Source organism: Chiloscyllium punctatum, chromosome 39, assembly GCF_047496795.1.
Source record: "Chiloscyllium punctatum isolate Juve2018m chromosome 39, sChiPun1.3, whole genome shotgun sequence".
NCBI lineage: Eukaryota > Metazoa > Chordata > Chondrichthyes > Orectolobiformes > Hemiscylliidae > Chiloscyllium > Chiloscyllium punctatum.
In genome coordinates, this window is record NC_092777.1 from 46,319,867 (window position 1) to 46,464,045 (window position 144,179).

The following is a 144,179-nucleotide window of genomic DNA, read 5'->3' on the forward strand; positions in this document are numbered from 1 at the left end:
TGAATGTTAAATAGAAAAAAGGATGAACTGATTTGGTTGCTGCAAAAAAAAAGCTTTGCAGTACCAAATAAGAAATTGGGAGATATGGTGCCCAGTATTGGTGAAAGAATTGGTTTAAATTATAGTGCAAGTACTTTGTAAATTTTCATTATAGATATGCACAAGGGAAAATTTAAATGGAAATAAATGTAGATAAAATAGGAACAATTAAAAAAAAATTGTGGATCTTTTGAAATACATTGAAGAAAACTGACAAGTTAGAATGCATACAATCTAGCTAACCTGGAAGAAAAATAAGATATCACAAATTTGGAAGTGTGGGTGACCACTGAATCACCACCTACCCAAAAAAATTCAATTAACTCCTTCCATTAATTTCAACCCTCATCACATCCAAAGAAATCCTGATGTGCGCTGAAGTAGAACCAAGCATCACTTTAGGTTTCCTAACTTTTCTGGCATTAACTGATCTATATTGTGGCCATGAAGGATCAACTCTGCATATGCAGCAGCCAGGAGGAAAAGATCACAATGGGGCATGGTTTCATATCAGACTGAGAAAACACATGAGATACTAACAATGTTTTAGCCTGGCTGTTAATGCACACTCTTGAAATTAAGTGTAATTACAGACAATTAAAAAAGCTCAAGCTCGAAGCTGAATTGGTCAACAGGAAGCAGCAAGCTTGTCGAGGAGAGGAACATTATATCTGGCAAAGTTTAATCGGTAGAATGTCTCCCTGCCCCACCACCTCCTGATCCAATATATCAAGTTCATGCAAAGTTCAAAGTCGAGTCCTTAGGAATGACATGCTATTATGAAAGACAACCATTTACATTTTACTTGAATCAGCTAATGGTAAAATAAATCTTAACATTCATGTTACAGGGTCAATGATTGGTGTATCTGCTTCGGTTCAAAAATCAATAAATAAGAGAACAGTTTTCTTTTTAATAATTAACTTTTATTGCTTGACCTGTCGTCATTAGGACACTCTATAACAAAAGGATTATTTTAGCACATACATCTGATCTTATACAGTCATTGGGAACAATACAAAAAATGGTCCTTGGATAATCTACATATTATCACGCTGTATTCTCACTTTGCAACTTTTGTAGGTAAGCTAGTGAGGATCACTCTGATCCCCACATAAGATAGCTAAGGCAAACTACATCAAACCGTGGTCGTTTGTACATACAGTTCTGATTGCACACAATAGTTAAAGCTTCAACTGCATCAGATTATTCATAAACTCATCAGCTGCTTTATAATAAAAGTTAGGTAAATAAAAACCTTAAGAATGTGCAGCAAGCCAAAGACAATCTGCTAGATGCTAGGGTTGTTGCAGTTGGACTCTGCTCAGAGTTTCAAAATTACTGGAATATGGTGTCAATGTCACTCATACTGGTAATCAACAGTATTGGTAAGCTCAATCCTGGAATGACATTCATCTGCTTTGTTAAATTTTCCCAATTAATCAAGATTAAAAAAATTAAATATAAAGCAACAGGTTTCAACTACGCAACATACCAATATATTTGGAAGGATACCTCCCATAAGCAGCTGATTTAAATTTTGCCTATGCTAGGAATATCAAACCAAATTAGGCTAATAAATTTCAGCCTTACTCTCAACTTAACTTCTAAGCAAGTTGAAATTGATGAAACAGGAATTAACTCATTAGAAAAGGAATTCCAATCAATAATCAGACATTAAAGGTTACTCATACAAGTTCAATTTATAGTTTTCTATTAAACAAAAAGGTCAATAGATGTAACTCACTGTTCACAAGAAGAATTGGGCATGACATTCATGACTGCCATACTATGATTACTCAAGAGACATTACTTAGATCCCAAAAGTAAAATCCTACCCCCCCCCCCCCAACAGAATGGAACTGGCCCATGCAAACTTCTACTCAAGTGAAAGTTATCATGCCCTCAACACACTAGTCTTTCTTTATTCATAGATTTTTATGCTACATCTTCACACTACACAGCGTCGTAAAGGTAACTGCATGGATAAACTGAAAAACACGCAAGTTACATCTAATCATTTCTACTGTGCACACTGCACAGATAGCTAAAATGACTTTGCAATTTTGCATCAGGTTATCTCATTTATAGCAATATTTGTGCCTAATAAAAACTTGGTTTAATAAGAAAACGCAATAACAAAGGAAAACCTACAAATAGCCTATGCCCAACCCAACTCTCCAAGCAATTTAGTTTTAGCTTGCTGTACAATTCAAACACTTATTCTAATCTAAATCATTGTATATAGAATAATGGATATAATTTCATCTAATTACAGCTGTGTGGAATTTGTAAAATGTGCGAAATGAGCACACGTAATACAAAGCTGTGAAATACTGAAATGTCATTAAGACTCAGCAATGTTCAAAGTCTCAAAATAAAATTGCATGTCATGCCATACTGAAAAGCTGTTGGAGTACATTTCAGAATGCCAGTGTCAGCTAGTTAGGGATAACACATCCAGTTTTTGGTTTCTGCATTTTACTAGTGTGTCTGGGTGTACACTTGTATAATTTCAGCTGAGCTCTGGTGTATGCCAATAATGGAACAACAGTGCCAGCTACTGTGAATAGCAAAGAAGTGCAACTATAATTAACACAAAATAACATGGGTACTAAAGCACTGCACCAACTTAAATGTCAGCCATTAATCTTCATTTAAATAGAAACCACATTGCACCATCCCAGTCGAGCACAAGACAGCTACTTAATACCCAAACATGTCCAGAGCTATTAAGAAGCTCCAAATAGCAGTGGATAGTTTATAGACTGGGTCAGGACTGCAGAGGAGTTAGGGATGCCATCGCCCAACATTGCGCTGCCAGTGCTGGTCAAGTACAAATGCACACAGTACCTGCACTAGTACCTGTGAAGACAGTACTGGTTTGTTACTAAAAAGGAATGTTTACTTTTGTTCTTGGAATGAAATTACATTTGCTTAATACATAAAAGTTTAATTTTGTAACCCTTTCACTAGCTCTGTCTCAACAAGAAATTGAAAGCCAATTGTATATAAAATTAAAGTGTAAATCAATCTGCAAATTATGTAGTCCAAACTAACTAGCTATCATGGTCACTAGCAGGATCACTAACAATTATAGATTAAAAAGTTACTTATTAAAATCAGATGGGGTATCAATATATTACATACATTTTCAAAAACAAGATTTCTAACTTTATCATTGTATGATTGAGATTGCTTGCAGTTGATGTTTTGAATTATTGCTCTGGCAATAGCAACAATTGAGTGCTTGCTGCCCTACTTAAGGAAAAGCAATACAATTAGTAATTTCAAAAACAGCAGATCAGTAAAATCTGTTGCCACTTAGTTGCCAGTATGTGTAAAATCACCAGAAGCAAACAAAGCCTTTCAAGTGAATCAGTTACATTTTTTACCTGATACAGAGCAGACCAATACATCTAGCTTTGTTAATCCATCCCTACAGAATTCAATGCTGTATCAATCTCAATTTAGGCTGCAGACGTTTCTACAGTTTATGCCAATAAAACTCCATCACTGTCCAGCAAGAAGCAGGTTTCAAGTGTAGCACAACTAGTTTAATTTCCCTATTGGAGATGGAATGGCACAGTATGCTTCTGTGCAGTGTTCCATCACTACTGGCAAAGCTCATACACTAGAAAAGAAAACAAGTCAGACAGAATTGGTGACTTTCTGGCTGCATATCAAATACACCCAAGACTAATAGAATTTAGCTTCTGTTGTCAGGAAGGGAGGCTAAAAAGAAAAGACTGCGGTCGTTCTTAGCTGTTGAAAGTGCACAATGATATGGGCTGAGAACCTGATATGCCTATTATTGAAAGATTTCTGCAATATGTAGAAATCTCGACCATTACCACAGCCTGCATCCATAAGAATAAGATGTCAAAAGCATTTGATCGCCAAAACAAAAAGGTGATCCTATTAACCAACAGCGACTGAGTTATAATGATGTTGCGTTTTTAAAGAAAAATTGTATTGTATATAAAATGAATATAAATGTACGTTTTTTTTGCAAGCAAGGGTTTTGCTATAAATGCTGCACCATAGGCAGGCACCATTAAATATTTGGGAGATTATTGAAAAAAAAATCAATCTTTTTTTGTAAAAACATCTGAATGAAACTTAATGCGCAAATAGACTTGGCAAAAATCACACAGGCCTATAAGATCCTCATAATGCAAGACCTAAAGCTACACAAAAGAAAACAATGTTTTTTAATTTGCTTCATAGCAAAAAAGTTAAAATGTATTTGTTTTTAAAAAGATGAAGAAAAAAAAATCTAATCTCAATTTAGATGCTTTTCCTCACGCATTGTTTTGCCAAGTGCAAATGCTACATAAAAACATGCTCGAAATATATTTCTATTTAAGCGTTTTCTGCCTTGACCACACTAAAAAACAAACATCTTGGCTCAAGAAGTTCCAAAAATTATTGAAACTCTCCCGCCTAAAACCCAAGATTTTCCAGGAGTACAATTTTGAGATTCAAGGGTCATGAACACACTATAACGTACCTTGAAACAGAGCAAGTTAAAGGGTTCAAAATCCTCTGCTCATACTACCAAACAGAAGCTTAATTATCTGGGTATTAATCACACTGTTCAGTTAAAACAGCAACGCTTTAATCTTCATAAATAAAAATCAATGGGAAGAGTTCCACACAAGCATCAAACAAAAAAAATCTTAAATGAAGCTATATTGACTGAAGAAAGCTGATGCAGTGTGAGAAAGACGCAAAGCAAATGTGACATTGAATGCTACAAAGGGAATGCCTTCTCTGACAATTAGGAAGCTGTGGGACTGGTGGTGGTCTTGCCACAGGAAGCGGCATTTTAGACAAATGAGGCAGTTCGCTCTGGCAGATGCTGCAGCAGCAGAGAAGATTTCAGACAGACAGCGATACAAAGCTGTTGTACTGCTGGATGTTTCGTTTGAGTATGTCAGAGCAGGGACCCAGGACACGTTCAAATCGAGGTCTGTCCAGTTTCACGCACTTCAACGGACCACGCGCTACCACAGTGGCAGCACGGGGACGATTCATCAGAAGAGCAATCTCACCTGAGAGATAAAGAAAAAGATTTCAAATCCATCTGTAGTCTTGAGAAACTGATACCATGAAACAAAATGAAGCCCGTGCTCTTGTTGACCTAGGTGAATTTACCATGTTTTATGATATCTGAGCTTTTTAGGCCAAATTTGATTTGAATTGTTAGTCATTAGATAATCTAAGCTGATGTCTAACTACAATTACTCAGTATCCTATTATTCAATCGTATCTAATAGCAATACTCTCATGTTCTATATAGCTCAGCAGCTCTATGGTAGACAAAAATCCATCTAAAACTTGCATTTCTTTAAACTTCAAATATTAGAAACGCTTACAGTATTAAACTTTAACATTTAAGCTTTGACAAACTCACCAAAATAGTCTGATGGCCCCAATCTTCCAACTTCAACAAACTCTTCATTTTCTGACCTGCGCTGTAAAACAGCTGCAGTACCCTAAAACACAAATTACAAAGTAAAGTATATTTGAAGCATTAATATTGGAGGACAGGAAAAAAAAATCTGTGGCTGTAGGAGCTGCTTTTATTTTTGCATTTTTTTTAGGTATCTTCAATGTTGGAGCTAATTTCCTCAAATTCTAGAAACAGTAATTATTGTTTTATAAGCTGTTGCAAAACTTTGGGTAAAAAGAATCAAAACCATCAGCACTTTAAAGAGAGGAAAAGAGACAAAGACAGTAACCACGTGGGAAGTGAATCAAATGGAGAAATAAACTTGTAGAGCAGTCTGACCCAGCAGTGAACCTATACAGCTGACTGCCTCTGCTGTTTGGTTTCTGAACATGACAGTTGGTCTAAGAAAACAAACAAGCAACAAAATTCACAGTTGACCTTGGAGAAACTTGTGTGGGGAAGCTCACAGAAGGGGAGCAGCTACCTGCCCAGCTTTTAAAAATGTAACGTTCAAAGTTTGTGAAAAGGTTTGTAGCTCGGGTGCTTGTTGTTGTGGTTCTGTTTGCCAAGCTGGGAATTTGTGATACAGACGTTTCGTCCCCTGTCTAGGTGATATCCTCAGTGCTTGGGAGCCTCCCTTGAAGCACTTCTGTGATCTTTCCTCCGGCGTTTGTAGTGGTTTGAATCTGCCGCTTCTGGTTGTCAGTTCCAGCTGTCCATTGCAGTGGCCAGTATATTGGGTCCAGGTTGATGTGCTTATTGATTGAATCTGTGGATGAGTGCCATGCCTCTAGGAATTCCCTGGCTGTTCTGTTTGGCTTGTCCTATATTAGTAGTGTTGTCCCAGTCGAATTCATGTTGCTCGTCATCTGCGTGTGGCTACTAAGGTTAGCTGGTCATGTCATTTCATGGCTAGTTGGTATTCATGGATGCGGATCGTTAGCTGTCTTCCTGTTTGTCCTATGTATTGTTTAGTGCAGTCCTTGCATGGGATTTTGTACACTACATTGGTAGTGTACATTCATAACAGCACACAAACCAACAGCCACTCTCAGACAACAACTCACCAGAACGAAGGACCCAATACCCAGCATGAGCAAAACCAATGTAGTGTACAAAATGCCATGCAAGAACTGCACAAAACACTACATAGGACAAACAGGAAGACAGCTAACGATCCACATCCATGAACAGCAACTAGCCATGAAACGACACGACCAGCTATCCTTAGTAGCCACACACGCAGATGACAAGCAACATGAATTCCACTGGGACAACACTACTATTATTGGACAAGCCAGAGAACAGCCAGGGAATTCCTAGAGGCATGGCATTCATCCACAGATTCAAGCACATCGACCTGAACCCAATATACCGACCACTGCAACGGACCGCTGGAACTGACAACCGGAAGCGGCAGATTCAAACCACTACAAATGCCGGAGGAAAGATCACAGAAGCGCACCACAGGAGGCTCCCAAGCACTGGGGATGTCACCTAGACAGGGGACGAAACGTGTGCAACACAAATTCCCAGCTCAGCAAACAGAACCACAACAAAAATGTAACCTTGCTGGGTTTTTTTTGTAAAGCTCCAAGTGAGTAGAGTGGGTTCTTGTTTGATTAAATGTTTTTACTGAGATCTCTCCCTTGATTGAACTTTAAAATATAAACATAGGCACTAAGTTATCTTGGAGCAGTGTTTTGACAGCAATAAGATGCCACAATTTTCTGGGTCTGTGACTTGTTAAGACGCAAAGATGGCCTGTAACAGAGTGATGTGCTCTTCCTGTCAGATGCGGGAGTTTAAAGATAATTTCAAAGTTGCTGATTATGCTTGCAGAAAGTGTTTGGTTGAGAATCCTATTGGATCACATGGATGATCAGGAGGCAATTTACAAGAGCTGGGGCGTGATGGATGGCAGTTGCAGGAAGGGAGAAAAAGCACAGATAGGTAAATAGGTTACCTCCAGTAAAGGCAGAAGAGAAAGGCAGGTAGTGCAGGAGTTTCCTGTGGCCATCCCCACCTCAAATAAGTATGCTGCTTGGGAAAACAGAGGTGATGGATTCTCAGGGGAATGTAGCACTGGCAGCCAGGTTTCTGGTACTGAGACTGCTTCCAATGTAAAAAGGGGCATGTCGGGTTCCAAGTGATCAATTGTGACACAGAACAATCTAGTCAGAGGCACAAACAAGCATTCCTGCTGTCAAAAGTGAGACATCAGAATAGTGTGTTGCCAGAATCAAAGGATATCTCAGAGTGCAGAATATTCTCCAAGGGGAGAGGGACTAGGAGGTCATTGCATACATTGGAACTCACAACATAGGAAGAGAAAAGGTAAAAATTCTGCCGAGATGATACAGAAAGTTAGGCAGGAATTTAAAAAGGAGGTCCGCAAGGGTAGTAATATTTGGATTACTCCCAGTGCCACAAGCTAGTGACGGTAGGAATAGAGGATAGAGCACATGAATGCTTGGCTGACAAGCTCACGAAGGGGAGAAGGAATCACATTTTTGGTTCACTGGAATCTCTTCTGGGGTATAAGTGACCTGCATTAAGAGGGCAGATTGCTCCAGATTTGGAAGGGACTAATATACTGGTGGGGAGATTTACTAGAGCTGCTCAGATGGATTTAAGATGGAGGAAGAATCCAGGGAGATGGTGAGACTGGTGCAGTTGGAAAAGTGAACAAGTCAAACAGTCAGCACAGTCAGGATCAAAGCAGAGAATGGGGTAGAACTAATAAATTAAATTGCATTTATTTCAATGCAAGAGGCCGAACATAAAAAGCAAATCAACTCACAGAATGGCTGGGAACGTGGGACTGGGATATCAGTGATTAGAGAGACATGGTTCAGGGATGACCAGAACTGGTAGCTTAATATTCCAGGATACAGATGCTGTACAAAAGAGGAGGAGGGTGCAGAACAGGAAGGAGAGCAGCGTTTTTGATGAGGTATAACATTTCAGCTGTACTTAGGAAGGATATTCCTGGGAATATGTCCAGGCATGTTATTTGAGTGGAACTGAGAAACAAGAAAAAGAAGCAGTCAGAAGGCAGAGCAGAAGTGAGCACAAGAGTACCATAGCTTGGGGATCGCAGCCTAGTCAGCGGGAAGCTGTCGGAAGGCAGAGCAGAAGTATAAGAGTACCACAGTTCGAGTGTACTCTAGCTGTGAAAAAAACTGGAGTGACATCACAGGGAGGCTGTGACCTGACTGGCTGGTGGGAAATCTGTACTAAATTCAAAAAAAGAACCAATAAATTGAATTAACTCAAAAATTCTGAATTAATAAAGTTATTAAGCATAAATGGCAGGACAGGTAATATGCTGCAGCTGTATGTGGGAGCAGGCTGATCCCATTGCAAACTGCAGTGACCACATCTGCAAGAAGTGTCGATTTGCTGGAAGAACTCCGGCTCACAACTGATGAGCTTCAAATACTGCAACACATCCCGGAGGGGCACAGTTGCCTGGACACTTTGTTTCAGAAGGCAGTCACACCATGTAGATTAAGTACTTGAAATTTGGTTAGTGGCCAGGGACAACAGGGTGCGACTGCAAACAAGGCAGGTAGAGGGATCCTGCAGTCAGGATAAGGGAAAGGGCTGCAGAGAGGATGAGCCAACTAAACACTACACCATGGTACAGGAGGCCATTCAAGAGGGGGTAGCAAAAAGACAAATGGTTGTTGCAAAGGATTCTATATTTGGGGAATAGACAGTATCCTTTGTAAACAGGATTAAGAGTCTCTCGTGGTGCATTGCTTGCCTGGTGCCAGGGTAAGAGTTATCCCTGGCTTCAAAGGATATTGAAGAGGGAGGGGGAGGATCCAGTTTTTATTGTGGTCCACGCCAGAACAAACAACATAGGCAAGACTAAGAAAAAGGACCTGTTCAGGGATTATCAGGCGCTCGGAATAAGATTAAAGGAAAGGTTTTCAAGAGTTACAATCTCCAGATTACTGCCCGAGCCACATGCAAATGGGCATAGGGATAAGAAAATAAGGGAAGTAAACACATGGCTAATAGTGCTGTGGGAAAGAAGGGTTCCTTTTCATGGGGCACTGGCATCAGTATTGGAAGAGAAGGGATTTGTACTGCTGGGACACAGTCTCCATCTGAACCAAGCTGGGACCAACGTTCCAGTGAAAAAAGGGTAAACAGGCTGGTCAACAGGACTTTTAACTAGAAAGCGGGGAAGGAGGGAAGGGTAAAACATCCCCCCAATGTGAAACAAAGCAGCAGATTTACATCTGTAGGGGTGGATTTAACTGCATGGAAAAATAAGAAAGAAACGACAGGGAAGAGAACGCAAAAGATTATTAAAACCTCCAGCACAGACACAAACAGGAGTGTATGAAAAGTGTCAGCAATCAACTTCAAGCACACTGGACAAATGAAGGACAATGAGAAGAGGGACACTTAATACAGAAGCTGTTATGTCTGAATACATGCAGTAGAAGGTAAATGAGCTTGTGGTGCAGATCGAAATTGGCAGATATGACATGGTGGGCATCAGAGACATGGCTGCAAGGGCTTGGAAGCTGAATACCCAACTATATACATCCTATCGAAAAGATAAGCAGGTGGGCAGAGGGGGTGGGGTTGCCTTACCAGTACAAAATTAAATCAGTAGTAAGAAAGGAAGTAGGATCAGATGGGTGTAGAATGTGTTGACAGATTTAAGGAACCACGAAGGTTTTAAAAAAACCATAGCTAGTTATGTACAGGCCTCCAAACAGTAGCCAGGGGTTGGGGTACAAGATACACCAGGAGATAGAAAGAGTGTGTAAGACAGGCAAAGCTATAGTGATCATGGGAGATTTCAATATGCAGGTGGACTGGTTAGTTGCGTATTGTAAGAAAAGGAATTTGTGGAATGTCAACGAGATGGCTTTTTGCAACAGCTTGTGGTGGAGCCCACTAGGGAACTGGCAATACTGGATTTAGTGTCGTGCAATAAGGCAGACTTGATAAGGGAGCTTAAGGTGAAGGAATCCTTAGGAGACAGTGATCAACATGATTGAATTTACTCTGCAACTGGAGAGGGAGAAGATAGAATCAGAGGTAGTGGCATTACTGCTGAATAAAGGCAACTACAGGGTCATGAGGGAGGAGCCAGGCAGAATTGACTGGGAGAGGAGCCTCGCAGAAAAGACTGTGGAACAGCAATGGCAGGTGTTTCTGGGAGTAATTCAGGAGACACAGCAAAAATTCATCCCCAGGAAAAAGCAGCACGATACAGGGAGGACGAGGCAACCATGGCTGACTCGGGAAGTCAGGGATAGCATAAAAACAAAAAAGAAAGCATATAATGTGATGAAGGGCAGTGAGAAACCAGAGGATTCGGAAGCTTACAAAGACCAGTGGGCAAGAGAAAGAGAAAGAAGGAGGGAGAAGACTAAATGAGGGTAAGCTAGTCAGTTTCGTTCAATATATAAAAGACAAGAGAGCCAAAAGTGGACATTGGGCCACTGGAAAGTGACAAAGGAGAGATAGTAACGGAAGAAGAAGAAAATGGCTTAGGAACTGAATAATTACTGTGCATCAGGAAGACGGTAATATCCCAACATTCAAGACAGTAGGGGGAAGAACGGAGTATGGTGGCCATCACCAACGAGAAGGTGCTAGAAAAACCAAAAGGTCTGAAAGTAGATAAATCACCTGGACCAGATGGACTACACCTCAGAGTCCTAAAGGAGATAGCTAAAGAGACTGGGGAAGCATTAGAAGTGATCTTTCAAGAATCACTGGAGTCAGAGAGGGTCCCAGAGGACTGGAAAATTGCTAACGTGGCATCCCTGTTTAAAAAGGGAGTAAGACAAAAGATGGAAAATTACAGGCCAATTAGCCTAACCTCATTCATGGGTTAGATTTGAGTCCATTGTGAAAGATGAGATTTTTATATACTTGGAAGTGTCGAGTAAAATAGGGTAAAGTCTGCATGGTTTCATCAAGGAGACCATGCCTGGAATCTGCTAGAATTCGTTGAGGTAATGAGCAGGTTTGACCAAGAGCCAATGGATGCTGTCTACACTGACTTCAAGAAGGCCTTTGACAAGATGCTGCATAGGAGACTGCTTACTAAGATAAGGGCCCACAGTGTTAGAGACAAGGTGTTAGCATGGATAAAAAGCTTGGCTGTCTGGCAGAAAGTAGTTAGGAAGGCAAATGCAAAGTGGGCATTTATTTTGAGAGGACTTGAATATAAAAGCAGGGATGTATTTCTGAGACTCCATAAGGCTCTGATCGGACCACATCTGATCAGTTTTGGGCCACATGTCACAGGAAGGGTGTACTGGCCCTGGAGCAGGTACAAAGGAGGTTCACTAGAATGGTCCCAGAAATGAAAAGATTAACATATGAGGAATGTTTGAGGACTCTGGGTCTATACTATATAGAGGTTAGAAGGATGAGGGGTGATCTAACAAGCATACAGAATACTGAATAGGCTGGACGGAGTACATGTTGAGAAGATGTTTCTATTGGTAGGACAGACTAAGGTCCAAAGGCACAGCTTCAGAGTAATGGGAAGACCTTTTAGAACGGAGATAAGGAGAAACTTCATCCAGAGGGTGGCTAATCTATGGAATTCACTGCCACAGAAGGCTGTGAAGGCCAAGTCATTGAGTATATTTAAGACAGAGATACACAGGTTCTTGATTGTAAAGAAAATCAAAGGTTACAGGGAGAAAATGGGAGAATGGGGTTGAGAAACTTATCAGCCATAACTGAATAGCGGAGCAGACTCTGGGCTGAATGGCATAATTTCTGCTCTTATGTCTTATGACATCTGGTTGGTATGGACAAGTTGGACCGAAGGGTCTGTTGCCATGCAGTAGAGCTCTATGTCTCTATCACTCAAGGTTCTGAATATTCCAAATCTCTACCACTCAGCTTTGACTTTGGGAATTAGAACAACTCCTAAAATTATTGCTCAAAAAAGTCTAACAATAGTGCACTGTATTCTCATTGTATTGTGTGTTACTAACAAGTGACAATAATCATACTCAGTGGCTCAGTTGGTCACACTTACCTTTTATCCACAAGATCCTGGGTTCAAGTCCCATTCCAATTAATCTATTGAATTCTTTACAGCAAAGGGCCATTGAGGCTGGGTCATTAAGTATATTCAAGGTTGAGACAAACAGATTTTTCATCAAGGGAATCAAGTGTTTTGAGTAAAGGACAGAAAAAGGAGTTGAGAATTATCAGAACAGCCGTGATCTCAATGAATGCTGAACAAACTACTTTCCTTATGGTAATATTACCTAAAACCATCTTGCAGAACTTGCAATTCCGGTCAACATACTATAGGAAGGAAGGAAGTAAATGCATTGGAAGGGGTAGAAAGGAAATTCAACAGGATTCAATGAAGACAGGCGGGATAAACTTGGGTTCTTTCTTTTGGAGCACAGAAGGTTGAGGGGAACCTGACAGAGGTGCACAAAATTATGAGGGGCATGGACAGAAATCAGCTGTTCACCTTAGTTGAAGGGTTAAATACAAGAAGCACATTAAACAACCAGTCACTCAATAGTTCATGCTCAAATTGGTTATTTTCTAAAATTATAATTATCCCTACCTCCAAAATAATGAAAAATTCATCGCCTGGTTCTCCTTGCACAACAATCTTCTGTCCATCTTCAAACTGTACTGGTTCCAATGCATCAGCCACAGTCAAACGCTCCCATTTATCCAGAGATTCTAAAAGGGAAAATTTCCCTTTATATTCTGAACAGCATTAATTTAATAACCTTTTTTCCCCTCATCAAGCACACAATGTTTCACCAAAATGATCTGTATGGACTTCAGTAAGGCGTTCAACAAGGTTCCCCATGGGAGACTGATTAGCAAGGTTAGATCTCATGGAATACAGGGAGAACTAGCCATTTGGATGCAGAACTGGCTCAAAGGTAGAAGACAGAGGGTGGTGGTGGAGGCTTGTTTTTCAGACAGGAGGCCTGTGACCAGTGGAGTGCCACAAGGATCGGTGCTGGGCCCTCTACTTTTTGTCATTTACATAAATGATTTGGATGCGAGCAGAAGAGGTACAGTTAGTAACTTTTCAGATGATACCAAAATTGGAGGTGTAGTGGACAACGAAGGGGGTTACCTCAGATTACAACAGGATCTGGACCAGATGGGCCAACGGGCTGAGAAGTGGCAGATGGAGTTTAATTCCGATAAATGCGAGGTGCTGCATTTTGGGAAAGCAAATCTTATGCATTAACTTATACACTTAATGGTAAGGTCCTAGGGAGTGTTGCTGAACAAAGAGACCTTGGAGCGCAGGTTCATAGCTCCTTGAAAGTAGAGCCACAGGTAGATAGGGTAGTGAAGGCAGCGTTTGGTATGCTTTCCTTTATTGGTCAGAGCATTGAGTACAGGGGTTGGGAGGTCATGTTGCGGCTATACAGAACATTGGTTAGACCACTGTTGGAATACTGCATGCAGTTCTGGTCTCCTTCCTATCGGAAAGATGTTGTGAAACTTGAAAGGGTTCAGAAAAGATTTACAAGGATGTTGCCAGGGTTGGAGGATCTGAGCTACAGGGAGAGGCTGAACAGGCTGAGGCTGTTTTCCCTGGAGTGTCGGAGGCTGAGGGGTGGCCTTATAGATGTTTACAAAACTATGAAGGGCATGGATAGGATAAATAGACAAAGTCTTTTCCCTGGGGTCAGGGAGTCCAGAACTAGAGGGCATAGGTTTAGGTTGAGAGAGGGGAAAGATATAAAATAGACCTAAGGGGCAACTTTTTCACAGAAAGGGTGGTACGTATATGGAATGAGCTGCCAGAAGATGTGGTGGAGGCTGGTACAATTGCAACATTTAAGAGGCATTTGGATGGGTATATGAATAGGACGGAAGGGTTTGGAGGGATATGGGGTGGGTGCTGGCAGGTGGGACTAGATTGGGTTGGGATATCTGGTCGGCATGGACGGGTTGGACCGAAGGGTCTGTTTCCATGCTGTACATCTCTATGATGATGAATAAATTTTACATTCAAAACTGACAAATTTGTGATATTATAATGTCCTCAACAGAATATTTAAAAGTATTTATGGAATTATTGCCTTGCCTAATATTAGAATATAGTTATATGCCCTGGCAGATTTTGCTAATTTTCTGTCAAACACAGTTACTAATGCAGTATGCTTCATTTTAGAGTCTGAATTGACCAAAGTGGGCATAAAACAGAAGTCTTAAATTGCACAATATAAGTAGCAGGATAAGTAATCCAGTTAGAAGAGAGTTTGTCTTAAAAGTGGTTGAAAAAGAGTTTATGGCACCTTTTTGAACAGAAATATTTTCGGCGTGGAAGCGAAGAATTAAATCAAGTCTATAAATCGTATGTCTGTCCTAACTATGCGTTGTGTAAGCATACAACATATATACACATTGTTCTGGATAAATGTGGCAAATATACATGGTTACGCTAAAATGTTATTTATTGGCTGTGAAGTACTTTGGGACTTGAATATTACAAAGGGATTGTGTAAACAATTTATTTCTTCAAACTGCTTTAAAATTAAGTGTTGATCAAGATTTTTGCAGAGGGAAAAAGAACATACATACCTAAAATGGAGACCTTACTAAGGAACTCCTCATACATCTTTCTCTTTCTCAATGTACTTCCCTATAAAAGGAAACATTTCAGTAATCTGGCATGTTAACAAAGCTCAACTTTCCAGCAATTTTACTCAGTTAAATATTTTAAATTAAATTTTTTTCAAAAAGTTGATATACGAAAAATATTCTTAAAGAATATTTTCATTTTAAGAGGTAAACATGAACACTATATATTGCATTTCACCTCTGACACATGCATAAATAATGCTGTTATCAAATAATACTATAAAAGCTTAGTGCTGAATATTCTTAATTTGTACATATTGTTGGGATAATTTTGTGACATGTTGCTAAAGACTCTTAACACTGGTATTTCAGTGCCAAATATTGTCACGTAGCTTGAAGAAACAGCAAGTGGAGTTATAGCAAGGGCACACATGGCCTTGACTCTAATGTTAAGGGTAAGCAAAAGTTGAGGCTTCAATGCTGGTTGGCTAGCAAAATGATCTCAGCACAGGATTTATGATTAAACATGCAAATTAAAGGTTAGACTGTGGGAAAAACTATTAACACTTTTCCCACTGATCGAAAGTTGCAAATATTTGGCTACAAGTTTTAGTTGTGGTAACACAGGTGCACACATTGGTTAGGTGTTGCAGAGATTACCTGCAAAGGAGATATAAAAATAGTGGTTCATCACGGAGGACTATGCACAAGCAGAGGAATAGCGTCTGTCACAGAACACTAGCTATCAGTAAGTGTGCCTCAGCAAATGTTTATGAGCAAGTTGAAGAATACTTGCCAGGAGATTAGCATTTGTGGACATCACCTATTGATGGGGATTTTTCCCTGCCCGAGGGGTTGCCATAAAAATTCAAGTGACTAAATTAAATGTCACAGATTGACAATTAAGATAAAGTTCAAAAATAGAGATGAGTATTAGAATCCAATATTAGGACTAAAAAAGTAATAAGAGTAAACAATCTTTGCTTGACACTCAGTAGCAAGCTGTTGCAAAGTGTGCAGCTACTGTAGTCTAGCCAGTCTAGAAGTTGAGGGTTGGAAAGAAGTTTAAGATTCAGTACAGCTTAAGCTGCAAAAAAGGTTTGTATGGATGTTACAATTATGTTGACTTGACTAAAATCTCCAAAGCATCATGAGTCAAGGACTATATTCTGAATTAAGAAAAAAGCCCCAGAAGTTCCAGCATCCACTAGAAGAACAGACCAGCAAGGTGCTACAACATGACTAGTGAAATGCTAAGTATCAATTTTTAATGTTCATACATCTTATTAGTTTGCATTCTAAATTAATAACTATCCTTTCTGTAAATAAGGTTACAGTGCTACACGATTTTGTATACTTTAGGGTTTAGTATAGAACTCAAAATTCCATCACAGGTAATCTCATGTGGTGTTGTGCACATGGAGTCAAGCCAGTTACAAAGAAGAGTGGTCAGTTGCTGTAGTGAGGGAATAGTTTAATTACAAAAAACTTAGACTGCAGTAGCAAAACTTGCGGTAATATAAAACCGACAAAGGAGTTGTTTGCAATAACAAGCTTGCCTTTATCCACACTAAGCAGTTGAGATGGTCCGAAACAGAAGCTGTCAAATACTATCAATGATAGAAGAGTACAATTCTATGCTTACATTGCTAAGTATTATAATAAACAAGGTCACAGGGATTGAATAGTAAGTTTGTGAAGGTGACAGTAATTGGAATCTCAGCAATAAAAGAGAGAGAAGTAGGAAACAGATTAAAAAGTAGCATTCCCTGAATAGCTTCCACTTTTTGCATCCTGCTATCAGTTGTGAACAAAGAGTTTGAATCTTTCACTATTGCTAAAGTCACTAAAAAAGGTCAGCAAAAAGGAACACACCATTCAACTCAATTGGTTTATGTCGGCTTGCTCCACAAGCCTGTTCTCAGCCCATTTCTATTCCTTCACCACTCCACATTTTTTCCCTGGAAATGTATCTGTGCTATTTGGCAGTTCATTCCACAATTTTATCATTCTAGGTAAAGAGATTTATCCTGAACGTATTGTTGTATTTTAACGTGACATCTTAAAATTATGGTTTCGAATTTTGGACTGCCTTCAAGTGAAAACATTTCCTCTATATCTAACCAATCAATACCTTTCATTATTTTTAATACTTTTGTCAGGTCAGCCTAAAGCCTTCTCCTTTCCAGAAAAAAAAAGACAACCTGCTTAGTCTATCTAGTAAGAATATCCTTTATCATTCTTGTGAATTTTCTTTGCACCTACTGCACTAAAGAGACCAGAATTGGGTACATTTTTTTTCAAAATGTGGCCTGAGATGAAAACAAGTTTATAAGTAACTTTTCTGCTCTTCAATTCCATTTCCCTAAAACTAAAACTTTGCAAATATCCCCTCCTCAATAATAGGAACTCAGCACAAGTGTGGAAGATAAAGCTTAAGCATTTGCAAAATTCAGCCAGACGCCCTAAGTGAATGATCAACCTCCACTCCCTCCAGACATCACCAGCATTACGGACAACAGTCTGCCACCAATCAATTCACTCCAAGTGATATCAAGAAATGAATAAATGGATACTGGATACCTCAAAGGCTATGGGTCCAGACATGGTACTGAAGACCCTGCTAGCCATATTTGTTTTAGGACAGCTACAACACTGGCAATATCTGACAATGTGGAAAACTGCTCAGGTATGTCCAGCACACACAAAAAAAAGGACAAATCCAATTCAGTCTATTACCACATATCTCAAAACATCAGTAAAGAAATGAAAGCCGTATTAACAGTGCTATCAAATAGCATAGCAACAATTCTCTCTTTGTCAACCATTTTGGGTTCTGTCAAGGCCAATCAACTCCAAGCCTAATGACAGCCTTGGTTCAAACATGCACAAAAGAGCTGAATTTCACAAGTGAGGCGAGTTGACTGTCCTTGACATCAAGGTTGCATTTACAGTGCGATCTCAAAATGCCCTAGCAAAATTAAAGTGATATTCTCCACTGGTTGGAGACACATCTAACCCAAAAAATTACAATTATGATTGTTGGAGGGGAGTCATCTCAGTTTCAGGACATCTGAAGTTCATCATGGTACAGTCCTAGGATCAACAATCTGCTATTAGCATGGGAGTTCCAGGATTCTGACCTAGTGACAGTAAATGAATGGCAATGAAGTTTAATAAGTCAGAATGGTGTCTAGCTTAGAAAGGAACTTGCAGTTAGTGATTTTTCTACATATCTGCTACCCTGGTTCTCCTGGATGGTACAGGTCACAGATTTGGAAACTGCTGTCGAAGGAGCCTGGCCAAGTTACCACAGTGTTTTGGCAGCTACACATTGTATGGCTGGTCAGAGTTCAGTTTCTGGTCAATAGTAACACCATAAGATTTTGAAGGGGGAGTAATTAATCGCAATGCTGTTCTATGTCAAGGGGAGATGGCTACATTCTCTCACATGAGATGGTCATTGCCTGGGACTTGCAGCAAATGTTACTTTCCACTTACAAGCTCAAGTCTGGATGTTGTCATGATGCCATGCTTGCAATAAAGAGCAGCTTGATGGCAAACATCGAATAAGAAAGAGGTGGTAAACATTTGAAGTAGAAAAAGTCAAGAGCATGGAAAGACAGCATCATTATATAATTAATTTTGGATTGCTCCAGATTTGTGGGATGATGGTATAGTGGCACTATTGCTGGACTTGTAATGTTTTGGGGACCGAGGTTTGAACCATACCACAGCAAACAGTGGAATCTGAATTTAATAAAATCAATCTGGAAATAACAATTTTCATGACAATCATGAAGCCATGACTGACTGTTTTAAAAACCCACCTGGTTCATTAACATTCTGTAAGAAAGGATAACTGCAGGCCTTACCTCATTTGGTTTACAATAGACTTTAGAACTATAACCAATGTAATGGGCTCTCAACTGCCCTGTGAACAGGAAGTAAACCATCCAGACATAAACTAGACTAGAAATGACATCAAAAAACTCAGCCATACTGACTTTCAAAATCCTCCTGACTAACATCTGGGAACTAGTACCAGAATTAGGAGAGCTACCTCATTGAATAGTCTAGCAACAGTCTAGCAGAGTCATACTATGGAATCATATCATGCACACAATGTCTCACCAGCAGGACAGGCCAAGAAGGGGTAATACAATAGTGGTACACAGTCAGGAAGGAGTTGCCCGGGGAATCCTCAACATTGACTTAACATTTCATGAAGTCTCACAGCATCTTCTGCAGATTAGCAGCTATCATGGGTATATGCTACATGGGGTAGATTTTGAACAAATCTAGCAATTCAAACACAAAAGGCTTTGGGCCACCAGTAGCAGAACTCTACTCCAAAACAATCTGGCTTATATGCCAGGAGGCTGTACTATACCACCCTGGTTCTAAGAGGAACAGAAGAGGGCAAGCCAGAAGCAGCTCAAGTATATCTAAACATGTGACACCAATCCTGGCAAAGCAACAAATTAGCACCACTTGCATGGTAAATAGCATAAGCAACAAGCGATAAAACAGGGCTAGGTGGTTTGACAACCTACAGCTCAGATCAAAACCCTGGAAATCACATCCAGTCATAAACAGTAGTGCACAATTAAACAACTTACTGGACGTGGCAACTTTACAAGTAACCAACCCTCAACGATGGGTGAGGCCATTCTATTAATGTAAAAGATAAGGCTAAGCATTTGCAATAATCAGCCAGAGCTGTCCAGTGGATTATCAATCTTGGCTTCCCCCGGAGCTTCCCAGCATAACAGATTCTAGTCTTCAACTAAACATTCACTACATGAAATATCAAGGCAGCATTGAATTCTGCAAAGGTATAGGACCCTGACAACATTCTAGCAGCAGTACTGAAAAATTGTACTCCAGAACTGTTACACTTCTAGCCAAGCTGTTCCAGTACAGCAACAATATTGGCATCTACCCAATACTATGGAACACTGCCCAGATATAGAGTCATACAGCATAGAAAGAGACCCTTCGGTCCAACTTGTCCATGCTGACTAGATATCCTAAACTAATCTAGTCCTGATTTAGAAATGCCGGTGTTGGACTGGAGTGTACAAAGTTAAAAATCACAATACCAGGCCACAGTCCAACAAGCCCAACTGGAAGCACCAGCCCTTGGAGCATCACTCCCCCTCCACAACCACCTGATGAAGGAACAGTGCTTTGAAAGCCAGCGTCTCCAACCAAATCTGCCAGACTACAATCTGGCGTTGTGAGACCTTTAATCTAGTCCCATTTGCCAGCACTTGGCCCATAACCCCTTCAACCCTTCCTACTCATATACTCATCCAGATGCCTTTTTAAAAATGTTGTAATTGTACCAGCCTCCTCCACTTCCTCTGGCAGCACCATACACTAACCACCCTCTGCATGAAAACATTGCTCCTTAGATCCCTTTCATATCTTTCCCCTCTCACCTCAAGGAAAAGACCTTGTCTATTTATCCTATCCACGTCCCTCATGATTTTATAAATCTGTCCTATCCAGAGGAAGCATGACAAATCAAATCTTGCTAGTTACCACACCAGCTTTCTCACAACAGTATTATGACGGATGGGGTGTACAAAGTTAAAAATCACAACACCAGGTTATAGTCCAACAGGTTTAATTGGAAGCACTAGTTTTCGAAACGCCGCTCCTTCATCAGGTGGTTGTGGAGCACACAATTGCCAGACAGAATTTATAGCAAAAGTTTACAGTGTTGAAAAATAGCTTGATTGTTTGTTGAGTCTTTCATCTGTTGGAATACCATGATAGTTTCATTTCTTGCATGTGTAAATCACAAATTATTTTTTAAATTACATTTTCAGATTAATTGTAACAATTGGTGTTAGCCAGACAATGTTGAAGGTGTTAGTCCCTGGTGTTCCCTGTCTATGCCATAATGTTTAGACTGATTCTAATCTAAAAAGTGAGTTAACAGAGTCTTAGATAGATTCATGCAGTTTTAGAGCAAAGTACAATATAACTCTGCAAGTACAAATTCACCCCACAAACATATGTGTGCATGTGGGTCTGTGTGTGCGCATCTGTCTGTCTATGGTGGATGAATGGGCACCGCACAACAATCAACAGACAGGAGTGTTCCCTTCCAGTTGGGGAACACTTCAGCAGACCAGGACATTCAACCTCAGACCTTCGGGTGACCATCCTCCAAGGCAGACTTCAGGACAGGCAGCAGCAAAAGGTGACCGAACAGAGGCTGATAGCTAAGTTCTGTACCCATAGGGAGGGCCTCAATGGGGACCTTGGGTTCGTGTCACACTATAGGTGACCACCATTGCACTATATATATACACAACCCCGACCCCAGACAGAGACAGACAGACAGACAGACAGACACACACACACACACACACACAAAAAGACCCACATGCACACATATATATATACACGTTTGTGGAGTGAATTTGTACTTGCAGAGTTACATTGTACTTTGCTCAAAAACTGCATGAATTCATGCAAGACTGTTCTCTCACTTTTTAGATTAGAATCAGTCTAAACATTATGGCACAGAGAATACAGGAGGCGAACACCTTCAACATATTGTCTGGCTAACACCAATTGTTACAGTTAGCCTGAGAATGTAACTTTAAAAAAAAAAACTTTGTGATTTACTCATGAAAGAAGTGAAATTATCAGTATTCCAACAGATGAAAGACTCAACAAACAAACAAGGTATTTTTCAATGTATAATTTCAGTTACATCACACTGTAAACTTTTGCTATAAATTCTGTGTCTGACAATTGCGTCCTCTACGACCACCTGAAGGAGGAGCGGTGCTCCAAAAGCTAGTGCTTCCAATTAAACCTGTTGGACTATAACCTGGCGTTGTGATTTTTAAACTTTGAACACCCCAGTCTAACACCGGCATCTCCAAAGCATGATGGATGGGGGTCAGCAGTGCTATCAAACAGCATTTGCTTAGCAATAACTGGCTGGCTGACCCTCAATTTGTTACACCAGGGTTACTGAGTTCCTGAACTCATTACAACCTTAGTTCAAGCATTGACAACAAAAAAAAAGGTGAACTCCAGGAAAGTGGGGTGGGGGGGGGGGGGGGGGGGGGGGGGGGGGGGGGGGGGGAAGAGAAGAGAGGAGAGAAGGGGGGAAACGGCACATGACATCAAGGCCACATTTAACATCAAGTTGGTCTTACAAAACTAGAGTCAAGGGCATCAGAAGGAAGGCTCTTTGCAGGTTAAATGCATAATTAACACAAAGAAATATGGTTTTGGCTGTTAGATGTTAGTCATCTATGCATTACTTCCCCAGAGCAGTGTCCTAGGCCCAATTGCTTTTAGCTGCTTTAATGGCCTTCCCTCCAACGCAAGGTCAAAAGTGGGAAAGTTTGCTGATGATTGCAGAATGTTCAGCACAATTCAGGAGACTGCTTTAGTACCTGCAGACTACGTCCAAATGCAGCAAGACCAGAATAATATCTAGATTTGGACTGAAAGTGACCGGTAACATTCATACCACACAAGTGTCGGGCAAAGAATATCTCCAAAGACAGCCAACCTAAACATCACTATTTGATATTCAATGACAATAACATTATTGAATCACTAACATCATCCTGGACATTACCGCAAGTCCAGTACAGTTCCTGGTCTGTCATATACTTTGGCTACAAGAGCAGGTCAGAAGTTAGGAATCCAGGTGAATCACCTTCTGATCCCTCAGACTGATGTACAAGGCCCAGATCAGGTGTGTGATGGAATATACCAGACTTGTATCATACCCATGACTTGTCTAGATGAGTGAACGTCCAATCAGCTGGACACCATCCAGGACTAAACAGTCTGCTTGACTGGCATTAGTCACCTTCCATCACCAACAGTTGGAGAAATAAGTACCATCTACAAGATGCACTGCAGAAATTCACTAAAGTTCCCTCGACTGCAACTTACAAATCCACAACTAATTTCATCTCCAGAGGTAATAGCTACATGGAAACACCAGCATCTTCCAGGCCCTCTTCAGGCAATTCACCATCCAGACTTGGAAATAGATTGATGTTATTTCAAGGTCACTGGGCCAAACTCCTGAAATGCGTTCCCAACATCAAATGCACGGCAGCCTCAAGAACATCTAGAGATTGTCAACTGGTGCTGGCCCAACAAGTGAAACCCACACTAAATAAAATAAAGCCTTTCTTCCAATTTGAGATAGATCCGTACAAATAAAAAAAGCAGCTTCTAAAATATCTACAAATGCAACTAGTTGTCACCAATTTTGTTGCAATTATCAAACCCCAATGATAAGCATATGTTGACTAGAAAATATTTTGGAAAATAATAATTAAATTCAAAAATGTTGATTTGCAGTAAGCAAAGCAATATTGTGTGTGCTGATCACTGTCTTACCATTAAGATTCTCCTATAACTATCCCGGTCAATACCCCACAATTTCACATTGGTCTTTGCTCTGACAGTTGCTGCTCTTGGGGTTCCATAAATCAGTGCAAGTTCTCCAAAACTGCCACCTTCCCCAATGCTGGTCACCCATTCATTGTTAACGTAAACCTAAAGCAAAAGGATTCAACAAAAATTCAAAATTAGAATCAAACCAGTTTGAACTGTCACTCAACATTTGAAATTTATTTAATTATGAGGTATTGTGAACACAGCAAATGATAGGTGAAAATTAAGTTGTTTAGATCTATTCGGCATATAGAAATATTTTGAAGCATTATAATGGAAATAGCATTCAGATGTTCAACTCACTTTTCTCTCAACTTATTAAAATGACAAATTTTATTAAAATCTGAGCATAGAAATTAGTTCATTGAAAAATTTACACTGGGTTTGCATTCCTATAAAATTGGAGGGGCAGTAAATATTTCCTTTACAGCTCGAACCGATTTTCTTTGATATTAGCATGGTAACAAATTTGTGACTACTACTGACATCCCAGAAGCAATAAGTAACTAAAGAAATAGAAACACTATCTTTAGTAAAAAGAAAATTCTCATTTGCAACATACACAGCCTTCCTACTAGTACCACACTTAGGATCAACTGACAGAAGTGATTCAGCAATTATGGCAATTCCCCCAAGAATTAAGTACCAAATTTTCTAACTTTGGCAGGGTGCCACTGTGTCCATCAGTTCCTAATCTCTTAGATCTTACTCAGCCAGAAAAGTCTACTTACTAAACTATAGGAGAAAATTGCAAACTTTAATGTTAACCTGTCTGACAAACAGTGGATACTTCTTGAGCACTGTGTTGCTATAAGCATTGTAATGAAGTTGTACATGATTAAACGTCTCAAATCCTGTGGTATTGATAGTACGAGAAAACTTCCAGATTTCTGCATTTATATACCACAGCTTGATATAGATGTGCAGCCTGATGTTAGGCTTACCACACAAGGACACTTATTACATGAGGGAATGTATACTACATTGTCATAAAACCTGTATCCAAAATTAAGAATTCCAGCTTGTACCAAGTTCCAAAAATTAACAGAAAGCAAGATGTGCCAGTCAAACAATGCAATGGATGAACCTTTGCACACCTAGTTTGAAATAGTAGGGCCAAACTAAAAGATTCCACTGTTTTATATTGATTCATTCAAAACTTACATCCATCTCTCCTTGATCAATGACATAGAAGTTGTCCCCTTCATCACCTAAGGGAACAAAAATATATAATCAAAATTTCTGCATAGTATAACAGTTCAAAGAAAATGCAACGCTACACAAGTATTTTTAAAAGCACTTCTTCCCCACCCCAAAGAACATTACTCACCCTCAACACTGCTCCCATCTCACCACCCCCTCCCAAAGAACTGATCTAGTTTAAAGTCTCTCAATTTCCTTCATTAAATAGAAGTTTGATTGCAAACTCCAAAAGCTATCAATATACCAGCAGATTCCTGGCTCTGAACTCATTTCATTCACTAAGAATTTAAATCTCTAATATGCATCTAGTCTCTCAAGTAACTGTGGTTTCTACATGAATTAGTGAGAAACACTGGAGGCCATACAATCCATGCTTTTGTCAGCTCTTTGAAAGAACAGTCCTATATATGTGCTTTTTTTCCAAGACCTGAAAAATTTTCCCTCAGCTAATACTTATACAATTTAAGCATGAAAGGTGTTATGGCATTTGCTGCTTCCAGCATTTGAGGCAGTGTATCCCAGAGCTTAACAATTCATTCTGTATTTTATTTTTGTCAAGGGTGTGGTGCTGGAAAAGCTCAGGTCAAGCAGCATCCAAGAAGCAGGAGAATCAATGTTTCGGGCATAAGCCCTTCATCAGGAATGAGGCTTGTGAGCCCGGGGGCTGAGAGATAAGTGGGAGGGGTGTATGGTTGGTGGGGACGTAGCTGCGAGTGCTATAGGTAGATGAAGGTGGGGGGAGAGGTTGATAGGTTGGAGAGGAGGGTGGAGCGGATAGACGGGAAAGGTGATGGACAGGTCAAGAGAGCAGTACTCAGTTGGAGACTTGAAACTGGGATAATGACAGGGGGAGGCGGGGGGGAAAAAAAAAAGAAAGAGAGAAAGAGGAAAAAGGTGAAATCCACTGATCCCGCTTGGTTACGGATCCCAAGGCAGAATATGAGGCATTCTTCCTCCAGGTGTCAAGTAGTAAGGGTTTGACAATGACGGCAGCCCAGGAAGTGCACGCCTTTGGTTGAGTGGAAGGGGGAAGTTTAAGTTTTCAGCTACGGGCAGTGGGATTGGTTGGTACAGGTATCGCCGATGCTCTCAAACCATCCACAAGTTGGCATCCTGTCTCCCTGAGATAGAGGAGACCATATCAGGTGCAAAAAAGATAAAGATGACATTGGTGGAGATACAGGTAAATTCCTGTCAGATGTGGAAGGATCCTTTGGGACCTTGGACGAAGGTGTGGGCGCAGGTTTTGTGCTACCTGTGGTGGCAGGGGTAGGTGCGGCGTGGATCTGATGAGGGAATCGCGGAGGGAATGGTCTCTCTGAAACGATGACAGGGCGGGGAAGGAAATCTCTCTGGTGGTGCCTGTTTCAGACCAAAATAACCTTTCGCACATTAATCCAAATGCAGTTCCAATGTAGTCCTGCATAGTGCATTACTAGACCCCTTGGTGTTCATAGTACGTCAATAATTTGGATTTAAATGGGAGGTAGAACTGCATGTTAGACACCTATAAAAAGGGGAGAATTTTCAATGGTAAGTGACATACTTGAAGGGCATTAGGTTGCTAAGGTACATGCAGAGGACACAAAAATTGGCTGATAATGAGGAAGAAAGCTGTAACCTACAGGAAGATATCAATGGACTAGTCAGATGGGGAGAACACTGGTAAAAGTAGTTTAACAAAGAAAATTGAGAGATAGTGCATTTGAAAAAAGACTGAAAACGTAAGTGAAAACACAGTAACCAGTGGATATCGAGACAGGTAGAGGAACAATGGGACCTTGTTCTGCATGCACACTGATGGTGAATGGACAGGTAGATAAGGCTGTCAAAAAAGGCATTTGAAATACTCATTTTTTTTGGTTGAGTTACACAATTTAACAATGGAAACATTATGCTGGAACTGTATAAAATTATACAGTTAGAGTACTGCATGCAATTCTGATCACAACAACAAGAAAAATGTGACTGCATTAGAGAGGGTACAGCTGCTAAGACTGGAGAATTTTAGTTAGGAGAACAGGTAGGGGTTGTTTTCTTTGAAGCAGAAGACAAAGAGGTATCGAACTGAAGTGCATTAAATGAGAAAGGGCTGAGATAGAGTAGACAGAATGATGTTATTTTCTTTAGTTGAGGGGTCGTTAAAGCAATATCACCTGATTAATAGACAGGAGATTTAGACAAAATGTGGTGAAGTTCTTTCACCAATGTAGCAGTCAGGATGTCAGAAATTTTCCTGAAAAAGATGATAGGACAAACCCCCCAAAAAATCAAGTTGTTAGATATATACTTGAAAGTGCCATAATTCACAAGTGGAGTGACTATGAAGGCTATTTCACGGAGAGTCAAATGCCCTCCCTGTAAATCCCATGATTCAATCCGGTTCACTCTTGCTGGCTATGGTTACCAAGTAGAATAATGTTAATTTTCCAAGAAATGCATTTTTCCTACTTCCCAATATTATACAATTGCTACATTGCTCTTCATATCAAAAATAATTTTCCAAGAAATGCACTTTTCCTACTTCCCAATATTATACAATTGCTACATTGCTCTTCATATCAAAAATGTTATTTTGAGCAAACATATACAAGATAATCAGTGTTACAGATAATCATGATGGCACCCAGTCAGGGAGACATGGAAGCAAAACTGAGCTGTTGTATCAATCTACAGAACTTGGGAAGGAGAAAATTTGGAAACAAATGAGAAAAATCACCTTTAACATAATAGGTATCCTTGGAGATAAATCTAAAAATCATAATATGTATTCTGATTCTCTGCATTCATGCTACTTGAAATAAAAGCACAAGCAAAGGATGTAGTTCATTCTGTTAAAAAACAATCTTAAATGCAGACACAATAACTGTAAATGGTAAAGGAGGTAGATTTTTACCTTGTTGAATGACTGTTTCACCAGCAATGTAAGTGACTGGAAACATTGCATCAAAAATATCACTGTAAGAAATAAAAATTCCAAGTGAAGAGTTGCTTAACTGAATTATTTTAACAAACATAGCACAGGCAGAGGTAGCTGGCAGGCTAAGATCCTTGTACGAATTGATAGATTAAGCTCTGTCAAAATAAAACTCACCATGTTTTCATTCCGTTGACATTAACTCCTACCAGAACAATATAGCATATTAAGCTTTGAAGCATTGTTTCTTCTAAGCTGTGTAGTCACACAACTGGCAGCTGCCCATAAGTTCTCTCAGACCATTCAAAAGCCACCCTCTTAAGGTGCTGTGCTCCCACAGCTATGACAAAATATTAAAGGCTAGTATGTATTTCAAGAATACACTGAAACAAAACAGATATTGCTTAGGAAGATCCACATAAACCATATATCAGTACTTGCTCATGATTCTGAAGCAGTTCTTCTGTCCTAAGTACGAATACTAGGACAAATAGGAGAGAATTCTGTGAAGACTGAATATGCAATTTAAGTACTTAGATATCAACAAAATTATGTAGAAAGTGAGAAACCTCAGCCAACGAAACTGACCCATTGGAAAAGTAGGATTCAAAATCATGGGTCTTCAAAGATGAGGTGAAACAAATTAAAGTTGTGCTTGTCCAGCTATGTTTGATGCAGACTTGGGCAGGAAATGGCTGAATGCATTCCTCACCGCAAATCGTTTCCCCCACTGTTAAATTCAATAACTCCCAACCCCTAAATACAAGGTTGCATTATAGAGAACTTTACTTTTTCTCCCCAAACACCAAAACATTTTATAAATAATTACTTGTAAAGCATTGTGGGTGGTTGCAGACATCAACTCATATGCAGATTGTCTCAGCTGAGTTTTTATACAACCTATGTTCAATTGATCAATGGTTGAGGGACTTAGTGGAAAAAAGAAACTTGACAAGACCACCTACCCTACTTCAAACAAGGATTTTGAATCTTGTACATCCACCTGATCCGACAGAAGGAAGCTCGGTTTAACACATATTACTCAATTTTGTACTGCAATGAAGGACTAATATGAGCTGAAAAATGCGTCGCTGGAAAAGCACAGCAGGTCAGGCAGCAAAGGAGCAGGAGAATTGACGTTTCGGGCATAAACCCTTCTGAAGAAACGTCGATTCTCCTGCTCCTTTGATGCTGCCTGACTTGCCGCGCTTTTCCAGCGACACATTTTTCAGCTCTGATCTCCAGCATCTGCAGTCCTCACTTTCTGCTGAAGGACTAATATGCCTACAATTCCTTAGTGAGTTTAACCAATCAACTGAAAGTCATAGAGATGTACAGCACGGAAACAGACCTTTCAGTCCAACCCGACCAGCTGTCCCACCTGCCAGCACCCACCCCATATCCCTCCAAACCCTTCCTATTCATATACCCATCCAAATGCCTCTTAAATGTTGCAAATGTACCAGCCTCCACCACATCCTCTGGCAGCTCATTCCATACACGTACCACCCTCTGCATGAAAAGGTTACCCCATAGGTCTCTTTTATATCTTTTCCCCTCTCACCCTAAACCTATGCCCTCTAGTTCTGGACTCCCCAAACCAGGGAAAAGACTTCGTCCATTTATCCTATCCATGCCCCTCATAATTTTGTAAATCTCTATAAAGGTCAACCCTCAGCCTCCGACACTCCAAGGAAATCAGCCCCAGCCTGTTCAGCCTCTTCCTGTAGCTCAGATCCTCCAACTCTGGCAACATCCTTGTAAATCTTTTCTAAACCCTTCCAAGTTTCACAACATATTTTCAATAGAAAGGAGACCAGAACTGCACACAATATTCCAACAGTGGCCTAACCAATGTCCTGTATAGCCGCAACATGACATCCCAACTCCTATACTCAATACTATTCCTTCGCTACCCTATCTACCTGCAACTCCACTTTCAAGGAACTTTGAACCTACACTCCAAGGTCTCTTTGTTCAGGAACACTCCCTAGGACCTTACCATTAAGTGTATAAGTCCTGCTAAGATTTGCTTTCCCAAAATGCAGCACCTCGCATTTATCTGAATTAAACTCCATCTGCCACTTCTCAGCCCATTGGCCCATCTGGTCCAGATCCTGTTGTAATCTGAGGTAACCCTCTTCACTGTCCACTACACCTCAAATTTTGGTGTCATCTGCAAACTTACTAACTGTACCTCTTCTGCTCGCATCCAAATCATTTATGTAAATGACAAAACGTAGAGGGCCCAGCACCGATCCTTATGGCACTCCACTGGACACAGGCCTCCGGTCTGAAAGACAACCCTCTGTCTTCTACCTTTGAGCCAGTTCTGCATCCAAATGGCTAGTTCTCCCTGTATTCCATGAGATCTAACCTTGCTAATCAGTCTCCCATGGGGAACCTTGTCAAACACCTTACTGAAGTCCATATAGATCACATCTACTGCTCTGCCCTCATCAATTTTCTTTGTTACTTCTTCAAAAAACTCAATCAAGTTTGTGAGACATGATTTCCCATGCACAAAGCCATGTTGACTATCCCAAATCAGTCCTTGCCTTTCCAAATACATGCACATCCCGTCCCTCAGGATTCCCTCCAACAACTTGCCCACCACTGAGGTCAGGCTCACTGGTCCAGAGTTCCCTGGCTTGCCCTTACCGCCTTTCTTAAACAGTGACACCACGTTTGCCAACCTCCAGTCTTCCAGGACCTCACCTGCGGCTATCGACGATACAAATACCTCAACAACAGGCCCAGCAATCACTTCTCTAGCTTCCCACAGAGTTCTCGGGTACATCTGATCAGGTCCTGGGGATTTATCCACCTTTAACCGTTTCAAGACATGCAGCACTTCCTCCTCTAATCTGGACATTTTGCAAGATGTCACCATCTTTCCCTATAGTCTATATCTTCCATATCATTTTCCACAATAAATTACTGATGCAAAATATTCATTTAGTATTTCCCCCATTTTCTGTGGCTCCACACATAGGCCGCTTTGCTGATCTTTGAGGGGCCCTATTCTCTCCCTAGTTACCCTTTTTGTCCTTAATATATTTGTAAAAACCCTTTGGATTCTCCTTAGTTCTATTTGCCAAAGCTATCTCATGTCCCCGTTTGGCCCTCCTGATTTCGCTCTTAAGAATACTCCTACTTTCTTTATACTAAGGATTCACTCCATCTATCCTATCTATACCTGACATATGCTTCCTTCTTTTTCTTAACCAAACCCTCAATTTCTTTAGTCATCCAGCATTCCCTATACCTACCAGCCTTCCCTTTCACCCTGACAGGAATATACTTTCTCTGGATTCTTGTTAACTCGTTTCTGAAGGCTTCCCATTTTCCAGCCATCCTTTTACCTGCAAACATCTGCCTCCAATCAGCTTTCAAAAGTTCTTGCCTAATACCGTCAAAATTGGCCTTTCTCCAATATTGAACTTCAACTTTTAGATCTGGTCTATCCTTTTCCATCAGTATTTTAAAACGAATAGAATTATGGTTGCTGGCCCCAAAGTGCTCCCCCACTGACACCTCAGTCACCTGCCCTGCCTTATTTCCCAAGACTAGGTCAAGTTTTGCACCTTCTCTAGTAGGTACATCCACATACTGAATCAGAAAATGGTCTTGCACATACTTAATAAATTCCTCTCCATCTAAACCTTTAACACTATGGCAGTCCCAGTCGATGTTTGGAAAGTTAAAATGCCCTACCATATTATTCTTACAGATAGCTGAGATCTCCTTACAAGTTTGTTTCTCAATTTCGCTCTGACTATTGGGGGGTCTATAATACAATCCCATTAAGGTGATCATCCCTTTCTTATTTCTCAGTTCAACCCAAATAACTTCCCTGGATGTATTTCTGGGAATATCCTCCCTCAGCACAGCTGTAATGCTATCCCTTATCAAAAATGCCACTCCCCTCCTCTCTTGCCTCCCTTTCTATCCTTCCTGTAGCATTAGTATCCTGTAACATTAAGCTGCTAGTCCTGCCCATCCCTGAGCCATGCTTCCATAATTGCTATGTTATCCAAGTCCCATGTTCCTAACCATGCCTTCCCTGTTAGGCCCCTTGCATTGAAATAAATGCAGTTTAATTTATTAGTCCTACCTTGTCCCTGCCTGCCCTGACTGTTTGACTCACTTCTGTTCTCAGCTGTACCCGTCACAGATTGATCTCTTTCCTCACTATCTCCCTGGGTCCCACCCCTCCACCTTACCAGTTTAAATCCTCCCGAGCAGTTCTAGCAAATTTCCCTGCCAGTATATTAGTCTCCTTCCAATTTAGGTGCAATCCGTCCTTCTTGTACAGGTCACTTCTACCCCAAAAGAGATTCCAATCATCCAAAAATGTGAATCCTTCTCCCATACACCAGCTCCTCAGCCATGTGTTCATCTGCTCTATCCACCTATTCCTGCCCTCACTAGCTCGTAGCACTGGGAGTAATCCAGATACTTCTATTCTTGAGGACTTCCTTTTTAAATTTTTGCCTAACTCTCTGTAATCTCCCTTCAGAATCTCAACCTTTTCCCTTGCAATGTCATTGTTCCACATCGGAACCAATGACCTCCTGCTGGCTCCTCTCCCCCGTGAGAACATTCTGCACCCTCTCAGACATCCTTGATCCTGGCACCTGGGAAACACTACACTATTCTGCTTTTTCTCTGCTGGCCACAGAAACGTCTGTCTGTACCTCTGACTACAGAATCCCCTAACACAATTGATCTCCTGGAAGCCGACGTACCCCTCGTTGCATTAGAACCAGCCTCGATACCAGAAACTTGGCTGTTCATGCTACGTTCCTCTGAGAATCCATCACCCCCTACATTTTCCAAAACAACATACTTGTTTGAAATGGGTATATCCACAAAAGACCCCTGCCCTAGGTGCCGACCTCTCTCACCCTTCCTGGAGTTAACCCATCTGTGACTGTATCTGAGACATTCCCCCTTCCTATAACAGCCATCCATCACATACTGTTGCAAATTCCTCATCACTTCTGTCTGTCTCTCCAACCGATCCACTCGCATCCAACAGCATTTATGGCAGATATTATCCGCAGTGACCCTTAAAACTCTTTAAACTCCCACATCTGACAAGTAGTGCATATCACTGCCAAGGCCATTTTTGCTCCTTCACAATCTACAGCCCCAGAAAATAACACTGTCTTATTCCTCTACAAACACTGCCACAGGTTAAATTAGAAGTGATCAAACAAAAATCAGATGCACTGTTAAAAACATTATTTTTTCTTCTGCAATTAGTTAGATCAAATCAGAACCACCTCACCTCCTTTCATTGTCATCCAAATGTGAGAACAGCACATTCTTTTCAATAGCCTTAGCTAGAGCAGCCATAGTCTTGTAATCCTTAGGAATTACCTATACAGTGATTCAAAAAAATGCTTTTAATAGATAATTGGTAGAGTTTCCATTCTGGAAAATTACACTTAGTCATATGATAGTTCTAGCTTTCAGTAAAATGCAGTGCCATAATAACAGAAGTAAAATCTTCAATTAATCCATGCAATCAAACACTTGTCCATTTGAAAAATGCTTTATGTATTTAAGAGTGCTAAACATTATAAATAAGCGTCCATTTTTCTTATCTGAGTAAATAATTTTAAAACTACAGAATGATATTGAAAAACTACACAGAACCATTTAATTACAAGACGAGTAAACACTAGTTTATTTCTTAGCAAACTGACGTTTCGATACAATTTTTTAAAATGTGTATTCTAATGCAAAGAAAATGATCACAATAATTCGAAGTTTTCTTGAATGAGTGAAATCTGGCAATTTCAAAAGTGTGCATGATCAACAAAAATAAAGAGACGCAGATAAGTTTTGTTGCAAATCACTTATATTACCTTTCTTTGATCTTTCATACCAGACGGGCAGTCTGTCCAGATTACATTAACATTAGTAATGGAAACTTGACCTTTGTCTTGCAACTAAATGTCACAGTTGAGAATAAGCTTCACTATGTGGCCTATGAAACTTATGTATAACTATTAATTAGCTAGTATATGACCTGAAGTAACTTTGCATTGAAGGAGTGACTACATAATCTGTCCAAAAAAAACCGAACATTCTTTTGCTGAAAAGTATGTTTCTACCTTTCTCACATATGACGCAGCATCTTCTTCAGTGTAAACCTCAGCACTAATTGCCCCACGCCGCCGTCGTCCCTTCACCACTGGGTTCATGGGTGGAGGTGGAGAAATTTCATCCTCACGTGAGTCAGATCGTGAACCTGATTTCTGTTGATTGTGCATCTGTCTTGCCTCCTCCTATTTTTGCCAAAAATACAAGAAATGTTACCTTCACTTTCATCAGAGGCATACAGACTGAATGGCTTTTCCTAGCATTGTCAGCATCATTCTATGATTAGGAAGAAAAAGTACAGTATTCTGAACAAAAATCACAGCCAATTCTTTTCGTTCTGCAGCATGAAAACAGTAAACTTGAATTTTAAAAAATCTTTGCAAACCAAAGCATTCACCTCGAGTTCTTTCAAGGAACTGTAAAGAATTGTTTACATATGTCAACATAAATGCTTTCAAGATGCATAATACAGGATTCTTCCCACTGTCTCACGTACAGTGCAAAACAACACAGTCAGTTGGAAAGGCAGACCAAAGATTTCTGCAAACTAGAACTCAGCATTTTGCAAAGATACCTGGATAGCATATCATTCTTTTACCATTACAACAAAAAGACCATACTTTTTCATCTGTAAATTGATAGCCTTTATCTCAGGTTTAAAAAAACTACACATAAGATTTAGCAATTCCCACTTGTGCACTGTAGCCATACAAATGAACCATATGATCTAAAACACTGGTAAGTATTTCAATGCAAGTTTAAGCAACTCCTGTTAACTGCTCTGATTTTAACTTACAATTCTAAGACAGGGCGAGCAAACCTACACCCTAAACCTCAACTTGAGCTACAAACCTTCACAAACCTTGCGAATTCTAAGACAAATTGCCATACCAAAAAGTATTGACACCTAGTTTCTATTGCCTGGTCATACCTAACCAACTGCACAAATCCAGAATCTTATCAATTTAACATCACACCATGCAAATGGCAGAAAGCTCCTGAGCACATTAGTCTTATTTTCCAAATCATTTTTCATCCAGGCATTATAGGGCAGCATCTGCAAATGTTAATCTATAATTCAAATTTTGTATACATGTATCTTATATAATGGCTCAGTCTTTATACTTAACAGCACAGGAATGGCATTTACTGCTGACCTCAAAACTATCCACAAGAACTTTATGGGGAAAATCAATGATAAATTTGTCATGACTGTATGGCAATCACATTAAACAGACTGAGCAGCCAATTAAATTAAGAATATTCACAAACAAATGAGTTAAAATCAAGTTATAATTGATTCAATTATTTTACAAAAAAGATTGGAACATGCACATGGCTTTAAGATAGAAGCTGAAATATCAAACTTAAGTTGAATTTTTTTTTGGAATCAGAATGGAGAGAACATCGACCCAGTCAGTTTTTCAGACTGGTTCGTGGAATAACAGGACTGGCAAATGACAAAAGACTAGATTAACTAAGACTACAATCACTGAAGTTATAAGGGGAAATCTCAGAAACCTGTAAAGGCCATTTAGGACTAGAATGAGGAGAAATCTCTTCTCCCAGCACATGGTGAGCTTGTGGAATTCTCTAGCACAATAAAATGGTCTAGGCAAATATATTGAACATTTTCACAGAGTTAGATTAAGTTTTTCAGGCTAAAGTGACTGAAGGATATGGGGAGAAAAAGCAGGAACAGAATACTGAGCAGGATAATCAGGCATCATATTCAATGGCACAGTAGGCTAGAAGGATCAAATGACCTACTCAGTTTCCTATTTAGGTTTATATGCTTGTTTTTAATTTCAGGGTTAAAGACACTTCTGCAGTAAATAGAACTTCGAAACGTAGAAGTTTGCCACACCTCAATCAACAACATTAATATTTTGATTAAAGCAAAAAACTGGAAATGCTGAAGACCTGAAACAAATTGTTGGAGAAGCTCCACAGATCTGACAGTATCCGTGGAGAGACAGCAGAGTTCATGTTGAGTCCAATGACTCTTCAGAACAACAGGGTATTTTAATTGCTTGCTTACAATAAAATTTGGCTGCATCTAAAGTTTTAGGCACAAATTCACAGCTGACTCAAATCCAGTGTGTAAGTTCAGGAAATCTTGGGATCTGAACTTGAATGGGGCAAGGTGCTATACCAAAATAAATAAATATCAGAACAATAAACAAGAGTACATGCTCGGTTATTTGAGCCTGCTATGCCATTCAATAAGATCATGGCTGATTCGATTTTAACCTCAACTCTGCACTCTGGCATATCTCCAATAATCGTTCACCCCTTTGGTAATTAGGAATCTACCACTGCATTCAAAATATTTGAAAATTCTGTATCCACTGCCTTTCAAAGAAAGGAATTCCAAGGACTTAACCCTCAATTCTTTTCCCCTCATCTGCACCTTATCTCTGTCTCTTATCTTTGAATTATGACCCATCGTTACAGATTCTCCAACAGGAGTAAACATCCTTTCCACATCCACCCGGTCAGGTCCCTCGGGATCTTATGTTTCAATTAAGTCACCTGTATCTTCTAAACTCCAGAGGGTAAAAGGTCGAGCCTATCTAGCTTTATCTCAAGGCAAGCCACTCACTCCAGGTATTAGCCTCTTCAACCTTCTCAGAACTACTTCCAATATATTAACATTCTTCTCCAAGAGTGACCAGTACTGTACACTGGACACCAGACAGTCTCAACAAGTAACTGAAGCATAACCTCCCGACTCTTTCATTCAATTCCCCTCTCATAACATGTGCTTTCCTGTTTACTTGCTGTACCTGCATACTAAGCTACTGCCATTCATGTATCTAAGACATTTGAATCTCTCTGTACCCTCTTATTTAGATATTATCCTGCTTTTTATTCTATACCAAAATGGGTAATTTCACACTTCCCCACACTCTACTCCACTTTCCACATCTTTGCCCATTCACCTAACCAATCTATGTCCCTTTCTAGACTCCTTATATCCTCTTCAGAACTCACATTCCTACCTATTCTATCCACAAAATTAGCTACCATACTATCACTCCCTTCAACCAAATAATCTATATAAATTGTAAAGGACTGAGGCCTTAGCACTAAATGCTGTGGCACTCCACACACTATATCCTGCCAGCCTGAAGATGACCCCATTTGTCCCTCTCTGCTTCCTGTTAGCCAACCTTGTTAGCCTATCCATTCCAATACCAGATGGTTTTATTTTCTGCAATAACTTTTGTTTGGACACCTTATGAACTGTCTTTGGGAACTTCATGTACAAAACATACACTGGCTCCCCTTTATCAACAGTCCGAGTTTCTTCTTCAAAGAACTCCAATAAATTAGTTAAAACATGATTTCCTTTTGACAAAGCCACATTGGCTCTAGCTTATTACCTTGAGCACATCCATGCCCTGTCATAACATTTTTTTAATAAAAATGTAAGATCTTCTCTCGGATAGATGTTCAGTAAACTAGCCTGTGGTTTTGTGTTTTCTAACTCCTTTTGAATAAAGGAGTTACAGGAATTAATGTCCAATCTAAAGGAATCTTCCCTGAATCTTGACCGCTCTATAAAATTAAAACTAGCATATCAATGACCTCATTATTTCTTTTAACACCCGAAGATGAAAACTACCATGACCCAGGGACTTGTCAACTCAGTTCCACCGATTTACTTAGTAACACTTACTTAGCAATTTTAATTTTCTTGAGTTCCTTCTTTAATATCCAGAATGCTGGTGCCCTCTTGTCAAGACAGACACAGATGAGGCAGAATCAAAGAAAATAAAAATATAAAACAAGATCTCTGGCATGTCAACCTTTTTCTCTGAAAGTTAGCATCACATAATTGCAGGGCATATTTTTGGGAAATTTCAAGCCATTACTGCTTCAATTGCAGAGAATAAATGTTTAATAGTTTGAAACTCCCTGAAAATGAATGTCAATTTTTTAAGATAATATTTGACAAAAAAATCATTTCCCCCATTTGGGATTGTTATGCAGCAAAAGAGAAAAACACATTGGTTATACCATCTTTGCAAGCACAAAACACAAACTCCACGTTAGACTGGATTCTAAGATTTCTTTCCCATTATATAAAAAGTTTCCCAAACTCACTCAACAAGCATTAAGGGAGCTTTATTGAATTTTTTTTTCCATTTTTGCTTGTAATTGGCAAACCTGCTGCCTAATAAGAAACATCCAAACAGATGCTACAAGTTCACTCAAAGACTTTGCAAAACCTTTTCTTCTATGAACTTAAGGAACTCATTCCCAATAGTATCATTGAAAAGTGGGAACAATTTGCAACATTGAACTGCTGGAACGGTCAGAAATGGATAGTAATTTTTCCACCTCACTCAAAGTCCAACTCAAGTTTTTGATCACCCATTTAATCTTACGTGTGTCAAACGTATTGCCTAGTTTCACTATGACACAAAGATCTGGCTTCAAACTTTAGACTACCCAGCCAGAAGAAATAGTTTTCTCTGTCCATTGTCAGCTTACCTTTGCATCTTGAAACTTCCCCTAAATCACTCCACAAACTTAATTCCAGGAAATACAACCTGCGTTTGTAATCTTTCCTCAGAACTTACTCAGTTTTATCTCATAAAAAGTGAGATATTTACATTTCAGAATTCTATGCATTAGAATCAGAGAGGATCACTGAACCCTTACAGTATGGAAGCAGGCCATTCAGCCCATCACGTCCACATCAAACCTCCGAAGAACATCCCACCCACACCCACCCCCTGCACTTCCTTTGGCTAATCCACCGAGCCTGCATATCCTTGGGCACTTTAACATGCCCAATTCACCTAATCTGCACATCTTTGGACTATGGGAGGAAACCTGAACACCTGGATGGAACCCATGCAGACACAGGGAGGAGAGTGTGCAAACTTCACACAGACAGTTCCAGAGGGTGGAATCAAACCATGCCCCTAGCGCTGTGAGGTAGCAGTGAAGTCACCATGCCATTCAAAACTATCATATAAACTAAATTAGATCACAAATTGCTTGTTAAGAAGTGAGAATGTTTTAGAATTTTTGGGAAGTAAATTAATGTCAAGCAACTTACTTATACTTAATATAGTGACATTTCAGCTCATTACGTTTTACATTTGAAAAAAGTTTGCATTTCCTTAATAAAAGAAACCACCTTTTAAAAAAAAAATCACTTGCACCAAAAAGCAGAAATTTAAAACCTAATTACAAGAAATAAATCAATGGAGGGTTGACATTTTTCCCAATTATTGACCATTATTTGGTGCTCAGATTTATTTCTGACCATCTCTGGCTTTCTTTCTGACCATACAGCTACAGTCAAATTCCTATATGATACTTGCAGCTATACAGCACTTTTTGCATGGAAGCACAAAAATACAGTAAACAATAAATTACTCTTAAAGACAAGTGTTACAAGGAACTCTTGTGCTCATATTGGTCTACAGCTATTAGCTAAACCAACAACTTGGTGACATTTCCTTACTTTGAATAGAGTCTTTCACACAAGACAAGAACTTTTACACATAGATGAGATAGATCCTCTAATTAATAACTCATGTAAATTCAACATCAAGTTAGCATGATGGATATGACTTCAATGTCATGAGGAGACCTTCTGCAGTTCACACCAGGCAGAATGAATTACAGGTACAATATCACAAGGGTTATGTTATTGCACAAGTAATCCAGAGAAAGAACTACTGATCCAAAGAAAATATTAAATTCTGATCGCAGTTGGGGAATTTAAATTCAGTCCACTAAATTAAACTGGAATGAAACTCTGGTTGGAAGAGTCATGGTGAGTAAGTAATTGGCAGATTACTGCAAGAAACAACACTAGCACTCTTTAGCACATGTCCTACTCCTGTTTTGGAGTACTTGCAGCTCAAAACTCCAGGGATGTGTTTCATGCTTAAACTACACTGTAATGCCCAAGCAACCACTACACAACATCAATATACAAGAATAAAGCCAGACAGACCAAGCAGGCATGAGTGGACCCTATAAAATCCATTTCACTAATAGCAAAATTAGAAGATCTGTCATACTCCAGTCAAACTCAAAAATATTTTTTCAGCCAGAATCCATCTCCATCTCTGAATGTATCTTGATCCAGTAGTGCATTACACCCAGCTAAAGTGATGGCACATTCAGAAGAGGGTAGACTTGAAAGTATTGATTGACTTCAGACACCATGAGGTACCATGCCATCAGGTCAAGCGTGGACAAGGAAATCTGCTGATAGGCACCTAATACCCAACCTCAGCTGATCATTTAACACTCCAAGTCGATTCCCACCTGGAAGAAGCATGAGGGTAAGAAGAGGACAAAACATTCATTGGGGGGGGTTATAACATCCAGAATCTCAAGTGGTTCAGTAATATTACCTACTGAGCAAGCTAACTGGGTTCTGAAGAATACAGCTACCAAACCAAACAGCTCTACAGCAGGTGTAGAGAACATAAGCGGGGGAAAAACAAAATTACCCTCACAATCTACTTGTCACAGATGCATCTATTGTAGTATTCATAATCGCCATTACTAACTTTTGTGGAGACAGTCATGTTTTACTCTCGGACCAACCTGTACAGCACCACCATGCTAAATGGGATAGATTCAGAACAGATCTGGCAGCTCAAAATCAAGAATATATAGGCACTTTGGTCCATCGGCAACTGCAATATAAACATTCATTAACCCTTCAATCACTGAATTGCAGCTGTAACAACGTGCCAAGGGTTCTTTGACATCATCTCTCTAGCACCTAAAAGGATAACGACAAGAAATTGATGGGAAAACTAATCAACTCCAAGTCACAAACGGGCTTGACTTGAAAATGGCAATGGACCAACATCCTTTAACTTCAAACCCTCTCCCCCATCCACCACCAATTTGGGAATATCTTCATCTCACAGATTGTTGCAATTTATGGAGAGAATTTCCAAGAGTAAATAGCAATGGGGAATAAATGCTGACCTTACCAAAATATGAAAGGAGAAAGAAGGGCTTATGCCCGAAACGTCGATTCCCCTGTTCCTTTGACGCTGCCTGACCTGCTGCGCTTTTCCAGCAACACATTTTTAAGCCATCATCTCTTGAGCACCTAAAAGGATAATGTCAAAGAGCCCTTGGCAAGATTTTACAGCCCCCTTGGCCCACAAGCCTCGTTCCTGAAGAACAGCCTAAGCCTGTAACATCGATTCTCCTGCTCCTCAAATACTGCCTGGCCTGCTGTGCCTTTCCAACACCAGACTCTTCGAAAATAAGAAAAAAAAAGCTGAAAGAACACAGCAAGCTAGACAGGTTGATGCTTCGGGTGTAACCCTTCAGGACTGGAAGTGGGTAGAGGGGAAGCTGCAGATAAATGAGGAGGTGAGGCAGGGTGGTGAAGTGGGGATAGGTGAAGGACAGGTAGAGGACACGACCTGGTTGGTCAACGGCTCTTTACTGGGCTAATGGTAAGATTCTTGGTAGCGTAGATGAGCAGAGAGATCTTGGTGTCCACGTACGTGTCCACACCTAAAAGGTTGCCACCCAGATTGATAGGGTTGTTAAGAAGGCATATTATGTGTTAGCTTTTATTGGTAGAGGGATTGAGTTTCAGAGCCATGAGGTTATTGTGCAGCAGTACAAAACTCTGGTGTGGCCGCACTTGGAGTATTGCGTACAGTTCTGGTCACTGCATTAAAGGATATGGAAGCTTTGGAAAGGGTTCAGAGGAAATTTACCAGGATGTTGCTTGGTATGGAGGGAAGGTGCTGTATGGAAAGGCTGAGGGACTTGAGGCTGTTTTCGATAGAGGAAATTGAGAGATGACTTAATTGAGACATAAGATAATCAGACAGTTAGATAGGATGGACAGTGAGCCTTTTTCCTCAGATGGTGATAGCTAGCACAAGGGGACATAGCTTTAAATTTTGGGGTAATAGATAAAGGGTAGATGTCAGAGATAGTGTACTCAGTGAATAATAGAGGCATGGAATGTCCTTCCTACAAAGTAGTTAATTCACCAACTTTTAGGGTATTTAAATTGGATAAACATACGATACGGTAGCGCAGTGGTTAGCATCGCTGTCTACAGCGCCAGGAACCCGGGTTCAATTCCTGCCTCAGGTAACTGTCTGTGTGGAGTTTGCGCATTCACTCAGTGTCTGCATGGGTTTCCTCCGAGTAGTCCAGTTTCCTCCCACAGTCCAAAGATGTGCAGGTTAGGTGAATTGGTCGTGCTAAATTGCCCATAGTGTTAGGTGCATTAGTCAGGGGTAAATACAGAGTAGGAGAATGGGTGTGGGTGGGTTACTCTTCGGAGGGTTGATGTGAACTTGTTGGGCCAAAGGGCCTGTTTCCATACTATAGGGAACCTAATCATGAAAATGAAAGAGTGTAAATTTGGAATAGTTCAGATTGGTTCCACAGGTTGGCACAACACTGTTGGCTAAAGGGCCTGTAATGTTCTATGTTTACTTAGAAGCCGGAATTTTCTTATGTAGGAAAAGTTCATTTTGAGCTTTTCTTTCAAGTTTAGAAAGGAGCAAGGCACACAAGACTAAAAGGTTGTCACTAGCTTCTTCCCATAAATAATAATAATTCAAGCAATAAGGAGTCATATCATAGAAATTTACAGCAGAGAAGATCTTTATTTCAAAGTGGCTGTGCTGACTGAGAAAGTGCTATCCAGCCAAATCCAACTTTTGAGCTCTTGGTTCATATCTGAATTGATTATGGCACATCAAATGCATGCCCAAAGACTTTTTTCTAAAATGCGATGAGATTCCGCTTCTCCCACCACAGTGAGTTTAGGCCTATCAACCTATGGACAGGAATTCAATGCCCCTTCAAGCCTATTAATTGTTTTAACATCGTGACATCACTGTTAAGAGAACCACACTATTCCTAACCAGTCTTTAAACTTGTATGCATATTAATTTGCCCCTAAGTTTCTCCAGTCCAAAGAAAACATCAGCATACACAATCTTTAAATCTTCACCAAAACTCATAGCAACATCCTCAGCTCTTCTTTGTGTTCTACTGAGGGCAAGCACATTCCACCACGTAATGTGTGACCAGGCTGTACACAATTGATGTCTAGTATTCAGGCATTACGAGCAACAACTTGTTTGCTCTTGTATCCTATCACTCACCTAATAAAGGTGAAACAACCAGCTTATGCATCTGGCCAACTGTCTTAAAAAACATTTGTGGAGAGGTAGTCTAAAATTCCTCTCTGCACTTTAGGATGTTCTACCACTTAATATGATCTCCCCTACCTCGTTTACCTAACCAAAATACATTGCCTTATACTTATGAAGGAATTGTATTTAACACTTTTCTGCCTATGTAGTTAATTGATATTTTCCTACCAGCTTTCTCCCTGCCTATCAATTAGAGTTATAGAGATATATAGATCAGAAACAAATCCTTTGATCCAACTCGCTCATGCCAACCAAACATCCTAACCTAGTCCCATTTGCCAGCACTTGGCCCATAACCCTCTAAATCCTTCCTATTCATATACCCTTCAGATGCCTTTTAAATGCTGTAATTGTACCAGCCTCAACCACTTCCTCTGGCAGTTCACCACCACCCTTTACATGAAAAAAGTTGCCCCTTTCGGTCCCTTTTATATTTTTCCTCTCACCCTAAACCTATACCCTCTAGTTCCGGACTCCCCGACCACAAGGAAAATACCGTGTCTATTTATCCTATCCATGTCCCTCATGATTTTATAAACCTCTAAGGTCACCCCTCAGCCTCTAATGCTTCAGGGAAAACAGCCTTAGCCTATTCAGCCTCTCCCTATAGCTCAAACTCTCCAACGCTGGCAAAATCCTTGTAAATCCTGACTGAAGTTTCACAGCATCCTTCCCATAGGAAGGAGACCAGAACTGCACGCAATATTCCAAAATTGGCCTATCCAATGTCCTGTGCAGCTGCAACATGACCGCCCAACTTCTATACTAACTGCTACTAAAGGAAAGCATACTAAACACCTTCTCCACTACCCTGTCTACCTACAATGCTACTTTCAAGGAACTATGAACCTGCACTCCAAGGTGTTGAGCCACACTCCCAGGACTTTACCATTAAGTGTATAAGCCATGTTCTGATTTGCTTTTCCAAAATGCACTTCGCATTTATCTAAATTAAACTATCTGCATACTCCTCAGCCCATTGGCCCATCTGATCAAGATCCTGTTGTACTCAGAGCTAATGTTCTTCGCTGTCCACTACACCTCCAATTTTGGTGTCATCTACAAACCTGCTAACTATACCTCCTATGCTCACAACCAAATCATTTATATAAGTGACGAAAAGCAGTGGACCCAGCACCGATCCTTGTGGCACACCACTGGTCACATGGCCCTAGTCTCAAAATCAACTATCCACCATCACCCTCTGTCTTCTACCTTCAGGCCAGTTCTATAACTTTTTTTTCTGTCTGTATATTTAATCACATCTCCTGTATACTTTTCTAAATTATTGCAATATATCAAAAGAAGCAAAGAACCCAACACTGAGCCCTGTAGAATACCTTCCAATCCAATCACATTGTGCCTTGCCATTGCATCAATTTTAGATCTAGCTTGCAACTTTCCTTCAATCCCAAGGCTTTTACTTTTGGATCAGTTTGGCATTTACAACTTGATAAAATCCAGGTAGGCCATATCAATTTCACCACGCTCATCAACCCCCCTAATGATACTGTCAAAGTCAAATCAAGTTAGACAACCTCCCTTGAATAATTCCACATTGACCATTGCTGGATTAATCTGTACCAGTTTAAGCACAGATTTTAATAAACCCACAAACCTTTTCCCAATATATTTCTTATCAGCAATGTTACACTGACTGGTCTGTAGTTTGTGCTATCCCTTTTAATAGCACCGCATTACTAGCACTACATCTACAGCCAACAATACAAATAGCATGTATTAAACAGGACTAAACAATTCCACAATTGACAGGTCAGATCTGTGCTCTGCAGCGCTGCATATCCAGTTAAAAATGGCAGAGAACAATTAAATAATTAACAGGTGGAGAGGAGGGAGGTTGTACAAATAACACCATCCTCTTCAAATGAACAGCCCCATCACATCAGTGCAAAACACAAAGCTGAAGAATTTACATTCACCTTCAGTGCACATGATAATCTATTTCAGCTTCATTGAGATCCCAAAAATCACAGATACCAGCCTTTAACTAGATTCACTCCATGTGATATGATGAAATGGCTGAAGACATCAGATAGATAAAAAGCCCTGCCATCATTCCAACATCAGTACTGCTACATGCTCCAGAACCAACTACACCCCTAACCAACTGCTGCAGTACAATTACAATGATGGCATCAGCCCAGCAGCATGGAAAGTTGACTAGATGCGTGCTGTGCACATAAAACAGTACAAGACAAACCCAATCAATCACCACTCCAGTCTACCTTCAGTGAAGTGATTGGAGTTGGCAACAGTGCTTTGAACCAATACTTGTAACTGAATTATTTGCTCATTAGCCCTGGCAGAACGCAAACTCAGGGTTAATCAGCATTTGACCTCACTAGAGCCTTGGTCTAAACATGGACAAAAACTGAACTTGAGCAGAGGAGTGTAACAAGACAGCATTTGACCAACAACAGCAACATGCAGTCTTGCAAAATGGGAGTCACACCTAGCGCAACGGAATGTGGTCACGGTTGTTGAAGATCAATCACCTTAGCCCATCATTACTGCAGCAGTTTCTCAGGGTAGTAATCATCAATCTCAATCATCTTCAGCTACTTCAGTGATCTTCTTGTAATGTTAAAGATTAAATTGGAATATCTCTCTGGACATTAATGTAATATTAAAGGGTTAAACCGCACTGACTGAACATTCTGGAGTGGGTAGAGATGTCATTCATGCAGGAATGTGGACTCTTACTCCAATTAGACAGTCATTTGCTACTACTCCCCCTACTATTAACAAATTAAACTATCAGTTAATTTTTTCCATTCAGAAATACTTTCACAGCCATCCACCAGCCAATTTGGTTCACGTGCATGATCATCCCTGATGCTGAAGCCTTTCACACCTACATTGTCTGAAGAAACAGAGCCAGAATTAATTTGCAGGGCCACTCCGAAACTCGGACACATCACACCTATGTTGTCTTGGGGAATCACTGAGTCAGGAAATCGTCTGCATAACGATTCCCCAGGGTTAGGGCACTTGCATATGTATTACCAGATCATCTTACCATTATATTTGGGGTAACGGGGGTTTGGGGGGGAAAGAGAAGGAATGTGTTTTCTTTGTTCAGAGTCTCTCTTCAGACTCAACTTTGCACGCCTGCGAGGAGTATCAGAAGGGTCATCGAGCTTTAATAAACTTTAACTGTTTGCAGAATTTGGTGTGTGTGAATTGCATCTCTTGTGTGAAACCTCAAGAAAAGAACCCAACATTCTCTCTAAGTTGATGAAGGTGGTGCTTTCTGATAAACGTTCAGCACATTCATAAAGAGAAGCAGTCCGTGTCCGGAAGCAGCAGGACATAGACAACATTAAGGCTTTGGCTGAAATGCAGTAACTAACGTTTGTGTCACACAAGCATCAGGCAATTACCATCCCAAACAGGATGTCTCTTCATGTTCAGAATCCCCCACTTTCAACATTCTCAAACAGCCTTTATAAAAGAACACAGCTACAAGAACCAGAGACTCAGAACTCCACAATAACTCAATCTGTCTCCCCGAAGTCTGACCACTGTTGATAAGGAGTTTGATGGAATAAAGAAGCCCAATTGATTGATACCAAAATTCATTCATGACAGAAGCAGCAGAGTACAATTGAGTGGCTTGCTAGACCATTTCAGAAGGGCTTTTGCCCGTAACGTTGATTTCGCTGCTCGTTGGATGCTGCCTGAACTGCTGTGCTCTTCCAGCACCACTAATCCAGTATTTGATTTTCAGCATCTGCAGTCATTGTTTTTACCATTTCAGAAGGCAGTTAAGAGTTCACCACATTGTTGTTGGCCTGGAGTTACATGTAGGCCAAAATCGGTAAGGATGGCAATTTGACTTTCCTGAAGGAAGTTAGAAAGACAATTAATTTCATGGTCATCAGTAGATTCTTAATTCCAGACTTTATCTTTTAATGAATTCAAACTCCTTTATCTGCCATGGCAGAATTCGAACTGAGAGCCCTAGATCATCAGTTGAGTTTCTGGCTTAATACCACTACACCATAGCCTCTCCCTTATAATACATAATGCAGTAACTCACCAAGTCTCCTCCACAGCAGAATCCAAACCAATGACCTCCACCACCTTGGAGGCCTGGGGCAGCAGATTAATGCAAGTTCCCTTCCAAGGCACTCCCCATATGGACCTGAAACTATCACCATTCATTCCTTCATTCTCACTAGGTCAAAATACAATTCCCTTACAGCATCGTGGCTGTCTTTGCAGAGAATGGACTAGAAGTCAGCTTATCATGATTTGCTCAAGGGTAATTTGAGATGGTTAATAAACGCGTGAGTAGCTAATGACACCCATATTCTATGAACTTTTTTTTTAAAAAAGCACCTACACTTAGGATTTGTCTTCTAACTAGCAACGGATGTCCAGTTCAACAGTCACCCCTCTGCAACAATTTATTTTGCAAACTTCCAGTTCAGTGTAATTCTGAAGTAATTCAGTTTTTAAATCATCACCTTGACTTATCTTCACTGGTCATTCAAATCGTCAACTCCTGTCAAAATGCTGTTATCAAAAAATAATCAGAGTATGCCAAAAAAAAATCAATATTCTTTTGCTGATACAAATAAACAATACACAAGGCTTTCCCTCATGACTCAGTTCAAGTCTTGAGAAAACAACCTCATTGCTCGTTTTGCTACAATCGTGTCCTTTGGAGCTATAATGTTCAAAGTTGGTCAGGCTAGGTTGGTAAACCTACCTCTAATTGCTTATGGTGCACATTCCACTGAACTGGACTTAGTTGGTACTGCTAGTTACATACTCAAAAATGGAAGTTTCTGAAGATTCCCCAGTGATTTTGTTTAATTATTGAATAAAGAGCTTATTCCTTTAAAATGCCCCAAATTTGTCTGAATTTTAAATACTTTTAAATTTTGTAATGCTAACTTTCTGCAAATCAATTCTAATAATTCCCAGTTTTTTTGCCAAATTTGACCAACTTTGTAATCATGTATGTAAAAACAAGGACTGCAGATGCTGGAAACCAGAGTCTAGATTAGAGTGGTGCTGGAAAAGCACAGCAGGTCAGGCAGCACCCGAGGAGCAGGAAAATCAACGTTTCGGGGAAAAGCCCTTCATCAGCAATGAAGGGCTTTTGCCCGAAGCGTCGAGTTTCCTGTTCCCCGACTTTGTAATCAGCCAACTTATTTGCAAACAAAATATTCATTAAAAAGGCAGTCAGAATTGGCATTAATTTTGTTAAATAGATCAATAAGCAAATCATTGCCAATTTGGTCAAATCTCCATCCATGGAGATTTGTATGGCATCTCATACAAACATAAAACAGGCAAATGACTAAGCAATGTTAGAACTGATGTAATCTGAACTTTTAGTAAAATCAGCTCAATACTGTATACACGACAATCACACTATTACAGTTTACAAGTCATGTATAAATTTTGTCATTGTTTGATTTTGATGGTGGTTGTCCAGAGCTCCAAAGTAAAACAAAATATAAATATTTCTGTTAACTGAAAAAAATGATGATATTTTAAACAGCAAACAAGTTTTATTGACCAGCAACATTTTACAGAATTTTCTACATGTAATTGGAATTTTACTGGGAGACTGTATAAGCAAACTTTAAGAGACTTCAGAATTTCATTCCCTTCACTCTAAGCTTTAATCCTTGCAAAAACATTGTCAATATTGTGCATGAAGTATGTAAACAAAGAAGCCCACTTTTGTTTTTAAATAAAAAAGTTTAGACTCCCTACAGTACAGAAACAGGCCATTTGGACCAACAAGTCCACAATGACACTCCAAAGAGTAACCCACCTAGATCCATTCCCCTACCCGACTAATGCACCTAACACTATGGACAATTTAGCATGGCCAATTCACCTGACTTGCGCATCTCTGGATTGTGGAAGGAAATCAGAGCATCTGGAAGACACCCACGCAGACACAGGAAGAATAGCCACTGTCTGTGTGGAGTTTGCAAATAGGCTGGAACCGAACCTGGGACCCTGGTGCTATGAGACAACTTATTTGATGAGTTCTTCCTTACTTTTGAAGAAAAACTACTTTCACAAACTATGCAAAGCTTCTGCCATCCATAGCCAACTAAATGCCTGTTTGTGCCATCTTTAAGAAACAACATACCATTATAGCCCACATGATAACAATATTACCACAAGTACAAAGTTTTAGAATTTTGACCCAGTGACAAAGAAAGAAAGACTGGTAAACTTCCAAGTCAGAATGAAGCACGTTTTAGAGTAGAACTTGCAGGTTGCCATGCATCTGAAGGTACAGATCACAAAGGATGTAAAGAAGGGGTGAATGTTTACAATGGCAATGGGTTGTTTCATATAGCATTGAGGTTCAAGTGTTTTCATATAGACATGTGCAGAGTACTTAATAGAACACCTGGTAAGTGGCATAGATGGTGGAAAGGTTTCAGAGGAACCGTTGGTGAATAACTAATTGAACATCAAGACTGGTTTACATATTTTGCATCACTATCCTGTCATTGAAGAATCATGAATCAAGTATAATCCAGTCATAATCAGATGACAAGGGGGCAATACATAAATGTGAAATTAAATTGAAAGCTCAGAGGTACACTGTTAGTGGACAGAGGAAAAGAGGGAACAGAAGAAAAAGTGAAGGAAGAAATCCACTGGATAGACAAGATTACACATGTTCAATTACTTCATTCAAATCTGGTAAATCACAAGATGATGCAAAGCGATTTAACGTTACTACTAACTCACGAGTTAAAAAAAAGAGTTCTGACGTCAATGTTGCAGTCACCAATGTCTCTAGACTAGGTGCCACTAATATTTGGAGCAAAGCTGTAGCCATGAAGATAGATCATACGAAACTGATTACCCAGAATGTCCCAATACTTTTGTGCCTAGGTAAACAGGTGATTTCTGTCCGGAAAAAACAAAAGACTTTTAATATTAATCTTTTTAAGCGTGCGGTTACTCACCTTCATGATTTTTTTCACCATACCTACAACGCTATTAACAATCAAACAGCTGACTAACAAACACCTTAACGATTGCTTACATCCTGCTTTGCCTTTGTCTCTGGTCCGTTAACTGCTCAGTAATGTATGTACGAACATGACCCAGACGATTTTTTTTTTGTCGCCAACCACTCTTTTTAGGTCGGCATTAAAGCGTCGGCCTGCCACGTTCGCCATCAAGCACCCCACGACAGAAGCTTGATGTTACACGAAGCAAAAAAAAAGTTCAACTGCCTTTTAATCATCAACACCCCCCCCCCCCCCCACCAAAAAATAAACAAAGCCACTCGCTCCATTTTTTTCTAAAGAAAATGAAACCTGCTGCCGTCTCAACTCACTTTCTCGAGTTTCTCGAAGTATTCCCTGAGGTAGGTGATGGGTTTCTCGGGCCTGGCGATGCAGAGCTGAACGATGCAGTCCTTAAGGACCTGCTGGATGTTGTGTTTGTGGACATATTGCTCACACTCTCGCAGGCTGCGCTCTTCTTCCCCGCTCCCCACGGCCGCCATCTTAACCACCCAGTTAACGCTTCAAAAGCCTGAGGAACGATCGACAGCGAGTGAACTCGGCGCCGAGCAACCACTCGCCACCTTCTCCTCCAATCCACACCACCCACCCTCCCTCCCCACAGCTCCCCGTTCCCCTTAAATAAAACAACAGCAGGCGGGGTGCCGGTGGGCTGTCTTTTCCACCCGATCCCAGGGGGCGACGGGCTGGAGCCGAGGGCGAAGCTGTCCGTGGGAGCGGGGGACCCTGTTGGAAGTGGCCGCAACAGGACGAGTTTCCTCAGTCACTGTCACCTCCACCGGAAGACAGCCGCGCCGCTGACGTCAATCCGCCTCGCTCTCATCCGCGGGTGTGGGGGAGGGGTGTGAGGGGGTGGGGGAGGAGAGCTAGCAAGCACAAGCCTGGAAATGATGTGTGAGCTGCAGTGAATGCGCTCGGAACACTACACTTGCAACGTGCACATTGCATATTTACATGCTACACATAAATATTCACTCTTCACATTACAAAACCATCATGCAAATGCTTGCATGCCTCCATCACACAGAGGTAAACTGATACATACACAGTGTACGTTTGCAAGCAAGCCTAGGCCATTGAGCTACTTTTTGCACTATTCAAGGACATCGCCACTAGAATCTTCCAATGTCCACCTTTAACCCGCATAATCGGTTAACAAAAATACGTCAACCTCAGATTTTAAACTAACAATTGGGGGAGCAACAATTGTAATTTGTGAGGGAGAGATTTCTATCACCTTCTGCACTCCTGAAAGATCAGATTCGTTTTCAGGTGAACCCCTTGATCCTATACTCTCTAACAGGTAGAAATAGATTGTATCGTCACTGTAATATTTTGAAAATTTCAATCAATCATAAAACAATAAGATGCAAGAGCGCAAGTAAACCATTCAGCCTATCAAACCAGTTCTGCCAATTATATCGTGATTGATTTCATTATCCTGAACTCCATTCTCCTGCCTTATCCCCATAAACCTTGACTCCCTTACTAATTAAAAATCTCGAATATTCTTAATGACCCAGCCTCAATGGCCTCCACAGTAAAGAATTACAATTCACTACACACTGAGAGAATAATTTTTTCCTGTTCTCTGTTTTAAATGTGTATCATCTTTTTTTAAGATTATGCACCCCTGTCCTAGACTCTCATAAGAGCAAACAACCCTTCTGCATCTATACTGTAAAGTCCCCTAAGAAGTTTATAAACTCAATAAGGTTGCCACTCATTCTTCTACATTCCAACAAGTACAGGCCCAACCTACTCAATCTCTCCTTATAAAACAGTCGCTCCATACCTGGTATAAGCCCAGCGAGCCTTCCCTGAAATGCCTCTAATGCCTCTATATCTTTATGTAGATTATGGACCTATAACTGTTCACTATTCCAGCTATGGTGTAACAAATGCCTTATATAGTTTTAGCAAACATTACCTACTTCAATGCTCCATCCCCTTTAGAATAAAGGCCAACATTCTATTTGCCTTCCCTAGTAACCATTGAATTTAGATGTTAGCGTTTTGTGAATCATGGATGAAGACTCCCAAATCCTTCAGTTCCATAACTTTTGGCAGTCTGTCTCCATTCAAATAATATTCAGCTCCACAACATTTCCTGCCAAAGTGCATAACCTCACCTACTCACACATTCTGTCTGCCCAAGTTTTTGCCCACTTGCTTCACCTGTCTATATCCTAGTGCGTCCTCATCACTTGCCTTCCTACCTATTTTAATGTCATCCACAATCTTGGCTATAGTACATTCAGTTTCCTCATTACTATATATTGTAAATAATTGTGGCTCCAGGACTGAGGCCTGTGGTACACCTCTAGTTAGAGGTTTCCATCCTGAAAATGCTCCCCTTGTCCCACTCACTTTTCAATCCTATATCCATACCAATATGCTACTGCCAACACCATGGGCTCTAATCCTCTTGAGCAGTCTAATATATAGTGCATTATGAAACACTTCTGAAAATTTAAATATATTACATCCATTGTTTCTCCTTTATCTATCTTGCTTGTTGTCTCCTCAAAGAATTCTAATAGATTTCTCAGACACAATTTCACCTTAGTCTTAATTTCTTGAATTTGAGGGAATGCAATATTAACTTGTGTAGTCTCTCCTCATATATTAACCCTTGGAGTGTGGATATCATTCTAGTAGACCTATAGTCCTGTTCCTACAAGACCAATTTAACCTTTGAAAGCTATGTTGTCCTGATCTGCTCACAGTACTCCAGGTATGATATAAGCACGGTGGGTGGCACGGTGGCACAGTGGTTAGCACTGCTGCCTCACAGCGCCAGAGACCCGGGTTCAATTCCCGCCTCAGGCGACTGACTGTGTGAAGTTTGCACGTTCTCCCTGTTTCCTCCGGGTGCTCCGGTTTCCTCCCACAGTCCAAAGATGTGCAGGGTCAGGTGAATTGGCCATGCTAAATTGCCTGTAGTGTTAGGTAAGGGGTAAATGTAGGGGTATGGGTGGGTTGCGCTTCGGCGGGTCGGTGTGGACTTGTTGGGCCGAAGGGCCTGTTTCCACACTGTAAGTAATCTAATCTAATCATATAAGCAGGACTTGCATCATATAACAACTTCAACTGTCTTGTATTCTATATGTGCCAACATTCCTTCAGCCTTCATGAGTTTTTTCCCCTGTTTATTAATGCACAAATCTCTTTATACCTCCAATGGTCAATTTTGCATGGTGGCTCAGTAGTTAGCACTGCTGCCTCACAGCGCCAAGGACCCAGGTTCGATTCCAGCCTCTGATCACTGTCTGTGTGGAGTTTGCACATTCTCCCTGTGTCTGCATGGGTTTCATCTGGGTGCTACAGTTTCTTCCCACAATCCAAAGATGTGCAGGTTAGATGAATTGGCCACACTAAATTGCCCATAACATTCAGGGATGTGTAGATTAGGTGCATTAGTCAGGGATAACTATAGAGTAAGGGAATGGATCTGGGTGGGTTACTCTTTGGAGGGTTAGTGTGGTCTTGTAGGGCTGAAGGGCCTGTTTCCACACTGTAGAGATTCTAATCTAATTATGCTCAGAAAAACAATAGATGGTTTATGATTGCCTACTTGAAATCCACTTGCCATATTTTTGCCTATTCACTTAATGTATTAGTCTACTTTAGTAATTTGGTACTTTCATCTACTCTGCCTACTCTACCACCTATTTTTATATTGAATTTTCTGATGAAGGGCTTACTTCCGAAACATCAATTCTCCTGCTCCTTGGATACTGCTGGACTTGCTGTGCTTTTCCAGTGCCACACATTCAACTGTGATGTCCAGCATCTGCAGTCCTTGCTTTCACCTATTTTGTATCAACTGTAAACTTGGGATTGTGGCATTCTATACCACCAAACAAGTTTTTGATGACTATGGTGAACAGCTGACAGCCCACACAGATCTTTGTGGATACCACCAGTTAACCTCAGTTTATTAGATTTCCTGGCCATTATTCCTTCAATCAAGCTTCTCAGCCAATTTTCTACCAGGTCAATTCCAGGCTTTTAATTCCATAAGCTTCAGCTTTCACTAATGGTCCTTTGTGAAATGCTTTCTTGATATCCATATCAACAAAATAACAAAATAATATTTTCTTTCAATAGATATTTCTTATCCACTATATTAGTCACCCCTTCGAAAATTAATGGTTCATCAGACATAACATATCCTTTATAAATCCATTCTGACTCTGTTTAATCAGCTGAAATTTTTCAAGGTGTTCAGTCACTTTATCTTTAACAGCTTACTCTAATAATTGTAAGGCAAGATATTTATGCTAATTGATCTGTAGTTCTCTGTTTTTCTCTCTCTCACACACCTAATTTTGCAATCTAACGCAGGACTTCCGAAAATGGGGTTACAAGCTGAAATACTGGGATCATGAGCTCCAATGCAGATTAGCAGCTGTGGAATTCTGACCAAGTTATGACAACTGTACATCTATGCTCCAGCTCCAACAGTTATTATTGAATAGTCACAAAAAATTCGGGCCTTAAATTGAGCTCACGGAGGTAAAGAAATATTGGTAAGTATTGATCTAAAGGATTAGAAATTGAATCGAGAGAAGTTTAGAAATCTATTGTGGGCCATTTGCAATATTCTCACCTACTTCACAGAGTCAGAGAATTGTTAAAGCACTGAAAGCAGACATTCAGTCCATCATGTCAGACCTACTCTTCACGATATTATGCAAGAAATATTTTTGTGAAACCCTGGGATGAAAACTATCTGGTGTAGTGATTGCAATGAGATCAACCCGGTGATCCTCATAGAATATGATTTCCTTGATTGGACCAGATGAGCAGGAATGTCATATATCCTGTTCATTCTGACGGCTGGCTCTAGGGAGCTGGATCAGTGTCGAGGGCTGTCCATGTGCAAGTGCAGGGTGACTAGGTGATGGGATATTGGCCTCTGTGGAGTTATTTCATTTTTTGTTTATTATTTTCTTCATTACTGCTATTTTACTTACACACTCTTTTACATAACATGAGTGATTTTAAAAAGTAATGGTTTTAGTAGAAGCAAATTACTGCAGATGCATGAATCTGTACTGAAAACAAAAAATGCTGGAGATCACAGTGGGTCAGGCAGCATTCATGGAGGGACAGCAAACTAATGTTTCAAGTCTAGATGACTCTTCATCAGAGTTGATGTGAAATGTGGAGGGAGCAGCATTTATGCAATAGTGGAAGGAGAGATGCAGTGCTGGAGAAAAAAGGGTATTAATAGTGTAGATTAAGTGATTGGAATGTGAGAATGGCCAAACACTGGTGTTTCTAACTGCCAAACTGAATTTTACAATCTTGTGTACTTAATATTCAACAGCTGCAGATTCTGAACCCTCTTCCATTCCTTCCCTTTCTGTTAGATTTAGTTGTTACATTATCTGTCACCATGTCCTCTCCCTGCGCCCTACTCTTTAGGTGTGGACTGTCTGTTCTTTCCATTCTGGTAGGCAACATACCTTTATTCTGACATTCTCACATTCCGATTACTCAATCTGTGCTATCAACCCCATTTCTGCCTTAGCAACCCACCCCCCCCCCTTCCAATTATTGCATAAATGTTGTCCCCTCTACACTTCACATCAGCTCTGATGAAGAGTCATATAGACTCGAAATGTTACCTTGCTTTCTCTCTTGGATGCTGCCAGACCTGTGATCTCCAGCATTTTTCTTTATTTTCAGTACTGGAGTTGATATCCCTCACAAATTTATTTTCATACTTATATTTTGTAAATCTTACAATTGGTTTTGCCACTCTTTGCTGTTCCCACAAATTCTTCCACTCAATGTGGGTTTTTTTGCATGTCTGTATTTTATTTCTTTCAGTTTTATGTTTTCTTTTGCCTCTTTAGCTTTGTCCCTTAGGAATATAAACTGTTCTATACGACATTAAGTTCTTTTTTGAATGCCACTGTTCTTTTTTTTTAATATTTAACAAACTTGCCCAGTTTACAGGACCCTTGGGACATGCTGATTCAGATCCTGAGACTGCACCTATCACTCCTAGCCTGGCAAGCTCCGATGCAGAGTTGGCATGAAACATTCCTCCATTGTTTCATAAACCCAGAGAGAAAAATACAGTTAAAAAAGGTAATACTTGGAAGTTAATATACTGATCATACTGGAGCACTGTTCTGCGTCATTCACAAAATTAAAACAAGGATTTCTGATGCTGAACAGCTGAAACAAGAACAGAAATTGCTGGAGAAACTCCGTAGTTCTAGCAGCATCTGTGACAAAAAAAGCAGAGTTAATGTTTCAATTCCTGCAATGACTTCAGCTTTCTCTTCACAGATGCTGCCAGAACTTCTGAGTTTCTCCAATGGTTTCTGTTTTGGCATCAAGTTTTACTGCAGTTTTTCCTTTTGGGCATGACCAGATTTTTAAAGAGTGTGGTTGACAGCAAATCAGAGGTGGCATGAACAATAGAGATAGTCCCTCTGCATAAGGGAAACTTCTGAAAGATAAGTACTCCTCATGCCACCTTGCAGGGTAATGATCACTAAACATCCTGCATGGTTACTCATGCTTCCCTATACTAAGTTAAATCACCAAACTCTCCACTTAGCCCCTCATGCCTCTATGCCAACGTAGAGCACTTCCAAGCCCAATAACACACTGTACCAAAATATCTCACACCAAGTGCTGCTCATTCATACTTGTCCATTACGAACAGCCTACAACTTTACGTTTAGATCTTTGTGTTTAACTGAAGATTTTGCCCTTCCTATATCTGAAATATCTAAAAATCTCACACCCTTACTTCATCAAATACTCTGCTTCTGGAATTTGCATTTTGTGGTTAATTGAATATTGCATATCTCTTTGAGTTCTTGATCATTGGACATTTCTCTCCAATTTGTGTTAAGACTGGGTGCTTTATCCTCAACCTGTTACCACATTTCCATCTTTATCTGTCCGATGTGAACTTTAGTTGCCTTCAACTCTCAGTCTTAGGGTTATCTTCTCAGTTTAACTTCTCCTGTAAAATCCCCTTTTCAAGTACATTCAAAATCCATTTATTTCTGACCACACCACCATGAAGTACATTAGGATTTGCTCAATGTAAAAGCATGGGGAGAAGGTGAATGGGGGTGGGGATGGAGGTGATAGGTCAGAGAGAAGGGTGGAGGAAGGTAGCATTGCAGGAATTGCAAAACATGCACCCACACCTCCACCCTCACCACTATCCAAGGCTCCAAAGGAGCCTTCCGCATCCATCAAAGTTTCACTTGCACATCCACCAATGTCATTTATTGTATCCGCTGTTCCCGATGCAGTCTCTTTTACATTGGGGAGACTGGATGCCTCCTCGCAGAGCACTTCAGGGAACATCTCTGGGACACCTGCACCAATCAACCCCACCGCCCTGTGGCCCAACATTTCAACTCCCCCTCCCACTCTGCTGAGAACATGCAGGTCCTGGGCCTCCTCCACAGTCAGTCCCTCACCACCCGATGCCTGGAGGAAGAACGCCTCATCTTCCGCCTCGGAACACTTCAACCCCAGGGCATCAATGTGGACTTCATCAGTTTCCTCATTTCCCCTCCCCCCACCTTTCCCTAGGTTCCAACCTTTCAGTTCAGCACTGTCCTCGTGACCTGTCCTACCTGCCAATCTCCCTTCCCACCTCTCCACTCCACCCTCCCCTCTGACCTATCAGCTCCATCCCCACCCCCATTCACTATTGTACTCTTTGCTACTTGCCCCTCCCTCATTCCTGATGAAGGGCTTTTGCCCAAAACGCGATTTTCCTGCTCCTCAGATGCTGCCTGACCTGCTATGCTTTTCCAGCACCACTCTAGTTTCCCGCATCTGCAGTCCTCACTTTTGCCTGAATGTAAAAGCATGTCATGATATTGATAAAATATTAATCAATTTTCTAATTACATCACCTATTTTAATACCGACAATTTTCATGGACTGAAATGGTTTCAAATAAGAAAATCATAATTTAATAATGGCCATAGTGATGACGATCTGACCACATAGAACATAGAACATACAGCAATATACAGGCCCTTTCGCCCTCGATATTGTGCCGACCTGTGAAACCAATCTGAAGCCCATCCAACGTACACAATTCCATTTTCGTCCATATGACTATCCAATGACAAATTACATGCCCTTAAAGTTGGCCAGTCTACTACTATTGCAGGCAGTGCTTTCCACGCCCTCTCCTCCATTCTGAGTAAAGAAACTACCTCTGACATCTATCGTTTATCTATCAATTTAAAGCTATGCCCCCGGCACATGCTGGGACAATTACATGAAATCAACAATAAACCACAAGCAGTATGAACTGCAATAAACATGTTTCTAAAGGAAGAGAAACCAATCAACTATGTCTTGGAGATAAAATAAATCACCTGCAATTAAGCACCTGAAAACATGGAGCTCAGATATTAGAGTACATAAACCAGTTCTATTTTTAAAGTTTTGATTCTAACAGAACTGTTAGAGAACTTACAACAACATTCTTTCTGTGTCTCTGTCCCTACTTTCTCTCAGTTTCTCAAAAAACAAAGCACCTGATGATAATGCAAACTGGACAGAAATATCTGCTCACTGAGATCTCAAAGAGAATTACAATATGCATGGTTGCCATTAATCTAGGATATCCCCAGCGAAACCTATTACCTACTACCTTAAGAATACCCTAAACTGGACTTTGCAAAGCATATTCTTTTATTTTCCCTTTTTGTACTTCACATTATCCCCTTTTAAACTTAATATCCATGTTTGTGCTTGTGTTTTATGTTGCAGTTTTGTTGTTTTTCTTGGGATTATCAAGTAATAAAATTGCTTTTCCTTTTACTTAGGAAAATCTTGTAATTGATTTCTTAATTGTTTCTGGTAAACAAGTTAACCATACTTTTATTGAAGTGAGATATAACCATCTGCTAAAAATTTCATTAGATTTTTGTTGCAGCTAACCAAAAAGAGGGGAGCCAATTCACTTCTCCCTACCTAGTCATAACAAATGCTATGCTGATGCATGCGGTTATTTTAATGAATAGTCTGTAGAGTTGCTCTGTAAGTTAATCATTTTAGTGGTATACAGTGTTTGACAATGAAGTTGGGAGAAGACTTCAAAAACTTATTTTACGGAGGCACCTACTAGCAAGAATCTGCAACTACATTGTTACAAATACCATGAATTAGATTCACATGGATGATTATTTCATAACACAGGGAGATATTTTAAATAAATTATCATTAAAAATCGATCTAAGTATACATACATAAATGCATGGTAGTAAACAGAGTACACAAATTACAAATGTAGAAATTCAGTGACCTGTGAAATTATTGTGGAGTAATGCAACATCATGCATACTTACTACACATATTTACATACACACATAGGGTGATTTGATGTGAGTAACACAGTGTACTATGCCATGTAACTATATATTGAAGTAGTAACTGATCCAATAAAAAGAAAAGATAATGCATTCAGTTCAGCAATTGGACTACAGATTTGTGTAATTATGTATTAATTTGCAGTCAATATCAGAAAAGTAGACACTTGGATTAAACACAAAGAGATAAAGATACAAGAGCAGTAATGTTGCATAAAACAGACTTTTAGTTTAAAAATGGACAGAGATCTTATCAATTGCAAATTGAATGTAGAAAAAAAAACAAACTAACATGCAGACAAATAAACAAATGATCAATATCCTAAGTGCATTAATCTTACCCAAACGTTAGCACCTGGGCAACTGTTGAGTTGCCAAGCTTCTCCCTGTGAATTCAACCAATGAATTTTAATCTTTCTATAGGCTATTATGTTACTAGTATTTTTTACTTGAGCCAACAATGTCTGTGTTGACCTAATGGTTTCAGAAGTGCTATTCTTAAAGGTTAATGGTAGTTGTCTTTTCCCTAGGATGGTGGATTTCAAGGCTGGGGGCATATTTTTAAAGTGAGAGGAGAGAGATTTAAAAAAACATGTGGGGTAAACATTTTACATAGAGGATGGTTCACATCTGGAATGAACTTCCTGAGGAAGTGCTGGATATGAGTACAATTACAACATTTAAAGGACATTTGGATAAGTATATGAATAGGAAAAGTTTGGAGGGATATGGGCCAGAAACAGGCCTTGTGGGACTAGTTTAGTTTGGGATTATGTTCAGCATTCGGTGGGGCGGTGTGGACTTGTTGGGCCGAAGGGCCTGTTTCCACACTGTAAGTAATCTAATCTAATCTAATCATATATGACTGGTTGGACCAAAGGATCTGTTTCCGACTCTGTGATTCTATGACTCTATGTGATCAACCATACAATACTCAATTATTTAAAATTCCTTTTTAATCCAAATCAAGCAACAACTTTTTTCTTCAGTGGATCTACTTTTCAATAATAATCATCACTTGACATGATAATCACTAGGTTTAAGTAAGTGCAATATATTAGGAGATGTGGTTGAACCCTAAATATACAGTACCCAGAATTTATTAAAGTTGATGTTTGGTGAAAAATGAAATCTCCTTGTTTCCCCTCAATCCTTTCTAATACCTCTTCAGCTTCTGGTCTAAGTGTGTCTACAGCAATGAATGTTTTAGGATTTGGCAGGCCTATGGTTTTCATTGCCCCAACTTGGATTATTTACCACTTGAGTTCCGACAATCTGCCAAACAATTAGACCATCCTGAAGAAAACTATATTTAAAGATTATCTTTATCTCACAATTTATATTATTTTGCACAATGTGTTATAGGGAATATGTCATTGTTCCTGGAGATGAATAATTCAAATAGTGGACCTTTTTGAGTTACGATTTAAGGCTTCAGTACTGTATAGAACAGTACAAACTTCGGGAGAGCACTGGGTAAAAAGAAATCAACTCAAAAAAGCTTATACATAGGAACTCGATTATCCAAACAAGATGGACGGGCACTATTTCATTCAGATAATTGATTATTCGGTTAATCGATTAAATGCCTTTCCTTTGGGGCTCGGAGTTTTTAAAGTCTGTTCCCTGTTCAGGAGATGAGGCAACAGCACACCCCACGCGAGCCCCCACCCTTGTCCAACTCCGTCTCCCCATTCAACACTGCCCCCCATCTGCCCCCATCCAACACCGCACTCCGCCTCCTTCCAACACCGCTCCCCACCCGCCCCCCCCAACCCCATCTGCCCCCACCCCCTCTGGGCAGCCGGACTGGACATCGACAACAAGGCAGCATGGGGGGTCGAGTCTCCAAATAGCGCACGTACACACACACACACACACACACACACACACACACACACACAACCTTTTCCTGCAACATTTTGACAGGTTCCACCTTTGCCCTCTACAGGATAATGTTGGACAGATTATTTGGGAAAGGGAGGGCTTAGGATACACCCCTGTGTAGAACTCCAGGGAAAGTATGGGAAGAAAGAAAGAGGGTGGGCAGTCAGTCATTTGGAGACAGTGCCTGTTTATTCACTGTAAACAAAAGACGCAATCAGTGTGGGAAACACGTCTTTGATGTAATGTTTCTATCGGGACCTCGAGATCTCCTTCGGATAATCCGATATTTGGATAATTGATATTTGGATAATTGAGGTTCCTTTGTAATGGGAAAGGTTTAAACACAATAATTGACAAGTAGGAGCACAATTTTAATCATCCAGTTAGGGTCAGGTTAAAGCAAATAAAGACCAAAGTTACCAGTTGCGAATCAACCTGGAATTGACAGAGAAAGAAAACAATAAATAAAACAATTGGCTCCAAGAAAGAAAAGAAAATTAACACGAAGTACATTAGATGAAAGCTTACTTCCAAAATCCAAGAGCAGTTTGGGTGATTATTCAAAAAATATAAATGAATGAAAACTAGGATGAAATCTGAGAAGTGATTCTTAAATCTAGAAATTGATGAGATTGAAGGGAAAATAATTTGAATGAATTTAGCAGGCCAGATTAGATGATCAAAAAATAAATTATACTTGAATGTTATAAACATAATCACGCAATCATATCCCAGGAGATGACTATGCATCTTGTATTACAAGCTCAAGTGGTACTATTTATTATTTTCCCACATATGGGGGCTCTTATGGCTCAGTGATAGAGTCCCTGCCTCTGGATCATGATGCCCAGGTTTAAATCCTACCTGTTTCAGAGGTGTGTCATAACATGTCTAAACAGGTTGATGAGAAAAACTATTTACTCACATATCGGTATTAAGCAATATGGAAATTCACCTTGCATGATGAAGAGTCAAGAATAGCTTTATTTGTCATTTCTACCACATACAAAACTGATACAGTTAAAAATGAGACAGCGTTCCTCCAGGACCAAGGTGCTACATGGACAGCCTGAAAGACACAATCATACACAGGGCGGCGTAAAGTGCATAAGGAGTGCAAAATACGCAAGACAGAAACATGTTATAATACTCATCCACTTGGTAGCAAAATTATAGAGCCCTAATTCAACAGGCAGGTGACCTCTTTCATTTCGTTTATTAATTCATCTCATAATTGTCGCTTTGCTTGCCTAACACTGTTTTCAATATTCAGAATTGTTTCTGAATTTCCCTAATTGACCTGTACCATGAACTCGCCTAGATTTTCTGATCAAAATCAATTTGTGACAAAACATGATAGAATAGACGAAGGTGAGGACTGCAGATGCTGGAGATTCGAGTTGAGAGTAATGTGCTGAAAAAGCACAGCAGCTCAGGCAGCATCCAAGGACCAGGGGAATCGATGTTTTGGGCAAAAGCCCATCATCAGGAATGAGGCTGTGAGCCAAGGGGAGGGGTGGAGCTGGGGGAAGGTAGCTGAGAGTGTGATAGGTAAATGGAGGTGGGGGTAATGGTGATAGGTTGGAGAGGAGAATGGAGAGGATAGGTGGGAAGGAAGATGGACGCGTCATGCGCGTGGAAGGTTGGAGATGGGATATGGTTTTGGGAGAGGAAATAGGAAACTGGTGAAATCCACTTTGATACCGTGGGGTTGGAAGGTTCCGAGCCGGAAGATGACATGTTCTTTCTCCAGGTGTCAGGTGGGTAGGCAGTGGTGATGGAGGAAGCCCAGGACCTGCATGTCCTGGCACCGTCTCCAAATGACTGACTGCCTGCCTTCTCTCTCTCCCCACACTTTCCCTGGAGTTCTACACAGGGGTATATCCTAAACGCTCCTTCCCTAGATAATCTGTCCAACATTGTCCTGTCCAGGGCAAAGGTGGAACCTGTCGAAAGGTTGCAGTAAAAAGTTTTGTGAGTTTGTGTGCATGCTATTTGGAGACTCACCCTCCAAAGACAGCAGCAGCAGCAGCAGCAACAGTCTTGTTGTTGATGTCCAGTCCAGCTGCCCCGGAAGAACAAGTTTCTAACTTTATTATAATACACAGTTGTTCATTACATACATTTCCATTGCCAATCAATGTCCACTAAGTAATAAAATCACAAACCTGTCCAAATGGATTGGTTTTATATTTATGGACCTTTTTTCAAATCATCCAAATGATGAAGACAGCCTTGGCCTTGTCTGATTTGTTGCCCTTGTCCAAATTGTGAATGAGCCAGATTTTACTGAAAAAAGGTGTTTAAATGATGAAGACCCTTATTAATATGCAAATAATCCAATAAATTGTAGCAAGGAGCAGTTAACCTGTAAATTCTGAATCACCACAAATTGTGTACTTCCAGAGGAAGGAATATCATGCTTAATAGCCCAATGTTTTCATTAAATTGCTACAGTTGCAAATTAATTATCCATTACACTTGCCATAGGTAGTCAAGTGTACTAACGAAAAATGTAAGGACCCTTTTAACAACGTAGCAATTGTTAATAAATTACCAACTACCACCTGAGAATTCGGAGTCAATGGAGGAGGAGGCATTGATGGAGCCAGGGGTAGCAAGTGCTGAGGAGAAACAGCAAAACAGAAGAGGCAGAAGAGATCAGCAGCTCGTCTGACTATGACGATGTGCAAAAAGATGGCCACAAACAAAAAAACAGTTACCGTACCAAGGCGGGAAGGAGATGAGTACTCCCTGCCCAGAAATGCCAGTTAACATGATGGGCACGGTAAAACCTCACCTCCTGTTGTTGGGAACCAAGGGTACCAACCATGCCACAACTCCAAGGGAGTAGGAGCCTGCAATGCTCTGACCAAGGAGTAGAGCAGGTCAATAGCTCTGCCAGATTTGGAATCGGATTCAAGCCTTTGCCCTGATGACACCTCATTGGGACAATGCCCCCAAAGAGGAACAGGAGACCTACCTCCTTCCTGCAAGGGTGCAGAAGTTCACCCACACAACAGGGATGCAGGAGCTCTTCCAGTGACAAGACAATGGGAGAATTTTACTGAACCTGTTGGACAGTATGGTAATCTAAAAAGTTTTTTAAAACTGAGTTTGAAAATTGCTGTTATAAAAATCATCATGCGATTTGTTTTCATTTTGCCTTGTGTGGCCAAATTCATATTGCATTCCATAGCTCAGCACCTACAGGAAATGGCCAAGCATGTGGTCCCACAGACCTTCAATTTGGTCTGTGGGTAATAATTGTCTTTCCTCTGACCTGGGTATTCATCTGCAAGGAAACAACATCAACTTCTCTGAAGTTAAGTAAGTGGTGGGTGGGCACCTTGTCATAGTAGCCATTTTGTACATACACACTCTCCTGAAACTAATTAATGTATATGAGCCAGCAGTAAAGAGTGAGCAGCTGGCCATCTTTCAGCAGCTCCCACTCCTGCTTGCAATATCTGGCCAGTGACTTCAACTGCATCATTGATGCAAATGGATGATCTGGTGGGGGGTGGGGGGGGGAGGTGTGTGCAGTAATCAAACTGGACAACATGTCCAGATTTCTGATGCAAACTGTAAAAGTGCCATATTGTATGACATCTTCAGCACCCTTGTAGACACAGGGCAGCATGGATACACCTACCACGGCCAGACAGGTTTATCTGCTCAAGGATAGATTTCCTGTTTTGTCCCAAGCATTCTCAATCAGATCTACTGATGTCAAGCTGGTGCTTCTCTTTGACCACTACCTCCTTGTGGAGAACTCTAACTTACAGGACAACCAGTAGAGTGGCAAGGGAATGTGGAAGCTGAACGTTGAACTGTTGGTCCCAGTACATATTGAGAAACTCAAGACGGATTTCACAGGTTGGAGATCCGTAAGTCCTCTTTGAGTGTCCGGAAGACTGATGGGAAACTGTCAAAGAGAACATCAAGAGGTTCTCTAACATCAAAGGTGTTCAGAATGCAAGAGAGAGAAAGGGAAAACTTTCCAAACTCCAGAAAAGTATGCAGAACCTACTAGTGCTGCAGATGATGGGGTTTGATGTCACGGAGGATCTCCAGGAGGTGAAGAGCCAACAAGCCTCATTCTTGGATGCCTCTAAGACAGTCTTCAGTCCAAGGTCTGCAGGATGCTCGCACTTCATCTTACAGAAGGTGCACAGAGACAGTCTGTGATTGGCTGTCTGAAGCAAGAAGATGGCTCTGTAGCATCATCTCAGTCTGACATCCTGAGGTTCAGCAAATCCTTTTATGTCAGAATGTATGACACAAAGTCTTCCAGTTCTTCCTGTCCTCTATCATGGAGGTCTTAATTGAAAGCATGCAGAAGAGAGTGGAACTGCCATTATCTCTGGACGAACTGACCAAGGTCCTCGAGTCCATAGAAAAGAATATAACTCCTGAAAGCCACACCTTCCAGCTGAATTATATTCATCTCTGTGGGACCTGATTAGCCAGATTCAGCTGGAGATGTACAACAGTGTGCTTCTGTCAGGTAGCATGTGCGAAAAGGAATGTAAGGAAATGTATCATCACCCTCTACAAGCAGGAGGAGAGGGAGGGATTAAAAATTGGCAACCAATTTCACTGTTAAATTACAAAATTCTGTCTAAAATCATCACCAATCAAGTCAAGTCTGCTCTATGATCAGTGACTCACCAAAACCAAAGCTGAATGGGCAGGACAATATCTGAGAGCCTCGCGCTCCTCAGGGATACAATCGCCTAGGTGCAGGACGGGGGAGGCGGGGTTGGACACTTGCCACATCAGCCTAGACCATGGAAGGGTCTTTGACAGGATATCATACCCCTACATGAGGGTTGTGCTCTCCAAAATGGGCTTTGGGGAGGGAATCATGATTAGATCTGAATCCTGTACACTAATATCATTAGCACAGTCTCAATCAATGGATGGGAATCAGAAAGTTTTCCAATCAGATCTGGAGCCAGGCTATTCACTCTCTCCTGCCTTGCTTGTGTGTTGGAAAGAACCTTTTGTTGAGTCTTTCAGGAAGGATATAAGCCTGAGAGAGGTGACTATTCCACACAGTGAAGGCCTGCAGGTCAAAGCCTCCCTGTACATGGATGATGTTGCCATTTTCTCCTTGGATCTGCTGGCAGTGCACAGACTCATGAATATCTGCAACCAGTTCAAACTGGCCTCAGGGGCCAAGGTAAGTCGAGGCAAGAACAAGGCCATGTTCTTTGTGAACTGGGCTGAGCGATCCTTTATCCTCTTCACCTTCAGGACAGACTAACTGAAGATTCTGGGAATATGATTCAGAGGGGCTGGGTATATGTCAAAATTTGGGAGGAGCATATCACCAAGGCAAGGCAGATGGGAGCACCACTCCCTCTCCATTGTGGGTAAAATTCTGGTCATCAGGTATGAGGTGATCTTGATTGTTGTATGTGGCATAGGTCTGGCCTGTTCCCCGAGCGTACACCACTGCAGTTACCTGAGCCATCCTCCACTTCATCTGGAGGTCAAAGAGAGACCATGTTGACAGGGACACCCATGTACAAAGCTCTAGATAAAGGGGAAAGGACATACCTGATGCTGCCCTCATCCTGATGGCCATTTTTGTGTGTGGTTGCATCAAGCTGTGCATTGACTCTCACATACACACACCAAGTGTCACTACATCCTGAGGTTCTATCTGTCCCTGCTGATGCAAAGGATTGGTCTGGCATTGTTGCGATGGAACACTCCAAGGATTTGGACCATTCTGTATCACCTGTTCCTCGTGGAAAAAAATTACAAAGGAAAATAATTAACCACAAGTCAATCAGAAAGTGGTCAGCATGTAGCATCCTCAGAATCCTGCAGGAAAAGGAGAAGATTGATTCTCTCATGTGGTTCCCTGAGCAGACTTTCAAAGTCATTTGGCAGAATGCCTCATCACCTGATATTTCCAACTAGCACAAGACATTGCTTGGTTGGTGGTGAGAAGGACACTAACCATCAAATCTTTCATGGATACCCAGAATTTCTTCACCTCGGCCCTTGAAGTGGCTGCAGTGGGGGTCAAAACACAACCTCGTTCTGGAATGTGTCATTGCAAAGCAAGTCTGGACAGAGATGCAGTGGTTTCGTAGAGGTTTATTCCAAGCAGCTCTGCAACACAGGACCTGCTACAGTCTGTTCCCCAGGATGCACACTGAGACAAATATCGACTGTGCCTGGTAGATGAATTCAGTGCAAGGCACTCTTTGGTCTGCCTGAAATTTTTGATCTTCCAGTGTAAAGAGTTGACCTTAACCGAGTATTGCAGACTGGCACATTCCAAGGTCCAGAACTACATGCTGAGCGATGTACTAAAGCTTGTGGCAACTGCCATCAAGACACATTATGGAAAGACCTCCATCTAAGATCTTTTTGCCAAAGTACATCGAGTGTCGTTTAGTTGTCAGACCCTTGCATTGCCTCAAAATGAATGAAAACTGTGTCTTGCATGAGTGGAAAAAATGCCTTTGTTTGCAATTGCAGCCCTGAGGAATGTCAAATTCAAATGTGTTTGTTTCTTTCCACAGCCAAGACGGTCCAGATGAATTTAGTACCTTCGTATGTGCAGAAAGGTATATTTTCATGAATAAAGTGTAGATGGCCCACTAGTTCCAGAAGTATATCACTACATGTTGATAGCAAATATCTACAACTGACTTTTAAGACATTTAGAAAATTTTTAAATGAGAATTCTTACATTTCCTTAAGTTTTTCCCCATATCTTTCTTTCTCCACCTATTCCAGTATTGAATTTACCTTACAAAGCTGGGAAAACAGCAGAAAAAAACAACAAAGACTTACACAAAAACACTTCTGAAACAACTTACTCTTAAATTAGGTGCTTAGAAACAAATGGGAGCAACTATTCATAGAATAAGGTTCAACTCAAGAGATTTTCCTTACTAGAGGGAAATAGCTCAATATTAAAACTAGTTATTTAGCAATGTTCTTTTGATAAATTATTTTGTTATTGTTTTTAATAAAAGATTAATCATACTTGTGGCTTCCCACTTTGTAACAACTATATAATTTCAGTAATTCACACTGAAATCTCTAATCACACTAATTATTTCTCATTTGTATTTTAAGGCATGAACATTTAATTGATCTTCATACTTTCAACACATTTTATTCAGTAAATGAATGCAAAGATTACTATTGCTTTACCTTTCTTTATAACCAACATTGCACCAAACACAATCAGAGGCATACATTGAGATTGTTCTGTCAATGAACAATGTCTCCTTTAAATTGTCTTTCTTTCTCCAAATAAAAGTTTATGGATACCTGAATAGGCCCTATTTATGGCCGTGTTTTTGTAGAATATGTGGATTATTTTGTGTTCCAGTCATACTCACAGTTGCCTCCCACATTTTCTGGCACCCAATCAGTGTTGCTTCATTTTTTCATCCAAGAACTGGGAAAATGAATAAAGTTTGCTTCTAATTTTCATCATTCTCTCATCTTCACCTGATCTATCTCTGACTTCTCCCTTCATTTGATTTCACTATCTTCATTTCCAAGGATGAATAGGTTATCGATAAATATTCATTAAAACTTCACCAACTCCAAAAGCCATCTCAACTACAAGTCCTCACACCATGCTTCCTGTAAGGATTCTATTCCATTTTCTCAGTTTCTCCAGTCAGAATCCTACAGGATTTAGGTGTCCTTGAAATGTGTGACACAATTGGATGACAAGCATGGCAAAGTCCATCTTGACATGAGATCATTTCACCCCAACTTTTATGCTTATCACAAGTGGCATGGCAAGAATCTCGCTCGGCAGCAGTGAATGCCAATTAACACTCATTATTGATTGTTAAATGCCTTGTTAATATGCCTTATTAATATTCTAACTCCCACACTATGAAACTTGCCAAACAAACTAGACATTGGGAAAACTTGACAAGGAAATCAGAGCAAGTACTTGGCAGATTGAGCTCACAGCTTGCTCTGAACAACCTCCATGTTGGAAACCTACTGATCTTCTACCTATTTTACTATGCTGTATGGACATTGGCCACCAGTACCCCACGTGCATGAATGTTGGCATCCAACATGTGCCACCCTCTAAGAATCCTGTTGGCACATCTCCTGTTCACTAACTGTTCACTTATACACGTCTGCACTTAATTGCTGTATCATTGGCTGCACTGGCAATTAACATTGTAATGCTGCAGCAGAACACTGTGCACTAAGGGACATGCACCCAGCTCATGGACTGGACCAGATTGTATCTTTGGGCTCTTTGCTCACTGACATAGCAATACTCATTTTGAACCCACCTGCATGACCACAGCACCTCTGCCATGCATTATCTTGCTCTGCCTTGCCTTTATGTACTTTGGCCCCTCAGCCAGAGATACCAGGCTCATATTGCTGCTGTCTTGTCTCGCTGATTAATGAAGACACAAAGCAATAAAGCTTGTAATAGTTGTCATCAGGCTTTCGCTCAGGGGTTTCCAGCATAGTAAATCAAGTACAGCCTATGATACCAGTTCAGGACCTGCTTGGGGTGGTCAAAGTCAGGTTCCTATCCTCATATTTCCTCTCTTCAAGAAAGGAAATAGGGAAATCCCCGGCAATTACAGACCAGCAAGTCTCACATCTGTCGTCTGCAAGGTGTTAGAAAGGATTCTGAGGGATAGGATTTATGACCATCTGGAAGAGCATGGCTTGATTAAATGCAGTCAACATAGCTTTGTGAGGGGCAGGTCATGCCTCACAAACCTTATCAAGTTCTTTGAGGATGTGACTAGAAAAGTTGATGAGGGTTGAGCTGTGGATGTGGTGTATATGGACTTCAGCAAGGCATTTGATAAGGTTCCCCATGGTAGGCTCATTCTGAAGGTCAGGAGGAATGGGATACAGGGGAACTTAGCTGTATGGATACAGAATTGGCTGGCCAACAGAAGACAGCGAGTGGTAGTAGAAGGAAAATATTCTGCCTGGAAGTCTGTGGTGAGTGGTGTTCCACAGGGCTCTGTCCTTGGGCCTCTACTATTTGTAATTTTATTAATGACTTGGATGAGGGGATTGAAGGATGGGTCAGCAAGTTTTCAGATGACACAAAGGTTGGAGGTGTCGTTGACAGTATAGAGGGCTGTTGTAGGCTGCAGAGGGACATTGACAGGATGCAGAGATGAGCTGAGAGGTGGCAAATGGAATTCAACCTGGATAAATGTGAGGTGAAGCATTTTGGAAGGTCGAATTTGAAAGCTGAGTACAGGATTAAGGATAGGATTCTTGGCAGTGTGGAGGACCAGAGGGATCTTGTTGTGCAGGTACATAGATCCCTTAAAATGGCCACCCAAGTTGACAGGGTTGTTAAGAAAGCATATGGTGTTTTGGCTTTCATTAACAGGGGGATTGAATTTAAGAGTCATGAGATCTTGTTGCAGCTCTATAAAACTTTGGTTAGACCGCACTTGGAATACTGCATCCAGTTCTGGGCGCCCTATTATAGGAAAGATGTGGATGCTTTGGAGAGGGTTCAGTGGAGGTTTACCAGGATACTGCCTGGACTGGAGGGCTTATCTTATGAAGAGAGGTTGACTGAGCTCGGACTTTTTTCATTGGAGAAAAGGAGGAGGAGAGGGGACCTAATTGAGGTATATAAGATAATGAGAGGCAATGATAGAGTCAATAGCCAGAGCCTATTTCCCAGGGCAGAAATGACTAACACGAGGGGTCATAGTTTTAAGCTGGTTGGAGGAAAGTATAGAGAGGATGTCAGAGGCGGGTTCTTTACACAGAGAGTTGTGAGAGCATGGAATGCGTTGCCAGCAGCAGTTGTGGAAGCAAGGTCATTGGGGACATTTAAGAGACTCCTGGACATGCATATGGTCACAGAAATTTGAGGCTGCATACATGAGGATCAGTGGTCAGCACAACATCGTGGGCTGAAGGGCCTGTTCTGTGCTGAAAGATGAAGAGTCAAATAACGGGTAGCACATCACTTGTTTTGGGTCTTTCTGTCTGACTGTGGTCTGTTTCCTTCATGGAATGAGAGATAGACAGGTAACACAGAATATAAAATTGTGTGGCATAGCTATTGCTGTTGGTGCATGTGGGGAGATGTCTTGGCAAGCAAGTAGGCGGCATAGAGGATATGCAAGGGTGGTGGTGTTGCGGATTGAACCGGGTGAAAGCAAGTGAGAAAAGATGTTGCAGGCAATAGTGAGAGTGATAGGGCATGGGAGAGGGTACTGTAGTGGAGTGTAAGGTATTGAAGAGAGGATGATACACTTAACCTGACAAAGTAGAGAAGGGCATTGCTATGCACAAATGCCGAGAAAGCCTGAGTGGCAACCTCAGACCACAGATATGAGAGATGCCTTAGGGGGTGTGTTAGGCAATTAATGAGTGAGTTTGGTAAAATAGGGCAAGAAAACTCACTCAGACTTGTGGTGAGAAACACTTCAAAAAATTCTATGCATCTTGGACTTCGCCAAAAAAAATGTAAGATTCAGTCCTCCATTTCTGTTGCACCCAATATGATAACACTATCTTCCATAAAGCACTTCCGGCTCTTGTTCTTTCCTCGACAGAGGCTGGAATCCCTGTACAGGGACAACCACTATACTGTTCGGAAGGGAGTTTATCTACGCTTGAAACAGACTGGGAGACTACTTTGTGGAATAATTCCACTTATTCTGCAGGCATGACTCTGATCTTGCCATTTCAGTACACCATCTTGCTCTGATGTTCACATTTTTGGCCTCGGTCCACTGCAGTGTCCCACGAAAACCTAATGCAAACTGGAGGAATAGTACCGATTTTCTTTTAGGCATTTTCTAGCTTTCTGAATGCAACATTCAATTTTAAAACTTCAGACCATGAACTCTTGTCATCCATTTTGATTTTTTCCCCCAGTGTCTGTATCTTATTTTCATGTTTTTGCTTTTAATCAGAGCTGACCTTTATCCTGCTATTAACACCTATCCTACACTGTACTTCATATCTTCTCTACAACAAATAATATTCCCTTTGCCTTTTGTTCTATGACACATTTCATCTCTAATCTGATTTGCCCTCTACTATTTTTCTGACCTTCTTACTTGTTAGACTCGCTCTTCATCCTTTTTTCAGCAGCATATAACCCATCACATTTCCACCTCTCTATAGTACTGAAGTAACATCACAATGGACTCAAAACATTAATTCTGTTCCTCTCTCCATAGGTGCTGCCAAACCAACTATTGACTCCAATAATTAGTTTTTTTTATTTCAAAAATAGAAATGTTTATTCTAGGAAATGAAATGTTGCTACTCAGGTATTTTTTTATAAAGAAATACTTTACTGTTAAACTTGATTTACATGTAAACTTAGCACATTTCAATGTACAGTGAAAAGAACATAATTTGCTGGACTTTTCTGAAGCCAAGTGTCATCACAGTCAGAAACCCAATTATGGTAACAACTTGTGCCTAGTTGTATTACTTCCACATGTGGGTGATCGAAAACCATTTTATTTTTACTTTCGTTCTGCCTGAGCTGATTTGCAGTAGTAATCAGCACAAACCTGTAGTAAATTGCTTTCCAACTCTTTGCAGAGAAGCAGATATGTTTACAATTATTCAAAAAACACATCACTGTAAAAAAGAGTTCATGTTTGGGAATAATCATATAGATAGAATGCAAATCCCAAACTGTAGACATTTGAGATTATGAGGCAATTATTCTAAATTAATGGGTGCAAATGTGTATTTGATTTTTCATATCTTTTCTCCACCAATTATCCCACCCAAGACTTCTCTCCTATAAGAATACCATGCCTTGGATATTGATCTTCCAGGAGATTGCCCACACGGCTATTTTGCATCTGTGAGCATTAACAGTGAATGTTAGAACACTTTTTGATCATAATTTGATGGTATTGGTATTTTCTAATCAATCCATTCAGACATGTTATTACAGCTGAACCTAATAATGTAAACTGACGTCCACATTAAAACAGTCCTAGCTGCAAGTGATTGAGAGTGGATAACTTAGCTGATTTTATCTTCCTTAACCCATAAGACCAAGAGCAGAAGTAAGCCATTTAGCCCATCAAATCTGTTTTGCCATCATTCAATGAGTTTATGACTGATTTGATAATCCTCAACACCATTTCTCTGCCTTTTCATCATAACCCTTGATTCTCTTACTGGTTAAAAAAAAGGTCTGTCTCAGCATTCATATAATTAATGACTCAAATGTTTACAATCCTCTGTCATAAAGAATTCCACGGATTTACAACCCTCTGAGAAAATAAAATTCATCCTCATCTCTGTCTTAAATGTGTGACCATTTATCCTCTGGTCCTAGACTCGCCTACAATGGGCAGCAACTTTTGTTTCATTAAGGCTATTTCTCATTCTTCTAGACTCAAAAGAGTAGAGCCCCAACCTACTCAAGTTCTTCTCCTAAGGCAGTCCTTTCATATGTACAATCAACCTAGTAAACGTTCTCTGGACTACTTCCAATGCCCGTATATCTTTCTTTCAATAAGTAGAACTAAACTTTTCACAGTACTCCAGTTTTGGCCTAACCAGTGCCTTCTACAGTTTTAGAAAAACCTCCTTACTTTTATACTCTATTGCCTTTGAAATAAAGACCAACATTTCATTTGCCTTCACTATTACATGCTGAAAGTTTACAGTAGCTTTTTGTGAATTATGCAAAAGGATTCCAAACCCTCTATGCTGGAGCTTTCTGCAATCTTTCTCCATTTAAATAATATTCAGCGCTTCTGTTCTTCCTGTCAAAGTGCATAACTCTAAATTCTATGCCATCTCTCAAGTTCTTTGCCCACTCACTTGTCTATACCTCTCTGCAGACACTTTGTTATCTTTAACAATTGCCTTCCCATTTATTTTATGTCATCTACAAACTTGGCTAGAGTTTCTCATCCAAATCATTATTATATATTTTAATTAATTGTGGCCCCAGTGCCAATCCCTGAGGTATTCCGTTCGTCAAAGGTTGCCATCTTGAAAATGTCCCACGTATCTATTAATTAAGATTAGATTGGTGCTGGAAATGCACAGCAGGTCAGGCAGCATCCAAGGAGCAGGAAAATCAATGTTTCGGGCAGGAGCCCTTCATCAGGAATGCTGCCTGACCTGTTGTGCATTTCCAGCACCACTCTAATCTCCAGCATCTGCAGTCCTCACTTTTGACTCTACTATTAATTAGCCAATCTTCTTTAAAAAAATTTTTAAAAGGTTAATTGAATGGACAAATATATGGCAAAAGGAGTATAATTTGGGAAAGTGTGGAATTATCCATATTGGTAAGAAGAATTTATTAATTAAAACTAAAGGGACGCATATTATCTAAACAGTGAAAGATTACAGATCTTTAAGATGCAGAGGAATTTATGTATCCTTGTGCGAAAATTGCAGAGGTCAGTATGGAGATAAAGTAATTAGGAAAGCTAATAGAATGGTATCATTTATTGCAAGAGGAATTGAAAACCAAAAATAGGGATATTATGCCCCAGTTACACTGTGCAGTGATACGACTGTGTCTAAAACAATGTGCACAGCAATACGCACCTTATTCAAGGAAGAGTTTAAGTGTATTGGAGACAGTTCAAAGAAGCTTTACCATTCTAATACCTGGAATGGCAGATGGATGTTCTACTGAGGAAAAGTTAGACTGGCTAGGCTTGTACTTGCTGAAGTTCAGAAAAGACTTGGTTCAAGCATATAAATCCTGAGTAGTCTTGACAGAGCAGATGTGGAGAGGATGTTTCTTCTTATCAGAGAATCTAGAATTAGGTGACACTATTTAAAAAAATTGAGGGTCACCCATTTAAAACAGAGATGAGGCTTTTTTTTATTTTAGAGGCTGTGAATCTTTGAAACTCATGCCAAAAAAGGTGATCAAAGCAGAGTCCTTGAATATTCTTAAGGCAAAAGTAGATTGATTCTTGTTAAGCAAGGTGGTAGACTACTTATATTGAAATGTGAGTCAGAGAAAACAGTCCTGTATGTTATTTCCACAATGCCATGGAAGCCTGCTACTGTGCTGAACCATGGTCCAACTAAAATCAGGATTTAATGTTCTCTGCAGTAAGATGCAGTCTAATATGGGATATGGTATATAAATCCGAAGCACATCATGCAATACTCTATAAGAACAAATTTACTTTACCTACTGCTAAACACAATGCAAAAATTCATTGTTAGACTGGTAAATCAGGGCACGAAAATTCAGATTATATTGTGTTTATACAAAGAAAATGATGATACCAAAATAACAGGTGTAATCTGGATAAGACAGTGAGACACGAATGTGTTACATAGGCCACATTCCTTGGATGCCTGCCTATATTCTACTAGAAGGGATAATGATTATTACATCATATTTTTCATGGGATGAACCAAGCATTTGGCTGCCTGTGGTTTTAATTAGCTAACAACTCTCCATATCAGTCAGGTTGTAACATTCATTAATGCCATAGCTAGCACTTATACATGTTGCTACAATATAGCATCACAACATTCCTGATAATCTGTAAATGCCATACAAATATACCACAGTTAAAATTTAGACAAAAAATTGACATAGAATATTTTAAATGCCTATGATTTAAAAAAAAACAAGGCTCAGTGGTGTGACCTTTTTAAGAACAAAAAGCTTGATTTTCATCTTCGAATTAAAAATTACTGAAATGCATATTTCAAAGTAATTAACAAAACAGGAAAGAACTTCAAATAAGTTAATGAAAATCTGATTGCCAATTATGTTGCTTCTATTATGAAAGAAATATTTCCTAAGCAGCTAATTCTTCACTTAAAAGGTATAACTACCAAAAAATGAATCTAATATAACATATGAAATTTAAGGTGAAAATAACAAATGTGAAAGGCTAATTTAACTGTAAACCCCAGCAAGTGCTGTTACTTTATTTCCTGGAGTAAGACAAGTATCTTTAAAACAGTAACAGCAATTGCTGAAGGAAGTCAGCAAATCTGGCAGCATCCGTGTGGAGAAAACAGCATTAAGATTTTGAGTCGGGTGACTCTTAATCAGAACTAATTTAAACACTATTAGAACTAATTAAAACAATGGTGGACAGCCCCACATAGAAATGTCACTAACAGAACTGCCTCTTCCTCAAGCATTCAGAGAACTGCATACTTTAAGAAAGTGCATAAAGGAAATAAGTGAGCATTACTGTAAGTATATTCAGTAGAAATTTCCACATAGTTCTCCCAATCTCACTTCCTATTTACACTGGAGTTTTCATCAATCATCCACTAGTTGCAGTGGAAAATGCTATACCAACACAGAAAAATGAAAACTAAAGCATTACATGAAGTGAAAGGAGTTAAGTCACAATTCAACAGACATGATGATGGGATCAGGGAGGTTAAGATCTTCCAAGGGATCAAATCTCTGTATCACAAACGCTACTGCTCTTATGTTAAAGGGCAAAACTCATACATGTATGAGGGAATCACAGTATGTAGGTGTTAGTTTCCACTACATTAATCGACGTTCCTACTACTGATTTATTTAAGGAGAGTTTTAAAGATATTGAGACTATGGAAAACAGATAGTCTTTTACTATATACATCTGACAAATCAACATGTCTATACAGCTGGTGAACAAGAACATGTTGATACATAACATGATCTTACAGTTTCCAAATTAAAGTATTTAAAATATAAGAACATAGAAAACAAGAACAAGTGTAAGATATTCAGATCTTTGAATTTGTTCTTCCACTTCAATTCCACTTTCCACATTATTCCCATCCCTCAATTCCCTTAGTATCCAAACCTTTGATTTGAAAATGTTCAACAACTGGGAATCAACAGCCCAATGTACCATTTACATTCTTCTCAAGACAAGAAGAATGCAGAAGGCCTTCAGTCACACCCAATCAGCACCACATACCTTAGCATCAACCATTGCTGCACTTAGTTAAACAAAGCACCAGTACAAATAAATATACCAGAGCAGACATGCAAAGTAATGAATACAGGAAGCATAAAGTTAAAATTCACTCATAGTCAACAACACTTACCAGAGCCGATGGTTTTCAGAACCACTCAGTACACAGCCAGATCTAGTATATAGAGTCTTAAACATATACAGACAGTTTGTTTCCAGCAAGGAATTATTGTAGGAGCAGTACTTATTTCTGTGCACTTTACATTGAAAGGTATCAAAGTAGTGGGAGGAGTCCAGCAACCCAGGATATCTTGCAATCTCTCATATGAGTCATGTCATGCAACACTGGTTTAGCACCATTTTCATCTACTATTGAACATGTTGCATAATTATTATCTTCTGCATTGTAGACTTCACTTACACAGACGAGATGCATAGATGATGCCTTACTTATTGACATGATTTAGGATCTAAACTTCCAAGACACAAATATGACAGTTTTTAACTCACCTGGGAACAGTAACAGATAACAGTAACAGAGATTTACAGACATCAAATCACCGTAGTTGTATGCAAAGACAAGTTAGCAAGCACCATGAAGAGGACCCCTCCAGCAATGACAGAAGTAAGCGCCATGTGGAAAAAATAGTTGAGATCGTTTATAACTTTTATTATCTGCAATTCTTTGGATAAATGGCAATAGCTATTTGCTATTAAAGAATGAGTCCACTGCAACCAATGCGACGGAAAGTTCTGGCACTGTTTCCAGTCCATCAGGGGAACAATAATAGCAAACTGAATTTGCATAGTATTTGGCTGCATTAAAGAAAACTCACATATAGATGTAACCAAAATGTGTTGTGCCAGATAGGTTGAAGAAATTGATTTGAGGAGGTTTTAAAGGTAAAGAGATGTAGAAATGGAGATATTTAGCAACTGAGTTCTCTACAGAATAACTAAGGTGGCTTTAGATACCAAATTTATGGAATTCTGTACTCCAGAGAGCTGTGAAAACTCAGTCATTGAGTATGTTTAAGGTAGAGACTGACAGATTTGTGATTACCAATAGCACACAGAATTATGGGTTTAGTATGGATAAAAGGCATTGAAGTGTTCAATTAGGCATGATCATACTAAATTGCAGAGCTGAGTCAACAAGCTGAATGGTCCACTCCCACTCCCATGTTTCTACCAAGAACAGGGGGACATGCAAAATACTAAATTTAGAAGAATAGGGCATTAAGGAGAAGAATTCCTATAATAGAGAATGATATAATTTTTCAATTTAATGTGATGTTAGTTATAGAAACAGTGCATGTAGTGAATGTGGTTGATCAGTAGATCTGATTTCTTGAAAGAGAGGATATTAGCAGCAGAGAATTGGACAAATAAAATGAGTGAAGAATGAGAGAACATCAAGGATAATATTGATATGATTTAGTTAGAGGTGACACAGTCATGTATAAGAATTTCAATAGCATAAATTTGAGGAAGGTTGGATACAGGCCATCTTGAAGAAGTTAAAGGAAGCAGTCTGGTGTAATGTATCATCCAAATGACAGCACTTCGACAAAGAAGCATGTTCTCAGTATTGCACAAGAATCAGATACACTGCAGATACACTCCACCAGCAATGCACAACTGAATAATAAGTTTTATTTTGCTTTCTGTCACTATTATGCAAAAATAGTAATTGTCAAAACGATTAAAAAAAGTACAAAATCTCTGATTCTTCATGTGCTCCCTTTAGATTTCTGTAAAGCACCTGTAGCATTCAAGTTGAAGGCAATTGCAAAATTCACAATGCCTAGTAATATCATTTTACTGTCACTGCACATCGGTGTGGAAGAGGTGACACACCTCAGTTGGGACCATCATGATCGGGAAATTGAACGATAATTTTGAAAATTTTATTACTTTTGGTGTACTTTTTGTCCTTAATATGTGAACAATATAGACAATAAAAGGATTTGACCACCTGCTACAAAGTAGCAGTGCAATGTCAGGTTTCTTTGTTTCAAATATGCTTTTCACAATAAGGTGTAAACTTTCATACTCGTAAATCAACATGTGCAACGATATTACTCTATCTTGGTGACCGAGAAACCTCTTATGGTTGTGAGTAAAATGTTTTTAAAAAGCTTATTTTAAAGCGAACGAAGCACTTAGACTCAAACTTTACTGCCAGAACTTTACAACGACTGAGAGAGGAACATAATAAATGAGTGATAATGTTTGATCTTAACTGCGGGAAACTGTTGGTCTTCTTTGGCAGTCAGAGAGATTTGATGGAGCTGTCATTGTTAAAGGGTGTTTTTGTTCGTCTGGCTGAGTTAAATAAGTTAAATAAGTCTTGGGGAAAGAATCCACATCACAACACTCGGATGCATTTTATCTGTGATGGCATTGAGAAAAACGGCTTGTTAGATTTGGCACGGATTTTCTGTCTGGTTTGGGAAGTTACGTGACTGTGCTCGGAGTGTTTATCCTTTGTCTCACTCGCCTTTCTGATCGATCGCAAGGGGCTGGCGGCACCAAGAGGGTTAATACGGCGTCGGCAGCGGCGGCTCCATTCTTAACGTTCTCCCAATTCACCTGGCAACCGCTGACCCGTGCCTAGCAACGGTCAGGCCAGGCAGGAGCCGATTGGTCAGTTGGGGATGTTGATGACGTCACGGTCCGCGGCCGGAGTGACGGGTGAAGGGGAGGAGGAGAACGCGCGAGCACAAAGTGGAGCAGCTCGCGGGGATGGAGGAGCTGAGCGCTGTGGGAGAGCAAGTTTTCGCAGCGGAATGCATTCTGAGGAAAAGGCTGAGGAAGGTCTGGGGAAAGAAAGAGAGACGCAAAACAAAAGAGCACTCGGTGCAATTTTGCAGATGAGGCTCACGCGCGGCGATGATGTTGCAGAGGGGTTTTAATTCGTATTGATCATTGGGGGTTGGGGGGTAGTGGCGGTGGTAACGGGACTGACTTGTTTTTTTTCCCCCTCCCCCGCAGGGGAAGCTGGAGTACTTGGTGAAGTGGAGAGGATGGTCTTCCAAGTGAGTGGCACCAGGTTTTAACAATACCATAGCAGCAGCAGCGTGCATGCTCCCAACTCCAGCAACGAGCTGGTTTGAAAGCTTCTTCCTTTGTTTTCCCCCCCCCCGCATCCTATTTCTTCTCATCACTTCCATTCAAAACTAAACATAACGTATTCTATTTCCCCTCTACTTTGTTTCATGATACTATAGTGACATCTTTTTGTTTTGTTTCCCTGCCACCTCCACCATTAAATCTTTTAATTGTTGATTTTGTGTTTTCCATTGTTTAATATATCTTGGTTTCTCTTTTTAAAAAGTGCTACTTTCATCCAATAATCTATATTCTTGCAGTGTCTTAATTGGGCATATACAATGTTGCTTGTAACTTAAATTCTGGCCTGGTTTCACTTTTTTTTAGATTGCTAACACCTTTATTTATATCTTTGTTAGTTTATAATATATCCTTATTTCTCTCAACTTTTATTTAGTTTCTTGAGGCAATATTTTACATCTTTACAAAGGTTATTGTGATGGTGTGGTATTTATAAAATGACTGATTGTGGGTTTACAGAATATATTGTTCAAATAAGGTTGAATTTTTAAAATTTGGTTATCATATAAAATTGTGTATACCTATTAATAGCTTAATATTTGACTTTATTTTAACTTTAAAGTTTGTAGAAATTTCTAGGATGGATCGTTACATCTAACGAGTGTGCATCTGCTGTTTTGTTTGGGGAGGGTGGAAGGGAGAGAAGGCAAGTGAATAGTGTACTAACCTTTTTTTGTTTTGATACAATCAGGTGGCTTCACAATAACAATCTGTTCCCTGTTCTGCAATTTACTTACCCTCCATCTGTGCACCATTCTTCTCCTCCACCCCCACTCCAAACCCTTACAAAAGTGCACCTTTTTTCTGCATTAAACAAAGTGCAAAGTTGTGATAAAGTCTTTACTCCTGCTTTTACAGAGTACTGGACTTGAGTTTTAATGAGTTGCAAACAAAAGTATAAATATTGACCTAAGGTCTTGCAAGCAGTAACAGGACTTGCCTTGCCATCCTTTTTGCTTGATGTTTATGGCTGAGAGGCTGGGGGTTTGAAGAATCAAGTCCAAGGAGACAAAATGAAGTTGTGTACAATATTGTCGGCACAAACCCAGATTTTTTGCACTAAACTTGATTTTTTTTTTGCCATCTCAGCCAAGCAGATAATGAGAAATAATTTTCAGAACTAGAGCACACCAGTGATTTATTTTGGTGTTGTGAGGACAAGACTTGGATTTAAGATGCAAAAGAAATGGAATCTTGGTTGAAACATTCCATTGTTAACTAACCTGAGGCCACTTTCTGCCAGCCATTTATCAATTTGCTAGCAACATTATCCATGTGCTACAATTCCTTGTGTATTTCTCTACTCTTTTATCTAGCTCTGTATAATCTTTTGCATTCCTTTCCTGTTCAAATGATTGCTTCTTAATCTCAAGTATTAAAGACAATTTATTTTTGTTAGACATAGTTGATTCTGCTTCATGAATTAGTGGTGAATTTTTTTAAAATGTGAAAATCACTTAAAACATTTCACAATCTAGGCTTTTCTAAAGTCTTGCTCTAAGGCAATTTCTTTCTTTGAAGAGGAATGATTTTACAGTACAACTGTTTGGGAAAGACAAAACTACAATTAAATGTTATAGTATGCTTTATTACATTTTAGTAGAGGTAGGAAATTGTTTAACAAACTAAGATCTTATTTGGATCTTGTCACCAATGTACAAAATGCAGTTTTTTTTTTTTGCTTTCCTCATTTGAAGTAAAATTATTCTAAAAGGATTTTAAATTATTTTTATACTTTAATTTAAAATTTTCACTAAACAAACAACAACAAAAATAGCCACCCTCAAAGATTGACCAGATTTGATTCTTGGGGTATGAAGTTAGGCCTATGATCTCAAGGAACCTATAAGGATATAAAATGCTTACAGTACTCGGAAGGGTACATTGTTGTTTAAGTGGAGGGGTCCTAGTGTCTAGAGGCAGGGATGTAATCTCTGAATGCTCGCTAGGGATTTGGGACTGAGATGAGAAGGCACGTGCGTCGTCTTTCTATGGCAGTGAACCCTCTAAGCTGTGCATCCACTCTTGAGTTCCATGTGTTCTAATATGCATGCTGACACACTGAATTTTGGTTTCAGCAGGTGCTGCTGCACATGGATCCTCCTCTTCTCCCCCACTTACCCCAAAAAAAGTCACGTGCCTAGTTAAATTCATGGCTATTGATGAATGAATGATTGACCTTTAGAAATTCTCTACCAGAGGGCTGTGCAAGCTCAGTCATTAAGTTCAAGATTGAGATTGACTGACAGATTTTCAGATGTCAAAGATATCAAGAGGTATAGGTATGGTGAGGGAAAGTGACATTGAGGAAAGACATCAGCCATGATCTATTTGAAAGGCAGATTCAGCTTGAGGTATCAAATGGCCTAACTGTTCCTATTTCATATGTTCCTATGTATTTCTTTTTTTTTTTGGACAGGAAAAGTGGAGGAATTAATTCCTCACATTCAATTGTATGGATGCGATGCATTAACAGTGTTATTTTATATTACTACTAAAGTGTACTTTGTCAAGTGTTGTATTTTTACTTCAAAACTGCTCCTGTGATTAGGAAATCTGTGGCCTTAACATTTTTTTTCATGATGAGGGTGTCACTGGCTCGACAACATTTGCTGCCCATCCTTAATTGCCAGAGGGCAGTTAATAGTCAACCGCACTGCTGTGGATCTAGAGTCACATGTAGGTCAGACTAGGGAAGGATGTCAGTTTCCTTCCTTAAAGGACGTTAGTGAACCAGATGGGTTTTTGTGACAATCTATTCATGGTCATCATTAGATTCCTAATTTCAGATATTTTGTTGAATTCAAACTCTATCTGCCATGATGAGCTTCAAATCCTTGAATCAAACCATGCATGTGATTGTCATCGTTTTACTCAGCTGCTTTAGAGTCATGGAGAATTGAAAGCAGATTGTCACCTTTTTAAATATTCTTACAGCTTGAGAATTGGATACAAAGTTGGCTTAAGGGCAGGAGACGGTGATGGCGGAGAGTTCCTTTTGGAACTGGAGGCTTGTGACCAGCAGAGTTCTGCAGGAATTGGTGCTGGGCCCCCTCTTGTTTTTCGTTATATAAATGATTTAGATGAGGATATAGAAATCATGGTAAGTTTGTGGACATCAAAATTGATCTAGTAGAAAGTGAAGAAGGTTATCTAACATTATGAAGAGATTGGGTCAATAGGCTGAGGACTGGCAGATGGAGTTTAATTTGGATAAATGAGGTATTGCATTTTGGCAAAACAAACAAGGGTGGAACTTATATAATTAAAAGTAGGGCCTTAGGTAGTGTTGTAGAGCAGAGGACTACAGATTTGAGTACATAATTCTTTTGAATTTTGTGTCACATAGATAGGATGGTTAAGAAGGTGTTTAGCGCACTTGCCTTCAATGTCTGAGAGTATGGAAGTTAGGACTGCCCTGCTATAGGAAACCTATTATTAAGCTAGGAGGGTTCAGAAAACATGTTTACCAGGTTATTGTCAGGAATGGAGGGTCTGAGTTTTAAAGAGGCTGGGTAGAATAGGAGGAGATTGTGTGGTGACCCTACAGAAGTTTACAAAATCATGACTGATATAGAAAAGGTGAATGGCAAGTGTCTCTTTCCTTTGGTGAGAGATTTCAAGACTAGGGGGCATATTTTTCAAGTTAGAGGAGAATGTTTTTTTTAAAAAAAGACATGGGGGCAACGTTTACACGCTGGTTTGTGTATGGAGTAAATGTCCTGACTGGTTGGATGTGGGTACTGTTACAACGATTAAAAGATATTCAGGTAAGTACCTGAATAAGAAATGTTTGGAGGGATACAGGCCAAGTGCAGGCAGGTAGAACTACAGAAAACCTTAATTACCCGAGTATCAATTATCTGAATACCTGATTATCCGAAGGAGTTCTTGAGGTCCTGATAGAAACATTACATCAAAGATGTGTTTCCAACACTGATAGTGTCTTTTTGTTTACAATGATTAAACAGGCACCATTTCCAAATGACTGACTGCCCGCCCTCTCTCTCACCCCACACTTTCCCTGGAGTTCTACATGGGTGTACCCTAAAACCTCTTCTCCAGATTAGTGTGCGGCACAGTAGCACATTTGTTAGCACTGCTGCCTCACAGCGCCAGAGACCCGGGTTCAATTCTCGCCTCGGGCGACTGCAAATTCCACACAGACATTCTCCCCATGTCTGTGTGGGTTTCCTCGGAGTGCTCCGGTTTTCCTCCCACAGTCCAAAAATGTGCAGGTTAGGTGAATTGGCCAGGCTAAATTGCCCATAGTGTTTGGTGAAGGAGTGAATGTAGGGGAATGGGTCTGGGTGGGTTGCGCTTCGGTGGGTCGGTGTGGACTTGTTGGGTCAAAGGGCCTGTTTCTGCACTGTAAGTAATCTAATCTAATCTGTCCAACATTGTCCTGTACAGGGCAAAAGTGGAACCTGCCAAAAGGTTTGTGTGTATGTGCTATTTGGAGACTCCTTTGGAGGCTACAACAGCAAGCAGTCTTGTTGATGTCTAGTCTGGCTGCCTTGGGGTGGGCGGAGGCTCGCGCAGTGTGCTGCTACCTCGTCTCCTGAACAGGGAGCAGACTTTTTTAAAAAAAAAACCTCCGAGCCCCAGAGGAAAGGCATTTAATCTATTATCCAACCAATAATAATCAATTATCCAAACGAAATAATGCCTGCCTATCTCGTTCTGATAATCTAAGTTCCTCTATTTAGTTTGGGATTATGGTCAGCATGGACTAGTTGAACCGAAACATCTGTTTCCGTGCTGTATGACTGATTCTGTCAAAGTGATGCCTGATAAATCAAGAGACAGTTACAAATCAGCATCACTAAAATTTAGATTATGACAAAAAATGCTTTTTTTAATTGCTTTCCTTAAAGATCAAGATATTTGGGGAGAAATAAGTTGTGCAGTTCATCTGAAGTTACTTTTAGATATTAATACTTTTAGATAGAAACTGTACACTGCTCTAGGTGAGTAGCACCACAAGGTCAGTTCATTTAAGTGGATAGATGGTGACATAGAATAATGGCAACAGTGTGGATTCCTCAGCTGGCTAAGATAGGATGAGGACAGTTGGTCCAAAGAACTATCATGATATTGTGGCATAGACTATGATTAGCAAACATTAGATAACAAAGATGGTACAATGGAGTGTGCGATCACAATCTTTAATACTCAAAATGCTTATCTGGGAGGGGACAGTTTTGATTTGAGCCAAGTTCTCTATCTTTTCCTCGCAAGAAAATGTCTACTAGGTTTGGACATAGGATGAGCGGAACATAATATGAAAAGTATGAGGGCCAACAGGGATGGGGTTACATCTGCAAGAATTGTTACTGTGCATGAAGTTATTTAATATCTCAAATCATATGAATTATAAGCCACTTTCACCTTGCCTGTTCTGGCCTTCACATCGATGTAACTCACTCTGAACTGCTTTCTGAATTGGCCTAGCAAACACTCTATTCAAAGGCAATTAAACTGGATAGGCAACAAATGCCACCTTTGCCATTGCCCATATGGCAAGCTGATTTTTCCCAATTTCTCTACTGTCAAAGTAAAATATAGTAGATACTAGAAATGTGAAATTTAATAAATGTGAATTAATGTTTATTTATGTTTCAGATCATAACATTCCATCAGAATTACTTGAAACATTAACTCAATTTCTTTCCACAGTTGCTGTCTGACCTGCTGAGTAGTCACAACATTTTTTTATTTCACATTTTTTGCTCGCCAGTTTCACTATCTTCAACCATGTGATAATCTATAAATCCTGGTACAAACCAACAACTGGAAGTTTTGCTTACATAATTTTAAGAAACCTTCGCAAATCTATGTTGTCCCCTGAGTAGACCTCAAAAGAAATTGCGTGTAATCTCCGATGACGGAATTACAGAACATTATCCCATCATGGAGTCAACTAAGATCATTATGGAAATGTACTGAAGCCTACATAAATTTCACTTTTATATGGAAAAATATCAGAGCAAACTTTTTGTTCAAAATGTTTTAGTGTTGTGCTCTATTGCATTTTCAGATTTCTTTTATTTGGATGAGAGGCTCTCTGCTTGTGAAGGGAGATGCAATAAGATCCCAGAGCATTATTTGAAGAAAAGAATTCTCCTAGTGCTTTCCCCTCCACGTTCAAAACAGATTTGATTGGTGCTATTTCTAAGACCAGTGTAGAGAATGAGGTGTGTTTGTCAACAGTGAAACAGTGCAGAAGTTATTAATTGGCAGTAAAGCACTTTGGGAAATGAAAGGAGGTATAAAAACTTTTATGCAGCACAATAATTTGGTTCTTGAATCTCTTTCCACCCCCCCCCCCACCCACAGCATGTTCTAACATTGCTTGTGACATCAGAAGAAAATGAATTCAGCCTCTTTTGCTTATCTGGAAACAACTTTGAGTACTGAGACCTAGGAAAATAAAACTGGTTGTACATAAAATATAATTATTTATGACTGAACCTACATTTTTTTTAAACAAAGTTGACATTTGTTTTGCCTTTTTATTCATTCCATTTGCTTTTTTGTTTTTTTTTGCTGTTGCTTCCTTATTTTCTAATCTATGTGGCAAGATTGTTTCTGTTTCCGAACTGTTACACTCTGCCTTCTCTTCAGCCTGAATCTGCAATTTTTTTCTTACCCAGACTGGTGCAGAGCTGAAGGTTACTTTGTTGCATGCTCCTGAAGTCGTCTCCTCCACCTTTCATTCCATGACAGTAGAACAAGAAAGAAAAATAAATATTTCCTCCACACAGTGAATAGTCAGCTCTAGGCCTGTCTGGTTTACCGCATCTCTAAATAGTTGCTGGTATCACTCTGCAGGAAAACCTGAGACTTCAGTTGGGCAATTGCAATGGATGCAAAAGATGACTGCAGGGTCCTAGTGCTTGCAGATGTTTAAAGAACTTGCAGCAGACCGATGTTGTACTGTCTTTATCTGAAGTCCTTTTCAAAATGCTTGTAACGGAGTGCTCTCATATATTTCTAATTCATAGATTACAGGACAATATAAAAACTAAATGATTTGAGGCACTTTTATTTTCCCATCACATCTGTCACTGTACTTAATTTATTTTTTCATGTTTACAGATTTCTATATTTTTCACTTTGTTCCAATCTTAGATTATCTTTATAACTGAAGAGAAAAAAGTTATTCACTTATGTAATACTTTTTCCAACCTCACATGTCTCAATGTACTGTGTTGCTGGGGATGCATTCTTGAAGTATAATCATTGTTGTACTGATTGAAGTATCACGCAATTATCAGTCTTGAGTAATAAATGCCATAATGTGAAATATATTTTGTAGCCATTCAAGGTGATGCATTACCACCCTTTCAAAAATTTAAGGATGAGCAATAAATGCTGGCTCTCACAGCATGCCCACTTAAGAGTGCATTTGTTAAAAATTGTGAAAGCTTAATTTCTGTTAATATTAAGACAACAATGAAACATTTTAAAGATTTTATCTAAGTACGAGTGCCTTTTATTAAGTGTTGAGCAACATAAATAAGGGAAATATTTTTCTATATCACTTCTTTGCCACAAATTTGCTGGTGACTGTGTTGTGTGAAAATTATGCTTTAGTTAACGTTAAGTAATAACTTCCTTGTCAATGCAGTTCTTAGCTTTGACCTTTTTATCTATTGATGGGTTTTTTTTAAATTAACTGAGTTAACACTAAAATCTCAATTTGTTGAATGCTGCTTTGCTTTTTATCAATGGGCCATATAAAAGTTTATTTAATGTAATTCAGGATTAAACTCTGAAACAGTGCCAGGTCACTTACAAAATGGATGAAATATACTTTATTTAAACAGTTAAAAATTATAACTTGTAAACATAGCAAGGTTGCAAATTTAGCCAAACTTTAAAGTCTCTGCTTTGGTCAGGTTAGATCTAATTCAAAACTGTGTTCAATGTGTTTTCTCTTAACACGAAAGGTAATCTGTCATTTCAATATTAGGAAGACTTTTAAAGGCTAAAACAAATCTATTTGACTTGGGTCTTGTTGCCAATTTTCAGTGCCAGCTGAAGCAAAAGTGCACAGTACCTCATAAGCAGGCGAAAGGTAGAAATATCAATAGGTTTGCACTGATTTTACAGCATAAATCATGAACATTATTTCTGTATCTTAGAATCTATTGCGAAGTTACATTTTCCTTTATCTTGTTAATGATATGTTGTTTTTCTGATTAGACATAATAGCTGGGAGCCAGAAGAAAATATTCTTGATCCCCGGCTCCTGCTAGCTTTTCAAAGAAGGTAGGAATGTTTAAATGTTGTTTTCTTCCATTTAATTCCATAACTCTTCAATACCCCAGGCAAGGCAGTGAGTAGACCACCTGTGCCTTCTACTAATTTTGATGTTCACTTAACTACCTAGAAGCTTAAAAGCACAACTGCCCCTCCCAAGTTTTGATTTTTTTTTGCTCCACTAGTTTTTTTATTGTGAGTTTGAGCAGTGTTCTTAAGTTACTAATAGTCATATGAATATTGTGTCTGAGAGTAAGTATGGATACTTTTCTTTATTGCAGCCAACAAGAGAGAGAACTGCAGAATCGGAAACGAGGCAAGAGGCCTAGGGGCAGACCAAGAAAACATGTGGTATGATGGCTTTTTTCTTTTGTTTTATGTCAGACTAATAGTGCAAAGTGTATTTCTTTTTTCAGTGACTCTGATTTAAATTAGCTCCAGTCAGATTAGAATTACAAGCAAGCCACTTTTGGAATACCACCGAGAATGAGTGTTACTTGAATTTATAACCATCTGTTTTAAAGAGGTTAATCACTTGGGTAAATAACAAACGTGCAAGAGCAACCCATGCCAATTTCAAATCTTGTCCTGAGTCGTAAAGAGCCTTATTATAAATATTTAATGACAAATTCCCTAGAGTTGGAGTTTAGGAAAACTAGAACCTCCTGTTGTAAGTTGTCTTTTAGTTTGGGTATCAGTCAGCCATGTCTGCTTAGGCTTTGATGGAATCACTTCATGTGGAAAATAACAATTACTAGTTTATTTAAAATACAAGTTGCTTGCTTAGTGGACAATGTAATTGTTTGTTCCTTTTTTCTAAAAGACAAGCTTAAAGTAATATCTGATCAAAAAAAAATTATTGTGTAATGTTTGGTAAAGTGAAAATTCCATTGTGATTTCCTAGCCATCTATAACCGAGCCTATAATGTGTTTGTAGCCCTTGTGTGGGTTTCATTTCTTTTATGTTGGTAGTGAAATGGGCAGGTATATTGCAGAGAAATGTGGAATGATACATTTTGAAAGGAACACTAAAGAGACATTTTATAAATTCATATTAAACTTCCAGGAACCAAAAGCTTTGATTTCAGGCACACAGAATTTTGAAGGTGACAGGATAAGTTTTTAGAGCTCCAACTGAAATCCATGGCTTTATTAATAGAGACAGGTTTAGCAAAGTTTGCTTGGTTCTTTCTATAATTTATTGGCTAAGCTTCAAATTGATTGAGTATTAGATACTAGGGATAAGGAACTTCAGTTATGTGGAAAAAGAAAAAAACAAGAAAAGGTTAAGGTTAATAGTTATCCAAAACCCAGAGCAAATAAAGAAACCATTTCCACTGTTAGACAGTTAGTATGTGGAGGACACCAATTCATAATTTTAAAAAGAACTACTTAATGCAGTGAGAAGTTGTGATTGGTTATGTACCTCTTGCACGATAGTGGGAGAAGACTTCTAAACTTTAATTAGGAAGTTGACTATATATTTGGAAATGTTTGGACAATACAGAAAGACCGGGGAATGAAACTAATTGAATCGACTCTTTTAAACAGCTGACATAAGCACAATAGGGAAAATATCAGCCTTTTATGTTCTACAATGAACTGCATTACAGTGGCCAAAGTTTCTTTGTTTTAATTTTCAGTGCTTTTGAAAGTATTACGAAGTTGCAACAGTGGTATATACCTGGCAGTATGGAAACATATGTCCTGTCAGAACAAATACAGCCCAACCAATTCCCACCCTATCTGTCTACTCTTGACTATGAGCAAAGTGATGAAGGGTGTCTTCGACAGTGCTGTAAAGTAACTCCTGCTTACAATAACTTGCTGGTGATTTGGGCTGTGCCAGACCATTTCATTCTTAACCTCATTTAAAACCTGAGTCTCAATGGCACAAAAGAGTTGAACTCCAGAGGTGAGAGTGACTGTACTTGACATCAGGATAGTATTTGACAAAGTGCAGCATCAAAGAGCTCTATTAAACGGAGTCAGTGAGGATCTGGGAGAAAATTCTCCACTAGCTGACCTTATATCTATCACAAAGGAAGATGGTTCAAATTATTATTTGATCATTTAGTCCCAGGCCATTACTGCAGTAATTTTTCAGGGTAGTGATCTAGCCCTAACAGTTTTCAGCTATTTAACCTTCCAACTGTCATTAATGTGTCAGAGATGGTGATATTTGCACAATTTTCAGCAATGTTCCTAACTCTTTAGATAGCAAAGCAGTTAATTTCAATATCAGCCCCAACCTGAATGCAGTGCACAAGTCCCGGGCAATGGCCATCTCCAAGAGAGGATGTAACTGTCGCCCAATGATTTTCAATGGCACTACCATAACTGAATCTAGTATGATAACATTGAGGTTTACCATTGATCAACAATTGAACTGGACCAAGCATCTAAACACTGGTGACAGAACCAGGTGAGTGGAATGGGGTTCTGGTGCAAGTAACACATTTCGTGTCTTTTTCAATGCCTGTCTGGGACTGAGTCAACTTTGATTTGCCAGGGAGAGGTCATAACAAAAATTGAGAATATCATGTGAGGTTATGCATTTCAGAAGGAAAAATAGAGCTGAATATTATTTAAATGGATAAAGACTGCTGAAAGCTCCAGCACAGAGGGCTTTGGGACTCCTTGTCCACAAATCACAAGCTAGCATCCAAGTGCATTGGGTAATAGGGAAAGCAGAGGTAATCTGTGTTGCTGGAAAAGAGCAGCAGGTCAGGCAGCAACCAAGGAGCAGGAGAATCGATGTTTCGGGCATTCCTGAAGAAGGGCCAGAGCCCGAAACGTTGAGTCTCCTGCTCCTTGGATGCTGCCTGACCTGCGCTTTTCCAGCAACACATTTTTAAAGCCGAGGTAAAGTATAAAAATACTTGCTAAAACTGTATGACATTAGTCCGATCACCATTGACATGCAGTGAATAACTTACTGTCCCTTATCTAAGGTAAAATATACTGGCATTGGAGGCAGTCCAGAGAACTTTTACCAGGTTTGGAAAGGCCCTCTTATGAGGAGAGGTTGATTCTTTTTGGAACATAAAAATGATAACCTTATTGAAATATATGTAGTCTTTAGGGGACTTGACTGGGTAGATGCACTAAAATTGTTCTCTCTCCTCTAGGATAAGAGGGCATAATCTGCGAATAAAGGGTTACACATTTAAGACAGATGAGGAGGAATTGAAGGTAGTGAACCTGTGCAATTCTTTATTACGAAAGGCTGTCAAGTATATCGAAGGCTGAGACTGATTTTTAACCAGCAAAGGAATCTGATTATAGGTAGAGGCAGAAAGCAAAGTTGAAGGTTACCAGATCAGGCATGACCTCCATTGAGTCGCAGAACAAACTTGATGGGCGGACTGACTGACTGATCTTCTATGTCTTAATCCTATGGAGTAACTGCATATTTTTTTTCCAAATTAACTTGTTTAGTAGATTCTTTTTCTAAATTAACTTATGACCTACCTCTGAGGCGGGTAGAATCTGAACCCATGCCCTTTGGTCTAGAGGTACTCCTGTACCATGAGCTGTATGAGCATATCACATTGCTCTTGAACTGATCAAAGTTCAATAAAATAAATGTTGGGCTGAATATTAAGGGGTCTGAGTGACATGGACTGTAATGAGACGTGTGGTAGAATCTGAGTTTTTGCAAAGAATTAGTGAGTTTTAGCTAGGCAGCAGCAAGTTGCCAATTAAGCGAGATTATGGCATGTTAGATGCTTTGTTAGCAGCCTCTTTATAATATTCAGGTTTCCATTTTGCCAAACTCTCCAAGCAAGCTAGACATCGAAAAAAGCGGATGTGGAAACAAGACTTGGTTCTTGGTGGATTCAGCTTGTCACTTGCTCAATGTTCCATTTGATCAAACTGCACCCAAGGCTATAATCCACAGGTACCATTTGAACATGCCCCGTATCGAAGGACATTGGCAGACACCGATTCCAATCTCTTACTGCCATGATGTCATCTGTGGTGGGGAACTCTGTAAATAGACTGGCAAATAGCATTGGAAGGCTACTGAAGGGGCCCAGCCACATCTGTGCTGCTAGCTTGCTCACTTAGTGGCTACCTATTTGCTTGCACCATCCATTCCTTGGTTTGTTGTGAAATTTAGCACAACTAGGCAGTTTGCCTAGCTCTTCAACAGTCCTCCCATCGTACATCTTACAGTAAGGCAATCTCATTTCTGCTCCATTTGCCGTAAGTATTGGGGAGTTGTGCTGCAAAGTCCATTATACAGCACAGAAACTGACCTTTCAATCCAACCAGTCTATGCCAACCATGATCCCAAACTAAACTAATACCATCTGCCTGCACTTGGCCCATATTCCTCAATATTTATTATTCTTGCACGTATCCAAATGTATTTTAAACACTAACTGTGCCTGCATCTGCAATTTCTCTGGATGCTCATTCCACACACTAACCACACTGTTTCTAAAGCAAAAAAGTTGTCCCTCATATCTTTTAGGTCTATAGAGGCACCCATCGGTCAAAGCATCCCAGCGCAGTACATCAAATATACCAGTCCAGGGTTTTAGCAATGGTCAGGCATCAATCTGGGTGATTACATTCCAGTGCTTTGCCTCTGCAATCCATTGAGCATGTCAGTCAGTCCTGTGGCTCCATAGTAGCTAGTCTGAGTTTAGTGACTGGTTTTATGGAAATTTACAGCCAGCAGTCTAGGGTCTCTGTACTTGTAGGAAGGTGCGTGCATACAAATTTAGGATATGAGACAATTTGAGGCCACTGGAAAGACTTGCTAGGAAGGGAATTTAGATATTCAGGGCTCCGTGACACATTCAGGCAGAGGCTGCAAGACACTGGATGAGGAATGCTCACTATTACCTTACATTTTGCTGGAAGCCAAAGTGTCATGGGAAAGAAAATGGCTGCACTCTTGCTAAGAGTGATTGGGGTAGCTGCTGACTCCTGTTAGGACAGGGCTGCAGCACCCAGATGCCAGGGCTTTTTTAAGGGAAAGGCACTGAACACTGGTCCATGCACTCTAAATGACAAAGACCTACAGCATCCTAATCCTTAAATTTCCTAATCCATTGTTCCACTTTGCCACAGACTGAGGAGGGCCAAAGGTATGCATGTGACCTGATAGCCTGTGCATGCATTGATCCTCTTTGCTTCCAGACAATGCCCTAGGCTCAGACCTCCATTCATGGAACTTTTATCTGTGGCCTTGATTATGTCACTAAGTCATTCAGGCCTACACAGTGACTCTCAAAGACCAATGTAAGATTAAATCAATGAAGTTTATATAATGGATTATAAATAATTTTGCCCTTGTCATCTAATACTGCTGAAGTGTTTTTAGTAGGTCGTCTTCCTCTTCTCCTTCCCACCGTATGCTAATGTCCTTCCTGGTCCTACACCTGGAGTGGAAGGAACTGGTTTGGCAGTGTTGCCCATGAAGGTTTTGTCGTGTGACTCTGGAGTGTGTGTCTGAGTGGGCTAGACATACTAAGGCTCATCTTACCCTAGAAGTAATTTGACCCTCCTTGGTGTGAACTTCCAAGGGAAGAAAGGTCAGGCAAGGTTGAGCTGGAGGGCCTGGTTACCTTTGGACTGTTGAGAAGAAACTTTTGAGCACCCTGTGTGATTCCTCCTCTGGCTAGATGCCTCTGTCACTACCCTGCCTCATTGTGAGAAAGGGACACTGCAGTTTGTGCCAAGATCAATGGCTTGGATGCAAGTGTGAATGTATGAAATGACAGAACTGTGACACTCACCCTGGTGCAATGGAGATGACCTTCCTACATCAGTGCTGGCCATTCCTGTACACAGTGGAGACCATGCTAACCCAGGTGGTGGCAGGTCAGGCTCTCAGGGTCTGGTCGAGTGACTGTGTCCTCCAGCAAGAAGATCCCTTGACCAGTACCTCTGGCTTCCTGTCAGAAAATTATGGTGCCATCTTCCCTTTTTCTGACACCTTCCAGAAATGTTGAGCAAGCAAGGCATCTGTCTAATGCCATTACATGTTCAAATACATAGCAACTTCTCACCTCTTTAAAGGTGTTGTGGCCATGAGAGATGCTGGTCTCTCAGTGGATATTTGCTGAGTGGTGAGTCAGGATAGGTAGTTAGTGAGGCTAATTTGGTAAAATGCAGCGAACGATCTTGTTAGGCCTTGTGGTGAAGAACACTCAAAACATCACTGCAACTCTGATTTTTGCCATTGGATTCTATTTAATAGATGAGAGTTGAACAAATATTGAAGAAATGGCAATGTTACTAGGACGGAATCCTGTAGCAACTTCACCATATAGTGATTCAAAGTAAGTGGCTCACTTTGAGGGCAACTCGACTGCAGCAGTGTTTGTGCGTGGAGCAGGCTGCGATAGGCTCGGAGTGGGGACCTTTCAGAAGTCCTGGAGCCACGTTTGGGACTTGGTGTTGAAAATGAGCTCTAAGTACTTTTTATTTACCTCAAAATGGCACCAGATTGTTGTGACAAAATGCTTTTCATTGTATCTCCTTAAACGTATTTGACAGTAAATCATGCATTCATTTGTGCATGCATTCCAATGAACTTCCTGCATTCCATACATGAATTTACAAAAGTTGCTTTGTGAACTGTTTCCTTTTTTTCTTTTTACAGATACTTTAGTCATCAGTGAGAAGTTGCATATCCTGATTTAATTGTGTAATAGTGTCACAAATCATAGTATGAAGAGGTTTCTTTCGCAATTTCTAACTTGCCCATCCTTAACCCATTTCTTTTTGTTTTTAAAACAAAAGTGTGTACTTCAGTTAATGAGAAAAATCAACATAGATTTCAACATGTTCAGACCATTCATGCCTCTCTGAATTTCTTCCATCTTGGCTACTCCCTTAAACTCTATCAAACCGGCAGACAAGGGAGGTGCGGTGGTAGTTTGGCGCACTGATCTTTACGCTGCTGAGGCTAAATGCCAGCTCGCGGACCCCTCTTCCTACTGTCCCCTTGACCATGACCCCACCTCCCACCACCAGACCATCCATAGCCTCCTCTGCTCAGGGGATCTCCTATCCACCGCCTCCAACCTTATTGTCCCACAACCGCGCACCGCCTGTTTCTACCTCCAGCCCAAAATCCACAAACCTGACTGCCCCGGCCGACCCATTGTCTCAGCCTGCTCCTGCCCCACCAAACTCATCTCTGCATACATCGACACGGTCCTGTCCCCCTTAGTCCAAGAACTCCCCACCTACATTCGGGACACCACCCACTCCCTCCACCTCCTCCATGATTTTCGCTTCCCCGTTCCCCAATGCCTTATCTTCACCATGGACAACCAGTCCCTGTACACCTCCATTCCCCATCACGAAGGGCTCAAAGCCCTCCGCTTCTTCCTTTCCTGCCGTACCAACCAGTACCCTTCCACTGACACCCTCTTTTGACCGACTGAACTGGTCCTCACTCTGAACAAATTCTCTTTCCAATCCTACCACTTCCTCCAAACCAAAGGAGTAGCCATGGGCCCCAGCTATGCCTGCCTCTTCGGATATGTGGAGCAGTCCGTCTTCTGCAGCTACACTGGCACCACCCCCTACCTTTTCCTCCGCTACGTCGATGACCGTATCGGCTCTGCCTCGTGCTCCCACAAGGAGGTTGAACAGTTCATCCACTTTACCAACACCTTCCACCCCGACCTCAAATTTACCTGGACCGTCTCAGACTCCTCCCTCCCCTTCCTAGACCTCTCCATTTCTATCTCAGGCGATCGAATCAACATGGACATTTACTATAAACCAACCGACTCCCACAGCTACCTAGACTACACCTTCTCCCACCCTGCCCCCTGTAAAAAATGCCATCCCATTTTCCCAATTCCTTTGTCTCTGCTGCATCTGCTCCCAGGAGGACCAGTTCCAATACCGAACAACCCAGATGGACTCCTTCTTCAAAGACCGCAATTTCCCCCCCAGATGTGGTCGATGCTCTCCTCCACGTCCTGCTCCTCTGCCCTTGAGCCCCGCCCCTCTAATCACCACCAGGACACAACCCCACTGGTCCTCACCTACCACCCCACCAACTTCCATATAAGTCGTATCATCAGTCGTCATTTCTGCCACCTCCAAACTGACCCCACCACCAAGAATATATTTCCCTCCCCTCCCCTATCAGCGTTCTGGAAAGACGCTCTGTGACTCCCCCGTCAGGTCCACACCCCCCCCCCACCAACCCAACCTCCACTCCCGGCACCTTCCCCTGCAACCGCTAGAAATGCAAAACTTGTGCCTTCCCCTTCTTCCTCCACCCCCCCCAACCTCCACCACCACCTTCCCTCCAAGGCCCCAAGGGATCCTTCCATATCTGCCACAAATTCATCTGCACCTCCACGTTCATCATTTACTGCATCCGCTGCACCCAATGTGGCCTCCTCTATATTGGGGAGACAGGCCACCTACTTGCGGAGAACACCTCTGGGACACCCGGACCAACCAACCCAACCATCCCATAGCCCAACACTTCAACCCCCCCTCCCACTCCACCAAGGACATGCAGGTCCTTTGACTCCTCCATCGCCAGACCATGCAACACGACGGTTGGAGAAAGAGCGCCTCAGGTTCCGCTTAGGAACCCTCCAACCACAAGGGATGAACTCAGATTTCTCCAGTTTCCTCATTTTCCCCCCCCACCTTGTCTCAGTCAAATCCCTTGAACTCAGCACCACCTTCCTAACCTGCAATCTTCTTCCTGACCTCTCCGCCCCCACCCCCTCTCCGGCCTATCACCCTCACCTTAACCTCCTTCCACCTATCGCATTTCCAATGCCCCTCTCCCAAGTCCCTCCTCCCTACCTTTTTTATCTTGGCCTGCTTGGCACACTTTCCTCATTCCTGAAGAAGGGCTCATGCCCAAAACATCAATTTTCCTGCTCTTTGGGTGCTGCCTGACCTGCTGCGCTTTTCCAGCAACACTTTTTCAGCTCTGATCTCCAGCATCTGCAGTCCTCACTTTCTCCTACTCCCTTAAAACTCAACTTTTTGAATGGATATGATGGACAAGTAATGTAAGCATTTACTGTGGCCTGGCTAGACCATAAATGACCAGTTCTATCCTGCCAAAACTGTTGACTGTTGCATAATTGTCCTGAAGATAAACCTCAGTTTATTTTCTGTTCTGTAAACTGTCTGTCTTCATAATCACCACCACAAGGTCCTATCTTCTCCACCATTGCTTTCAAAATATGAAGAATTATGGTGTAACTTTGGTCTCTATTTTATTTATAATCTGTTTTTCTGTATTTTCCCCAGCCCATCAGTCCAAACTTAGCTCAAGTTTCCCTCTGCTCTCTCCTTGAACTCGTCTCATTCAGCCATTCCATTGAAAAACTATTTTGTATCTCTGTGACGTCAACCCACATCACAGCCACTTCACCTCAACTACTACTGAAATCCTCGTCCTATCCTTTTGTTATATCTAGTTTGACTATTCCAGTGCAGTCCTGACCAGCTTCCTACTTTCTACCTTGCATAATCTTGATCAACCAAAAATCTGCTGCCATGTCTTAATTCTAATCCAGCTCCGTTTACCTATCACACTCTGCTCTTTGAAGGATTGGCAAGTGATGCTTTTATTTAAAAATTCTCAACCTTATTAACAAATCCCTCCATGGCCTCTCCCCTCCATATGTTTTCCATCCTTACTACCCTCCATAGATATTAACACTCTTCCAATTCTAACTTGGAATTTCCTGATTAAATCCTACTGCCTTGTTTTCCCTCCTTTTTTCTTTTTTTTATTTGAAGGATTCTTTTCAACTCTCCCCGTAACCAAGCTTTTGGTTATTTGCCTTAACTTCTCAGTCATTTGGTGTCAAATAATACCTCTCTGAAGCAGTGGTATAATTTGTACTCTAATAGTACTCCAGTGCAAGTTACAGTTGGTAAAGTTGTGTAATATCAATTAAGCAAATGGGCATTTTGGGTTTACTACAAATGTCATTACTAGGCACTAGAAACACTGATCTCTTGTCTCTTACCTAAAATAAATCTAATTGAAACCTCACTCACTAGTCAATTTTTGACTAGTTAACTCTTTAGTAAGTAAAATGTGATCTGCTTCCAATACTGTATCAGTTCTGTAGAAATTGTCTGCTGAGGAAAGCATCAACTAATCTAGAATGACACTCCCATTTTGGTACAAAGGACATGCTGCATTGTTGAAGTAGTATCCTTCAGCTGAAGTGTTCTGATAGTTCAGTTAAAGATACTGAACTACCTTTGCAGCACCATTTTCTCCTTTTTTTTTTAAAAAAAAGGACAAACAAGTGGAATGCTGTCCAGTGACCTGGTCAGCATCCATACATCAATTAACAACATTTTAAATAAACAGAACAGTATGACATTGTCACATTATTATTGTTTTGAGAGAATATTAGTTGAGAATGGTTGTGGATTTTATCTGCATAATAGCTCCTGCACTTGACAAAGTAACTTATTGCATAAAGTGTTTTCGGTATGAAAGGTAATTGCCTGAATGAAATCATTAAAATTATTAATTACAGAAGTGTTTGAGGCCGTTAACTGTTTACTACTTAAAATGCTGAGATTTGCAGAATTAAAATATGGCTTTTTTTTTAACAGACCTTCATCGTTTCTAAAAGAAATAAGCATAAGCCCAATTGCTGAATGAGGGAAGGTGGAGTTATATTGCAACACGTATTCAAAATGTCACGATACAGTGACATACCTCATTACAGAACATTGTTAAATATGCCACTGGGTATTGGATGTCCTTATAAATATCTACTTCATGAAATTGATTTTTGACAGTTCAAAGATATTCTGTACGATATTTTACTTTTGAGTTTTCTGTCAGTTTGAACACAAATCCAAATTGAAAATAACTAAACTAATTTATTGCTCCCATAGCAAAGGAGGTAGAAAGAAAAGGAATAAAAATTGAAAGAAATACAGAAAAGGAGATGCTGATTGTTATTTGATACAAATATGGCAGATGGAATCACAATTGCAGTGTTCTTAATTCTATTAAATCTATTTCTTTTATTACAACAATAATAAACTGCTACAACTATATTCTGTTCACACTGTTAACCTTCTCCAAATATTTGAATTTTGAAATTGCTGCAATTTTTTTGAAATAAACTTCAATTATTGGAACTGACTGACAGAATGAGCAGTTTTAAAAATCTTGCTGTCTGAAACGTGTTATTAGTGTTCAGTTTACCCTAGCTGGTACCTTTTAAAGGAATCTGCAACATTTAGTGTATGGGGAGGTGACAGCTTAGCGGTATTATTGCTGGACTGTTGATACATCAACCCAGGTAATGCTCTGGGGACCTGGGTTTGAATCCTGCCAAAGCAAATGGTGGAATTTCACTTCAATTTTTAAAAAAATTTGGAATTAAGAATCTAATGATGACCACAAATCCAATGTCTATTGTTTGAAAAAATCCACCTGGTTCACTGACCCCTTTAGTGAAGGAAACTACCATCTTTGCCTGATCTGGCCGATGTGTGACTCCAGCCCAACAGCAATGTGATTAACTCTTAATTGCCCATTGGGCGATTAGGGGTAATAAATTCTGGTTTAGGCAATGCCCTCATTCTGTAAATGAATAAATAAAACCTAGACACCTGATTGCATTAGTTACTTGGTTTTACAAGAAAATTGAATCTCATGTAGATATATTTGCATTGTAGAGCTCAGTCTCAATCCAGAAGAATAATGGGGAAGAGACAAATATCTAGACAGTTTGGTGCTGTTGTTGCATTTTCATTGTAAACAAGATTTTTGTCCTTCAAATTCAAAAAATAAAATGCTCCCAATTGAAGTGATATTTCTGTACTGATTTTGGAAGAGTTGAAAAATTAGTTTTTAAGTTTAAAATTTTTGCTCTACCCTGCTGCCAGCATTGTGCATAATCTTCTAATTGTATAACTAGGCAGAAACTTGCTTGTTAATTTTGCTAATTCTTCTCTTTTAACTCGTTACAAATGTAGGTATTCAAAAATAGTAGCTTTGGATGGCTTTTGTTTCCATCCCTTGCATTGATGACCCAAAGAAAAGTGTACTTCTGAAGCCATTTGGGTTTAGCTCTACAGTATATGGTGTAACATTGCCCACAATTAGAGTTGATTTTAGCTGTTGGTCAACAGTGTATAGGCTCATTGCCTGGCCTTTGTGGCAAGAGGAGAGGTACTTTTCAATGACCTGGCCTTATTAATATAGAATTGGTGAGCTGCATGACTCAAATATGTGTATTGTTGCAACTCTTGCTCTGATGGGGTGCGATATGCCAGCTAAGTCCAGAAGTGGATACAATGGCAAAGGTAGCAGGGAACCTTTAGTGTCCATAAAGCAACTTAAATGCTTTGTCTTTCTGTCCAGCTGCCATTCTTTTTTACTGAGCTGAGCAGCAGCTGATTAAGTTTACCCAGTAGGTAGTTAAAATTGCATCGGACCCTAAAACCATACTATCATGATTAACAAAGAGTAAAGATCTTTCCATCAAGAAGGCACTTGGCGACTGCTGGGAGAGTGGCCTGAAGAAAAATAGAGCAATCAGTCTATTACCACCATGAAGCAGATGGAGTTAAATTCCTCTCTTAATGTTTTTTCCCCTCTATTTTCACTAAAAGTAAAATTGCCAACATTTTATTTTTTTAACAAAGCCTTTTAATTGTTTTTTATTTCCTGAACCCGTAAACTCAGTCTTGAGGGTTATGTCGATCACTTCTGGAAGTGATGTACCACTAAATGTGGGGGAGGATCCCTTGTTGCACAAAAAGTATGATTTAGTGTTTTCACTTGCAGGGAGTCTTGCCTGTTGCTAGTATGTTTCTAGATAATTTTGCTCAAAAACCACTATTTTATTGATGAGATTTCATTATCTCCAAAGGATGCTAAGAAAATAGCATCCTTTGGAGTAGTGTTAATTTTAGTCTGGAACTAGCATATGAACTTGTTACTGAAGAAAAGGTTATAAAAAGAAGTTCACATTTCCATAATTGATATCTTTAGCTTTCAACATGAATTAATTCTAGTCCTCCTGTAATAGTCAATGGTTTTAATTCACTAATTATTCATGGTGCAGAGTTGCAAGACCCTGTTAGATTCATTTATGTACTGGGCAAATAAACTTTTTTTTTGTTATTGGAATAAAATTGTCTTCACCATAAATCAATTTTGACAAAAGACCAAGATCTATACATTGACATTTCAATTTTAACAATCAATATGCATCTTAAAGAATGTAAAAACAAATGCTGTAAATGGTCAAACATTTGTTTCAATGAACAGAATAGTGAGCTTCATGCATGAATCTTTCTTCAGAATGTGCTGGCTTTTCATGATCCCAGTCTGCCTGTACACTCCAAAAAACGTGGTCTGACCTGACTGTTTGGAGCATTGTTTGTTTTTGTTTTGGATTTCTAACACTTAGAATTTTTTTTTGTTTTGTGGCATTTTCCTGGAGCAACTTAGCTTTTGTCCTTTTTTTTGGTTTAACCTAGGAACAAGAGGCTCTCCTTTCTTCAAAATCAAGTAGCTCTTCTGAAGAGGATGAAGATGAGGATGATGAGGAAGAGGAGGAGGACGAAGAGGAAAGTGATGATCAGGCACAGACCACACTTCGGAGCAATGAACGGCGGGAAGAATCTGAACGTAACCCTCAAAAACGAATCCAAACCGAAATCTGCCAAACCAAAACAGATCTGAAGGACACTGGCAAAAAGAAACGGACCAGCAAAGTAATTTGCACTGAACTTCGGAAGAACATAAAAATTAAACCAGGAAAGACTTTGAAAACATCTGGAAATGATACAAGTGGTGACTCTGGAACAGATGAATCGTCAAAAGAGAAATTAGAAAAACCACAGGGACTTTTGAGTGAGAATAACAATGTCTCAGAAAAGAGCACTTTGGAATCTGTAAATGTATCTAGTGGGATGTTGAATCAGAGCATTTTTAATTCTGCAAAATCCAGTAATCCCAGGGCAGCCTTGCAAGCAGCAAACCGTACAGGAGCAGGCCAGCATTCGTCAAGCGTACATTCTGTCAGCACAATGACACTGAATAAGACTGCTTCTGAAATGCAGCCTGGGAATACAACACTGATAAATCCACAGGGAATGAATGAGAAAAATAAGATTGGTTTAATCAAGAATCCAGGAAATGCTAAAAATGCAGAGTTGGGCAAATCAGACTGTGACTCAAAGGGTTTGAACATTTCTGGACCATTGAAGTCCAATTCTGGTGTTTGTAATTCGTCTAATTCAGGATCAAATTCCCAGAGTGCAAATGGTCAATGTACTGGTACCCTTGGACGGAACTTACCAACGCCAAACTCTCAGAACACTAATTCAGGATTAAATTCACATGCCTTAAATCTACAAAGTACCAACAAAACAGGACTGAGTTCAAAAAGTGGAACTAGTCCATCGGGTTTGACTTCAAAAAACATCAGTAGTTTGTCATTTGTGATCTCTAGAAGTGTTGGAACTGCAGGACTGTGTTCAACTGAATTGAACGCTCATGTTTCTAATAAAGTATTAAATTCACAGGCTGGCAATAGTCAGGCATTGTGTGAGAGCAGTGGAAAGGATAGTATTGAGAAGGAGAATCAGATTAAAGCCGATAAGGAGACTACAAACACTGCAATTCTTCATTCTGACAACCAAATCCATGACATTGATAAAAAGGATGTTTCATCTGAGATATCTAAACAAAACAGCAACATGCCAACAGAGCTGAGCACAGGTGAGGAGACAATGAGTTCGGATTCTGATCATGACTCTTCATTTTCGAGCATTCCAAACCCATCCATTTCAGTCCAGACAAACCAAGACTGGAAACCCACCCGCAGTCTGATCGAGCATGTGTTTGTCACTGATGTAACCGCCAACTTGGTCACAGTAACAGTGAAGGAGAGTCCAACTAGTGTCGGCTTTTTCAACATTCGACATTATTAGAGTCATTAGCTGATTGATCTTCCTTTACAAATCGGTTTTGACTTTGGCCTTTATGACCTTTTGCCTTGTACTTTACAGCTATAAACACCATTTACTAAAGTGCACAAATTAGTTTCTTCCTTTTTGAACAAAAATAGTGCATTACATAGAAGTAGACCCTATGATTTGGCTGTTTTTTATCAGATAGTCAATCAACAGCCCAATTTAGCTTTTGTTTTTGTATGTAGACTTTATTATGTAAATTGAATCTGGTTTGACTGTGCAAAATAACATCTGTTTGCCTATCCATTTTTATAAAATGAAGGTAAAAGAATGAAAAACAAGAACAAATAAATAATTTGTATTGATGCTGAGAGCAGTAAAAGCCTGGGAAGATCAGCCATGATGAAGCTTTGTTTTAGTGATTATTATAGGTGTTTAGTCAGTGCATGGAACTTTATAGGAGGAAAGATGACCATGGCGCAATAGTATAACATGTTGCTGAAACAACTTATGATTTTGATTTTTATTCACTAGGAAGTGCAAGAAGGGTACCAACTACAAGCATATGTATATGCCCTTTTCTCAGAATGGATCCAGTATTGATTGAGCTATAGCTGAGAGTTGACATCCTAATTGGCCACCAGAAATTCATAACACCATTCATCATTTTGTTTCAGTTGGAGGGTTGATTAAACTTTAATACTAAGAGCAAGAAATGAAAAATTAACAAATTAATGCTATTTGATTATTAGAATAGCAATTTTACTCTGTTCCTTGTACTCTGAAACTTCTTGAAACACTTCAACAGTGACCAAAATATTTTGTTCACTAATCAAGGAAATGTCACATTGCATTTTTTTTTGAAAGCGGTGCTTTATCCTGGTTTACAGATATAACTTTAATCTGCGCTGATAAGCTGTTAGAAAAACAGAACTCTAATGAGTCCACCAGCAGTGTAGCAAATGAAGAGGTGTAATTTTGAGTTTGTTTCAGTGTTAGTATTGTTTATGAACTAGGTTATGGATCAAATTTAGGAGAAAAAAAACAACCTTTAAACTTTGAATCCAGTTAAGAAGGATCTGCCAAAACATAGCTCTTCAAATTTCTCTCATTTCAATGGGAAATCTTCACACTTGTGAAACCTAGTCTTCCTACTGCCCACTCATTTCATCTTTTTTTTTGTCCTTTTCAAATCTAGTGGTGTCCTAATACTGTATCACCCTTTGCTCAAAGTCAAACTTTGTGGGTGCAAGTCTTAATCTATGAACAGGCTGGCATTCCTATTCTGATGCAGAGGTAGTGTGGATGTTTTAAGTGCCATGTTTCAAACAAATCATTTTTAAAGATTCTGGCCATCTAGATGGGTACAGAATTATCTGGAATCTTACTATGATGCAGGTTCTATTTCTGTTAGGCTTCCTTGTCTTACCCCACAGTGATGCCCCTCAAAAGTTATATCTAGCTAATTGTCTCTGTACAATAAAGAGAAAAGCCTATGGTATTTTAGGGACTGTGGCTAATTACCTAAGTGGTAGATTCACCATGGAATACCAAATAAGTTAACAACTAGAGTTTTTTTTTATTGAACATGGCTTGAACCTGTGACTGATATGAAGAGAGTACACCCGAGAATGAGTAGCTTTGAGCTTGTTGTGCTATTCATTTAGAAATGGTTTATCTGTATCTTGTATCTTACTTGACTCTTAGCTAATCTGTCAATTGCTATTTCGTAAACTGAAATTGAGCCAATATCCACAGGGGGTGGGAAGGGGAACGAATTCCAGCTTCCACTGAAAAATGCTCCCTGACTTGATCCTGAATGGTCTTGCACCATCAGGCTCCCACTTCATTCTGGATTTCTCCACCAAAGGTAAAAGCTTTTCTGTATCTACATTGCTTTGAATCCTATCATTTTAAATACCTCAAATTAGATCACCTAAATGCAAGGGAATGCAACTTTTCATAATTAATTTTTCGGGACCATTTATCATTCTTGTGATTTCAACATTGTTTTGCACATACGTACGCACACATGCATTCAGTTCTAGCTCATTGCATTGGAATGTAATATAGCTGATGGGATCTGATTGAATCTTTGGTATATCTCAAACGTAACTTGTTTTTGTATACCAGTCTTCCTGAGATGAAGAGTAACTTCCGTTAGTCTTTGACTTATTTGTGGCTACGTAAGCCAAGCTTTAAACCTAAATAACAAACTTACTGATGGTTTAAAAGTTGTGAAATGTGACTTTAAAATGAAGTAGCTCACTGTTTACCCATATGGGCATTCATCTATTAGTTAAGGTACTGGATAATGACTCGTGGTCAAGAAATCATACTTGAACAAGAAATTTAATCTCTCTCTGGGAGGAGAGGGAAGGTGAAAATACTAACTTTTTTTTATTATTGAGGTCTTTGAATAGCTGTAGATTTAACCTTTAGGCTAACTCTCAGCAGTAGGTTCAGCATTAACTTAATTTTTATAAAATTTAAAATGTGTATGAAAGTGCTACTGTGAAGTTGTTTTGTACTTTTTTCAAAGGAGCAGAAAGTTGATAAATAAACAAATTCAAGTTGCAGTGATGTCATTTTATTTTAATAATCATGAAAAATATAATCTTTTCCACTTCCTTGCATCTTACAGGACCCATTATATTCCAATTCCACCCCTTTGCAGAATAGGACAGGGCCTGTCTTACTCCACAGCTGTTACCTGTGCTCTTCTCATGTTGATGCAATCTTGTATTCAACGCAGTCCGAGCATCCAGCAGACCGGGCTTCTGAAATGCTTAGTGCAGATGAATGCAAGTTCATAAACCAGCAATTATTTTGAAATCGATCAGTTTTCAACTAACTTGTACATTCATCATTTATGTAATTTATAAATAACAGCTGTCTGTAATTTTTTTCTTTGTTGAATTGTTTGCATCTGCTTCCAATAACTTTTTTTAAGTGAAGCATGGAGAGCTAAACTTTTATTGTGATGCATTAATTAGAGTTGTAATAGTTATCCATTCTCCATGAAGCATCTTACTTTGCCTTTGCTATGGTAACCCTGTTACTAAGCAGTATTGCTGAAAGTTAATAAATAGCAAACAAAATGAATGAAAGCCTATTAAAATATTTAATTATTTTCATCAAATATCCATATTTTAAGTTCCTAAAATTCCTTGGCTAAATGTGCTGTTTGGAATCAGGTGTTATGGGACATGGGCAGCAGGTAATATTTATGATGTGCTTGGAGATTGTCATGAAATTTAGTGGAGCTAGCTTTACCTTGACATGCACAACAAGGTAGAAGCTTATTGGAGCCCAGTTTTAGATGCAGAAGCTGAGATGAAGCTGCTACAGTACTGGCAGTCTTTGTACTGGCAAGTCCAAGGTTGGACTAAAAGTGGGTTTTTGGCTTTATTAAAAATAATTGGATGAGCTCTTCCACAGGCAACCCCTTGTTTGTTCTCACTGATCAAAATTAAAGTTTTCAGAGGGGTGAACTAGATGTAAAGGTGTGAATGCAATGATTGGAATATTGTGGGGTCAGGACAGCCATACTCTTCCTCCATTTGAAACTTTTATTTTTTTTTTCATTCTTGTACTTAGTTACCAGTTTTACTGTAGTGAAATATCCCAAAGCAATTCATGAGTGCAATCTATACCGTACCATGCCACACTGGAAACTTTGCACACACAATTTTATAATCTCAAGCTCTGAGCCAAAGCATGCAGTTACACTTCTCCATCACCTGGTTTCCCAACATAAGTCCAGGGAAAGGATTATCCAGAAGAACATTTTTAGCTCAGGAATTTTGCACAAAAAGAGGCCAGAGCATATCACCGGAGTATCTTTAAAAGAGGAAAGGAAAGAATTCCAATGTTTCCGGTCAAAATTAGAAAGCTCACTACTGAGGAATGGGTAACAGAAAATACTTTTCTTAAAAAAAGTGTGGCATCATCTGTGGATTGCAAAACTTAACCGTTCAGATTGGAAATGTTTTGTCAAAACTTGGGTGGAATCAAGAGATAAGCCAGCGCTTGTTTCTGCCCACTGCATCTCATCTGCTTCTGAACCCCTTGTCCTTAACCTTGGTATCTTTTGGACTTGAATATTTCAATACTCTCAGCCAGCCACCTACATTTGGCCTGCTGTAAATATTTAAGTTATCTAACACTAGCTAACCATGTCTTAACATATACAGAGTCTGGTTCACCTATCACCAGGTAAACAAAATTCCCATTTAAAATTCTTAACCTGTTTCCACATTCCTTTATGGACTTGCCCCTCCCATTTCTACATCTCTAGTCATGTAACCCTCTTGGAAATTTGCACTCTTGGAATATTGATCTCCTGAGCATTTTCCAGTTTCACCATGACACTAGCTGATAAAGCCATACCTCCGGAATCTCCTCCTTAAATCTTTTCACCGCTCAACCAACTTAAGGTGTTCCTTAAAACCTACTTTGATTAAACTTTTGATCATCTCACATAACAGTCTCACTCCATTACAAAGAAAGGGATGGAGGACAGAAAACAATGGTTTTGAGCTTCTTATAACCTTGTTGCAGGAGATTTCTGCTCATTCAGCTAAGAATATCAGCATGACAACCTAGAAACAATAAAGGTGAGATGGTGGTGAGATTAAACTGGTAAAGTTATTGTCAGTGTACATGTGGAAGCAGGTGTGTTTTTTGATGTCATTGAGAACTGGCAATGTAATTGAGGAGTAGGTGTGGGTTAAGGATGGATCCTTGGGGAATTTCCAAGTTTCTGCAGAGCCAGGAAGAGAAATCACCATGGCTAATTCTGTGGTTACTATAGAACAAAGCCAGATGTGTTTAGTTCCACCTCGATCGATTTGGTGAGATACAGGAAGAAGATTGTGCTGTCAACAACAAAAAAGTTTGCAGATAGGAAAAAAACACAGGATAGCTTACCGTCACTACAGTTAGAATGACTTTTGTGCCTGAGCAGCACTATTTCAGTATTTTTGCTGAATGAATGCCTGATTTGGAGTGATTCAAATTTGGAGTCTGGAAAAGATAAGTCTGTTTGAGAGGGCAAAGTCTATTCAAGGATGGGAAAAGAAGGTTGGAGGTAGGGCACTAATTTGTAAGGAGGAAGGCTTTCTGAGGACCGAGGTGATATTGATAGTCAAAGGTGAGGAGGAAGGTATCTGAGGAGAATTTATTGTTAACAATATCAATGAATGTGGGAATAAAGATTTAGAAATTGGTTTGTCAACAGTTAAGAGGGAAAAGGGTATTGTGAGCAAGAAGTAGGGCCCAAGGATACGATGACCTTTGAGAGGAAATATCAGTAAATAGGAGAGAAACTAAAATTTGATTTGAGCCCATGGATAGAGAAGAACGTTAAAGGAAGTTTAGCCCAATAAGCGATGTAATTGGTAATGGCAGTTGAATAGGTAGCCTTTTTAACAAGGAAGCTCATTAGCTCCTTTCACTTGGCAGGGGAGAATTGTTGCAAAGCCAGTTTGTAGTACTGGAATGAAGTTGAGAATGGTCTTTGTATTCCAGGATGTTTCTGGAATGGTGAGCAGAGAGAAGAATAGGACCAAATAGTATTTTAAATGATCCAACAAGATTCAGTAGTAGGTAGCTAAACCAGCTGTTTGCCAAACACTTTCAAATTGTGTCCCTTGGACTTAAAGGAGCAAATTTGAAGGCCATAGCCAAGGGAAAGACCAATGTGAGAGGAATTAATGGTTTTAATTGGGAGTAGGTCTTAAGAGGAAGGTATTGGTCTCATTGAATAGATTGGAAACTGCATAAATATCAGAGTGGTAGGTCAAAGATTAGGCAGTTGGGATTTTAGAAGTGTAGCTTTTAATGAATTGAGAGAATGTTTGTTTCTTCAACAATTCCTTTAACGATCATTAGTTAGATACTCAATTTGTGTGTTACATTTTCCATTAGTATTTTGAAATTATAATTAGGATTTTATGTTCATACTAATACCTAGCTTTCCATATAATAAAACATCAATCACTTGCAATTACTGACCCTCACACCCTACTGAAGGTGCTGGTAGCTGTAACACCAGAATAAACTGAGCAATAGATGATCTCATGTCAGTTTCTGGCACATTTACGTTATTTTGGCATGGTAAGTCTGATCTGGACCACGGAAAATTAATCTTTTCAAAGGCCTCCATTAAAGATGGAAAGATGAGAATTGCCTTCCTGCTACAGTACTCCTATGAAATCTTTGTTATAAGCCACAAACTATCAGGGAAGAAATGAAGGAGGAGGGGATAATGGGTGCCTAATGTAAATACTAAGATAACAATAAAGAGAAATTTTTCAAAAACTATAAGCAAGAACTCTTGCATGATGAGTGAATAACAGATTAGAAACAGGTTGTTAAGCCCTTGCTGCGATGTGGCTTTGTCAGTGATAGTATCTGAGCCAATTCATTAAAAAATATTGCGGGGAAATTTCAGCAGGTTAGTTTATCACAGACAGTACCACAACCAAGCCAGCTTCTCAATGAACCTGGTATTCACACAATTCATTTTCAGCATGTTTTACTGAACAGCAGTCATATGCAGTTTACATAAGTTACTTGGTCTAAAGCCATTTGTAGCAACCCTAACCACCCCCACAAAGATTAGCTAAAGGAATAGGCTAGTAATTAAATCTGTGACTATCTGGTTTGTTTGGCTTAGTTACATGCTGAGCTTGCCAAAAGAACTCTTTTCATTTCTAATTCTTTACTAGGTAATTGCTGTTCTTTACTCTATCTTATATACAATATTTCCTGTTTATACAGGGAATGTTTGAAATAATACTCTCAAAAAACCTACTTTGCAATATTGATGGGCCCCACTGCATTACTTTTGTTTTGCTCCATGCTGGGGCTGTCAGTGCACTTCAATCTTATGGCATCCTGAAATGAAATGAAGTTCTGCTTTATATAAAACTGAATATCTAATTATTTTATTTTAAAATTTATGTTCATATTTGGACAATTGTGTTTTAAAGAAATAAATAACTTTAGTGTCCTATATAGTGAAGGGGGGGGGGGGGGTGGAAGAGAGACAGACAGACAGACATAGTATCTTACGTGGTCTTAGGATGTATCTGAGACAATTTGCAGCCAATTATGTATTTTTTGACGTGTAGTCATTGGTGTACTGTAGGAGGCGTGGAAGCCAATTTGCACATAGCAAGATTGCAGAGACATCTGATGATATCAACCGTTCTGAGTTACATTTTGTTTGAGGGCTAAACATTGAGCAGGACACTGGGGAAAATTCCACACTCAGTATTCACATCATAGAGCAAGCAAAACTTTGGTTTAACATCTGATCCTGATGATGGCTTCTTTAATAACACAGCACTGCCCTCACTACTGCAATGACTGTCAGTTTATTGTACATGCTGACCTCTCTGGAGCAGGATATGAGCCCACATAACTTCACTTCAGTGAAAGTGGCATCTGCTGGAAGCAAACTGGATTACTTCACTTCTTAACAGAAATAATACTAGGAGGCAAGGCTGCACAACATCTGTGAATTCAGGAAAAGGCCCATTGAAACTTACAGCCCCACAATTTTACAAGGAGAGAGGTGACTGACAACAGGCATAATGGCATAGGAAACCACCTTGTGGGAATCACAAGTACACACTGACGTTCCATCACTTCATGAAATAGCAACACTCAGAAAAATGGTGGTTGGGATTACAGCCTAGCAAAGTATTTAACAGCCTACATTTGGATATTGATTCTTTGGCGTTATTAACTGAAGTTTGATCCGTGCGTTCATATGTAATAATGAGCTCTACCTTCACTGTTTTGTTATTCACCAATGATATCACTGTATAATAGAACAATGTGGGTTACTCTTTGGAGCTAATTGTATGCTTATGCGCTGCATTCATGATTTCTAGAAATGCATTACTGATGAGTAAAGCTGTGCAACAATATCACTCTCTGAGAAAATTGGACTTTATAAACCCTGATCAACCCACACTACAAGGTGCACCTGATCAATGATCAATGCAGAAAAGGAAATGTCTCTGCCAACAACTGCATTTATTTTCCAAAAGCTTGTATATTTTAGAAATTGAATGTAGTCCAATGTGGGGAACCATATGATAATTCATTTTGGATCAAGAAAAGTAAATTGGTATATTTTCTAAACTGTGGAGGAATAAAGGGATTTTGTATCAAAGTTTACTGTAATGGTCCTCTTCAACGTAGAGCAGTCATGCTTTTGCTGTAAGCTAGTTGCATTTAATGCAAAAACTATGGCATGGCTATCTGACAAATTCTTTCATAACAAAGTCACATCATTCTTGATTTGTCCAGAGATTACTTTCATGGCACATCAAGTGCAGGGCTTGGTTTTAGGACAAATGTATATGTAATGCATGAGACACACCTACCTTAACTGTCCCTTATCCTTCAATTTGGATTGCTGAAAGTGAAATGCTAACAAAATTGCACTGTAAAGAATCAGAACAATTTAGCATCAAAATTTAAATAGGTGATTAACAAACAAGATCCAACAGTATAAAAATACAAATATCTAAGAAAAGGAATTCTACCAGTGTGTGAGAAGACCAATCAAATGGTCCAGACTAGCCAAAACCATTTGTAACCATTTCAGAAGAACAAGCAGGCTACCAGTGAGAAAGGTCCATAATTCAGTGAGTAGCATTTTAAAATTAAATTTCAATGGCTAATAAATCTCGGCTGATTACTAAGCAGCTTTGAAAATCATAATATTTGTCTCTGTCACCAAATGTGCCTTACTGCAAATCAGTTAAGTCTTACTTTACAACCCACACTCAACTAATTTTGAATTTATAATAAGCAGTTCATTAGGCAATTACTGAGTAGCCTAGCAATTATGTTGTGATATTAATGTATCCGGCCTAATACATTTGTTTGAAATTATTTTGCCTGTTTTTTTTAATGATGGTTTTATTGTGAAGGAGGTATTATTTAAAATAGAGTAAAATAGTGTTCATGTACTGAAAATGTGCAAAGTAATTTCTAGATTATAAATTTATGAGAAGAAATAAAAAGTCTAGGGCTTTAGACTCAATTTTGAAGTTATCCTACCTTTTGAGAAATATTTCTATGTTCTGAAACAATATAAATTGCAATGAGAATCACTCCAGTGACTTTGATAATTGTACCATGGGAAAATACACATCAATAAATCCTACAGATCTATATTTTCTGACGAGTTCTTTGTTATTAGGTAACATCATCAAGTCCAGATTTGAACCATGTTCCAACTTCATTGGGATCAAATTAATAGAATGAAAGCTGGATATAAAAGTTTTAGCTGAAGAAGTACAGTTTATTTTCCAAGCGTATGGTGGTCTAATAAGAACATAAATAGACCATTAAGCTATTGAACCTGCTATGTCAATTTGTTAGCCAAGTTGGCGCTGTCGTTTTATTCCCAATTGCCTGCCTCATGTTCAATTATTAATCCCCTGGTGTAACTGTGGTGAGATACATCGAGCACACTGAACAGAATCAGAATAACATCATCGCTTGAAAGCTGCAGCACTGAATGTTCTAAACAACTGAAACCTTAGAGTGATTTCAGTTCTGTGCTGTAATTTAATTGTGGGTTTAGATGAATGATATTGACTGCTTAAACCTGATTTTATGGTTTGACATTCCCTCAGCTGGCATTATTAGATTTACGTTTTAATTATTTCAGAAATCTATTTTTTAAAACATAAACTGGGCTTTATACTGAATTTTAATATCTTCCCCACCCTTAGAAATATTACAAATGTACACATAATGAGTAAAGGTCTTTGATTTTTCCTTTAGTGCCTTTTTCTAAATTTAACACGAGTTAATTTAATTTTCACAGATTGAAATCAAAATGGACAGCTGTTCATATCATAAGTATTAAATCAACAAAGAAGTTAGGATGCAGATTTTAATTTGGAATCTCTAGTTAGCTGACATTTGTTTATTTGTTCAAGCATTGTATAGATGTGCAGGCTTTATTTTGCCCTCAACAGCATGAAATGGTTCAATGTTTACATAAGAAAGACCATAAAAGTGTGTGATCATTTGGCATTGTTGCTATAAATGCACATACACAGACTTTCTATAGGAAGATAAGGTTTGCAATCAGATATGGCACTGCAGCTTGAAATCCAGAAACATAGACAGATTTAGAATCTTTGTCGCAATCCATTGATGTTTCTGACCTTGAAACTAGTGCATAAAATTTATAAACGTAATTTAGAGCAATAACACCTTATGAATTCTTATTCATAGTAAATTGTTAGAATTTGAACTATGCATACATAAATGCCAAAATATGAATTCTCATTTTCTTTGACTAGATCATGCTCTGGTTAGTCTAGCAGTAAAATATCAATCTGTCTCATTGTGATTTGCTTTCCTATATTCTAATGCAAGTATATATTTCCTCAAAAATTTATACATAATCAGCCATTTGAATATTGTCAGCTTGCAACCTAACATAGAAGGTGATCTATAAGAGGAAGTCGCTTTCAGTGTTTCTTTCAGTGTCACTTCCGCTCACCTATTCCATGCCAATTCTTAATTCAAGTGTTTTCCCATTGAGGTCAGAAAATAGCTGTCTCAATCAAGTAGAAACAAAACAGTCAGTCTGCTAACATCACACAGGGATACATATTACTCACCATTATGATTGTCGAAGTACTTTGTGAGAATTTGCATCCTTACCAGACACTAGCAGAATGCACCTGTTTCATTTCCATTCAAACAAAATGTCTACCTCTTAGTGCAGTGCAAAATGTTAAAATATGAAAACATAGGTCTCTTTTGATGTGTGTCATAAGTCCAACACCTGGTGTATGACTTTCCATTTGGCCATTGTAGTTATTAGAATGAGGTCAGCCAAGTGGATTGCATAGAGTATGAATTCCCTGATTGGGGCTGTTAACCAGGTCAATTAGGAAATCCTGGTTGATAGATTTAAACAGGAGTGTCAGAGGTTCTAGTCAATCAAGGAGTTGGCCCTGAACTAGCTGATTCAATATCACATGCTGTGCACGTGTAAATATAGGATGACTTGGTGACAGAATTCTGACCATTGTGGAGTTATTTCAGCTAAATTCTGAAATCATGCAACTATTCTGGAGCACAACTTCTGTGACTTTGACTCAAGCATTAATAGTTCTTCCTAAATGACACTTGTTGTCTTAATCATTGAGGAGGGAGAAAAAAACAAATAACTAATTAGAATCATAGAATTTTACAGTTCAGAAGGAGGCCATTGAACTCATCATGTCTGTACTGGCTTCCAATAGAGCTATCCAACTACAGGTAGTTCCATTCTCCAGCCCTATCTATGTAGTCTGCTAAATTCAAGTATATATCAAATATATACCCAGCTCTCTTTCAAAACCTCTAATGGAATCTGCCATTACCACTTTCCCAGGCAGCACTTTCCAAATCCCATCAACTCTCTGAATAAAGATGTTTCTCCCCATCTCATTCCTAACTCTCTTGCTGACAATCTCAAAATTGTGACCCTTCTTTAGAATATCCTTGTTGTGGTTCTGTTCGTCAAGCTGGGAATTTGTCTTGCAAACGTTTCGTCCCCTGTCTAGGTGACATCCTCAGTGCTTGGGAGCCTCCTGTGAAGCGCTTCTGTGCTGTTTCCTCTGGCATTTATAGTGGCCTGTCTCTGCCGCTTCCGGTTGTCAGTTCCAGCTGTCCGTTGTAGTGGCCCCGGTATATTGGGTCCAGGTCGATGTGTTTGTTGATAGAGTCTGTGGATGAGTGCCATGCCTCTAGGAATTCCCTGGCTGTTCTCTGTTTGGCTTGCTCTATAATGGTAGTGTTGTCCCAGTCGAATTCATGTTGGTTGTCATCTATGTGTGTGTGTGGCTACTAAGGATAGCTGGTCGTGTCGTTTCGTGGCTAGTTGGTGTTCATGGATACGGATTGTTAGCTGTCTTCCTGTTAGTCCTATGTCGTCTTACCGCAAATTCAACCCAAACTCTGGGTCAGATATGTGGATGACACCTTTGTAATAATTAAAAACACAGAAATAGAGAACACACACCAGATCATCAATACCACACTCACAGGAATCCGATTCACTAGAGAGGAAGAAAAGGACAACCAACTCCCATTCCGAGACGTGATGGTACAGAGAACACCGAACGGAGAATTCACCACAAAAGTTGACAGGAAAGCCACACACACAGACCAAGTCCTAAACTATGAAAGCAACCATCCCAACATACACAAACGAAGTTGCATCAAGACACTATTCAAAAGGGCCACAACACACTGCAGCACACCAGAACTGCAAAAAGACGAAGAGGAACACCTATACAAGGTATTCGCCAAAAATGGATACCCTCGCAATTTCATCAACAGATGCCTAAGGGAAAGTCAACGGAACGAGGACATGCCGCAACCCAAAGACTAGCCACACTACCATACATCAAGAGCATTTCCGAATTGACAGCCAGACTACTGCGACCAGTAGGACTCATAACAGCACACAAACCAACAGCCACTTTTAGACAACAACTCACCAGAACGAAGGACCCGATACCCAACATGAGCAAAACCAATGTAGTGTACAAAATCCCATGCAAGGACTGCACAAAACACTACATCGGACAAACAGGAAGACAGCTAACAATCCGTATCCATGAACACCAACTAGCCATGAAACGACATGACCAGCTATCCTTAGTAGCCACACACACACACAGATGACAACCAACATGAATTCAACTGGGACAACACTACCATTATAGGGCAAGCCAAACAGAAAACAGCCAGGGAATTCCTAGAGGCATGGCACTCATCCACAGACTCTATCAACAAACACATCGACCTGGACCCAATATACCAGCCACTACAACGGACAGCTGGAACTGACAACCGGAAGCGGCAGAGACAGGCCACTATAAATGGTGGAGGAAACAGCACAGAAGCGCTTCACAGGAGGCTCCCAAGCACTGAGGATGTCACCTAGACAGGGGATGAAACATTTGCAAGACAAATTCCCTGCTCGGCGAACAGAACCACAACAACGAGCATCCGAGCTACAAATCTTCTCCCAAACTTAGAATATCCTTCTTTACTCTGTCAAAATTATTCATAATTTTGAAGGCCTTAATAAAATCAACTCTTAATCTTCACTAGTGCAAGCAGAATAATCTCAATTTCTCTAATCTTACCTTGTATCTAAAATCTGCCATTCCTAATGTCATTCTAGTAAATTTCTTTTGTACTATCTTTTGTACTTTTGTACTATCTCCAGGGCTTTAACATCCTTCCTTATATAAAGTGTTCAGAACTGAACACAATACTCCTAATATGGTCTGACCAATGATTTGAAGAGGTTTAGTATCATTTTCTTGCTTTTGTACTCTATGCCTCTAATTATAAACCCCAGAATCCTATAAGCATTTTCAACAACTGATGCAACTTGCCTGGCAACATTGCAAATTTCCCTCAAAGTTGTACCATTGAACCTGCATTGTCTCTCCATGCTTCTTCTACCTCACATTTCTCAGTTTTGAAATTCTTCTGCCAGGTAGCTGCGCACTTTGGCAAACTTGACAATGTCCTTCTGAAGTCTGTCATCCTCACAGTTCATTATTCTCTCTAGCTTCTTCAGCATTGCCATGAGTCCAGCCAGGATTCCCAAGGCCCAGGATTACTTTCAGCGGTTTCAATGTCAGCTTCAGTGTTGGGTTTCCTCAACCTCAGGGGCCCTGCAGCCATAAATTGAACTAAGATGGGCTTCTTAATTTCTTTTCTTTCATTAATAGATATAATTTGTTATTAAAATGGCGCTGGAGAATGGCAACTTAAATAATTTTCACTCTTTTTGTAAAAAAGGCAAGTGACAATAAATAAATTACTATTACTAATAAATTACTAACTGGTGTAGTGGATGGTAAAGAAAGTTATCTAGTGTACAACGGGACCTTGATCAATGAGCCAAGGAGTCAGGTGGAGTTTAATTTAGATAAATGTAAGGTGTTGCATTTTGGTAAGACAAATCAGGGCAGGATCTATAAACTTAATGACTGGGGCCTAGGAAGAGTTGCCAAACAGAGACCTTGAGGTGCAGGTTCATAATTCCTTGAAGGTGAAGTCACAAGTAGAAAGGGCAGTGAAGAAGAAATTTAGCACACTTGTCTTTATTGGTGAGCGCAATGTGTATAGGAGTTGGGATGTTATGTTGCGGCTCTAAGGACATTAGTTCGGCCAATTTTGGAATATTGCATTCAATTCTGGTCTCCCTGCTATGGGAATGATGTTGTTAAACTTGAAAGTGTGCAGAAAAGATTTATGAGAATGTTGTCATGGTCGGAAGGTTTGAGCCATAGGGAGAGACTGAGTAGGCAGGGACTATCTTCCCTGGAGCATCAGAGGCTAGGGGATGACCTTACAGAGGTTTATAAAATCATTAGGGGCATGGTTAGGGTGAATGGCCAAGGTCTTTTTCCCAGGATAGGGGAGACCAAAACTAGAGGGCATAAATTTAATCTGAGAAGCGAAAGATTTAAAAGGAATCTAAGGTAGTGCAGTGTGGTGCGTGTATGGAGTGAGCTGCCAGAGGAAATGGTGGAAGCTGGTACAATTACAACATTTAAAAAGCACCTGGATGGATACATGATTGGGAAGAATTTGGAGGGAAAGGGACCAAATGCAGTCAAATAGAATGAAGACTATGTTTCTGTGCTGTACAATTCTATGACTCTATGATTCTAATTACTGGTTTAGTATTGTCTGCAAATTTAGAAACTTTGTCCTCAACACTCATCTCCAAATCATTTATACAAATCAGTAAAAGCAAGAGTCCCAACATCAATTCCTGAGGAACACAACTTTCAACTTCTCTCCAGTCTGAGAAATGCCCATCTATACTTACCCTCTGTCTCCTATTTTTTAGTAACTTCTAATCCATGCTGCCAAGGGCCCATCAATCCCAAATATATCTAATTTTCTAACCAACTTTCCATGTGGTATGAGTATTAAATGTTTTCAGCAAGCCCAATTAAAACAATATCCACAGCATTACCCTCATCGACTGCCTGTGTCACCTCGTCAAATAACTCAATTGAATTGGTCAGACATGACTTGGCCTTGACAAAGCCATGTTGATTGTCTAATATTAATGTATTTTTCCCTAAGTATATATTTACTTTATCCCTTATTACTGCTTCCATAAATTTCCCACGATTGACATCAAGCTGACAGGTCTGCAGTTTAATGAGCTATCCTTTGCCCTTTTCTTAAACACTAGTATCACATTTGCAATCCTCCAATCCCCCAGTGCTAATCCTGTCTTCTGAGAGGCCTCGAAAATTTCTGTCAACAGCTCTGCAATTTGTTCCCTTACCTTTCTCAGCAATCAAAGATAGGCCCCATCCAGGTTTGGTGACCTTTCTACATGGAGAGCTTTTTAGCACTTTTTCTTCATCAATCACTCTACTGCTCAGTGCTCAACACCCAGATTTTCAACTGAGCCATTTTTGCTATTTTCTAATTTGGTAAAGACAGACGCAAAATACTCATTTAATACCACTGCCATACCCTTTGCTCCAGTGAGCAGCATATCTTGCTTGTTCCTTATTTGCCCCACTTTATTCTTCACTAATCTTTAATATTAATATGTTTTAAGAACATTTTATTTTGTTTTACTAGAGCCCACCATCCTTTTCTCATACTTCCTCTTAACGTTCCTCATTCCAGCCTTAGCCCCTGTCCTGCATTTGACATACTCTTCCTGATTTCTTCTGCTATTATTATTTGATATGCACCATATTCCTCTTTTTTTCTTCCTCATTTTCTCATCAACTAAGGAGTATCCTTAGTCTTCCAGTTTACTCCAGTTTTGGATATGCATGTTTGTTTCTAATGGGTATGTACCCAGTTTGCACCCTATTCATCTCTCTTTTGAAAGTCTCCCATTTCTCATCCACTGGTTTATTCACCAAACTGTGTTTCTAATCAACCTGCTTCAGTTCAACTTTTTAGACCCCAAAATGCTGCCCTTTTCCATTCTGGGATCTTAATCTTTGACTGGTTTTATCATTTTGCAACATAATATTAAACCTCAGTATGTTGTGATTGCTACTTCACAAATGCTCCCCCAATCCAACATTCTCCATTTCACCTGTCTCATTTCTTAGGACCAGATCCAACACAGTTTCCTCAATGTTACGATTGGAAATGCAGTGTTCCAGAAGGTTATCCTACAAACATTGCAGAAATTTCTCACCTTCCATGTCCTACATTCTACATTTTTCTCAGTCTATCCTAGGGTAATTGAAATCGCCAACCATCACAACCCTACTTGTCCTGCAGATTTCCATAATCTACCTACAAATGTTCTCTTCTACTTCATCCCCATTATTTGTATGTCTGTAATAAATATTCAACAATGCCATCGCTCTCTTCCCTCCCACAGTCAACACTGAAGCCTTCCCTCACCTCCTTCCTCTTGTTCACCACCATTCTTTAACACTGGATCCTCTGCAATCCCCTTCTCAGTTGTAGTAAGCGAACCGACTTCTCCCAAAATCTTCCTCCGTCACTTCTTATGACTGTTCACTGGTTAGGAAGAGAAAAAAATTGATAACTGTTTATGGAAGTGGATATTCATGAAAGAAACTACAGTAGTCAATTGATGTTCCTTTCACCCTGGCGCCAGAACAGGTAGAATGAGAGCAAAAGCTGATTCTGAAATTATGTTCAAGTATTCATTTTGATTAACATTCAAAGCCATTTTTTATTGATAGCAAACAGACACTAGGTAAGTAACCTTACATGTGGATTCCTAATGAACTGATCACTGCTCTTAATTTCTTAACGTTTTGTCTCTAATTTGTTCAATTTCATCTTCCAGTACTTTGGACTGAATGTTACCAAAAATGGACTAAATGTCAAATGCGGAATGTTTCTGAGATGGTTTCTCTCTGTGAGCTCTATGAGCTATCTCCTCAAATCCACAATTCTCCTCAGCTCACCTCATTATGTGTGCCACTTTTTTACCTCATTTTCTTGTGTTCACCAAAAGTGGAATTGCTCGCTGCTGCCAGGGCCTTCTGCGATTTGTGCTGCCAGTGCCATATTTAAGTCCCAGTCTTTCACCAGGTTAAATGCTGGCTGCCAGGAATAGCCTTTCACAGTACACGTTGTGGGAGGGGAATACGAAAGAAAAGCTTCTGAGGACATTTACGTGACATGGGTGACACTTCATTGAAAAATAGAACCTCACATTTGTTAGTATATTGTTTCTTTCCATCATCAACTGACTGATCATCTATTGTAGTGACTGTCGCTACATGAATGAAGCTACAGTGACTACCCATCCTTAGCACCATATCATGTCAGAACCTGTCTGAAGGAATGCTATTTCTTTCCCTAATGCCTAGTTTAACATAACATCTTGACATTGTTCAATGTGGGAGCATCACATGTTGGAAAGCCTTCAAATAGTTGATAATGTTAAATTTTCTTGAACAACATGAAGAGCAAAGTAAAAACAAACAGAAAAGCTACATTTGCTTCTGAGATTAAACAGGACTGCTTTCTTTTCCAGCAACAACAAACTTACAGTTAATAAATGATGATTTTGACCAGTTCACATCTATTGGAAGTGATGTCAATTAAGTTTTGTCAGACTTATTGCTTCTAACTATGCTATACTCTAGTATACTAAATGTGATGTTTGTCCAACTCGATGCCCTCATCCTCCTCAGAAGAAGACTGCTGGCAGTATTCCAGTTCTTCATTGTCCATCATACCTCAAAGTGGCCATCAACAGATCTAGGCAGTGAGACCTGGAGGGAGCCATAGTTCCGAACTACCTGCCCCTCTTCCATGGCTACCTTTACGCCTAGGTATCCTTGGAGAGGGAGCATACAGTGTCCACCAGTGCCTTGGGAGAGAGGTAGGCACCACAAGGGTTGGAGTGCCTTATTTCCCCCCAACTCCATTTTCATTTAATCCATGCCCTCTCTCCCTACCTTTTCTCACTTTCTCTATTGTAGCACTCCCCCGATGGGCAGTGTTTGTAAATATTTTGCTTGATTAGAAACACGGGTAACTTGGTGCATAAAAGCATTTTTGGATAGAGAAAGAAAAAGATCTCAGTTTTTGTTTAGTTATTGAGACAATCTCTTGTTATTCTTTTGGCTGCGCTTCAGCCAACATTCCTGCTCTTTGGGAACCTGGTGCAGGAAAAGTTGCAGGACTTATTCATGGGTCTGGTCCTGGGCAGACCAAAGTTGCCGTCAATAGGCCTGGGCAGCAGGCCTTAGAGGAGGTCATAAATCTTGAGTGCTTCCTTCTTTTTCACAGCTATGTTTGTGCACAACTACCCTTGGAAAGAGAGCATGCAGTGTCTAGCAACACTGTCAATGCCTTTAGAGAGTGGTGAGCACAACAGGGGGTGAAGTGCATTATTTCCCTTTCAAACACCATTTTAATATAGTCCCCTCTTGGACTATCTTTCCCTCACTGTTGGGAAACCCACTGCCTGGGTTCAAGGCTCACTTGTTCCAGACTGTGTAGTATTAAAAAGATCAAACTTTAACCTGACGTGGTTAAGTTGGCTCCTTGGCCTGACTAAAATTGTAACATTGTTGTTGCACTGCCCCTAATGGGCTGCACTTGTAAACTGTTATTTGACTTAGAAGCACAGGGGATTTGGTGGTGATTAAAAAAGGAATGGAAAAGCAATATGAGACCTTGGTTCAAGTCCCACCTGCTCCAGTGGTGTGTCATAATATGTCTGAGCAGGCTGATGAGGAAATATATGCAAAAATTCTAGATGTTCTTGTGACACAGTGATTGTGTCCCTACATTTGATCTAGGAGGCCTGGGTTCAAGGCTCACTTGTTCCAGACTGTGTAGTATTAAAAAGGTCAAACCTTAATCTGGTGTGGTTAAGTTGGAGGGCCTGCTCCTTGGCCTGACTAAAATTGTAATCAACAGGCCCAGGCAATGGGCTGTGGAGGGATTAAAAATCCTGATTGCCTGACACTCTTCCATAGTTACATTTGTACCCAGGTGTCCCTGGAGAGGAAGCACATGGTATCCACTGTCACCCTCAAAACCTATAAAGAGACATGGGTACTGTGAGGGCTTGAGTGCATTACTTCAGCCCACCCAACTTCGTTTTGATTTTGTTCACTCCCTTGTAACCTCGCCTTTTTGATTTTATATTGTGCTACTGCCCCTAGTGGGAACTGCATGCTAATTGTTAGTTAACTGGGTGATTTTGTGTTGCAGTATAGTCACACCACAAAAAAAAGCATCAGTATTCAAAGATGTCTTCATTTTTAAAAGCCATTAGTCTTTCGCTGTTAGTACACTGCAATAAATATACATTACATTGATTCTAAGCGTGCAAACATTCACCACAGTCATAGAGTCATAGAGATGTACAGCATGGAAACAGACTCATCGGTCCAACCCGTCCATGCCGACCAGATATCACAACTCAACCTAGTCCTACCTGCCAGGACCTGGCCCATATCCCTCCAAACCCTTCCTATTCATATACCCATCCAGATGCCTTATAAATGTTGCAATTGTACCAGCCTCCACCACCACTTCCTCTGGCAGCTCATTCTACACACGTACCACCCTCTGTGTGAAAAAGTTGCCCCATAGGTCTCTTTTATATCTTTCCCCTTTCACCCTAAATCTATGCCCTCTAGTTCTGGACTCCCTGACCCCAGGGAAAAAACTTTGCCTATTTATCCAATCCATGCCCCTCATAATTTTGTAAACCTCTATAAGGTCACCTCTCGCCTCCGACGCTCCAGGGAAAACAGCCTCAGCCTGTTCAGCCTCTCCCTATAGCTCAAATCCTCCAACCCTGGCAACATCCTTGTAAATCTTTTCTGAACCCTTTCAAGTCCATTTCAGTTTTTTTTTCCAGCCAGTGAACACCTCACTCTTCCTTCATCAAAATTATGACAACGAGTCGGTAATTAAATTCTCTCGTCCTGGTGTGCGTATAATTCTTCAAATTGAATGGCTGCAATAATAAATAGTCTGGAATTTTTATCCTCAAATCTTTCCAAAAGCTTTAGGGTATTGAGGTGAGTATACATAATTGTCTCAGACATATTACTAGCAATATAAATGTTGAAATGTTGCAATGCCAACACTAAACTCAAGGTCTCCTTCACAATTGTGGAATATTTCTGTTGATGATTATTCAATTTTCTGGAAAAATAGCCAATAGATCTTTCAATCTTCTTGTCATCTTCTTGCAAGAGTACAGCACTGACACCCACATCCCTCACGTCAATACCCAGCTTGATTGGCTTTGTGTAATTAGGTGTAGCTGACACTGTGGCAGCGGTTAGCAGAGCTTTCATGTCAAATGCCTTCTGACATTCCTCCACACTGAAATTTCCTGTACTTCTTCAACAAGTCAGTCAGTGGAGCAACCATATTGCTAAAATTCAATACAAACTTCTGATAAAAAACACTGTTCCAGGAAATTTTGTACTTTTTGTCTTCATCGATGGTATGGGAGAATCCCACAATAACCTTTCCATGTCCAGTAACATGGCCCAGGAACATGCCTTATGCTTTTGCGAACTCAGGTTTATCACCAAGCCCACCTCCCACATTCAATTGAACAATTCAGACAGATGCTCCAAATGTTTCTTCCATGTGGTGGGTGGCACAATAGCTCTGTGGTTAGCACTGCTGCCTCAGTGCCAGGAACCTGGATTCAATTTCAGGCTCAGATGACTGTGTGGAGTTTGTACATTCTCCTGTGTCTGTGTGGGTACCCTCCAGATGCTCCGATTTCCTCCCACAGTCCAAAGATGTGCAGGACAGATGGATTAGCCATGGGAAACGCAGGTTTGCAGGGATAGGATAGGGTAGGTGGTGGATTTGGGTGAGATGCTCTTTGGAAGGTTCAGTTTCGATTCGATGGGCCAAAGGACCAAATCCACACTGTAGGGATTTTATGTGTGTCAATATTCACCACAAAACTTGGTGATCCCAAAATGACTTTATTGATTAGTCTTGGAAATGTGGCTGACACATTTTTCATACCAAGTGGCATGACTTTAAACTGGTACAATCCATTTGGTGTCACGAAAACTGAAATTTCCTTTGCTCTTTTAGATAAAGGTACCTGCCAGTATCCTCTGAGTAAGTCCAACTTTTAAATAAAAGTTTCTTGTACCAACTTTTCAAAACAATCTTCCAAATGTGGAATGGAATGCGAATCAGGTTTTCTAACTGCATTGACTTTGTGAAATGCACACATAATCATTGGGTACCATCTGTCTTTGGGACCATTGCAATTGGTGATTTCCATTCACTGCGATTCATTTTGATTATGTTGTCTTTAAGCAAGCGTTCAATCCCTTTTTGAAACTGTGCCAACTTTAGAGGGTTGAGTCCATAAGAATGCTGCTTAATTGGAACAGTATTTACTCTATCTACATCATACATAATCAGACTAATACTTCCCAGTTTATTCCTACATATCTCCCCATGTGATTGTCATAACTTTTCAGGTCATTTTGATTTTCCTTTAGAAGGTAACCCATTAATTTATCCCAATTTTTGAGGACTTCCTCATTGTCCAATTTAATTTGTGGAATGTCCAGTTTGGAATCATTTAAACTTGTTTCTTCACTCTGCTGTAACCAGTAACCCATTCTTCTTTTGCTTTCATTCCCTAACAAAATACCTTTGAGCATATTCACATTACACAAAATAAAATTTGTTCCTATCTGGTGTTCTTATCAAATAATTCAGCTCACTCAATTTTCTTTCGATTTGATATGAGTCACTAAATCTTCCCTTTAAAGGTTCACTTATCACTGGAAGTAATTACTCCACCAGCAAAATTCTGATTTTTTAAAATTTCTTGTTTGCTTCCTGTTTCATCACATGCAATACTACTTTCAAAAGCTGTCAAACCAACTCACCTGCTTGATTTAATCTTTCTCTAAAATTTGTGTCTCGGAACTCTGATGTACCAATTTTTCCTTAATTAATTTCAGTGGTCCTCTCACCTCATACCCAAAAGCTAATTCAAATGGACTGAATTTATTTGATTTATTAGGTGCATCCCCAGTTGCAAAAAGTACAAATGGAATTCCTTCATCCCATCCGCTGGATAGGCTTGCCTATAAGCTCTCAAAATGGTTTTTACAATTTGGTACCACAATGCTCATGCTCCATATGATTCTGGATGGTACACAGTGGATTTGAATTGTTTTATTCCTAACTATCCATAAGTTCCTTGAATAACTTTAATATAAAATTTAACACTTGATCTGATTGTATTTCTGTGGGTACTCTGTATCTAGCAAAAAATTGAGTAACTCATCTACAGCACTTTTAGCCATGATATTGCTTAATGGAATAGTCTCCTGAAATCTGGTAGACACGTGTATTATGGTCAACAAACACTGTTTCCCACTTTTTGTTTTAGGTAGAGGTCCTACTCAATCAATGAGGTCCCTTGTAAAAGGTTCCTCAAATGAGGGAATGGGCATTGAGGGTGCTGGTTTTATCACTGTCTAAGGTTTTCTAATTACCTGACATAAATAATATGCCTGGCAAAATTCAATCACATCCTTGTGAAGTCCAGGCCAATAAAAATGTTTTTGTAATTTGTCATGGGTTTTCCTTACTCCTAAATGATCTCCTATTAGTAATTCATGTGCTACCTATAATACCTCCTTTTTATGACCCACTAGTAATACAACTTGATGAACTTCTGCTCATTTCTCATCCACCTGAATGTGTGATAGTTTCCATTTCCTCATCAGGACATCGGTTTTAAGATAGTAGCATTCTGGGAAATGCTCAGATTCTTCTTCTGTGTACAGTTTTTGATACAACTGCTTTAGCTTTTCATCTTTCTGTTGTAGTTCAGCTAATTTCTCTGAACTGAAAATATTCACTTTGTCCTCCACCTGTTCTTGTTTTCTTTTCTGAACTATGTGATTAAACGTAGTAACTGATAATTAAACTTCAACTCCCTTGCCTTTATTCCTTGATTTCTTCTCCTGCTTAAATCTGGGACTTTGTGACCTCATTTCCTCACAGTGAGGAAAACTTCCAGGATATACTTCCTGTAGCACCTGAATTGTCTGATTTTCCACTTAAAATGGCTGTCTTCACCTAGATACCTCCTCTGATTGTGATGCAAATAACTCACTAGCACAACCTACCAACTTTGTTTGGCTCAACAATGCCCACATGGTCATTGGCCAATTCATTTGTTTTAGAGTTTGTCTAAAATGAAATGTAAAAGGTTTCTACAACCTTCTTGTCAAATTTAGGCAATGCTCGGACATATTTAAACAGATCCCCACCAGGTCTTTGGATACGATGGGATTGCTCTCCATTACTGTCCTCATCACTACTCCTATTTTTCACATCTACCTCTGCCATTTTAAGTTGACTTTGAATTTTTAGTTCCATTCTTTTAAGTTCAAAAATTGTCTCTCCCCTTCTTTTGCTAGGGCCTTCCTCTCCTTTTCCTTTTCCTCTGCTTTTAATCATTATTCAAATTGTCTCATTTCCTTTTCATGTTCAAGCTATTTCATTTGCAATTGAATTTTCGCCATTTCCATTGATTCTGATTGCATTTCCGGCAATTGTAAAAGTCAAGCTATTGCTACAATTTGCTTCCCTTTTTACACAGGCAAAGGCAACCCCAACTCCATTTGCCAATTCCAAAGTCTTTGCCTTGCTCACTTTCTATAAAACCCCTGGAGTGACCTCTGCCACCCCTAGGAAACTCATGATGACCATAAAAGCTGTTGCTACACAAGGCACACCTTATTCAAGCCAACTGAATTCCATGCCCGACAAGAGAACTCCAACATTTGCCTCTTACTGCCTTTGAGTCCAATAATCCTAAACCCAACCTTGAATTAAAGGTTTTAATCCTGAAAGGAGCTCCCAATTTGAAATGGATCAGACCAACCCCCCTCAAAATATATTAAGAAGATAGTCTAGACCCTAACATCTTCTTATTTTAAAGCTAAGTGTATGGTGTTGTGTTCCACATGCAATTTGATCGGTCAAACTAACAGCTTTAAGTAAAACACATTTTATTTTTACACTATAATAGAACTACCATTAATTAATTGTTCCAAATATTAACATCCCATAAACACACCCCTAGCAAAGGCAAATTCAGTCAAATAGTTTGTCTCATATACAATTCTAGCAGCAGAAAGAGAACCCCAGCTTTTAGCTGTAACAGAGGAACAAGAGCTTCCACACCTAACTTCAAGACCCCAGCAACCACTATTAAAGACTAAAACTAAAAATTCTGGTTCTGTGGAAGCTTGACCCCACCCATTCAGGCTGCTTCTATTGTTCCAATTTAAATTTTAAAAACCCAAGGCCTCACAAGCTCCTTACTTTATTGGCTCTGTAGCAGATTGCTCAAAACCTCTGTCTCAACCTTGCTTCATTAAAAAAAACAGGAAAAATACATCTCTTAAAGCCACAGTATCATCACAAACCAGACACAGGAGGTTGCTGCTGGTCCAGGGCTTGCTGGCATATTTGTTCCTCAACAATTTCTCTGTACCTTTGCTGCATTGTGACCACAGTGACAATAATCCCTACAGTGGCTGGATCCACTGGTCACAGTTCCAAGGATTATCAGAGAGCGAACAGGTCCCTAGTAATGTGAGGACTCAGCAGGCACCTCGCCCAAAAATAACAATTTATAAAGTCCTTAAAAATATACTCTGTAAGATACACATGCACAGCCACCCTAAAAGTCTGTACATGATGATCGATATGCTGATGCCTTCACAGCATTGACTTCCTGTTCTGAAAGTTTCACTGCATGGACATCAGAGGTCATGCAAATGGTTAAAAAAAAGGAAGGTTGCTTGATACAATGGAACAACGAGGTCTCAGGTTGAGAGGGCCATCCAGTACCTGTATTTGCAGCTTTGGCATAGTGGACCTTATTCCTCTGTGTGCAGCACAATCCATACCATGCAATGCCACAGTCGGAGATTGAAACTCTGGTAAGACTGTCAAAATCTTGTCCCTTAGATCCTGACATCACTCAGAAAGGCAGCATTGCAGATCAGAGCATATTGTCAAATATTTACAGTCCATTGTAAGAGGAAATCAGCTCTGTTCTCTTGCACAGCCCATGGAATTTTGGAGTGTCTTTAAGATTGTAACTCATAGGTGACACTTCTAAGGTCACCTGTGATTGCATCTGCTTCACAGAGATGACCATGATCAATTTGTCATGACCTATATCACATTTACAATTGATTGTGACCAGGATTTGTATTCCACATTGTTGGACACTGCATCTGGTTCACATGCTGAATTCTATGATTATACTTAATCTTCAACTTGGATTTATGCAAGTATCCAATAAATGCTATTGCTCTTTGAATGTTCGCACATTGAAAACAAGCAGTTCCAATGTCCTCAAACAGAAAAACAAGACTTACACAGTCTGAGTAAGGTGACAGCCATTGTTAAATTCTCTTGCTCAATATTGGTTTAGTTGAGAATGGAAGGCAACACCAATTGCACTTTGCAACACGAGAAACAGGCTCAGCTTGTTAATTAAGGTGACACCCCAAATTTTCAGGCTCCTTTCTTCCCTGTACTCCCTGTGGGACCTGTAAGTTCTGACCTACCCCATGTCTCCAACTCTTTCATTTAAATCTTCATCATTATGGGGACATTAGCACCTGAACTCCAAGCTGTCTGCTCAGTTGTGCCAATCATTGTGATGCACTATCCATTTGTGAAATGAGGCAGATGTTGACTGTCAATGTCCACCCCCACCAACAATACTTCATGTTGTCAATGCACTATGATCTCTGATCTTTACATGTTGACCTCTCCATTCACAATTAGTCTCCCCTCTCCACTGCCTCCAATCCCCACAATTGACATCCCCAATTTGCCCACCACTTGACTTTCAGTGAACAGATCCCCAGGACTAAAAGTGGCCTAGCCCCCAAACAACTTGAAATGATAGTATTAACTGATGACTGACCAGACCTCTGACTGATCTCTGTCCAGCTCAACTGACCAACTTCCCTGACTAATTACTTTATGAAGTGCAGTGTAAACAAATATATTTAGTGGCAGAGATAGGAAGCCATTTTATTGTCTGAATGCAGTAGATTGGGAAAGGGGGAGGTGCAATGAGTCCTGGTTGTCCTTGTATACCAATCCTTGAAAGTAGGCATGCAGGTGCAGCAGGCAGCAAAGAGGGTAATTCGTATGTCGGTCTTCAAAGCAATGATTTCAATACAGGAGCAGAGATATCTTGTTGCTGTTGTACAGGGACCTAATGTTGTGGTCCCTGTTGTACAGGGACCATAGAATATTGTGTGCAGTTTTGGTCTCCTTTTTTGAGGAAGGATGTCTTGGCTGTGGATGGAGTGCAATGAATATTTAACAGATTGATTCCTGGGATTGTAGGACTGATACATGAAGAGAGACTGGATCGTTTAGGACTATATTCACTGCAGTTGAGATGAATGAGGCAGGATCTCATAGAAACCTAAAATTCTATCAGGACTCGACAGGGTAAACACAGGTAGGATGTGCCTGATGATTAGGGAGGCTAGGACGAGGAATCACAGTCTAAGGATATGGGGCAGGACATTTAGGACTGAGATGTGGAGAAATTTCTTCACCCAGAGAGTTGCAAGCCTTTGGAATTCTCTGCCACAGAACGTGATTGACGCTAAAAGGTTGAATGTTTTCAAGAAGGAAATAGTTCTTAGGGCTAGAGGGATCAAAAGGCATGGGGCAAAAGCAGAGTCCTGACAAGGATGAACAGTCATGATCATATTGAATGGTGGAGCAGGCTCCAGGGGCCAAATGGTCTACTCTTGTTCCTATTTTCCATGATTCTGCAGAACTGCCTATGTCCCAGTCTCCAGACTATAATGATGGAATCCCTAACCCTGACCATTCCAAATGGCTAACTGACCATTTCGAAGTACTTGGACTGACATTGAGCAATGTCCTTGATGAATTATGGTGGGACCCCTTGAAAAATGACTATCCCTCTTCACTTAATGAGACCACTTATACTTGCCAATGTTGCTTGCTCTGAAGTGTTGGAGACTGCTGGTCAAGACGATATCCTGGAGAAGCAAGCAGCAAATTAGAGCTGCCAGTTACTCGCTCCGACCTTCATGTAAGGAATTGTCACTGAGTAGTTTCTCTCTGCTTTGTGGAAGAATAGCTAATTGCATATAAACAGGCAAGAATAGGTAATAATGGAATGCACTAGCAAATTTCTTTTCTTGGCACTAAAACATTAACTAGAAAAACATACTTTTTTTCTTAATGTCAAGATTCTCATCCTTCTGATCTTACCATACTTTACTAACTGACTTGTCATTGCCCATATCATAAGGGGTCTGGGAGGATTCATCCAATACTTGGAGACATGGCCAATTGGTTGAGTGTGTTTTCTGTGTAAGTTGCTGGCTTATATTGTAGGTGTGACATTGATATAACACAGAGCTCTACCGCAACAAGTCAATCCCCTTGACTAATCACTATTAGCAAATACGACAAGCTGACTGGCTCTTAGACTAAAAAGACAAGACAGGACAGAAGTACTGTGAGGTTGTACATTCTGAATGAGACAACAATGTGTGAAAAGGCAAGGGAAGGCTGAGATGCAGTGATCATCTAAGTAAGCACAAAGTAAGTGAACACTAAGAGAGCAAGCAAAGAGCTCTGATGGCCTGGTAGAAACTCAGCATACTATTAATCCAGAAGCCAAGGTAATGGGGACCTGGTTTCTAATCCCACCATGGTAGATGGTGGAATTTGAATTCAAAAGTAAATCCAGAATTAAAATCTAATGCTGATCATGAAACCATTGTCAATTGTCAGGAAAAGCTGAAGTAGTTCACTAATTCCCTTTAAGAAATGAAATTACCATTCCTACTTAGTCCAATCTACATGTGACTCCTGACCAACATTGATATAGTTGGCTCTTAACCATGAATGAATGAAAATAAGACAAGTGCCTGTGCCTACATGCAAAGTGGCCTTGCAGCAGCAATTGATTGAAAGGTGTCAGCATGCTCCGAAGTGCCATTTTGAAGTAGTGAATTGAATTAAAAATAAGTCAAAATGTCGACACTCCTGTTCCTCAGATGCTGCCGAATCTGCTGTGCTTTTCTCGTGCCACACTTTTTGATTCTGATCTCCAGCATCTGCAGACCTCACTTTCTCCCTGTATTAAAAATAAGTCAGAGGTGCCAAAGGATGTGGATAGGTTGGTGCATGTCCAATGCCAATATCCAGACATAAATAATACAGGCAGTCACTGCCAATGTTGCTTGCTCTGAAGTGTTGGAGTCTGCTGGTCAAGACGATATCCTGGAGAAGCAAGCAGCAAATTAGAGCTGCCAGTTACTCGCTCCAACCTTCATGTAAGGAATTGTCACTGAGTAGTTTCTCTCTGCTTTGTGGAAGAATGGCTAATTGCATATAAACAGGCAAGAATGGTTAAAATGGAATGCACTAGCAAATTTCTTTTCTTGGCATTAAAACATTAACTGGAAAAACATACTTTTTTTCTTAATGTCAAGATTCTCATCCTTCTGATCTTACCATACTTTACTAACTGACTTGTCATTGCCCATATCATAAGGGGTCTGGGAGGATTCATCCAATATCTCTGTCCTTTCTTCGTTCATTCTTTTTAAGCCTGGCAACCATGTTCTCTGAATCATTTCTTCCTCATTTCTATTCTCTTTGCATTTGTAAGTGTTGATATATTTGCACTGTTGTGAGTGTAAATTTGAATCCATGTTCTTCATTCTGAAAGATATGTCATATTTTTTGAAATACCATGTCCACAAGTGTTGTCAATACAAACCTTTAACTACATTAAAATATTGGTTATAAAGCTTAAAGCTATTTATCATAAAATCATTCAGAAATTCCATAAATTAATCTGCAGTAAGTTGTTCACACAATGAAATTTTGCATGAAACTTTTGTATAAAATACAATAACATATTGAGGAGTTCAGGTTACCACATAAACTGCATCAATCAATGGCATCTGAATCCCAAGAAATGTTACTGCCTTAAAACAACTTATGCATATTTGATGTCTCCTGCACTAATTGCCCTATGAATAGATACATTACTTAGTCCTATTGGTCCTATTAGCTTTGAGAGCTTGCAAATGCCTACATCGTCAGAATGGGTGTCAGTTCATAAAGAAAGAACAAAGTATTCTATCTAGAGAACATTTAGTGATATTAATATGCTTGCTGAAAACCTACAGTGCACTGTTAACATCATTATTGCATCATTAAATAATGTGTTTATAATCTCTTAATTCTAAGACTTATTTTATTTGTTCTTGAAAGATTTAGATGCATTCGAATGTCATTGCACCTGTTTTCTAGGCAAAACAAAATATAAGGTTCAAACTCCTACACTCAATTTTGACAAGATCCAAATTCTAGATTCATGCCTTTTTAAAATAATAATTTATCACATCACATTTCTGTCAACATATAACGGACACAGTTTAAAATGCCCATATCACAATAGTTGACACCGGGCTCCTATGGTATAATAACCTGCTTCCTGTATAACAATTGTACTAGATTGGTTATTGGAGAGCATACAATACAAAGTGAATAGATTGAAATAATAACAACATTAAATAATTAAGACTTAACAGTTCTTGGACACCTGCCTTCAACATTTCCTTAAGGCTCAGTTGTAAATTTTGCTGTATAATGTTCTCATGAAATGCCCTAGGATATTTTGCTGCATTAGAAAGCTGTTATATTAACACAGCATTTTATTTCTCATGGCAAAGAACATTCTACTGTGTTTTATTCTGCAACAGGGATTACTAAACAAATTAATCAGCTCTTTATTTCCTTATCACAAAACATTGTGGAAGTAGCATGCTGACCATAAAATTGAGGTGTAGTTAAGTGTGAAGTGAAAGAATAGCAAATGAAAGACTGGACAAACAAATGACACGACCAAAAGAGCCACAAACAAAAGGAGGTTTTATTTGCATTTATACTGAGAAATTCAGTGCTAAATATGCATTATGAAGTGCATGGACTTATTCTTCTACAGCATCGAGGGAGAGAGAGAGAGAGAGTGAGAGACTCATTATGTTAGTCAATAACTGTAATAATTAGCAATCCTGTTAAATTAGCTTCTGTGGTTCACTTTGACAAAGCACAAACCAATAACGCTACTGAAAAGATTAACGATTACAATGCCCATCCATCTTTGCCTTTTCCAATTACTAGGACTCACCTCCATTCTAAATATTCAGCCTCTATTTTGGGGATAATTGCATCTAATTCACACTGAAGTAATGAAGATAAAATGGAAAAGCTGATTGAAAAGCTAGCAGTATTCAAGAAAACACCACTCTTGTTACCATTGACAACATCTGTAGTATAAAAGCTTATATCTGCCATGTGATGGAATATTCTAGCTATGTTGTTAAGCTGCCAACAAAAAACCGCTTACAATTAAATGAAGGACTCAAATTTAAGAACAAAACAGAAAGTTAGAAATTATTTGTATGCATAGTGTTGCACTTAAATTATTTCAAAATAACTTTAGATATTTTCTCACAGAGATGAACATTAGTGAGGAGATAATGTGGACAAAGTGTCCAGTGATGGGAATAATGAATCCATTTCTATGCTGTAACCTTAATTTTCATATGTATAACTCACAGAATTATTGAACCCTCTAGGAGGCTTGAAGATAGCCTTGAACTGGGTCTTACTTGCTTAGCTGAAAATGTGTTGCTGGAAGAGAACAGCAGGTCAGGCAGCATCCAAGGAGCAGGAGAATCGACGTTTCGGGCATGAGCCCTTCTTCAGCCCTGTTTCCTAAAGAAGGGCTCATGTCCGAAACGTCGATTCTCCTGCTCCTTGGATGCTGCCTGACCTGCTGCACTTTTCCAGCAACACATTTTCAGCTCTGATCTCCAGCATCTGCAGTCCTCACTTTCTCCTTTTACTTGCTTAATTTGGCTGAGCTGCTGCGAACTGTGGCAGTTAGGACAATTCATCTGACTGCAATATTCAACTTCGGTCTGCCTGCAACAATGGCAGCCCTCTGGTGGTGTAGTGGTAGTGTCCCTATTCCTGGACTGGGAGGTCTGGGTGCAAGTCCCAGCTGCGTGTAATAACATCTCTGAGTAGGTTGATTAGAAAAATAGGTCAATTTTTTTTTAAATTAGCCACACCACTGCCTGGAAATCTCAGGACTGGGAGAAGAACAAAGGACCCCTATTGATCTCAGGGTGGCCACAACAACCAGGTCATCAACAGGCCTGAGATGTGTCCCACTGCTACTCCTAATTGTGCAGGGAGATTTTAAGAAAGAAAATAAAATTGCAGTTTGATATTGGTTGCTTTTCGGATCTCAAGATGTTTGATACCTTGCAGGATAAAGCAGCCTGCTTGATTGGCACCCTTTGTACTACCTTCAACATTAACCAATAATGTACAGTGGCAGCAGTATGTGCCATATACAAACTGGACTGCAGTAACCCATCACAATCCCTTCAATAGTAACTTCCAAACCCAAGATCTCTTCTAACTTTTAGAAGGACAAAGGAAGCAGATGCATGGGGACACCATCACCTGCAGAATCACCAAGTCACATACCATCCTGACTTGGTTGACTCCTTCCATCCCAAGGATTGCAGCAGGTTAAGAAGACACAATCTTCTCCATCATTTCCATCATCAATCATAAATTGCAATTAAGAATGGACAATTAATTGCAAGTGCCCCTAACCAGCAATGGCTATATGCCATGAATCAATTTTTAAAAAGCCACGGAAAAGTCTGATTAAAGCAGCTTACTTCGCTCCTTGAAATCCGGTTTAGGCATGAATTTAAGGCAGATCCTGAACCTTACACAGTTAAAGGACTCACCTTCTGTTTTGGTCACTACCAGGTGTACCAGAAAAATGAAGTAAAAACAAAAAGTGCTGGAAAACCTCACTAGGTCTTGCAGCATCTGTGGGGAGAGAACAATGTTTGAAAGGAGAATCTTCCGGTCCCTAAACAATGTGGGGTCTGGTGAGAAATTTTGGAAAATTGGGTCTAATGTTGTGTGAGATCTGTCTTGATGTCAAGACTAAAAAGTTGCATTTTCCAAAAAGTCCCAGACATTGAGGCAAAGTTCTTTCAAGGGAGTCTATCACCATGGATTATTGCTTGCTATCACTCTCATTACTATCTAATCTCACCTCATTAGTACACAGGCTCCCATTTCCTTCTGCCAGATGGCAAATACATGCTGAAAATTCCTGACATGAAAGTATGAGTGGGTACCAGTGACCCCACTTGCTCCTCTGGGCTCCACCTTGGACAGCAGTAATCACTCCATCGGCACTGACTTTCTACATGTATGGAGTTTGACATCCGACACCAGCCACAATACATCATCATCTTGTAGTACATGTCTGCACTTCAACACTGCACTTTGGAATGCATCAGTATCTCTCTTTGTAATGCTGCTGCAAGGACAATTTGTACAGGGACAGGCATCTAGCCCATGGATTGGAGCACAATGCAATTCAGGACTCAAGGCTTGCTCTCTCGGCACTCACTCACTTTGCACCCACTTGGATGATTACAGCATTCTTCCCTCACCTTGCAATGTTCTTCCCTTCAGTCAAACTTTAAAGGCTCATAGTTCTTCTGTAAAAGCTTTCCTATTTGATGCAGACATAAAGCCAGGCAGCTTGTCATGCCTGACAACAGTCATCAGTCAAGGAGGTAGGGGGCAGGGTGGCACGTGTTGCTGTAAGGCACAGTGCGATGTACATCTCACACTTGCAACAAGCATAGCAGTCTCTGCAGCAAACACATTTCATGGGAAGCAACAAAATGGCCATGCCTCAAAGTCTAGGGACAGTAGTCCTCTGTTAAGTCAAGGGGGGCTGCCTGCGGATCAGATCTCAGCTCTGCAGTCCTGGCATGTCCAGTCATGAATGGTGGTGGACAATTAAATAACTCACTGGAGGGAAAGACTTCACAAGTTTCCCCATCCTCATCCTCCCCTAGGACAAACCTAATACATCAATGCAAAAAATAAGGTTGAAGCATTTACAGCAATCTTCAGCCTCTTCAAGTACTCCCCATCATCGCACATGCCAGACTTCAGTCAATTCAATTATCCTACATGATATCAAAAAAATAGTTGGAGGTAATGGATAGTACAAAGGCTATGGGACCTGACAACATTCCAGCAATAATCCTGAAGACTCGTGCTCCAGAACTTACTACTTCACAAAAACAAGATCTTTCAGACAGTAACAACATGAATCCACCAACAATGTAGAAAATTGCTCACATATGTCCCTGTGCACAAAAAGAAAGGGAAAATCCTACCTGGCCAATAACCACCCCATCAGTGTACCCTTGATCATCAGGAAAGTGACTAAAAGGTGTCATCAACAGTGTTATAAGCAACACCTACTCAGCAATAATCTATCATTGACACCCAGTTTAGGTTCCACCAGGAGCACTCAGCTCCTGATCTCATTACAACCTTGGTTCAAAATGGATAAAAGAGCTGAATTCCAAAGGTGAGGTGAGAGTGACAGCCTTTGACATCAAGGACACTTCAACCTAGTGTGGCATCAAGGAGTCTTAGTGAAACTATCATGGGTATCGGGGGCAAACTCTCCACTGGTTGGAGTCATACCTGAAGGAAGACAGACGTGGTTATTGGAGGTCTTTCTTCAAGGGCCAGATAGTTACTGACAGACAAGGGCTACCTTCTGTGGCCATAGCTGATGATTCCATTACACAATCTCTTGACCAGGGCAGAGCATAGATACGGTGCTGCCATCCACCAGGGCCATGGTGGTGCAGACAACTTAGCTGCTGAAGATAAGGCTCTGTTGCTTGGATTAATTCTGGGGAACTGGAGCCTTGCAGAACAGTCCAGACAGTATGTGCCGCTTCACCTCAGCATGTTGTGCTCTGAGCAATTGTAGCAGGCAAAAAGGGGATGTAACAGTTATTGTAAAGCTGGGACAATGGGACCAGTCTTCTGAGAAGGACGATGAGGACATTAAGCAAGAGGAACATTACCTTCAGCATGTCCAAGTGCTGCAGCGCTGTGTTCTACAAGCCGAATTGGACCTATTTGACACCCAATCCAGCAGTGACCACTTAATTAGATATAAAACTGTTGGTGCTCAAAATGCAAACAGTTCATTTCTGTTCAGAGAGGCAAATGTGGCTTCTGTTTGTTTGATTTCTGTTTCCTTTGGTATTAGCGAGCAAAAGTGAATGGCTTAACCCATAACTATAAACGACAGTCCCACATTGAACATAAGATGTGGGGCTACATTGGACATTGAGGAAAGAGTAGCTGTGATTAGAAGATTATAAGATGGGATGTGCCCAAGGATGGTTAAGCAATGTAGCTTAGTGCTTAAACAGCGATCAGGATAGGAAATGTGCAGTTGTATGTGCAAGTGTCAGCCTTGCCACCTATGTGCCATGAGAGATATTAGATTTTGGCTGCTTGCCACTATAATGATGCCACTAACAGAGTTAACAATAGGAAATACTAAAGTGTAACATTACTTTTTATTGATTTCTCTTTGTCAACATTACTTATTGTTACCAAAAAAGAAAAAGGAGACGTATGGTTTAAAAAAACATTGTAAATGTTTATAAAAATATATTAAGTTGGAAGTTAGCCACTATATTCATAAGGGATCAAATCCTTATGTTGGTTCAGTAACCATACAACCATAATAAGAAGATAAGGGCAACTTCAGACTGCCAACAATGCCTTACTGCAGGTCAAAGATAGCATCAACACCAAGGATGCCAGGGTATCTTTGCAGTGGTAGGTAGTTCCAGCTGCAGTGAGTGGGAGGATTGGGCTAACATCAAACAAGAGGGCTGCCACTGGGGCTTGGTACCTATTTAAGTTAAGATGAGAGCCAAAAATGCTCAGTCAGCTTCATGAAAGAAAATCCTCCATGAAGCTTGAAAAAATTGACACTGTCAATTTCTGGGAAGATTCAGCCGCAGTGTTTTTAGGTAAATGTAACTCTTTTTGATGGCCAAAATGAGTTTAACGGTCTTTCAGGCATCCTTGGACTACAAGATATTGCCAAGAAAATGGATAAAAAGAAACAATTTGCACTTATATTGCATCTTTAACATATTAAAATCTCCCAAAGCACTTTACAGGAATCTACCAAACTGAATACACCATCAATCCACATAAGGAGAAATGGACTGAGGTCAAAAAAACTGTACAAATGGATAAGTTTTAAGGATCATTTATTGGAGACAGGAGAGATAGAGTAGTGGAGAAGTTAATGGAGAGAATTACAGACATGAGGGTTTGGGCAGTAGAAGGTCTGGTCATCAGTGCTGGAGCGATTAAAATGAGTATGCTTAATAGGTCAAAAATGAGGTGCCCTGAAATTTCAGAGGGTTACAGGACATGAGGTTTCAAAAATATTTAGGCAAGACCATGAAGGGATTTGAAAATGAGGAAGAGAGCTTTGAAATCCAAGCATTGCTTATCTGGAAGGTATTTCAGGCCAATGAACACAGGTAATAGGTGAATGGGGCTGTTCAAGTTAGGACATAGATAGCAAAATTTCAGTAGGCTTCAGATTTCCAGAGAATTAAAGATGAAAGTCTGGCTAATAGTGCATTGGAATAATGAAATCTAGAGGTAACAAAGATATGGGTGATTGGTTCAGCAGTAGATAAACAGGGACAGGGATAAAATTAGTTGATGTTAAGGAGATGATATAATTTCTACCACATTGAATATAGTCCAAAGCCACACAAATCAGGGGACCAAATAGGCCATATTTCTACCATACTGCACAAATTTGAAGAGATATACCCAAGATTTTAATTATTAACAAGATTATATCTAGTGCATTTTTAAGCCTCCAATGAGCAAGGTGGCTCAATGGTTAGCACTGTTGCCTCACAGCACTATAGAGTCGGGTTCGTTACCACCCTCAGGTGACTATCTGTGTGGAATTTGTATGTCCTTCTTGTGTCTGTGTGGGTTTCTTCCAGGTGTTCTGGTTTCCTCCGACAGTCCAAAGATGTGCAGGTTAGGTGAATTGGCCATGCTAAATTTTCCACAGTGTCCAGGGATGTGCAGGCTAGGTGGGTTAGCCATGGAATGTTACAGGAATGAGGTGGGGCTGGGTGAGATGCTCTTTGGTGTGAACTCGATGGGCTGAATGGCCTGCTTCCACACTGTGGGGATTCTGTGTACATGCTAAGAAACCAGGAACTGCTGCAGCTGCGCGATTAACAACCAAACACATGTTCAATGAGCCTTTGTTTGCTCCCAACAGCCACCAGGCTCAAATTGTGAGATATGTTTCCTCGTTAAATTTGTCTGCAGCAGCATATGTTTTAATGACAACCAGAACACACAAAGAAAATACTCAAACTTTCCATGAGCTGTGCTGCACAATAGAAGGAGGAGAACTTAAATCTGAAGGTTATTATTTGTGTATTGAATAATCTGCAGGAGAAAGTCAGTGGACCTGGCTCAGCATTTGACAAGAAAATATTTATAATATTATTATGTGCTACGTCATAAGCATTGTTATAACACTGTCAGTTAACAAATTTATGCTAAAACTCATAAATCATTCTTTGAATAAAATAACTTTAAATAAATAAAGATGATTTTGAGAAAAAAGCCATCACACCTATTCAATACTTTCATATTCACATAGAAAATATATTTTATGGTCTTCCATCCAAGTACAATTTGTTCTGAAAAGCAAAGACTAAAGAATATATTTGAAATGATGTTAATTCTTTAGATTCAGCAATTTCTGATAAGGTGGAGTAAATTGCACAATATTGAAATTCGAATAGCTTGGGATAATAGCTCACAACAAAAATGGGTTGTTTCTCCAATAACAACATGAACAATATGAAAAAATATTAACAATGGTCTTGCTTAATTTTTTTAAAAATGATTTAGAAAAACATATATCTCTGTGTGGACAGATGTAAAATGTATATTTTTTGCATTCTGTGATGGGGGAGGAGTGGTGCACAAAAGGAGATTGATCTTGATTGCATCTTGACAAGACCATTTCAGCAAAATTCAGTGGCTAAGGTCAATTCTTGTATAATGTGCACAGGAACAAACAGAGTTAACAATAGGAAATGCTAAAGTGTAACATTACTTTTTATTGATTTCTCTTTGTCAACATTACTTATTGTTACCAAAAAAGTAAAAGGAGACTTATGGTTTAAAAAAACATTGTAAATGTTTATAAAAATATATTAAGTTGGAAGTTAGCCACTATATTCATAAGGGATCAAATCCTTACGTTGGTTCAGTAAACATACGACCATAATAAGATAAGAAATAGAAACAGATGAGGCTATTCAGCCGATTGCATCTGTTCTATCATTCAAAAAGATCTTGTCTGATCTGATAAACCATCTAGCCTTTTCCCCACAAGATTCAATTCCTTACTGATTTGAAATCTGTCTACCTCAGCCTTGAATATACTTAATTCTCAGCCTCAACATCCCTCTGCAGTAAACACAGATTCCATTGATTTATAAACCTCGGAGATATGAAATTCCTCCTCATCCATGTCTTAAATGTGTGACTCCTTCTTCTGCGATTATGCCTTTTCATCCTAGATGCTCCAACAAGGGGAAACAACCTCTCCACATCTACACTATTAGACCAAAATACCATAAGAAATAAAAACAAGTGGAGGCCACTCAGCCCCTCAAGCCTGCTCAGCCATTCAATAAGATAATGGTTAATCCAATATTCCTCACATCCATTTCCCTTCATTTCCCTCATAACCCTTGATTCTTTGACTGATCAAGAAGCTGTCTATCTCATCCTTAAACATTCACAAGGACTCTGCCCCCATAGCTCTCTGTGGCAAGGAGTTCCAAAGACTCACAGCCCTCTGAGAGAAGAAATACCTCTTTATCTCAGTGTTAAATTGGTGCTCTTTATTCTGATACTATGCCTTCTGGTCCTAGATTGCACCATGGGGGAAACATCCTTTCACCACTTACCTTATCAAGCCCCTTAAAGTATCCTACATGTTTCAATCAGATCACCTCTCATTCTACTAAACGCCAATGAGGGTTGGAAGATTTGAGCTAGAGGGAGAGGTTGAATAGGCTAGGGTTATTTTCCCTGGAGTGTTGGAGGCTAAGGGATGACCTTATAGATTTTTATAAAATCATGAGGGCATGGATAGGGTAACTAGACAAGGTCCAGAATTAGAGAGCATAGGTTTAGAGTGAGAGGGGAAAGATATAAAAAAGACCTAAGGGCAACCTTTCACGCAGTGGGTGCTACATGTGTGGAATGGGCTGCCAGAGCTAGTGGTGGAGGCTGGTACAATTGTAACATTTAAAAGGCACCTGGGTGGGTATATGATTAGGAAGGGTTTGGAGGGATATGGGCCGGGTGCTGGCAGGTGGGACTAGATTGGGTTGGGATATTCTGGTCGGCATGGATGAGTTGGACCAAAGGGTCTACTTCCGTGCTGTACATCTCTATGACTATGAGTAGAGTCCTAACCTGTTTAGCCTTTGCTCATAAGACAATCCCTTCATATCTTCTCTAAACTGCCTCCAATGAAATGATATATTTCTCAAATAAGAGAACTAAAACTGCTCATTGTACTCTGGGCTGGGATAGACAGATTTGAGATCAGTAAGAATCTTATAAGTTTGCCTCTCATATTTCCAAATTTTTCCAAACTCTGTCTGTCATCCTCACCACTGCCTACTCACTTCCTTCAGAGTTGTCCACAAACTTAGCTTAATACATTCACTTTCCTCATTTGTCAGTAATATCTATTGTAATTAATTGTGATCCCAATTATTGCCATCCAGAAACTGCACCATTAATGCTAACTCTCTGTCTTCTGTCAGTTGATAACATACACAGCTAAGTGCTGGTATCACGTCAGGAGCTGCTAAGTTGAACTCAGAGCTGTACTGCTCACTTAGTGAATATTGTATACTCTGATTTGGACTAGTAAATAATGTTACAGGGAGTAAAGCAACAGTGCAGCACCTTTTGCCTGATTCATGTGTGTACCCAGACCATAAATAAATATTTGAAGGCAAGACATTTGTGTGTAAAGAAGAGGAATAAGAGCAGCATTTATAAAGTTAACTAAAATGACAAAATATTTTTTGTACAATTTCCATAAAAAGGCCAACAACTTGTAAATATAAAATAACCAAAAAAAAGTAAGTAACCTTTTCAGTCTTGCAGTAAATTGAATACAATTTTCTTATGCAGTCCTTTTTTGTGTAAGTTTTAGAAATATGAAGTGAATTATGCATTAAGGAAATTTGTTATTTAATGTTTATAATCTCAAAGATCTCCAATCTGTAGATTACTAATAAAGATATTACAAATAGGACATTTCTCTTGGTACAGTATTGACATTCTTAATATATGTCTCCAATTTTCATCCTGCATTAAAATGACTGTAGTAATGAAAGTTAAATAATGATTACAACACTGGTAAAGATTGCTGCTACATTCTGAAATTGTTCGAACAAAGCATCTCATTTATCATTTTCTGACATGGCTTTAAAGGAGGAACAAAAATATGTCAGGTAAGAACTTAATGAAAACAAATCACCATTTCTGTTTTGGGTTATGCATTACACTAATATCAATGTTCTGTTTTTATTTTGTGTACAGTTATACATAACAAATCCTTATCTAATTCAACCACTGTTTTCACATTGCATACTTTTCCATAAGGGAACTCTGTCATCATTCAGTAACTCTATTCATTTACTGTGACAAACAATAGACCAAAAATTATACAGATTCCAAACTTAGAAACAAAAGGTGGTAAAACTAGTTTCTTTTCACTAAGTACTTTGTACAGTTCAGTTCAGTATATCAGTCATTACATCCTAGTTTTGATTGAACAAACAGTAGATTTATTCATGCCATATATACTTTAAAAGATTAGCACAACTCACAACATAAATCCAAAAAATAAATATAAACCTGGAACCTTTATGGAGTGCACATCACTGCAGAATATAACTAGTATGGTAGGTTATATTAGAGCAAATAATAGGAGCATTCTCTTCCTAATCATATGCAAATTGAGATCTACTCTGGTCATTTTTCATGAAATGTTAGCTCCAAATTTTAAAAAGGAAACTCTTGTATATTGTTTAATTGATTATGTTTGTTTTTTCTGCTTTAAAATCTAAAGGAAATCCTGCCACATACAACTACTACAAAGGTCGATTCTAATTTTTGAATGTAATCAACACAATGAACAGTTATAATGCTAAAAATTGCAAATTCATGAGGTATTGTTGCTTGCACAACATATTGAGATTTGTTTCTTTTAAAAAAAATCAATTTACAGATTTGCACGATTTTAATCATCTTCAATACTGCTGTGGATTACAACTTTGCACTTTAATTTTGTTTACTGTGCTGTATTTAGATAGTTAAATGGAAAATAACAATAAGAGCACAGCTATGTAAGTAATATTGCATTAACTAATGTAACAAAATTGTAATCATTCAAGTCCTTCAAACAATTAATCTT

General features: G+C 39.7%; 2 protein-coding genes across 3 annotated transcripts; one reads left to right on the forward strand and one right to left on the reverse strand.

The window, feature by feature from the left end:
- Positions 1-943: 943 nt before the first annotated feature.
- LOC140464011 (cAMP-dependent protein kinase type I-alpha regulatory subunit) lies at positions 944-50,813 on the reverse strand. The gene is made up of 10 exons (XM_072558604.1): positions 50,328-50,813; positions 33,785-33,958; positions 32,953-33,044; positions 27,636-27,697; positions 24,701-24,747; positions 23,480-23,638; positions 15,080-15,140; positions 13,086-13,207; positions 5,459-5,540; positions 944-5,096 (listed from the first exon to the last, which is right to left on the reverse strand). The coding sequence occupies exons 1-10, from the start codon at positions 50,496-50,498 to the stop codon at positions 4,924-4,926; spliced, it is 1,143 nt and encodes a 380-aa protein (XP_072414705.1). The 5' UTR covers positions 50,499-50,813; the 3' UTR covers positions 944-4,923.
- Positions 50,814-79,890: 29,077 nt separating this feature from the next.
- Positions 79,891-106,116, forward strand: cbx2 (chromobox homolog 2 (Drosophila Pc class)). Of its 2 annotated transcripts, none has more exons than XM_072558605.1 (5): positions 79,891-80,023; positions 80,201-80,244; positions 88,550-88,615; positions 88,888-88,957; positions 102,098-106,116. In XM_072558605.1, exons 1-5 carry the CDS (start codon positions 79,952-79,954, stop codon positions 103,553-103,555), a joined length of 1,710 nt encoding a protein of 569 aa, XP_072414706.1. In that variant the 5' UTR covers positions 79,891-79,951; the 3' UTR covers positions 103,556-106,116. The 2 variants fall into 2 exon arrangements, with proteins under 2 accessions (XP_072414706.1, XP_072414707.1); XM_072558606.1 differs by lacking the exon at positions 80,201-80,244 and adding an exon at positions 91,738-91,801 and having other exon boundaries at positions 79,941-80,023.
- The last annotated feature ends 38,063 nt before the right edge of the window (positions 106,117-144,179 follow it).

Bases quoted from the DNA above. Each gene is read 5' to 3' on its own strand.
- cbx2 (XM_072558605.1), top strand. From the start codon at position 79,952: ATGGAGGAGCTGAGCGCTGTGGGAGAGCAAGTTTTCGCAGCGGAATGC. The intron at 80,245-88,549 runs GTGAGTGGCACC...TTTTCTGATTAG, and splicing joins TGGAGAGGATGGTCTTCCAA to ACATAATAGCTGGGAGCCAG. The intron at 88,616-88,887 runs GTAGGAATGTTT...TCTTTATTGCAG, and splicing joins CTGCTAGCTTTTCAAAGAAG to CCAACAAGAGAGAGAACTGC.
- LOC140464011 (XM_072558604.1), bottom strand. From the start codon at position 50,498: ATGGCGGCCGTGGGGAGCGGGGAAGAAGAGCGCAGCCTGCGAGAGTGT. The intron at 15,141-23,479 runs GTAAGACAGTGA...TTCCTTTTATAG, and splicing joins GTTATAGGAGAATCTTAATG to GGAAGTACATTGAGAAAGAG. The intron at 5,541-13,085 runs GTAGGGATAATT...TTTGTGTTTTAG, and splicing joins AATTTTTCATTATTTTGGAG to GGTACTGCAGCTGTTTTACA.